This window comes from Ornithorhynchus anatinus, chromosome 17 (assembly GCF_004115215.2).
Source record: "Ornithorhynchus anatinus isolate Pmale09 chromosome 17, mOrnAna1.pri.v4, whole genome shotgun sequence".
Lineage (NCBI taxonomy): Eukaryota > Metazoa > Chordata > Mammalia > Monotremata > Ornithorhynchidae > Ornithorhynchus > Ornithorhynchus anatinus.
Window position 1 is genome coordinate 14,860,212 of NC_041744.1, and position 144,179 is coordinate 15,004,390.

General features: G+C 48.7%; 1 protein-coding gene, 1 long non-coding RNA gene, 2 other non-coding genes and 1 pseudogene across 7 annotated transcripts; 1 reads left to right on the forward strand and 4 right to left on the reverse strand.

The window, feature by feature from the left end:
- Positions 1 to 7,247: 7,247 nt before the first annotated feature.
- On the reverse strand, positions 7,248 to 77,235 carry HNF1B (HNF1 homeobox B). Of its 4 annotated transcripts, none has more exons than XM_029082591.2 (9): positions 76,858 to 77,231; positions 69,872 to 70,071; positions 64,201 to 64,387; positions 57,972 to 58,210; positions 35,949 to 36,109; positions 28,074 to 28,209; positions 20,781 to 20,978; positions 17,427 to 17,545; positions 7,248 to 8,352 (listed from the first exon to the last, which is right to left on the reverse strand). In XM_029082591.2, exons 1-9 carry the CDS (start codon positions 77,199 to 77,201, stop codon positions 8,332 to 8,334), a joined length of 1,605 nt encoding a protein of 534 aa, XP_028938424.1. In that variant the 5' UTR covers positions 77,202 to 77,231; the 3' UTR covers positions 7,248 to 8,331. The 4 variants fall into 4 exon arrangements, with proteins under 4 accessions (XP_028938424.1, XP_028938422.1, XP_028938421.1 ...); XM_029082589.1 differs by having other exon boundaries at positions 64,201 to 64,465; positions 76,858 to 77,230; XM_029082588.1 differs by lacking the exon at positions 7,248 to 8,352 and adding an exon at positions 12,946 to 13,383 and having other exon boundaries at positions 76,858 to 77,235.
- LOC114818102 lies at positions 33,159 to 33,288 on the reverse strand (annotated as a pseudogene).
- LOC114818141 lies at positions 59,854 to 59,993 on the reverse strand. Its single transcript, XR_003765962.1, has one exon. It is a non-coding gene; the product is annotated as a small nucleolar RNA SNORA7 (small nucleolar RNA).
- A 7,841-nt stretch (positions 77,236 to 85,076) lies between the features above and the next one.
- On the reverse strand, positions 85,077 to 85,214 carry LOC114818111. The gene has a single exon (XR_003765931.1). It is a non-coding gene; the product is annotated as a small nucleolar RNA SNORA7 (small nucleolar RNA).
- A 29,111-nt stretch (positions 85,215 to 114,325) lies between these two features.
- Positions 114,326 to 116,012, forward strand: LOC114817718. Its single transcript, XR_003765580.1, has 2 exons — positions 114,326 to 114,363; positions 115,848 to 116,012. It is a non-coding gene; the product is annotated as an uncharacterized LOC114817718 (long non-coding RNA).
- Positions 116,013 to 144,179: the final 28,167 nt, after the last annotated feature.

The following is a 144,179-nucleotide window of genomic DNA, read 5'->3' on the forward strand; positions in this document are numbered from 1 at the left end:
ACGATTGACTGGCTGACAGGTAGCGATCTCAGAAAGTGGCCTTGTGCCCCAGACCTTTAGAAACCACTCGGGTGTTTGATTCAAAGAATGATTCAGAAATTCCCCACTGGCCTGGCCCAGCCTCTGCCCCTAGAATGTTGCAATTCAGAAAGAGCTTGTTTACGATAAGCCTCGAAGTCCGGGGCTATAAATACTCCCTGTCCTATCGCTGGTCTAATGCATTTGGTGCCTGGAAGAGGCTATCCTGCTTGTGACCTAGCCTGACTTAACTCTCTGGAGTCACCTGTGCTCCTCGGCAAACAGGGGACAATGGGGGAATGGGATTTACCTGTCTGAACAGCTGTCAGCTGGGCCTCACTTTCCTCAGGGGTGACAAGGAGTTCAGTCACCTCCGACCCTTTGGGAATTTTTGTGGTTGCAAAACCACTCCTTCAGTCCCCTCCCCCCATCACCCACCCTCTCCCTTAGCACAGTGACCCCAGACCCAGACTCCTCTGGGGTGGGAAGTGGCAGCTCCATCTGCCTTAGATCTCTCTAGGCTCAGGGGTAAACTGAGGAAATGTGGGTAGGGGGACAAAGGGGAGATGACATACTTCGCTGTGGCCTCTGGAGAAGCCAGAGGGGAATCTAGTAGTTCTGGAGCTTGAGTGTTCCACAAACTCAAAGCAGCAAAAGTTTTACCCTTTTCCACTGGACAGTTTCTTCTAATAATTTTTCAAAGACTCAAGAATAGGGAAAAATAATAATAATAATGATAAGAATGATATTAGTGGTATCTGTTAAGCACTATTATGTATCAAACACAGTTCCTCCTCGGCTTCCGCTCTGTTGCTTCCTTCCTGCTCAACCTGCTTGGTCTTAACCAACGGGAAATTGTTGTTGTTTTTTAAATGGTATTTGTTAAGCGCTTACTATGTGCCAGGCACTGTCTTAAGTGCTGGGGTAGATGCTAATCAGATTGGATACAGTCCATGTCCCATATGGGGAACACAGTCTTAATTCCCATTTTACAGATGAGAGAACGGGAAGTAGCGTTGCCTATTGGATAGACCATGGACCTGGAAGTCAGAAGGATCTGAGTTCTAGTCCCTGCTCCACCGTTTGTCTGTTGTGTGACTTCTCTGTGCTTCAGTTGCCTCATCTATAAAATGGGGATTAAGACTGTGAGCCCCATGTGGGACATGACAGGGTCCAACCTGATGACCTGGCATCTACCTCAGGGCTTAGAACAGTGCCTGACACGTAGTAAGTACTTAAAAAATACCATTAAAAAAAAGTTAAGTGACTTGTCCACGGTCACACAGCAGGCAAGTGACAGAGTCGGGATTAAAACCGAGGTCCTCTGACTCCCAGGCCTTGGCTCTATTCATTCATTCAATAGTATTTATGGAGTGCTTACTATGTGCAGAGCACCGTACTAAGCGCTCTATCCACTAGTCTACACTGCTTCCTTGGTAAAACTATGTTCCTCACTTGGGACAATCAAGAAGAAAGAAGTCCGATCCAGTTCTGAATGAAAAACGGGGCAAAAATGGTGGCAGCACAGGGGAGAGAACATGGAGTTGGAGAAGGGCAACAGGCTGATGTAGAAGCAGTGTGGCCTAGTGGTAAGATCACTGACCTGGGAGTCAGAGAACCTTGGTTCTAATTCCAACTCTGTCACCTGCCTGCTGTGTGACCTTGGGCAAGTCCCTTAACTTCTCCTGGCCTCATTTTCCTCATCTGTAAAACGGGGACTCAATACCTGTTCTCTCTCCTACTTAGACCTGAATCCCGTGTGGGACTGGGAGGACCGTGTCTGACTTGATTAAGTTATATCGGCCCCAGGGCTTAGTATAGTGTCAAACATCATAAGGGTCTAACAAATACCATGATAATAATATTTATTATTACTCACGGGCCTTGGATGTAACCTCAGAGATCCAGGATTTTGCTGTAGCAAGACTTCGGGTCAGAATAGCAGTTGCTGAGCTACTCACCAAAGCATCTTGGCTAACGGTCTGCCCCAGGATTGCCTCTTCCACAGATTATGTGAGGATCTGGGAAAGTAGCGTAGCCTAGCGGAAAAAGCACAAGCCCGAAAAGTCACCGAACAGGGGTTCTAAACCTGGCTCTGCCACTTGTCTGCTGGGTGACCCGGGGCAAGTGGCTTTACTTCTCTTTGCCTCAGTTTCCTCATCTGGAAAATGGGGATGAAATAGCTGTTTTTCCTCCTTCTTAGGCCGTGAGCTCTATGTGGGATAGGGATGGCATAAGCTCGTTGTGGGCAGGGAATGGGTCTGTTTACTGTTATATTGTACTCTCGCAAATGCTTCGTGTAGTGCTTTACATGCAGTAAGCCCTCTGTAAATATTCATTCAATCGTATTTATTGAGCACTTACTGTGTGCAAAGCAAATATGATCAAAAGAATGACTGAATGAATTTACCCTAGCACTTTCTACCAGGTTTGGTACATAGCAAGCACATAATGAATTCCCTGCTCTCCTCTGATCTGGAGAAGGATTCACTGAGAGAGCTGAAAAATAAGTTAATTGGTCATTTGAGGAGGGAAGCAAAGCTCTTGGTCACATATTTATGTCAGTTAGTGGTTCCTGTGTTGATTTAGAGGGCTGCATATAAGCCACTTCTCTTCTCTGAAGGTTAGCGGGCCACGAGGAGATAGCATAGTCAGTCAGTCTGTCAATCCTAAGAATTGAGCATTTACTGTGTGCAGAGCACTGTACTAAGTCCTGGGGAGAGTGCAGTAAAACAATATAATGGTCGTATTCCCTGCCCGCAGTGGTCTAAAGGGGGAAACAGACCTTAATATAAATTACAGCTATGTTCATAAGTGCTGTGGGGGTGGGAGGAGAGGATGAATAAAGGGAGCAAGTCAGGGTGACACAGAAGGGAGTAGGAGGAGAGGAAAGGAGGATTTAGGAAAGGCCTCTTGGAGGAGATGTGCCTTCAATAAGGGGTGAGAGAGTAATTGTCCGTCAGATGAGAAGGGAGGGCGTTCCAGCCAGAGGCAGGACGGGGGTGAGAAGTTGATGGCGTGATAGACGAGGTTGAGGTAGAATGAGTAGGTTGGCATTAGAAGTGTGAAGTGTGTGGGCCGGTTTGTAGTAGGAGAGTAGCGAGGTGAGATAGGAGAGTAGGGAAGTGAGGTAGGAGGGGCAAGGTGATTGAGAAAAGCTGATGGTAAGGAGTTTCGGTTTGATGGGGAGGTGGACGGGCAACCACTGGAGGTTTTTGAGGAGTGGGGAAACATGGCCCAAATGTTTTTATCCTTCAGTTTGGAAGATGATGCCACTGATGGTTTACTTACAAGGAAGGGTGTGATTGCTGGGACCTCTTATTCCCATACTCAAAGGGTGACCAGGCATCCTGATTTTGGTGGGTCAGTCTTCACATTAAGGACCAAACCTTTTAGGACTTCCAGCTCCTAAGAAGAAATTTAATTAATCAATCATTAGCATCTGTTGAGGGCAAATTCTGCACAAAGCACTGTTCCTTAGAACGCTTAGGAGAGGACAACACGACAGATGATAGTCACATTCCCTGCCCACAGGGAGCGTACGGTCCTTTTAAAAAGTGTGTTTTTAATTGTTGTTTTCTGCTGTCACTCTGAGAATCCAGCTCACAGATCCAGAATCAGACTGAGGGAGCCATCTGGCAAGGAAATGCTCAGAAAGAAGGAAGCACAGAAAATATAAACCCGGAAACAGAATCAAGTAGAGAATGAATGAAACTTCAGGTCAAGGTCAGTGTTTCTTAATAGATAGCGTATGATCCTTATCTTTTCCCTCTCTGGACAGAGAGATGGGGCTTGGATGAGAGGCAGGATGGCCGATTGGCCACAGGGCTGTTGGTTAACTCCTTGCTGTTCAGGACATGCTGTACCAGGTTAAACCAGGAGTACCTGCCCTGCGACGACTTCTTGTCACGCCCAGTGTAGAAGACCAGACCACCCTCTTCGAATCCGAGTTAAAAGCATTTACATCTCCAGATGAAAACTGAACTGTGGACTTAAAGTCTCCAAGGACAGTGGAAACAGGGAATATAAACTCCACAAGTTGCCTTCTCTGTTCCTCTCCTTCAAATTTTAAGCAAATGAACCATGTGAGTCATTTTGGATTACTTTCGATTTTAGGGTAATTTTAGGATTTTTAGATGGCAAATCCAAAGGATTTTTTTGTTGGTTTGTTTTTTTTTTTCATTCTATTTGTTAAGCACCTCCCAGGCCTGTGCTCTTTCCACAAGGCCATGCTGTTTTCCAGAATTCTTTCCAGAGACCCAGGCAGTCTGTAAAAGAATATTTTCCTCTTTTTTTCTGAGTTTCTCTTTAAGGGTCAACTGAATAGGGCTTCAGCTCTGAAGGTTTACCTTATTTACTGGCACATTCAGAAGTATTATGGCCTCTTTCCCTGTCATAGAGAATTCTGTTAAGTCTGTTAATTCAACTGTGAGTGAAGAATGTGTTTATTCACCCAGGAGCAAAGATCCCCAATGGAAAGTGACGTTGCCGGATTGTGTAACCAGGAACACAGGTTGCTGCTGATGTAAACAACCGGCAGAATGAACTGGAGTCTCCTTTTCCAAAGAGTTTCTTATGAATGGCTGGGCCCTCTGAAGCAATTTCCTGCCCCCCCCCTTTTTTAATGGTGCTTGTTAGGCCTTATAATGAGTTAAGCACTGTTCTAAGAGTAGATCCAACTTAATCAGGTTGGACCCGGGCCCTGTCCTGCATGGGGCTCATAGTCTAGGTAAATCTGATCAACCATTGCCTCAAAAGACATCTCCAATCTGAATCTGTTCGGCGATTGCCTCATAAAGCAATTTCCGCAAATCACTCGGGGCCAGAAACAGAATCCTTGAATAGCAGGAAAATTGCCCTCCACTTTCAGATGATGATGATGATGATGATGATATCTGTTAAGTGCTTACTATGTGCCAGGCACTGTAATAAAGGCTGGGGTGAATACAAGCAAATCGAGGTTGGACATAGTCCCTGTCCCACATGGGGTCCCAGTCTCAATCTCCATTTTACAGATGAGGTAACTGAGGCCCAGAGAAGTGAGGTGACTTGCCCAGGGTCCCACAGCAGACAAGAGGCAGAGCCGGGATTAGAACCTGTGACCTTCTGACTTCCACCCTCCACTTACAGATGAATAACCCTCTGGGGAGGATGTTTTTGCAGGTTGGGAATGGTAAATCTCCCACATCTCACATGTGGGAAAGGGATGGTGTCCAACCTGATTATCTTGCATCCACCCCAGTGCTTAATTCAGTACCTGGTACAGAGTAAGTGCTTAACAGGTAGCATTAAAAAAAAAATACATTAGGCCTTGTTTCAACTTTCTTATTCTTCTTCTTCTCAGAGCAGTGGGAATAAGAGCATCAGGAAGCATCCAGAGGCAGCCAGGAGTAACAGCACTGACACTTATTGTCTACTTTTGGGGGACCACTGTACTATTAGCCACTGCTAGATTGTCTTTAGCGGTCAAGATTAAAGGGATTCCACACTTCCATAAAATCAGAGCATCATGGTCTACTCCACCGTGACTATATCACATCCTTAGTTAACATGGACCAAGTGTCTTTTTCCCTATCTACTCAGAATCACTTTCAGAGCCCCCATATTGATTCAAATTGCTTTTTAAAAATGGTTTTTGTTAAATGCTCACTACGCGTCTAATACCGTTCTAAGTACTGGTGTAGGGAGAAGTAGCGAAGCTTAGGGGAAAGATCACAGGCTTGGGAGTCAGAGGTTGTGGGTTCTAATCCCAGCTCTGCCACTTGTCTGCTGTGACCTTAGGCAAGCCACCTCACTTCTCTGTACCTCAGTTCTCTAAACTGCAAATTAGAGATTCAATACCTGTTCTCCCCCCTCAGACTGGAAGCCCCTTATGGGACCTGATTTTCTTGTACCTACCACGGCACTTGGTAGATCGCCTGGCACATAGTAAGCACTTAAAAAAATACCACAATTACGATTATCTTCATTACTCCACACCCCTCCTCCTTTCCAGATCTCTGCTCAAGGCCCACCTCTTCCAAACTGCCTTTGGAGATATCAAAATCAAATGACTGTTCTTAACCCACCTTATCTTCCGCTGGCAGAAATCAGGAGACTTTACAGATATATCTGGGCTGCTACATCCGGGAGTGACTTCTCTAGTTTGTAAATCGGTAAGCCCATGGCTTCTCTTCCCTTCTGACTTTTCCTTTAAGCCAACTCATTCCTCACTGATTCTCGACCAGAGTGGACTGGGGAAAGTGACCCTCAGAGCAGTCGACCTGTGATCAGCTCTGGAACAAGGGTTTTTTTGGGAGGAAAGAGGTGGTAACGAATGACATTTTGGATAGCTGTAGATTTTGATGACCGGGGTGCTCTTTATCTCTCTCCCCCTTCCACACAAATATCTCTCTTCCCCTTCCACTGGACCCACTCTGCTGTGTTTCATTTAGTTTTCTATATTTTGTTTGTGTGTGAGACTTATTAGGGAAGGAAATGGCACCTGACGCCTTCGAATACTGCATCCCCTAACGGAGGCATCCTTTGAAATACTGCTGAAGCCTGTTTCTGAGCAGACGGCATAATCTGTTCTTCCCTCTTTTCCAATAAAACCGACAGCTAAGACAATGTAAACATCACAGCGAGGTCGGGGGGAACTGAGAAGCTGACCCAAAGCTGACCCCAACCTCTTCCTTGGGTTACTTATGCTCTTGGAGTAGATGATGCTCAGCTAAGACCTTTAACTATCCTAGGAGCGGGTCCCTTGGGTATGTCACCCTCCTAATCCCCCATCCCTAACCTTTCTTTGGAGATACCAGATGAAAGTTAGCATCCACTCGATAGAGTGCTTACTCTGTGAAGAGCACTTGAGGGTGTCTAATTAGATGCTAAGGTTGTTGAAAACCTTGCTGGGAGAGGGGCATGGGGTGTGTGTGTGTGTGTGTGTGCTGGGAGGCGGGGCGTTTCCCCCAGTATCGAATTTTTGGGACAGGGGAACAAAAGGACACAATTTTTCTTTTACTCCCTCCACTACCCCGGTACAAAACACAGAAAAAGGAGAGGTGTGTCCCAACCCGATTATCTCGGTATCCACCCCAGCACTTAGGACAGCGCTGGGATCACGGTACGCGCTCAACAAATACCGTTCTCCTTATTACTGAGGCGCTAGGCGACTGAAAAGCGGTCCCAGGAAGACAGGGAACTGTTGACGAAAGGAGGGAATCCTGGTGACGTCACCTGAGCATCGATTAAAAGAAGCAGCTTAAACCTTTTTAATGGGAGACTTTCTGAGGAGAACATTCACGTTAGAGAGCCAACACGCATTTTCTCTACCCCTCCGTTTGGTAGGGTGCATTCCCCCAAGGTCTAAATTCCTTCCGAAAGGTAGGCGGAAAACCCTGGTCCTAGCCCGGCCCTTCCCGGCGTTTGGAGGAGAGTCTTGGACGCATCAGGTGAGTGATTATTTTCCTAACAGTCGTGCGAAGAATGCTTCCGGTCTCGGTGCCTGTCCGGAGCAGGCAGAGCTCACGTTCCTCTACGGGGCCGGGTTTGGGTTGTGTCCATTTGTGGGGGGGCGAAGTCATTTGGAAACCTCAGCTCTGACCTTTCCCAAGAGAACTAAAAGACTTTCATTAATATATACAGGGGCAAATGCGGAGGGAGCAGGGGGGAAATTGCACTTAATTACAATAGTTTACAGTTTACATCCATTGGACAAATTTACTTCTTTAAAAGAAATCTAGAGATGGTTTCGGGAGGGAGAAGGGCAGGGAGTCAAATGATATTTACAGCACGTTAGGGGCCGGGGGCGGGGGACGGAGGGGGTGGTCGAAGGGGAAGGAGTCGGCTGATATGTACAGGACGTCTGGCTCAGTTCAACAGCACACGCTCCCTCCTCTCAAACTCTCAGTAACAGATTCAAGTCTCTCATCAGTTTGTTCGACCGAAGGAGCATAACTTAAAACGTGATGGCTCCCGTCTTCCTCTTCCACGGTTTAGGGGAAAAAAACAACAAAAAACGAGCGACTCTCTCGCTCTGTTCCTTCGACCTCGTCACTCGGACCGGCGGGGATACTTGGCGTCTTCGAGAGGCCCCGTGGCGATATCGTGCCAAGGGAAGGCGAGCCCAGAGGGCGGGCGGGCGGCCCCCCGCCGCGGCCCCGGTGGCGGACTTCGGTTGGTGACGTCGGCCCGGGGTCGGCGGGGAGACCGGAGTCCCGGCGCTGGGCCGAGCCGTGCCCCTTGGCGGTTGCCCGGACGGTGGGGTGGGCTGTGTGATGGGGTGGGAAATCTGTCCCGGTTGCCGGGCCCGGGGCGAGGGAGAGGTGGGCATCACCAGGCTTGCAGAGGACACTGGGAAGGAGAAAAAACAAAGAAGGAAACCCGGTGACACAAGGCGGACAGAACACGTGCACACAACACACACAATCTTGAATCGAACTGCATGGAGGGAGCTTCCTTTGGGGCTGAATCAATCAATCAGTCAATCAATCGATGAGTAGTATTTATTGAGCCCTCACTGTGGGCAGAGCACTGTACTAATCCCAGCTCCTCCACTTGTCTGCTATGTGATGGTGGACAAATCACTTCACTTCTCTGAGCCTCAGTTACCTCATCTGCAGGGACGTGGGAACCCGATTTGCTTCTATCCATCCCGGTGCTTAGTTCACTGCCCGGCACATAGTAAACACTTAAGTATTATTATTATTACTCTTATTACTAAGCACTTTCCCCTCTAGACTGTAAGCTTGTTGTAGGCAGGGATAGTGTCTAATGACTGGGTTATAGTAAACTCTCCCAATCGCTTAGTACAGTGCCCTGCACAGTGAGTGTTCAATAAATGTGATCGGTGGATTAGGAGGTACAACACAACAGATTTGGCAGACACATTCCCTGCCCACAACAAGCTTTCTGCTGTCTAGAGGGAAACAGACGTTGAATAGAAATAAAAGTTTACAGATAAATACAGACATAAATACTGAGGATGGGGTGAATACCAAATGCCCAAAGGATACAGATCCAAGTGCAACGATGATGCCGCAAGGAGAGGAGTCGGGGAAAGGGGGGCTTAATCTGGAAAGCCCTCTCGGAGACGTGATTTTACTAAGGCTCTGAAGGTGGGGAGAGGGGTAGTCTGGTGGATAGGGAGCAGAAGGGAATCGTAGGACGGATGGTCTTCTGGAATTCAAGATCAAGCTTTCCTGCTCATTGCAGGATTTGAAGATGTTTACAGCTTGCTGTCTACCAAAGCAAATGTCCCAGCCATTTAGAAGATGACAAGAGAAGCGATCACTCAGTCGGTCAACTTACTGTGTGCAGAGCACTGGGCTAAGTGCTTGGCAAAGTACAACAATAAACAGACTCATTCCCTGTTCACAGTAAACTTCCAGACTAGATGGGGGGAGCCAGACATTAATATGAATAAATAAATTACAGATATGTAACATGAGTGGTGTGACCTGGCGGAAAGAGCAGGAGCCCGGGAGTCAGGAGACGTGGGTTCTAAATCCCAGCTCTGCCACCTGCCTGCTGGGTGACCCGGGACAAGTCATTTTCCTCCTCGGTTTCCTCATCTGTAAAATAGGGAGGGGGCACCTGTTCGCTCGCTCTCTCAGTCTGTGAGGCCCATGTGGGAGAGGGATTTTGTCTAGTCCGAGTGTATTTTATCTACTGTAGTATTCGGCTCGATGACGGGGGATTGGTCGTTCGTTCAGGCGCATTTTGTTGTGTGCCCAGCACTCTACTGAGGGCCTGGGAGAGTCCAATGTAACAAAAAATAGACACGCTCCCTGCTCACGTACTTCTAGTTGCATTTCAGCGGTGAGCCTCGAGAATGCCGGGTTGGGGTCGAGGAGGCAATCCGCTAGCCGGCCCGGTTCGCAAGCTCCGAACCGGACGCTCTCGGGAGTACCCACAGTTGAGCAGGAGGGTGGGGCTGCCCCAATCCCAAGGGGTTAGGCTGCCCTGCCCTGCCCTGCCCACCTGAGAGCGGTCAGTTGGCTCTCCCCCAGTTGGTCTGGACACTTGAAACCGTCTTAAGGCTACTCGGGGGAGAGCGAAAGGACCATCACGCTGGGTAGTGGAAAAGCCAGGAGTGCCCACCTGCTCAACTGGCACCAGGGTTACTGCACTCAACTAAGAGCCAATCAATCAGCGTGGCCTCGTGGAAAGAGCACGGGTCTGGGAGTCAGAGGACATGGGTTCCAATCCCGGCTCCGCCACACGTGTGCTGTGTGACCTTGGACAAGTCGCTTAACTTCTCTGTGCCTCAGGTACCTCATCTGTAAAATGAGTTGAAAGACTGTGAACCCCAGATGGGACAGGGATGGTAACCTATATCCACTCTAGCACTGAAAACAGTGCTCGGCACATAGTAAGCACTTTACAGATGGTCTAATAATTATTGTTATTATTCAATCGATCGATCGGTGGTATTTATTGAGCACTTACTATGTGCAGAGCGCTGTACTAAGCGCTCGATATAACAGAGTCAGGATGAGACGAGGCTAGGGATGTGATGGGTGCCCTCACTGTGGGGTGTCGTCACAGGCCCCATGTTGCCAAAGAACACCCATCCCCAGAGATCCAAAAAGCATGTCTCCGGGGAGACCCCGAAAACCCCGGACCCGGGAGTCAGAAGGACCTGGGTTCCAGTCCGGGCTCCACCTCTTGTCTGCTGCATGACCTTGGGTAAGTCACCTCACTTCTCTGTGCCTCATCTGTAAAATGGGGATCAAGACTGTGAACCCCACATGGGACAGGGACTGGCTCCAACCTGATGACCTTGCGTTAATTAATTAATCACGGTATTTGTTAAGCACTTACTGTGTGCCAAGCACTGTTCTAAGCACTGGGTTAGATACAAAGTAATCAAGTTGTCCCACGTGAGCCTCACAGTCTTAATTTTCATTTTACAGATGCGGTAACTGAGGCACAGAGAAGTTACGTGGCTTGCCCAAGGTCACCCAGCAGACGTGGGGGCGGAGTCAGGATTAGAACCCATGTCATCTGACTCCCAAGTCCGGGCTCTTTCCACTAAGCTACGTTGCTATCCTAGCGCTTAGAACGACGCCTGACACATAGTAAGCCCTTAAAAAAATTACATTTTGTAATTTTACGTTTACAAAAACGTTTACGATTACATGTACAAAAACCCAACTGTCCTCCAAGTTCCTCCACAGGGCATTCATCACCCATGAAATCGACTCTGCCTTTCCCGGAACTGCGGCGAAGGCAGGCTTGCTGCTGGAAATTCTGAATAAACGGAGCTGAAAGAAGGGATGGACACAGTAGATGGTAGCGTGGTGTGTGCTTCCATCGTTGATAGCATTTAGTACAGTGCACACGGCACTCCATGAGTAGCAATGATTGGTTAATTGGAGAGTGGCATCCTTGGTAATAATAATAACTGTGGTCTTTCTTAAGTGTTTACTGGGGTGGATATGAGCAGACGGTGTCGGACACAGTCCCTGGCCCACGTGGGGCTCAGGATCTCAATCCCCATTTGACAGATGAAGTAACTGAAGCAAAGAGAAGTGAAGTGATTTGCCCACGGTCACGCAGTAGACACGTGGCAGAACCGGGATTAGAACGCAGGTCCTCCTGATTCCCAGGCCCGCGCTCTATCCGCTACGCCACGCTGGGTTCGATAACGACAGAAACAACCGTCACTGTGGTCGCTACGTCCAGGAGGGCTTCTCAGTCTCCACCGGTGGTGCCAGTTTCACTTCAAAGGGTGTTTGGTTTTTCTTTTGGAACAAAGCCTCCTTTCTCTTCCGTGCAAACTTCTCTCTCGCCCCTCACCTCAGTCTCTCTGCTTCTCCTTCTGCGGCCTCCTTGATCTCGGAGCCTCCTCCTCCTCCCCGCTTCCCTTCCGGCACTGCCCCGGGACTGGGTTTCCCTCTCGGACCAGTGGCAGCGAGGCTGGCTTTCTCGAAGGGTTGGGAGGGAGCCTTTCCTCCGTTGACCGGGGCTGCTGCTAGAATTAGCTCTCGAGTGGCATTTGGTCCCGAGAGCTTCGATCTGGGCTCCCTTCTAACCCAGAGGCCCCCGTGAAGAGCGGTTCACCTCTCAGCTAACAGGATTCACGTGTCCTTCTGCAGGGGTGCACTGTGGTTGTCCCCTCAACTGTCCTCCCCCACCCCCAAATTGTCTCCTTTCTCCCCACTATCAGTTTTTTTTTCCAATTTTCAGATTTGGGCCGGAGGGGAGGGAAGCTGGCTTGTGACCTTGCAGGTTTCAATAGAAGAGCAAACAGCAGGATGAGATAAGGAGACGCCAGCAAGATTCTATGACATGTCATTAGGGATGGGCCTCCCAGCTATCAAATGTTTGCTCACATAATAAAATGGAGGCTTGAGCCCTAAATGTTGTCAAAGGAACTGGAGGTATTTGCCCCCCTTCCAAGCCTAAACAAAAACATCTGATAAGGGAGAAATCTACCTGGCTCAGAACTGAAGGTCCGAGCTAGATCAGTCCAGGGGGAACCCTGGGTTTTACCCAAAGGGTGGGGAAGTTACGTGCTTGGCGCAGCATGGCGAGCTCACTGGAAGATGAGCATCAACACCTGCAGGAATCAAGGTTCTTGGGGTTCTCCAACCCTTGCCGATTTTCACTGGGCCCTCACGTAGTCAGGAAGGAGGAGCCTGGCGGGTGTTGAAAGAGGCGGGGGTTGGGAAGATGTCGCTTGGGAAATTTTCAGCTCAGAAACCAAGCGGCTTAACAATAATAAAAATAATTATGCTATTTGTCAAGCGTTTACTATGCGCCAGGCACTGTACTAAGCGCCGGGGTGGATAGCAGCAAAGCAGGCCGGACACGGTCCCTGTCCCACGAGGGGCTTACGGTCCCATTTTACAGAGGAGGTAACTGAGGCCCAGAGAAGTGAAGTGACTTGCCCAACGTCACACAGTAGACAAGTGGCGGAGCCAGGATTAGAACCCATGACCTTCTGACTCCCGGGCCCAAGCTCTATCTGCTACGCCATGCTGGGTTCTCTGGGTTGGCTTTGGCAAACATGACCGTGGCCTCAACTCTTCTGTTTCCTCCTCTACTCCCAGCCACACTTCAGAAGCGGGAAGCTAACGAGAGCGGCAGCTAGAAAGCCTGAGGGACAGGGATGGAGTCTTCCTTTCCCAGTGCTTGGTGCAGTGTTTTGCACACAGAAAGTGCTTAATAAATACTATTATTATTATTACTAGTGTCTCCGGCGGGCGCGGGACTGAAAGTAGAGTCAGCACTCACCCTGGTTCTCGCCCAAGATCTGGGTGGGGTTGGCCTCCCCCAAGGAGCCACTCGAACTCGAAACCTGTGAGACGCCAGGGGGTCCCACCTAGGTGATCGAGCCACTGTTGACGCTGGACCCGGAGGTGGTGTTTTCTGAGGCTTCAGGAGGGATGATCAAGATGAGTCTCTGAGGCTCTGACTTCGAGGCCCGGCCCAGACCCCCGGCCCAGCTGCCGGTGGGGTTGGCTACACTGGCTTAAAACCCGCTCAGAGCGGCCAGGCCCCAGGCAGGCCTCCGACACTCCTCCACGCTCCACGATCCTCCTGGCCAAGCGGAGAAAGAGGCCGCATCTTCCCGTTGTTGGGTAGGGATTATCTCTATCGTCTCTATTGCCGAATTGTACTTTCCAAGCGCTTAGTACAGCGCTCTGCTCACAGTAAGCGCTCAATAACTGCGACTGAATGAATGAATGAATCTTCAGGAAGGAACACGGACCCACGGGCCTCTTTTCACCGGGGCGCCTTCCCCTTCGACTCTTTAGCGGGGGAGTTCTCTGAGGCCGGGGACTGGGTTAAATCCCGAGCCCGAGGCAGAGGCCTAATAAACCGGAACCCCAGCCCTAATGCTCTTTTAAAACCGGGAGTTAGAAAGGAAGCCCTCAAAATTGGCTCGATTCGCTGGCTGGGTTTTTGAGGCGGAGGGACCGCCGAGGAAATCAAGGAAAACGTGAGTTGGGAGGGAAAGGAGTACGGAGGGCTGCCGGTGGGGCGGCCCGGTCGGCTTCAAGGTCGACCGGTCACTCTGTCCGGCGAAGGTGGGGGGGGGGGGGGCAGGGGTGACGGCCTCCCCGGGCGTGCATCTTGCAATATTTTGATTAAAACAACATTTCCTGGACTCGGAGGGCTTGTTTCAACAAGCAAGCATCAAAGTCAACATGGGTAAGACGGAATAATTAATCACCAGCGAGGCCAGGGCTGACCAGCCAGCAGATGGATTGATAAGGCCTTTCAAAGGAAATGGTATTCCCGAGGAGGGCTTGCCGCGCCTGGCTGCTCCACTGATTGAGATTGGTGAGCTCAGATAAATGTTCCCCCCGCACACTACAAAGAGTGGGAAACCTTACAGGAGTCGCAGGGCAGTGGAACTGGGAGTGACACTTTCACCTTCCATTTTATGAGAGAAGAGAGACCGGGCCGGTCCCACACACCCGGGCCGTGACAAGACCGCCCCCGCACGCCGCCATCCCGTGATGCCCTGCGGCTCAAACCCCCGGGGCGTACGGTGCCCTCTCTTTCGCCTCGGGACAGCTCCCGCCTTCCCGTCCGGGGCCCGACGGGAGAGAACCCGGCGGCGCGAGGACGTCACGCTCGGAGCGGTTCGCACACTCGGAACGGTTGGCGCGGGAGGTGTCTTTCCCCGACGCGAAGCGGCGGAGAAAGAGACGACTCCCTCGGGCCCGGCTGCGAGGTCAACGGACGAGAAGGTCAAGGTCGCTCCGTATTTATCCGGCGATCGATAGAGGCCACATATTTCCCACACTGCCCAGGCCGGGCGGCTAAAATGGTACCATTGTCTCTCCCGGAAACATGCATTCATTCAGTCGTATTTATTGAGCATTTACCGTGTGCAGAGCACTGTACTAAGTGCTTGGAAACTAAAATGCAGTAATAGAGACAATCCCTGCCCACAGTGCATTGTGCCCAGAGAGTCTGTCTCTATGGAAAAGGCCAGCTTGGCTAGAGGGGCAGCCTTTTAGCCAACCGAGCCTGAAATAATCAGCATAACAATAATTATGCTATTTATTAAGTGCTTTCTTTGTGCCAAGCACCGTAATAGGCGCTGGGGGGGATACAAGCAAGTCGGATTGGACACAGTCCCTGTCCTATGTGGGGCTCACGGTCTCAATCCCCATTTTACAGATGAGGTAACCGAAGCACAGAGAAGTGAAGTCACTCGCCCAAGGTCACACAGCAGACAAGCAATGGAGTCAGGATTAGAACCCATGACCTTCTGACTCCCAGGCCTGTGATCTACCCACTGTGCCACGCCGCTTCTGAGTAAGGTTCAGGTAGAGGGTGACCAGAGGGCTCATCTGATACCGACTCATTCATTCAATCGTATTTATCGAGCGCTTACTTTGTGCGAAGCAACCCACTGTTCCACGTGTGGGCAGGGATCGTGTCCTCCGCCAACTCTATTACACTGTCCTCCTCCGAGCGCTTAGCACAGTGCTCCGCACACAGTGAGCGCTCAGTAAATACCACTGATCGATCAGTTGACTGCCCAGTTCTGATGCGATACCGGGCACATAATGTCTATTTTTTTTGGCACCGAGCACTGGGGTTCAGATGCTGCTCGGGACTTCATATTCATTCATTCGCTCAATCGTATTTATTGAGCGCTTACTGGGTGAGCAGCATTGTACTAAGCGCTTGGGAACAAATACATAAATTACGGAACTGAGAGGGGAAGGCAGGGCCCCTGGGGCAATTGAGGGGGTGATCCAGGGATCACGGAGAGATGCTCCAAGTGTGGGCCGATTCAGGCCGAATTAAGCGAATTCAAGCAAGATGGGGGCCACCTGACATCACACTGTACATGTAGAGTTTCACGTACATGTTCGTGTGCGGGCCCCTTGGGGACTGGTTCGTTGGACTGGCGTCACAGACCACCCTGTGCAGGTAACCATCCCAAACTGTGCCAAGAACCTCCGCGAGAGAGCCAAGGCCAAGTCTGAGTTCATTATTCGAACGAGCCGTTTGGATAATCATCTTCTGCTGCATTTTCTCATGTTCATTTCCCAGATGAATCTGGAATAGCCAAACAGCAGCAAAGGCAGTGTCACTGGAGGCCAGCTGGAGGGAGTCGGGGCAGGAGGGGGGGGTCCCCAAGATCTCCTGTACGTGAGCCCCCGACAAGTGGGATCTGTTAAGGGACAGTCTTTTGCCAACGGCCTCCGCCGTCCACTTCTTCTCTAGATCGTGAGCTTTTTGTGGGCAGGAACGTGACTGCTGTTATACTGTACTTTCCCAAGCACTCAGGACAGTGCTTTGCACACAGTAAGCACTCAGTAAATACGATCGAAGGAATGAATGCAGCTACTGCAAGCTGCCTAATTCTCGAAGGCCGGCTCGTCCGCGGTAGCTCAGAGATTCCAGAGGAGCTGTGATGGCGGCGAGTTGGGGGGGGGGACGGTCAGCCTCCAGACGCTCCTCACCCAACCCGGACAGCGTATCCAGGATTTCCTCCCATACCCCAGAATGTGAAGGACCTGGGTTCTAATCCCGGCTCCATCACTTATCTGCTGTGCGACCTTGGGCAAGTCATTTCCCTTCTCGGAACTCAGTCCCCTCATCTGGAAAATGGGGTTTAAGACTGTGAGCCCTATGTGGGACGTGGACTGTGTCCAGCCCGATGACCTTGCATCCACCCCAGCACTTAGAACAAGTGCCTGGCACACAGTAAGCACAGCGTGGCTTAGTGGAAAGAGCTCGGGCTTGGGAGTCGGAGGACGTGGGTTCTAATCAGGGCTCTGCCATTTGTCTGCTGTGTGACCTTGGGTAAGCCACTTCTCTGTGCCTCAGTTACCTCATCTGTAAAATGGCAACTCTGAGCCCATTGTGAGCAGGGGTTGTCTCTATCTGTTGCTGAATTGTAATAATAACGTTAATAATGTTGGTATTTGTTAAGCGCTTACTATGTGCCGAGCACTGTTCTAAGCGCTGGGGTAGACAGAGGGGAATCAGGTTGTCCCACGTGGGGCTCACAGTCTTCATCCCCATTTTACAGATGAGGGAACTGAGGCACAGAGAAGTTGAGTGACTTGCCCACAGTCACACAGCCGACAAGTGGCAGAGCTGGGATTCGAACTCATGAGCCCTGACTCCAAAGCCCGTGCTCTTTCCACTGAGCCACGCTGCTTCTTCCCAAACGCTTAGTATAGTGCTCTGCACACAGTAAGTGTTCAATAAATACGACTGAATGAATGAATAAGACTGTGAGCCTGACGTGAGACTGCCTGCTTACCTTGTACCTACCCCAGCGCTTAGAACAGCGCTTGGCTCATAGTAAGCGCTTAACAAATACCATCATTATTATTATTTTTAAGCACTTAACAAACACCATAAAAAAAACCCCCAACAACAAACGGGCCTTCCCAGGACCCAGATGCCCGCCTTCCCCGGACAGGCCCGTTTCTTACCTGTTTACTGGAAGACATGTTGGTGAGTGTGCTGATGCTGCTAGTGTCTGTGACCACCATGGCGGAGGGAAATCGGGAAGTGTGGGAATACTGGGGCGGCTCCTGCTTGTGTGCATACACTGGGAAGAAAGAAAGCAAGGACCGAGTCAGTGGCGAGTGCGTTCCGGAGCGGACGAGGGAAGCAGCGTGGCTTAGTGGGTAGAGCACGGGCCTGGAGTCAGAGGACCCAGGTTTTAATCCCAGTTCTGCTGCCTGCCTGCTGTGCGACCGAAGGTAAGTCATTTAATTTTTCCGTGCCTCTGTTTCCTCGTCTGTACAATGGGGATTAAATCATCCTCCCTCCGATTTAGACTGGGAATCCCAGGGGGACAGGGATGGTGTCCAACCTGATTATCTTCTATCTATCCCAGCACTTAATATGGCGCCTGGCACAGAGTAAACACTTAAATATAATAAAGATGATGATGATAGTAATAATAAAACAAAAATCTGCCAATGGGGATTAAATCCTCTTCCTTTCAATTTAGACAGGGAGCCCCACATGGGACAGGGGCTGGGCCCAAACTGATTATAATAATAATAATGATAATTATGGTATCCGTTTAGCGCTTACTATGTGCCGGGCACTCTCCTAAGCGCTGAGGTGGATACAAGCAAATCAGGTTGGACACAGTCCCTTGTCCCACATGGGGTTCACGATTTCAATCCCCATTTTACAGACGAGCTGACTGAGGCACAGAGAAGTTATGTGACCTGCCCATCTTGCATCTACCCCAGTGCCTGGCACATAGTAAGCACTTGATTAAATACAATAGTAATAATGATAACAATCTGAAAAACGGGGATTAAATCCTCTTCCCTACGACTTCTCCGCACGTGGGACAGGCACTGCATCCCACCCGATTATCCGGTATCGCCCTCAGTGCTTAGTTTGGTGCCCGGAACACAGCGAGCGCTTAATAATTGCCGTAAAACAAAACTCCCAAAAAACCAAAAGAGAAACCACGGGCTGAACCTCCCTCAGGTGGCTCGGATCAAACGGCAGATCAGAGCCTGGGGGAAGACGAGAGTCATTCTTTCATTTAATTGTATTTACTGAGCACTTACTGGGTGCAGAGCACTGTACTAGGCGCTGTACAATTCAGCAATAAAGAGAGACAATCCCTATTCATTCATTCAATAGTATTTATTGAGGCTTACTATGTGCAGAACACTGTACTAAGCGCTTGGAATGTACAAATCGGTAACAGATAATCCCTACCCACACCGGACTTCTACCTCCTCCATCAGGCGCTCCAATCCCCCGAATGATTTGCCCTGGAATAAACCAGGGGACCAAGGACCCACCAAGGAACCCCACGGGGAAGAGATGGGGGACGTATTCAGAGCAAGCGCTATAATAATAATTATGGTACTCGTTAAGCGCTGACTATGTGGCCACCAACCCTTCTAGGGTAGATTCAATTTAGGTTGAACCAGTCCCTGTCCCACACGGGCTCACGCTCTTAATCCCCATTTTCCAGATGAGGTCACTGAGGCCCAGAGAAGCAAAGCGACTGGCCCAAGGTCACACGGCAGACGTGCGGCGGAGCCTGGATTTGAACCCATGACCTTCTGACTCCCGGGCCCCTGCTCTATCACACTTATCCACGCCGTTTCTCCGGAGGAGCCGCCCACCCGGGCATCTCGTCCGGGTGGTGCCGGGGGGTTGAGTGGGACTTCCCTACCCAGGTCCCAGAGGGAATCAGTACCCGCTCCGTCAGGAGGTCACGGACGGCTGGACGGAGAGGGGAATGTGAGACAGTGGTGTCACCGGCCGCTGGGGGTTGGGGGAAACCACCGGGGCATAGGAGGTTTCGTGCTCAGACGCAGGCTAGGGCAGATTGCTAAAACCCACGGGTATGCGATTGGAATGTGAGATTCTTCGGGCCCCCGGGAGCGGGCCAGCAAACCTGAGCCTCCTCGCGGTTTAGAGCCGACAGTCTAGGGGGGCCGTGCTTGGGGTTGGGGGTGCTGGGGCAGGCGCGTTTAACGAATACCATAATTATTATTATTACTGGAAGCTCCTCCTCTAGACTGTACCCCGTAACTGGACTGTACTCTCCCAAGCGCTCAGTACAGTGCTCTGCACACAGTAAGCCCTCCATAAATCCCATCGATTGCCTGATTCCGCTACCTCAGGGTCAGTCACTGCTTCGCTCCCTCAGCCCTGAGGATCGATCGATCCATCGATCGCTTAATAAAGACCACGATCATAATAATAGTAATAGCAAGCGGGGATTAAGCACCACCGCTACACGGGAGAGGAGCAGCGCGGTGTAGTGGATGGAGCACGGGTCGGAGAGGCGGAAGGTCACGGGTTCTAATCCCGGTTTTGCCACTTGTCTGCCGTGTGACCTCGGGCAAGTCGCTTTACTTCTCTGGGCCTCATCTGGAAAATGGGGATTGAGATCGTGAGCCCCATGTGGGACCGGGACTGGGTCCAACCTGATAAACTTGTATCTACCCCAGCAGCGCTTAGAACGGTGCCTGGCATAAACTAAGTGCTTAGCAAATACCACAATTATTGTTGTTATCGTAAGTTCCTCCTCTCGACTGTAGCCTGCGGGGGCAGGGACCGAGAACCAGACCGTACTGTCCAAAACGCTTAGTACAGTGCTTTGCACACAGTAAACGCCCGATAAAGCCCGTCGACCGATTCAGCTATTGCAGGGGTCAGTTACCGCTTTCGTCATCATCGGCGTGACGGCATTTGTTAAGCAAGCGCTTACTATGGGTCCGCCACTGTACTGAGCGCTGGGACTGATAGAAGATGATCAGGTCCGGACACAGATACAAGATAGATACGAGATAGAAGCAGCATGGCCTAGTGGCACGAGCACGGGTTTGGGAGCAGGAGATTGCGGATTCTGATCCCGCTTCTGCCCCTTGTCTGCTGCGTGACCGTGGGCAAGTCACCTAACTTCTCAGCACCTCGGTTTCCTCAACTGTAAAATGGGGATTAAGACCGTGAGCACCCTGTGAGACCGTGTCCAACCTGACTGCCTTGTATCTGCCCCACTGCTTAGAACAGTGCTTGGCACATAGTAAGCGCTTAACAAATACCATAATTACCATTATTAAACGGTCCCCGTCACACACAGTGCTCACAGTCTTAATCCCCCTCTTCCAGATGAGGAAACTGAGGCAAAGAGAAGTGAAGTGACTTGTCCAAGGGGCAGAAGCAGAATCTGAACCTGCTTCTCTGATGCCCGAGCCCGTGCTCTACCCACTCGACCTCCTTGTTGCTTCGGGTTTTGCGTGGGGATCCGTTGCCGGACCCCCGGACCCCCCGCCCCGAGCCCGGCTCCTTACTGTGGGAGTTCTGGAGCTGGGTGACGGCGGCCATGAAAGGTTGCTGAGCCATGTGGTTCCCGGGGGACTGTTGCATGAGCGGCTGCTGGTGGGGGCTGTGCAGCTGTTGCTGCGGAAACTGTACCGACTGCAAGGCTGCCAGGCTGCCGGCCACGCTGTTGATGACGGGGACGCTCTGGGCTTGGGAGGTGTTGAGACCTGTAGGAGCAAGAGGGAAGGCGTCATGGGAAGCAGCGTGGCCGAGGGGGATTAGGGCCCGGGCTTGGGAGTCGGAAGGACCTGGGTTCTAATCCCCGGCTCCGCCACGTGTCTGCTGTGTGACCCCGGGTGAGTCGCTTGGCTTCCCCGGGCCTCGGTGACCTCATCAGGAAAATGGGGATTGAGAGTTTGAGGCTCAAATGGGACCGGGACTGGGTCCGGCCCAAGTTGGTTGTATCCACCCCAGCGCTTAGTACAGTGCCCGGTACATAGTAAGCACTTAACGGATACCGTTATTTTCATTATTATTATGTCACTGTGTGACCTTGGGCAAGCTGCTTAACTTCTCTGGGTCTCAGTTACCTCAGCTGTAAAATAGGGATAAGAGTGTGTGCCCCATGTGGGACAGGGACTGTGTTCAACCTGATTAACCTGTATCTATCCCAGTGCTGAGAGCAGTGCTTGGCACATAATAAGTGCTTAACAAATACTACTATTATTATTATTATTATTATTATTAAAGTATTAATGGACTCATCCCATTTCCCCCTGGGGACTGGAACCTCCTCCTGGGCAAGGTTGGCTTTCACCATCTGTCTTCTCCTGGACTCTTCCCAAGCACTTGGTACAGCGCTCTGCACACAAGAAGCGCTCTGTAAATATCACCGATCGATCTATTACATTCATATTGCCTTCTGAGTTGCTTCCTGTGGTTTTATTTTCATGTCCGTCTCTCTGGCTAAGGGGTAAACTCCTTGAGGCCATTAACTGCATCGTATTCTCCCAAATCCTTAGCCCAGGGTAAATGCTCAATGAACACTATTGATCGAATGACTGACCTTTGGACACTTAATAATTAAAAATAACAACAGTAATAACTGCGGTATCTGGGAAGCACGTACTACGCGACAGGCACTCTACTAAGCATTGGGGTGGATACAAGCGATTCGGGTTGGACCAGTACCCGTCCCACGTGGGGCTCACGGTCTCAATCCCCATTTTACGGATGAGGTCACCGAGGCACAGAGAAGTGAAGTGACTTGCCCAGGGTCACACTGCAGTCAAGTGGCAGAGCCGGGATTAGACGTTTGGGGGTGGGTTGACATTTGATTTCACCCTACCCCCAACCCCGCAGCAATTATATACATATCTTTAAATTATATATTATATCTATTCATATTAATGCCTGTATCCACCTTTAGACTGTAAGCTCGTTATGGATTCTAATCACTTCTCTGCTGTGCCTTGGTTACCTCATATGCAAGGTGGGGATTAAGACTGTGAGCCTCATGTGAGACATGGACTGCGTCCAACCTGATTAGCTTGTATCTACTCTGTGCCTGACAGATAGTAAGCGCTTAATAAATACACTAAAAATAAAATTAAAATAAACAGGTTGGATACAGTCCCTGTCCCTCATGGGGTTCACAGCCTAAGTAGGAGGGAGAACAGGTATCGAATCCCCTTTCTAGGGATAAAGAAACTTGGGTCCAGAGAGATTAAGTTACTTTCCCAAGGTCACACAGCAGGCAAGTGTCAGAACTGGGATTAGAACCCAGGTCCTCTGACTCCCAGGCCCGCGCGCTTTCCACCAGGCCACACTCCCAGCGGGATCCACTTAACTTTCCAAGTTGGTTGCTCCCGTGCTGGAGAGAGCTGGAGAAGCCCGAGAATCTGAAGCACAGAGAAGCCTGGACCCTCTCCTTCCAAACCCTTAGGTGAGGGCTGTGAGTTTGGAGAAAGTCTTCCTTCAAGGACAAGGTAGCAAAGCTCTTGGGTCTAGCGAGCAGAGAGCAGTAGCCCGCAGAGACCTCGTATCCAAGAGACCCCCCCCCCTTCCTCCACCCCACCCTAACAGAGACACGCTCTTACACCCCCCCCCCCCCCAGTATCTTCTGGGATTCAGGAGATCAGGGTTCTAGTCCTGACTCTGCCACTTGCCTCCTGGGTGACCTTGGACAAGTCCCTCAACCACGCTGTGCCTCAATTTCCTCATATGTAAAATGGGGAGAAAAATACCCGTTCTCCCTCCCTCTTAGACTGCGACCCCCTTGTGGACTCATGACCTTGTATCTACCCCCATGGCTCTCACGTTTCTTAATGTCTAATAAATACCAACATAATAATAATTACTATTTTTACAGTCTTGGTTAAGAGCTTACCATGTGTTGAGCACATTTCTAAACGCTGGGTAGATACCAGTCAATCAAATCAGCCCCAGTCCCTGTCCCGCATGTGGCTCGTGGTCTCCTCTTTCCGTGATATCACAGTCCCTCCCCCGCCCCGGTCTTTCTGAGGGGGTGGCCTGAGAGGTGAAGAAACTGTAAGCTAAGAGAGCAGAGCACAAAGGTCTTTTCCAAAGTAACCCAGCGTGATCCACGTGAGAGGTTTTCCTAAGTGCTCTCCAGCCATCTCAGATCAAGGAAAACCCTCAACACTCCCTTAGCCTGCAAACTCTACCCTAACCGATACCGCTGTCGGCTGACTGCCTGGAAAACTGTGGTCTTCTGCAGAATAATTAGTTTTTCCCATCGCAGGAGTGCAAAAGTTTCCCTGAGGGGGAATGCCCAGCAAATTCTCAATCCTTCTTTCCCTGCTCTGCAAAAACAACCTCTTTCTCCTGTACCTGCCCAAACAGATAATCAATCAATGATGTTTACTGAGCGCTTCCTGAATGCAGTGCACTGTACTAAGCGCTTGGGAGAGTATAGTTGAGTATGAAGATGCCATCCTGCCCTCAAGGAGCTTACGGTCTAGATATCCCCAACAATCAACCTCTAGCTTTTCTCTCTGCCTTTCCTGTCCAAAGTTCTGGTTTTCCTGTCAGTCTGCTGATGAAACGTTTGCATTTAAACCCACCCCATTGGAGGCTGGGGCTCACGAGACAACAGGGTCCAGCTCAAGGGGATGGAACACCGGGGTGGAAACTGGCTGTCAAGAATTCTAATCAGTTTTTCCTATCACTCGGTGCTTCCAAGGGAGAGCGGCTTGACCGACTCTTTGGGGCTTCTTTTTCCATCAAGAGCAAACTATGCTCCCTGGCTTCCTGACTGCTGTATGGCCTTGGGCAAGTCGCTTCACTTCTCAGTGCCTCAGTGACCTCATCTGTAAAACGGGGATCAAGACTGTGAGGGCAATGTGGGACAGGGACTGTGTCCAACCTGATTAGCTGGTATCTAGCCCAGAGCTTGGATTAGTGCTTGCGACATAGTAAGCGCTTAACAAATACCATTATTATTATTATTATTATTATTGTCTGGGGGGTGGAGTGAGATTCTGTCCTGACAGGTGCTGCAAGAAAGCTGGAAAAAGATGTTGAAAACATAATAATAATAATAATAATAATAATGTTGGTATTTGTTAAGCGCTTACTCTGTGCCGAGCACTGTTCTAAGCGCTGGGGTAGACACAGGGTAATCAGGTTGTCCCACGTGAGACTCACAGTCTTCATCCCCATTTTACAGATGAGGTAACTGAGGCACAGAGAAGTGAAGTGACTTGCCCACAGTCACACAGCTGACAAGTGGCGGAGCCAGGATTCGAACCCATGACCTCTGACTCCAAAGCCCGGGCTCTTTCCACTGAGCCACGCTGCTTCTCAGAGGCCCCTCCAATTTCATCCTTATTTCAGGCCCTTGCCCACCTACCCCATCAAAAATCCAAGTGATAATAATAATGTTGGCATTTGTTAAGCGCTTACTCTGTGCAGAGCACTGTTCTAAGCGCTGGGGTAGATACAGGGAAATCAGGTTGTCCCACGTGAGGCTCACAGTTAATCCCCATTTTACAGATGAGGTAACTGAGGCACCGAGAGGTTAAGTGACTTGCCCACAGTCACACAGCTGACAAGTGGCAGAGCCGGGATTCGAACCCATGACCTCTGACTCCATAGCCCGGGCTCTTTCCATTAAGCCACGCTGCTTTGATGATGATAGTATTTGTTATGTGCTTTTACTACGTGTCAGGCACTGTACTGAGCGCCGGGGTGGATACAGGCAAACTGAGTTGGTCACCGTCCCTGTCCCATGCGGGGCTCCCAGTCTCAATCCCCATTTTACAGATCTAGAGAAGCAACTTCCCAAAGTCATACAGCAGGTGAGTGGAGGAGCCGGGATTAGAACCCATGACCTTCTGACTCCCAGGCCCATGCTCTATCCACTACATCAGCTGCTTCTCTAAGCAAGTGGCATCAGAGGGAGGCTTCTGTGGACCGTGAGCTCACTGTGGGCAGCGACTGGGTCTGTGTGTTGTTGGACTGTACTCTTTCAAGCACTTAGTACAGTGCTTTGCACACAGTAAGCGCTCAATAAATACGATCGAACGAATGAAACTGCACTGTCCTCTTCCGTATCGCCTGCTCGGCACTAATGGGAAGGACACAAGCCAGCGGCAGCCCCCGGCCCTCCAAAACCTAGAATGCCGGGCAAGCCATGACTGTAACGGTGGCTCTAACTGACCGAGGCTTCAGCTGTGATTGTGGCGGTGAGTCTGTTGCTTTGTGCTCTCCCAAGCGCTTAGTACAGTGTTCTGCATCTAGAAAGTGCTCAATAAAGACCACTGACTGATTGACTGCCGTGAATGTTGGGACTCTGAATCCCAAGGGGTCTGAACCTCTGCTCCTCTAGCAACATACTCTATGGCTCCTTCTCGTTTGCCCTTTCTGTATCACTCTTTGTCTGCCTTTTCCTCTCCATCCAAACGGCTACCACGCGAGTCCAATCACTTATCCTATCCTGCCTTGATGACCGTATCGGCCTCCTTGCTGATCTCCCAGCCTCTTGACTCTCCCCACTCCGATCCATACTTCACTCTGCTGCCCGGATCATTTTTCTATAAAAACATTCAGGACACGTTTCCCCACTCCTCGAGAAACTCCAGTGGTTGCCCATCCAGCTCCGCATCAAACAGAAACTCCTCACTGTTGGCTTTAAAGCAGTCCATCATCTTGCCCCCTCTTACCTCGCTACTGTCCTATACAACCCAGCCCACACACTTCACTCTTCTAACGCTAATCTTCCCACTGTACCTCGATCTCATCTTTCTGGCCACCAACCTTCATCTCCCGTCTGTGTTACCCTGACTTGCCCCCTTTTTTCATCCCTCCCACCCTCCCAGCCCCACAGTGTCTACGTACATACCTGTAATTTATTTATATTAATGTCTGCCTCACCCTTTATGTGGGGCAAGAGATCCATGTCTAAATCTCACTTGTGTATGTTTTTTTCCCAGGGCTTTTGTACGGCACATAGTAGGTGCTTAATAAATGCTATCGTTACTATTAGGAGAAGCGGCATGGTTTTGTGGATAGAACAAGGGCCTGGGAGTCAGAAGGACCCGAGTTCTAATTCCGGCTCTGCCACATGTCCGCTGTGTGACCTTGGGCATGTCACTTCACTTCTCCGGACCTCAGTGACCTCACCCGTGAAATGGGGATTGAGACCGTGCGCCCCACATGGGATAGGGACTGTGTCCAACTTGATTTCCTTGCATCCACCCAAGTGCTTAGTACGGTGCCTGGCACATAGTAAGCGCTTATCCCACACCATCAGTATTATTATTAACTCCTCTGGGCCTCAGTTATTTAACTTGTAAAGTGGGGATTAAATTCCCCCTCTGAAATAATACTACTACTAATAATACAGACACTATATTAAGTGTATCCCCTCTGAAATAAAAATAATAATAATACAGACACTATATTAAGTGCTGGGGTGGATACAAGCAAATCAGGTTGGACACAGTCCCTGTCCCGCGTGGGGCTCACAGTCTCAATCTCCATTTTATAGATGAGGTAACCAAGGCCCAGAGAAATGACTTGCCCAAGGCCACGTGAGCCCCATGTGGAACAAGGACTGTGTCCAACCTGATTAACTTGTCTCCACCCCAGCGTTTAGTAGTGTTTAGCACCCAGTAAGCCCTTAACAAGTGCCATAATTATTGGCCTTCTGATTATTACAGTGTAAGTGGTTTGCTCAGTGCCACTCACGCCCTCTCTTCCCCACTGATTACACTCCCACTGAGGCACAGAGGGCAATGGGAGAGTAGTCTACTGCCTGGCAAATAAATAAGCACCTCAAGTACCGTAAAAAATAGTGGTAGAGCCGGCATTAGAACCCAGGTCCTCTGACCCTCAGACCTGTGCTCTTTCCCCTAAGCCACGTTACTTCCATAATCAATTCCTTCAGAAAAGCTCTCGAAGCTGATGTCTCAGGACTGAGGCTGATGGGATACGAGAGGCTTTAGTGTCATTACTGAGGCAGACGAGGCATCTGGGAAATGGTCCGTTGGCCAGTTGCTTCTGCTGCTGTCGCCTCAGGCTTCTCTGGCACCGGTCACTCCGACAGCCCTGAAAGGGCTGGCAAATATGGCAGAAATGTAAAGGGGAGCTGCAGGGAGTGGGAATACTTGCTTCTTCCCCTCCCCGTTGCCAACAGTACTTGGGAGTGCGTGATAAGTGTGAGGGGAAGGGGATAACAATAACTAATAAATTATAATAATTGGGTATTTGTTAGGAACTTACTACATGCTTATACACTGTAGTGAAGGCACTTCCATCAGGTCAGACACAGTCCCTGCCCAACAAGGGGTTCACAGGCTAAAGGGGAGGGGGAACAGGTATCGAATCCTCGTTTTCCAGATGAGGAAACTGAGGCCCAGAGGAGTTAAACGACTCGCCTCAGGTCCCACAACAGACAAATAATGGAACCGGGATGAAAACCCAGGTCCTCTGACGTCCAGGCTCGGGTTTTCTCCGCTAGGCCTCACTGTTTCAGAGGGGACGTTCACTGTGGGGAGGGAGAGGGATGACAAAGGTAGGACAACCCACAGATGGCCTGGGAGAAGGGCTTCTCCACCAGCAGCCACACAACCCCTTACTTCATGCCTCCTTCAAAGGTAGCCCTCCCTCAGAGTCTGCTGAGAACCACCCTCGAGCTTCCGGTGAGGAGGAGGTCCATTTCCAAGGTTCAGGAAGGGAGTTTTGGGATAAGGAGGGAGTAGAAGCAGTATTCTCCGCCGCCTCACTCCGGCCCAGGCCGGTTTGACTTCCACCCGGTCCTGTCACCTGCCGGGCTCCTGGTGGAGAATGAAACTTACTCTGTGCTGCGATGGCCATGACTCCCGAGAGCGGCGTCATGATGAGGTTCTGGGATGGCTGCGCGTTGTGGTGGGAGAGGCTGTGGATGTTCGTCAAGGTGCTGACGGGGGGCAGGCCGCCACCGGACACGGAGATCTGCCGGAGAGAAACAGGAGCAGCGTGACTATGGATGTCCGGGACGATTTCTCCCATGGGCAGATTCAGTAATAATAATACTAATAATGAGCTGACATTTGTTAAGCGCTTACCATGTGCCAGGCTCTGTACTAAGCGCCGAGGTAATTACAAGTTCATCAGGTTGGTCACAATTCCTGTCCCACACGGAGCTCACGGTCTTAATCCCCATTTTACAGATGAGGGAACTGAGGCCCCGAGAAATTGTGACACCCCAAGGTCACACAGCAGACAAGTGGCTGAGCTGGGATTAGGACCCAGGTCCTTCTGACTTCCAGGCCCGTGCTCTGTCCACTAAGCCACATTGTTTCTCAACTTGCTGATGGATCCAGAGCTCAGCCGGCCAGTCAGTCAATCGTATTTTTTGAGCATTTACTGTGACAGAGCAGTGTACTAAGCGTTTGGGAGAGTACAATATAACAATAAACGGACATATTCCCCGCCCACATCATTCTAGAGCCCAGATCAGATCATGACCATGATCCAATCAATCAATCAAATGTCTTAAGCATTGTCTGTGGGTGGGGCTCTGTAATAAGTGCTTGGGAGGGCACACTATAACATATATGTTGGGGTGTGTGACCTGCTTTCAAGGAGTTTACAGTCAAGAAGAAGAGACAGACATTAACATTAATTATGGATAGGTACATAAGTACTGTAGAGTTGAGGGGGTGAATAAAGAGAGCAAATCCAAGTTCAAGGGTGACACAGAAGGGGTTGGAAGAAAAGGAAACAAGGGCTTAGATGGGGAAGGTCTCCTGGAGGCGATGTGATTTAAAAAGGCACTGAAGGCAGGGATTGAGATGATCTGTTGGATATAAAGGAGGAGGAAGTTCCAGGTCAGAAGCAGGATGTGGGTGAGTAGTCAGTGGTGAGATAGATGAAGTCAAAGTACAGCGAGTAGATTGGCAATAGAGGAGCAAAGTATGTGGGTTGGGTTGTAGTAGGAAATCAGGGAGGTATGGAGGGCGGGGGAAGGTGATTGAGTGCCTTAAAGCCAGTGGTAAGGAGTTTCTGTTTGATGTGGAGGTGGATAGGCAACCATTGAAGTTTCCTGAGGAGGAAACATCTGTTTCCTTAACAATAATAATAATAACAATAATAATAATGGCACTTGTTAAGCGCATACTATGTGGCAAGCACTGTTCGAAGCACTGGGGTAGATATAAGATAATCAGGTTGGACACCTGTCCCACATGGGGCTCCCAGTCTTAATCCCCATTTTCCAGATGACGGAACTGAGGCAAGCGAAGTAAATCAACTTGCCCGAGGTCACGCAGCAGACAAGCGTCAGAGCCGGGATCAGAATCCAGGTTCTTCTGACTTCCAGGACCATGTTCTATCTACTGGGCCACGCTGCTTCTCCTCCTTCTTCTCTCACCCCTGGCCGTGGCGAAGATGCCATCAGGTCCGTCAAACCAATCTTTGTGCTTCTGAGAGGATCTGTGCCCTCCCTTCCACCGTGAACTCTGCACCTCCAGACGGAATCAGTAGGGGCATCATGGCTGTGACAGTCTGGCTGGACCCCATAATAATAACAATAATAATAATGGTATTTCTTAAGTGTTTAACTTTGTGCCAGGCACTGTACTAAGCACAGGGGTGAATACAAGCAAATCAGGTTGGACACAGTCCCTGTCCCACATGGGGCACATAGTCTCAGTCCCCATTTTGCATGACGTAACTGAGGCACAGAGAAGTGAAGTGACTTTTCAAGGTCCCACAGCAGACAAGTCGCAGAGCTAGGATTAGAACCCATGCTCTATCCACCACACCATGCTGCTTCCATGTTAGTGTCTCAGTCATTCTTGGGACAACATGACAAGGACTACGTTTGTTTTAACATCTGTCACACCCATTAGAGCGTAAGTCTCCCCCTTAGACTGTGAGCTCACTGTGGGCCGGAATGTGTCTGTCTACCAAGTACTTAGTACGGTGCTCTGCACCCAGTAAGCGCTCAATAAATACGACTGAATGAATGAGTGAATGAAGCTCTTTCAGGGCAGGCAACTGTATTTCACTGTACTCTCCCAAAAGTTTTAGTACCGTGTCCTGCATACAGAAAGTGTTCGGTAAATACAGTTGACCGATTGATTGGTTGATCGACGATAGCTGGGGGAGAGATGTCCCTCTCTCGCTTACATTCTTGTCTCCTGTGTTGGACTCTGCCCCTACCCATGGCAGTACCCACCCCAGAGTTGAGATCTCAGGTGGCAGTGATTTGGGGGGCCTCCCTTCAATGGAGTCAGAGATCATGGGTTCGAATCCCTGCTCTGCCACTTGTCAGCTGTGTGACTTTGGGCAAGTCACTTAACTTGCCTGTGCCTCAGTGACCTCATCTGTAAAATGGGGATTAAAACTGTGAGCCCCACGTGGGGCAACCTGATTCCCTTGTTTCTAACCCAGTGCTTAGAACAGTGCTCTGCACATAGTAAGCGCTTAACAAATACCAACATTATTATTATTATTATTATTACTGGTCTCTCTGGTACCCTACCTTTGCCCACCAGGCACCAGGAAGCCTGAAACAGGGCCGAAGTAAGTCACTCCTCTGGGTCTTAAACCCATTCTGAATCCGGATTACAATTTAATAGTAATAATTAATAATGATGGTATTTCTTAAGCGCTTACTATGTGCCAGGCACTGTACTAAGCACTGGGGTGGATACAAGCCAATAGGGTTGGACACAGTCCTTGTCCCACGTGGTGCTCACAATTTCAATCCTCATATTACAGATGAGGTAACTGAGGCCCAGAGAAGTGAAATGACTTGCCCAAGGTCACGGACAAGTGGCGGAGCTGGAATTAGAATACATGACCTTCTGACTTCCAGGCCCGTGCTCTATCCACTACGACATGCTACTTCCCATGCTGCTAAGAAAGTGACTTAGTAGCAAGCGCAATGGGATGAGAGATGATAGGAAACTTCCATGATGTCTAAGGGCTGCTTGGATCCCGGGTTCTTTCATCTCCACCGCCCTTGGAGAACACTTGAGGAACAGATTCATCTCTGATCCGTTTGCTACGGTCTTGGGAGGCACTCACTGCTCCGGGTTGATTTTGCCAGGAGGTTGGGGTCACCTGGTCCAGAGGTTAGAGACTCTATATGTGATCCGTCCGGCAGGGTCCTAGGGAGATGACGAAATGTTCAAGATGGAAGGTCTCGCCCAAGTCAGGTGGATGAGTTGGAAAGCCGTTGCCGCTGGTCAAGCTCGCGACTTCCAAGGTTAAATTCAGCAAAAACAGGTTCGTTTGTGTTTTCAATCCAGCATCCAGAAACTAGCGAGGGGTCACATGACCAGGAAGGAATCCTGACCACATCAAACGAGAGCGAACCAGCCCGTTGGCCGGACTTGTTTTAGAAAACGTCGAGTCGTAAAAAAAAAAAAAATTTCCCCAGCAACCCCGGGGACTGAGCCTTTCCAGTGTCACCGGTCTTCCAGGGAGAATCAAACAGTGCTCTTTCTGGAACTTTGTGGGCAAAGTTCTACCTCAGTAGAAAATACAGCAATCCCATAACCTTGCTCACCGGCCTATCCTGATGGTGGAAATATTTATAAGTTCTTATGAGTTGCACAGAGGAAATACCTGTGCCACAATGATTTTTTAAAAGACTAGATGTCACCCATGAGACACTTTGCCGAAAGCCCACGGGGAAACATGGAGGTGTAGACACCTAATAGAAAACTGGGCAAGGTTTTCGGGTAGCTAGTCATCCAGACGTCAGCAGCTCTGTCCCTGGCTTTGCCCCCATAGAGAACTGGACGTTTTTACTTCCTTTTATTTTCCCCCCAGCATCCCAGCATCGAGGCTTCCCAACTGCTGGATTCCGTGACTTGGATGTGGGTCGGAGGTCATCCAGACCTGGGAGAGGCAGATGTCGAAGCTCTGGACAAGGGTGGGGGATCCTCAAGGGGGAACCCCACCATCACGCCAAATTGGTCGTGTAGCGTCATCATCCTATGATGCTGCGTGTCCCAGGCGTGTCTTCTGATCGAGTGAGCGGCCACCCTAGTGAAGTTAGGGATCCTGATGTAGAATAATAATAATAACTGTAGCATTGGTTGAGCTCTTATTCTGTTACCAAGCACTGTTCTAAGCTCTGGGGGAGATGCAAGGTGATCAAGTCAGACACAGTCCCTGTCCCACGCGAGGCTCACAGTCTTATTCCCCATTTTACAGATGAAGTAAGCGAGGCCCAGAGAAGGGAACTGACTTGCCCGAGATCACACAGCGGATGTGTAGCGGAGCTGGGATTGGAACCTACGTCCTCTGACTTTCAGGCCTGTGCTCTTTCTGCTAGACCGTGCTGCTGTTGGCTGTTAGGATGACAAACCATCCTCTGGCCAGTGCTTTTCCTCGAGATGGAAAATCTTCGGCGTCGGTTCCAAGGAGCGCTGCACCATCGGTCGCTAAAGGAGCATCTCCATCCCAACAGGCCGTGGTATTGCTGCCGAGGAAGGAAGGGGAAGCCAGGCTTTGTCTTGCAGCCTTTGCTTCTGGAGCAGTGAGGCGAGATTCCCGAATCAATCAATCCATCAATGGTATTCACTGAGTGCTTACCATGTGCAGAGCACTGTACTAAGCACCTGGGAGAGCACAATACAACAGAAACGTCATTCCCTGCCCACAGTGAGTTCACAAGTCTAGGAGGAAGCTGAGCTACCCTCAATTCTGAGGTCTTGTCTTGACTTAGGCTGTCGAGTCGTCTCTGACCCGTAGCGACTCCATAGACGCATCTCACCCAGAATGCCCCACCTCCATCTGCAATCGTTCCGGTAGTGTACCTATAGAGTTTTCTGGGCAAACATACAGAAGTGGTTTACCATTGCCTTCTTCTGCGCAGTAAACTTGAATCTCCGCCCTTGACTCTCTCCCATGCTGCTGCTGCCCAGCACAGGTGAGTTTTGACTTGTAGCAGATTGCCTTCCACTCGCTAGCCGCTGGCCAAGCTAGGAATGGAATGACTGCTTGACTCTCCCTCCCGTAGTTGAGACTAGTAGAGTACTGGAAACTCTCCAGGTGCCATCCTAAGAGGGTCACTTCTGAGGTAGCAGGGCAGAAATGGAGACTTAGGGGAGAAATGCAGAATTTTTGTTTTCTTCCAGAATTCCCCCGGGATGGAATTCTGGCATATTTTTGCTTCGACAAACTAGAGAAGAAAGTCGGTGTCTTTTTCTTTCGGTAACCCTGTGAGGGCATGTCTGTACTTTGCGGGAGATAATGCTCATTGGATTCTGATTCCCAGTAGAACCGTCACTCCTGGACTTCACTTCCCATCCCCTTTAGACTGTAAGCTCCTTGTGGGCCGGGATCGAATCTACCAACTCTATCTTATTCTCCCAAGTGTCAAGTAAAGTGCTCGGCACACAGTTGCACTCAGTAAATATTATCGATTGATTGATGATTGACTCCCCTCCCCTTTCCTCTCAGATGAGAGAGGAGAAGCCCTCGCAGATGTTCTGGAAACTTTATCCTAGAAAGAAAGTGCTGCTGAAAGAGAAAAAAACCAGCCTCCTTGTTCCTAGAGACGTCTCGGAAAATGCTGGGAAGTTTCTCGGAAAAGTGCTGGGAAGTTTCACGGAAAAGTCAAACTTCCTGGCTTCCTCCCTCCGGGCCTCAGCAATGGGCCTAGAAATAGATGCAGGGATTCTGAAAAATCACCAGCGGGTTCCCCTGGGGTTATTGTTATTATTACCTTCTAGACTTTAAATTCATTATGGGCAAGGATTGTGTCTATAAATTCTGTTGTATTGTGCTCTCCCAAGTGCTTAGGATTCATTCAATTGTTTTTATTGAGCGTTTACTGTGTGCAGAGCACTGTACTAAGCACTTGGAATGTACAATTCGGCAACAGATAATAGTGCTCTGCACATAGTAAGTGCTCAATAAATAACATTGACTGATTATTATTATCATTATTATATTTGTTCAGCATTTACTATGTGTTCTAAATGCTGGAGTAGACACAAGATAATCCATTCAGACACAGTCCCTGTCCCACATGGGGCTCTCAGTCTAAGAAAGTGTGCTCCGAGATGTCTCTCTTTAAAAATATATCTATATCTATATCTATATCTATCGCATTTGTTAAGTGCTTACTATGTGCCCAGCACTGTACTAAGCACTAGGGTAGATATAAGATCATCAGGTTGAACACAGTCCTGACCCACATGGACTGCACAGTCTTAGTTCTCATTTTACAGATGAGGTAACTGAGGCAAGGACAAGTGAAATGACTTGCCCAAAGTCACACAGCACACAAGTGGTGGAAACAGGACTAGAACTCAGGACCCTCTGACTCTTGGAAGCCCATGCCCTACCCACTGGACCACGCTGTCTCGATCCTGGTCATAACGAGTTAGGGCAGCAAAGTGATACTGAGACTTTTCAGGATTCCCCTTCCCCCTTTTTTACGGAAGGATTCTTCACTGAAGACAGTAGTCTGTTCCAGAAACCAGCATTTGTAATAATAATACAAGTATTGATAGAGCCACTTGTTCAGTGCTTACTAGATATGAGATAATCCGGCTGGACACAGTCCCTATCCCACAAAAGGACTCACAATCTATGGGGAAAGGAGAACAGGTACTGAATCCCTGTTTCATAGATGAAGAAACTGGGGCACAGAAAGTTTAAGTGATTTGTCCAAGGACACAAAGGCACATAGGTAAATGCAAGCTCAGAACCAGGTCCCCCAGCTTCCAGGCCCGTGCATTTTCCACTAAGCCACTCTGCTTCTGTCTTTGGCTCCCTAACAATTTAAATCTCTTGCGAGAGTTGCCATGCTGCATCCTGCCCCTTAGACTTTAAGTCCCCGTAAGATAGGAACCGTGTCTGACCTGATTATCCTGTATTTACCCCACCGCTTAGTACAGAGCTCACTACTCAGTGAGCTCTGAACAAATATAATAATAATAATAACAATAAAGTGGAGCCCTTAGACTCCTGGAATTTCAAGTTGTTCACCTGGCAGCCATTGGAAGAACAGATCTAAACATCAGCAAAGGTAGGTATTTTCATAGAGTTTGGGAAAAGTCCTGGACTAATCAGATCCAGGCGGAGGAGGGGAATCACCCCTAAGAGGGCATTATGCCCCCTGAGATCAGACTGCTGTTCCAGAATTTGGAAACCTCAAGCTCATCACCCCAACTGCCATTTGGCTTTGGGAGCTCCGGGCCCGATGGTGGCATGCCGGACCCTTCCCGACAAACCACAATCGGGGGTGGCCGGGGGGTGACGCAGCTCTCAACGAAAGACCCCCGTGGCCCTGCCCCAAGGAAATCACGAGGGCTCCGGAGGGGTCTGACTTCAAAATGAAATCCTTTCTGGGTGAGACCTGTAACGCTGGAGGACTCCAAAAAAACAAATGAATGAAGGTTTTATCAACACAAATGTCATCAGCACCGAAAAACAAACACCGTCCCACCCACCCTACTCCTTTACAAGGCATTCAATCAATAAAAGGAGAGCGGCTCTCTGTCAGATTTATTGGCCGGTTTCAAACCGTACACCTCTTCTACCAGCAAGAAGCAGGAGGGGTCACAGCACTACCTTTCCCTTCCAACTGTGTACAGTCACAATTTTTTTCTTTCCGACCCTACAATGCTTCATTGTTCGAGTTAGGCCTTGTGAGAAGCCTTGTTTGTTTTGCTCTTATCTTATCAGCTTCAGAGCTACAATGGGCCAGGTGTACTCACCATTTTACCATCAGGTGAGAGTAGACTGTGGCTGGGGTCCAGGCCTGCTGGAGAAACTTGCTGTAAAACCGACTGGCTGGTCACCATGGAAGTGTTGCCGTGGTGACTGATTGTCGAGGAGGAAGTGACTTCGTTATTTCCCTGCTGGCTGTATCGGACTCCTGAAAAACAGCGCAAACCCCGCACAGACCATCAGCATCCGCGCACTCTCTCCCCGCTGCAGAGACTGTCTCCAATCGTGCTGACAGATATGCAGCGTGATATAGTGGATAGAGCAGGGGTCCGGGAGGCAGAAGGACCCGGGTTCTAATCCTGACCGTGCCACGTGTCTGTTGGTGACCTTGGGCAAGTCACTTCACTTCCCTGGGCCTCAGTTACCTCATCCGTAAAGTGGGGATTACAGTGTGAGCCCCACGTGGGACGGAGATTGCGGCCAACTTGTTTAGCTTGTACCTATCCCGGGGTTTGGCACATATGCGTTTAACAAGTACCATAAATATTAATATAATAATAATAACAACAATAATAATGAATAGCTGTGTCCTGATTGATTCTACTGTTTGCCAGTCCTGCCTGTTTTAGTCAGGGCTTAAGGTTTGAAAGTTGACCTCTGGCGTGACCTTCTCTCCCTGAGTGCTCTGCTGGTGGTTGACGCAGATCATGTCGTTTTTAAGCATTTGATACCGGAGAGGCAGCGTGGCTCAGGGGAAAGAGCGCAGGCCTGGGAGTCAGAGGACCTGTGTTCTAATCCCTGCTCCGCTCCTTATCCTGTGTATGATGGTGGGAAAGTTGCTCGATATCTCGGTGCCTCAGTTTCCTCATCTGTAAAATGGGGTTGAAATGCCTGTTCTCCCTCCTACTTAGACGCTGAGTCCCACGTGGGACAGGGATCTGGTCTGATCTGGTTATCTTGTATCTGCTCCTGCTCTTTGAATGTTGTTTGGCACACTGCAAGGGCTCAACAAATACCACAATTATTATTAATATTCTTCAAAAGGAGGCGTGATCAATTTTCTTTAGGGTCCCTCACACTAATGCAGAAAGGTGGGCTAGTATTCCAATCCCTGAGGAATTTAAGACGGGGAAAGTGAAATGTACTCAGTTCTCCGGTAATTCACTGTTGTGGACAGGGAACACGCTTACCAACTCTGTTCTATTGTTCTCTCCCATGTTCTTAGTACAGTGCTCTGCACAAAGTAAGCACTCAATAAATACCACTGATTGATGGACAAAGTTTTTATTGAGTGGTGGTATTTGTTAAGCGCTTACTATGTGTACTAAGCAAAGGGAATTAGATCAGACTCAGTCTCTGTCCCTCATCGGGCTCGCAGTCTAAATAGGAGGGAGAACAGGTATTGAATCCCGACTTTACAGATGAGGAAACTGAGTCCCCAGAGAAGTTAAGCGACTTGTTCGAGGTAGCACGGCGTACAAGTGGCGGAGTCAAGATTGGAACTCAGGTCGTCGGACTCCCAGGCCCGTGCTCTTTCGCTAAAGCTCCCTCTGCAATTCATCTTGCCTGAACCACACACATGCATATCACCATTTCTTACCCCAAACTGAAAGCTGTTGGAGGGCGAGGATCATATCTACCAACTCTGTTGTCCTTCCCCATGGACAGCAGAGTTGGTCCTGTGTTCTACACACAGTAAGCGCTCAACAAATACTCCTGGTGGGTTCTGCAGCCACGTCACGTTCTATCCAGACAGGCGTGCGTCGTGGGAATAATAACAGTAACAACTGTAGCATTTGTTAAGCACCTACTACGTCCAAACACTGTACTAACCACTGGAGGAGCAGACAATTAGACGAGACCCAGTCTTCTTCCGATTCTCCGTGGTCTGGGAGATCTGAGGGTACCTCTTCTAGATTAGAATTGCAGCTTCCAGCTCCAGGCTACAGCTAAGCTCCACTGCTTCTGTGGATGAGTTCATGATGAGGGGTGGGAAGGAAATCCCATTTCTTGGTGTGGGGATGGGAAAAGGGTCACAGGGCCTCAGTTCGTTAAATCCTGGATGCGGGGAAAGGATCAGTGACAGTAATAATTGTGGTATTTGTTAAGCGCTTACTATGTGCCAGGCACTGTTCTAAGTGATGGCGTGGATACAAGAAAATCGGGTTGGTTGGATGCATTCCCTATCCCACACGGGGCTTACAACCTATATCCCCATTCTACAGATGAGGGAACTGAGGCCAGTAAAGTGAAGTGACTTGCCCCAGGTCACACAGCAGATACGTGGCGGATCCGGGATCAGAACCTATGACCTTCTCATGTTCTAGGCCTGTACTCTATCCACTGTGCCATGCTGCTTCCCCACTCCTTCTCCGTGCTACATTGCCTACGCACTGGGCTCTTTAAGCACTTGATATAAGCATTTAAAAAATTCCACAAATATTATTATTAGGGGAAATGAGGGCTTAGTTGAGGAAGGTCTCCTGGAGGAGATGTGATTTTTAAAAGCCTTTGAAAGTGGGGAGAGTTGAGATCTGTCCGATATTCATTCATTCAGTCGTATTTATTGAGCGCTTACTCCATGCAGAGCACTGTACTAAGCGCCTGGGAAATTATGACTCAACAAAAAAACAGTGACAGTCCCAGATATGAAGGGGGAAGGAGTTCCAGATCAGAGAAAGGATGTGGGAGAGGGGACAGTGCCAAGATACATGAGATCAACGTACAGTAAGTAAGTTGGCATTAGAGGAGTGAAGTGTGCGGGCTGGTTTGGAGTAGGAAATCAGCAAAAAATCAGCAATAAACACTATAACTTCTACTGATATTAATACTGTAACTGCTCAGACCACAAGGAAGAAAGAAGAATCTTGATCCATTTACGACTTTCCCTCTCTCTTTAGGGAATGATAATAATAATAATAGTTGCTTTTGGTAGGTACTATGTACCAAGCACAGTCCTAAGCGCTGGGGAAGATACAGAATAATCAGGTCCCACATGGGATTCACAGCCTAAGTAGAAGGGAGAGCAAGTATTGAGTCCCCATTTTTCAGCTGAGGGGACTAAGGGACAGTGAAGTGAAGTGACTTGCTTAAAGTTTCACAGCAGGCAAGCGGCTGAGCCAGAATTAGAACCCAGGTCCTCTGAATCCCAGGCCCGGGGTCTTTCCTCTAGGCCAGGCTACTTCTCGAACTAAACCTAGAGTAGTTTCCACAGAGAAAGAAAGATAGAACTTGGACCTGGCAGCAGATGCTGGCCCTAGACCTGGGAGTCTGGTGCATTTCATTTATAATCATAATACCAATATGGCAGCAGGGTCTGGCCAAAAGCCACAAGGCCAGTACGGTCCCAAGGCTAGCACGAGTTCAGAGTCAGTCAGGTGACCGTATTTATGGAGCGCTTACTGCAAGTAGAGCACTGTCCTAAGCACTTGGGAGAGTACGATACAACACTAGACAGACACATTCCCTGCCTACGACGAGTCTAGAGGCAGGGAGACAGACATTAATATAAATAAAGTTACAGACATGAACGTAAGTGCTCTGGGGCTGGGAGAGGGGGAAGAACAAAGGGAGCAAGCCAGGGTGACGCAGAAGGGAGTGGGAGAAGAGGAAGGGGGTGGCTTAGTCAGGGAGGGCCTCCTGGAGGAGATGTGCCCTCAGTAAGGCTTTGAAGGGTGGGGAGAGTAAATGTCTGTCGGATTTGAGGAGGGAGGTCGTTCCAGGCCAGAGGCGGGAAGTGGGCCAGGGGTCAGATAGGCGAGACCGAGGCGCAGTGAGAAGGTTGTAGTAGGAGAGAAGCGAGGTGAGGTAGGAGGGGAAAGGTGATGGACTGCTTTAAAACCAACGGAAAGGAGTTTTTGTTCGATGCAGAGGTAGATGGGCAACCACTGGAGTTTTTCGAGGAGCGGGGTGACCTGTCCTGTCACCTGTCGATGAGCTCCACTTATAGGAGTAGTTGAAGTCGAGGCCTTATATTTTGCCTTCCTGATGAGGCTTCTGGGACAAGAACGGAGGAGCGGTGGGGCAAAAGGACAGATGATGCCGGGAGCCATAGTTATCAATCTCTGCATATCATTTGATAATCAAAGCATGCAAGCAATGTTGCCTAATGGAAAGAGCCCAGGTCTGGGAATCAGAAGATCTGAGTTCTAATCCTTGCCCCGCCACCTGTCTGCTATGTGACCTGGAACAAATTGCTTACCTTCTCTGAGCCTAACACTTTCCTCATCTGTAAAAGAAGGGTGAAATACCAGTTCTACCCTCCCCTTTCGACTGAGTCCCATGAGAGACAGGGACTGATTCTGATCTTATCTTCTATCTACTCCGGTGCTTAGTACAGTGCTTGGCTCATAGTATGCGCTCCCCAAATTTTATTATTTTCCCTTAAACTCCCTCCTCTCAGCACTCCGGCCTTCCTGCAGTCTCCCTCTTATTCCTCCTGATCCCCTTTCTCCAGATCAGCATCGTAACTCTGCCACCCTCCAGGAATTCTACTGAACAGGTGCAGGGAGCAACAGCTTGGCTTTTGGGCTGCAAATACCTATGCATCCTGAGTCTGACCTCATTCTCTTCTTGTGTCTATCCCAGCATCTAATACAGTGCTTGGCAAATAGTAAGCGCTTATTATGCATGAGGAACCGGGCCTCGGTTCTTAAGCAGGAAGACCAGAAAACGACCCAATCGATCGGTCGGTCAGTCGTTTTTATTGAGTGCTTACTGTGTACGAAGCAATGTACTAAGCGCTGGGGAGAGTACGATAGAACAATCAACAGACACATTAGCCTACAACGAGCTTACGGTCTACGGGGGCGGAAGATATTAATAGAAATAAATAAATTATGGGTATGTACAAGTGCTGAGGGGCTGGGATTAGGGATGAATAAAGGGAGCAAGTCAGACGAACAAGTCCCTTGGCAGACGGAGATGCTGCCTGGCATCTCGCCACCCCCCAGTCCCGGCCCCTCGGAGCAGACCCTCTCCCTATTCTTTCTCCTTCCCTGGCTCACCACCTAGGTGTTTGCAGAAAGCAAGACCATCCCCTCTAGCCCTGAACATTTCCACCCTCTCTAAAACCCCGACTGTATCATCGATTCAGTGTCAAGTTAAACACGATGACTCGATGTGACCTATTGAATTTGGCTTCAGGAAGAGGACCTGCCCTCCGATGATCTAACTTGGGTCATGGGGAGGCCTCTCACCTGCAGGCGACAGAATCATTTATTTTCAAATAATTAACCAAGCATGCTCATGGGAAACAAAGACTTTTTGATGAAGCGAGAGTGGCTCGGGAGCCATTTGTTAGGATCGAGGCAGGGTGGTCTAATGGGTAAAGCCCTGACTCTACTAATCAGGGATTCAGGGTGTTAGATACCCTCCTATGTATGGCAGGTACATCCTGGGAGATTTGGGACAGATTTGGCACATCTCCTCCAACAGGCCTTCCCTGACTAAGCTCTCCTTTCCTCTTCTCCCACTCCCTTCTGCATTGCCCTGACTGTCTCCCTTCATTTATCCCCTCTCCTAGTCCCAAAGCACTTATGTATATACCGGTCATTTATTTATTTCTATTAATGTCTGTCTCCCCCTCTAGACTGTAAGCTTGTTTGGACAGAGAGTGTGTCTATTATTATTCTGTACTCTTTGAAGATCTCAGGAATAATAAATGTGGTATCTGTTCAGCGCTTCCTATGTACCAGACATTGTACTAAGCACTGGGGTGGACACAAGCAGATGGGGTTGAACACAGCCCCTCTCTTTCTTGGGGCTCACAGTCTCCATCCCCTTTTTACAGATGAGGGAAATGAAGCCCAGAGAAGTGAAGCGACTTGTCCAAAGTCACACAGCCGACAAGTGACAGAGCTGGGATTAGAAGCCACGACCCGACTCTCAGGCCCGTGCTCTATACACAACACCATGCTGCTTAGTGCTCTGCACACAGTAAGTGCTCAAAAAATATGATCGACTGACTGATGGCTTTCTGAGCTTCAGCTTCTCCCCGGACATAAATGATAAATGGGGTTGACGTTCCATTGTCCGCTCCCGACGAGATGGGGAAAGGCCAAGGCCTCTTCAAGGACGAGTTGCCTCAGGATGGCGAGTGGCTGAGGGGGAAGGAGTGAGGCAGAGGCCGGACTCCCCATTCGGCACGTACTTCCCACATCTCCTCCTCCAAGTTTCCCTCTCAAGTACTTTCCCGAGGGGATACGGGCCCTTGAAGGGTCTTGTATCCTACGGACTCAGGTCAACTTTTCTGGGATCGATGGGAGGAGGTATACATAGACAGAAGGTGCAGGGGCTCTCTGTAATAGCATGGTGACGCTAAGCTTCGGGGAGGAAAGTGGCTGCAGAAATCCAGCAAATGAGAATCTGGCAGTGTGTGACTCTATGTCCGGATAGGGGAAGGCTCATAATAACAATAAGGATATCTGTTAAACGATTACTCTGTGCCATGCACTGTGCTAAGCATGGGGTAGATAAAATACAATTCGACGGGATCCAGTCGCTGTCCCACATGAAGCTCACAGCCAGAGTGAGGGAGAACAGGTATTTTATCCCCATTTGATAGATGAGTTAACGGAGGCACAGAGAGGTTAAGCAACTTGCCCAAGGTCACAGAGCAGACAGGTGGCAGAGCTGGGATTCGAAGCCAGATCCCCGGACCCCCAAGCCCGTGCTCTTTGCACTAGGTCTTGTGCTTCCCTGAGAACCACAGGGGCTGGTTTCTTCTGGCTTTCAGAACTGGGGTCAGCTGGCTTTACATGGGGCAGTCCGGTTTTCCTGCCCTGACCCCTGTCCTGCCTTGGGAATGGTAACAGATACTTTAATGTGTCTGATTTTTAAAGTTTCAGTGCCGAGCCTCCCTCTGCCATGATTCCTGTCACCTATGTCTAATTCCCACTTGTATATTCTTTCCTGGAGCTTAGTACGCTGCTCTGTACACAGTAAGTGCTTAATAAATACTATCACTACTATCACTATTAGTTCTGCAACTCGGATGCGGGGCCAGACTTCACGTTGGGAGGGGAACACAGAAACTCCTCTCCCCAACACACATCCTAGGATTGTTCAAAATCGGCCATCTACAGAGAATTTTCACTTGTGATGTCGTCCCAATAGGCTGGATGCCTAGCACAACGTGGATGGCGTCATGTGAGTCTCCTTGTTCCAGTCCACAGGAAAATCCATACTGGCCACCCCATCCAGACCGGGAAAGCCCTAGAAGGAAGGAGTTGGAATGGGGGAGCGGGCCTGATTGGGTTAGCTTATCCTTGGGACTACTCCTCAGAGCCTTTCTCCTCATCCTCCTCGACAGCCCCAGCTCCCTGAAGCCATGAATCAATCTCCAAGTTCCAAGTCCCTGTGGTTCACAGATATCATCGACGCGTCACATCCTCCACCGACCTCAACGGATGCTGGGAGAAATAATAATAATAATAATGATGATGGTATTTGTTGAGCGCTATGTCCAGGCACTTTACTAAGCAGTGGGGTAGATACAAGGTAATCAAGTTGGACAAAGTCCCCTTCCCACATTGGGCTCACAGTCTTAATCCCCATTTTAGAGAAGCAGCGTGGCTCAGTGGAAAGAGCCTGGGATTGGGAGTCAGAGGTCATGGGTTTGAATTCCGGCTCCGCCACTTGCCAGCTGTGTGAATTTGGGCAAGTCACTTCACTTCTCTGGGCCTCAGTTCCCTCATCTGTATAATGGGGATGAAGACTGTGAGCCCCTCGTGGGACAACCTGATCATCTTGTATGCCCCCAGCGCTTAGAACAGTGATTTGCACATAGTAAGCGCTTAACAAATACCACCATTATTATTATTATTATTATTATTATTTTACAGATTAGGTCACTGAGGCACAGAGAAGTGAAGTGAATTGCCCAAGGTCACACAGAAGACATGTGACAGACAGGGATTATAACCCATGATCTTCTAACTCCCAGGCCCGTGTTCTATCTATTAGGCCATTCCAGTAGCAACAAGCTGGTGAAAGCTAAACGATTCCAAAGAACCCAGTGTCTTCTGGGTCCCCGATGGGTGCCAAACCCACTCTGCCACTTGTCTTCTGAGTGACCTTGGGCAAGTCACTTCATTTCTCCAGGTCCTCGATTCCCTCATCTCTAAAATGATGATTAAGACTATAAGCCCCATATGGGACAGGGATTGTGTCCAACCCAATTACCTTGTATCTACTCCAGTGCCTACAACAGTCCCTGACACATAGTAAGCTCTTAACAAATATCATTTTTTAAAAAACCCCAAACCGGGCCAGATATGGGAGGTAAATGTGGCCAGGTTGACTGTGTCCTAAAATAGTCATGCCACCCAAATGGTCCATCAAAGAGCAACGAGGCTTAGTGGAAAGAGCACGGGCTTGGGAGTCAGAGGTTGTGGGTTCTAATCCCAGCTCTGTCACCTGTCAACTGTGTGAGTTTGGGCAAGTCACTTAACTTCTCTGTGCCTCAGTTACTTCATCTGTAAAATGGGGATGAAGACTGTGAGCCTGATGTGGGACAACCTGATCACCTTATATCTACCCCAGCGCTCAGAACAGTGCTTGGCACATATTAAGCACTAAACGAATACCATAATAATTATTATTATTATCAAAGCAGCTGGAGGGACACATTAGCCCAAGACATTCACTCTCTCGGGGAGATGTGGGAACTCACAGTCACCGGTGGGACACGCCCAAGAAGCCTGAGAGCTGAATAAGAAAATGTCTAAAGAGCATTTGTAACTCCTGGGAAGAAAGGTGCCAGCAGGGCTGGTTTCAGAAATTAAGTGAGGTAAGACATCACCTCAGGGGGCCGAGGTCACTCGGGGACTCGAAGCTTAACCGTCCAGAGCTGGGTCTGGGGTTGGCACGGACCGGGGGGGTCAGCAGGGGTGGCGGCGGAGAAACCCTCTCCCAAAAATGTTGCGTGACACGGACCGGCACTGTGAGGGTGACCGGGGGTGGGTGGGGTAACTGTTTTTACCCAGCCTCGGGGCGGACGAAAGTCAGACACCAGTCCTGGGTGCCAGGGCAGTCCACCTTGGGCATCGGTGACGAGGGAACCAGTAGGGCGAGGAGGGGCGGAGCGGGGCCTGCTTCCCCTGGCCACTGGAGGAGCGGAAGGGGGGGTTGGCCGTTTCCCCGGATCTGAAGCTGTCCCCGCAATCCACCTGGGATGCCTTTCTCCCCTTGTCATTTCAAAGCAAATCTCCCATCCCTGATAAAGCAGGAATGTTCCTAGGGCAGATGGACTTCTGCCAGACCAAGCGAGCGTCCCAGCCATGAACAGGGTAAACATTACTCAACAGGCTGCGGCACTGTCACACACATTCTTAGCCTGTGTTCCTAACCTCATGCAGAGTGGAGTCCAACTGCCACTTTGCCAGAAAACTGCCAATATGAACTGGGAGGTGAGAATGGAGAGCAGGGTACTTTTCTTTTAACCAAAAACGACAACAAAAGCCCATAAATTAGAGGCTGGGTTCGTGTTTTCTTTCTTGGGAAGAAAAATACCGTGGAGGTGGTGGCGGGGCGGGGTGGGGGAGGGTACCTCCTCCCAAAGCCTGCCTTTGACCAATCCGTGACGGGAAACCAGTACTGCAGCCTCATAATTCATTTCTTAGGGAGGAGAAGGGGAAAATTCTGAAGCTTGGTTGACTTTAGTAAAACTAGAATATTGGTGAGAAAGTGTGGGGGGAGGATAGAGAGAGAAACAGAGAGGGAGGGAGAGAAGGCGGGGGAGAGGGAGAGAGGGAAAGCTGGGGAGAGACAGAGGAGGAAGAGATAGAGAGAGGGAGGGACAGAGAAGGAGGGAGAGAGATCAAAAGAGTGGTGAACGAACGGGAAAGAGAACGTCTTGGGATGGAAACTCAATGGAAATAGAGAACTCTACAATTCTAGCTCTGTTTCTGAAACCAGGACTTTGGGGTAAATCAGCTCTGGTGCCTCAGTTTTCCTAACTGTAAAATGAGGACCCTCCTGATAATTATTAATACTCTTTTCTCCACACCAGGGATGGAGGATTTATGTTTGTAAAGTTCTCAGGAGATTAAAAATCTCACCGCCTGAGGGAACAGCTGTCCAAAAGCTTAAAGCAATTCAAACACTGGGAGGTTTCAGTTCTAAACCACATTCTAACTGAGGTGTTGCAGGGAGCAGGTATCCCAGCTCATAAGAGGGGAAACATATACAGACCTGCTGAGACTTTAAACATTCTTGACTCAAGGGCAAAAGTTGAGTGATACTTGAGGAAGCACACAAACTGGTTTTCTTACAAAAATCAAAGCCCATGTTATTCACGAAAATTTTTTTAAAAAAGACGGCTCCCATCGACCCATCTGGGCCGGGAACAGAAGCGACTATGAAATGTGCACCTGGAAAAGATGTATTTATATAGGTAAAAGGAGAAATGGATCTCTCCCCCTCACTGACCCAGATAGGCCTGGCTTCTAATTATTGCCCCAAAAAGTCCGCCTTGCCAAACTGGGATCGCAGTTTGGTCTTCGCTGAAGATGCTGAGGGAAACTGAGATTGTAAGTCTTCTTGACGGAGAACTCTATCGATGGGGGCGGAGGGTGAGAGGATCCTCTGTTAGTTTCGATCAAGGGGAGTTTGCCCTCCTCGAGAAAACTTAATGTGCTCTCAATGTGCCCGGAGGCATGTTATCACAGTGCCTATTTTTACAGAGGGAGAGACTGGAGAAAGATAAAATGGTTTTCCCAGGGGTGCCTCCAGGGGCCACCCCAAGCCCAAGCAGGACCTTGCACTCTCTTTCTCAGGCTCACGAAACTTCTCCACCTCAAACTTCTCCACCTCTGTAGTATCAAGAGCGACTGAGCTCTGCCGGGGCTCTGAACAGCCTCACATTTAGAGAAGGATGTTGGCGATCTAGGCTGTAAGCTCAATGCGGGCAGGGAACCATCTACCAATGCGATCTATTGTTCTATTGTATTATTATATTGTATTGTATTCTACTCTTCCAAGCGCTTAGTACAGTGCGGTATATAAGGTGCTCAATAAATACAATTGGTTGATTGATGAAATCAGTGTTGGTTTGATTTTACTTTGGCAGCTGATCTGATGATCTTGTATCTACCCGACACTTAGCTCAGGGCTTGAATATGGTAGTACGCACTTAACGAATACCACAATTATCTTCTTATTTTATTACATTAGCTTCATTCATCCCAGGGCAGCCAGTCTTCCTATGCTTGCAATTCCTTGGAAGTAGAACTTCCCCCAAAATACTCTTTCCTCGAATCTCAATTTTTTTTAGGTCCCTGTTTAGCCCTTACTATGGACTAAGCACTGTACTGAGCGCTGGGGTAGATGATACAAGATCATCAGGCCCTACATAGGGCTCACATCTAAAAGGGAGGGAGAACAGGTATCTAACCGCTGATTTACAAATGTGGACACTGAGGCAGAGGGGAAATTGACTTGGACAAGGTCTCCCAGCAGACATATGGCGGAGCCAAAGTCCTCTGACTCCCAGCATCGGGCTCTTTTCACCAGGCCATGCTGGTCCCTCATATTACTTCCTCATGCCACTTCCACACACCACAGGCTTGTATCCCTCTCAATCGTTGTTGCCAGCAGCGGCCCCCAGAATGATTCCCACACTTTAGGGATGGCACTTCCTTTCCAAGGTCACCCCACCCCACCCCCAATCTGCCCCTCATCTTGGAGGCCAGCCAAACTCTTCATTCAACTGGGTTGAACTAAGCACCCCGGTTTGTCGCCTTTCTTTTGGAAATCGAACAGAGGAAAAGGCAACAGATGAGGTTTGGAGCCAGTCAACCTGGATTAGGGTGTCCTGTTGACCAATTAAATCCGTCTGGTTTTGGGCCTAGCCCGGCCTCGGAGCAAATGCTGATTAGACCACCGCTGACCAGGACCACAGCTGCTGCGCTTGGAAGAAGGCTAATCATGAAGCTGCCCGAGAGCGTGTCTAGAAAACAACAGGCAGGTCCAATAAACAGACATCTATATTGCGCTTAAAACGCTAATAAAAGGAGTTTAAAAGGAGGCTGTCCTCTGGCCCCCATTCACAGGAATTCCTTGGAAGGCTCCAGTAAGAGGACAATGGCTGGAAAGCAGCTCCTTTATGGTCCTGGGAGGCACTGGAAAATGCAAAGCCATCAAGGAATGGGGAATTGCAAGACCAGGTTGCAAATAGGCTGTCTAATCCAGCCTGCCTCAAATGAGCAACTGGAGGGCTCAACCACACTACCATCACCATCATCATCATCATTATCATCATCATCATCATCCTCATCATCATCAGCTGTTTATGGAGCCCCCACTGTGGGCAAGCACTGTACAAGGGCTGAGGGGAGAGCCCAGGACAAAAACACTGACTGACAGCTGGTTTATGTTTAAAGGCCTAGGCAATCACCTCCCAAATGCATTCTCAGTGGCCAGTCTCAAGCCTGCTGAGAAAGCGGCATGGTCTAGTGGTTAAAGCACGGACCTAGAAGCCAGAAGGACCTGGGTTCTAATCCCGGTTCTGCCACTTGTTCGCTGGGTGACCTTGGGGAATCACTTCAGTTCTCTGTGCCTCAGTTAATCTCACCTGAAAAACAAGGCCCAAAAACTGTGGGCCCCCAATGTGGAACAGGGATTGGGTCCAACTGGATTACCTTGTAACTACCCCAGTGCTTAACGTTGCCTGCACATAGTAAGTGCTTAACAAATACTATTTTTTTAAAAAAAAGAGCACAGCCTCAGGTGCTGGAAACTAGATACAGTTGGTTTCCAAGATGGCCCCCAGGAGACCAATGCCATGGACTCTTCTTTTCCCTTGCTTCCCTGTTTCAGAGTTGGGGATCCTCATCAACCTGGATATTATTATTCAGGTGTTTTCCACCTTATCCATCCTATGGCCACATATTCAATGATGACCACCAAACAAGGACAATCAGAAGGGCAAAATTACAACTTGGGTCTGAAATCAAGCCTTACTCACTCTCCTAACCCAGTTGGGGTGGGATTTATTGGAATGTGGGTTGCCACTCAAATGTCTTGAAAGTGTTAATCTTACTCACTTATAAGGTGTCTAGTTTATATCCATTATAAACCTGTTTATTGTGACTGGCCCCTCCCTATCTTCTGGTGTCATAAACCTCTAATTACCCCAATAAAGCCGGAAGGCTTCTAACTGCACCCTGTAGACACCCAGAGACAATAAGTGCCACAGTAAAACATGACAATGGCTACTCCTATACTCTCTCGGTTAGAGCCAAGGCCCCCTTAACGGGCCTAAGACCTCCTCTTTCCCTGTTTTCACTCCAGGAACCGTGAGTTTCTGAGCCATCCGATTAACCCAGGTTATGTCCGGAGATAATTCTGTTCCAGTGCCAGAGAAAACACAGATCCTAAATCGACATGGCTCAGTCCCCCAAACCGAGAACCGGACCGAAATGTTTCCCCTGTCCTGCCGGAGCTTTTGGGGGAGGAGTATGGTCTAGTGGAACGAACAGGGGCCTGGGAGTCAGAAGGATGTGGGTTCTAATTTTGGCTCCTCCACTTGTCTGCTGTATGACCTTGGGCAAGTCACTTCACTTCTCTAGGCCTCAGTGATCTCACCTGTAAAAAGGGGATTAAGACTGTGAGCCTCATGTGGGACGGGGACTGTGTCCAACCTGATGATCTTGTATCTACCCCAGCGCTGAGAACAGTGCTTGACAAATGCTTGACAGTGCTTGACAGCGCTTAACAAATACTATCATCATCATCATTATTATTGTTCACGAACAGCACTGGAGTTCTGACCTTGGCAGTTGGACTAATGAAACCATCTGTAATTTATTTGTTTATTTATATTTATGTCTGTCTCCTCTCTTCTAAACTGAAAGCTCCTTGTGGGCAGGGAATGTGTCTGTTTACTGTTGAATTGAACTCTCTCAAGCAGTTAGTACAGGGCTCTGCACACAGTTAGCACTCAATACATACAACTGAATGAATGAATGAATGAAGGAATGAGACCAATTCTTTATGGAAGAGTGTTGGAGGAGGCCCATAAAAGCCACAAAGAGGATTGAATTTGGGGAATTTCTTAGGCAGCCCAAGTCTCTGGCAGTGTCTCTGTTGGTGTGCCTATTATATCCTACCCAGAGGTTCTCTGGTCAGGTACGGGCAGGGCTTTTATCAGGGTTCTAATCCAAAGCACTGTTTACTTACACTTTGCCCTTCTCCCCATTCCTCGCCCTTCCTCACTCCTCCTCTTTTCTCAGCAATTTGGGGGACAGCTCCACTGAAGACAAAGACCAGAAGAGCATTCCTGCAGCTCTTGTGGAATCTGCCAGCCCACTAAATGGCGGGTTAAGAGGACCGGCCACCACTTGACTTTGCCCATAGAGGACACACACCTCCTTTAAGGAGAAAATGGGGAGGGGGTGGGGGACTGCTAGGCCGGGGAAGTTCAGGGTCAGCTGTGGCTGCCCTCCCTGCCCCAAGAACACGAGGGATTTGATCTTTCACCCTCGTTCAGACTTGGGTAGCCAGGCTGCAGACTTTGAATTTCCTTTACCTCGCCTGTACCTGTGCCAACTGCCAGGTTTGAAAGGCTTGGGTTTCGTAAGCATCAGAGGTCACAGGGTGGAGAAGGAGGAGGAGGGAACGGGTAAGAATTGCCAGAGGAAAGTTGGGAGAGAAAGGATGGGAAGGAAGAAAGGAAGGAAGGAAGGAAGGAAAGGGGGCCAATGCCTTGAGCGGGGTCTTGCAAACAATGCAAACTCACTATGTGGTATTACAATATCACATAAAAATCTGAAATTTTAGGGGCCTGGACATTTTCAAAGTTTTGATTTATCCCCAAAAGCACACAGTAGTAATTTTAGCAAGCCCTCTAACCACATGCAACTAAATCTCACTCTTCTTTTCCTCTTCCTCCTTTGTCCTCATTCTCCCTTTTCCTTCTCTAGAACTCTCTCCTCTTCTCTCCTCTATTTTTTTTTTCCTTTCTCTTTTCTACTCTCTTCTCCCTCTCCTACCTTTCTTTTTCTTCTCTCCCCTCTCCCTTTCTCCTCTCTTCTCCCTCTCTCTTCTCTCTCCCTCCTATCTTTCTTTTCTCTCTCTTCTCTTCCTTTCTCCTCTCTGCCTCTTGCACATTCACCTACTCAGAACCCTCTCTGCAAGAGGTTCTGGGGGCCAGGTCAGAGGCTTTATTTGGCAGCTACATGCAGTGAAGTAAATGCTCATAAGAGAGTACAATCTCCCCAACCCCACCCTACCCCACCCCTCAAAAAGGAGACCCAGTGGGAACATTTTCTAGTCTGGTGATATCTGGCATCACATGTCACACTGTGATTGAATGAAGGATGAGGAGTTGTCATTCACAAGAGCCTAGAAGAATCAGGTCCCAAAGACACTTTTCACTCTGAACTGCTCACAGTTTACTGTGTGGGACTTCAGGCAGCGTCCTTCCACCCCAGAGGTGGCTGCATTTGAAGCACAGAATCCTTGGGACCTTTTACGGGGGGATTATGCATGTCCATTAAGATTGCCCGTGGTGAATCTTACATCTTCCAGGCCTCCTTTGTGAGAGGATGAGTCCCACTGTCCAGGTGGGCTGGGTTTCTTTGTATGCGCGCTCTCCCTTCACACACCCAGAGTCTGACTGGCTATCAGGTGGAGGTGGAAGGCAGAATGCTTGGAGGGCCAGGCTTGGTTAATCTCATCAATATCCTGATTGTCTTCGGAACTCACAGAAGATAATAGCAACCCAAGGAACAGTCTCTGGGGGTGGGGCTGAACAGATAATGCAGATGCTTGATAAACCAAAGATAGTCCATTCCTCTGCAGCAACCTCTATGGTAGAAATCACTGAATAATCCCCTCTGAATAAAGACATCTTAAAAATAATGGACATTAAAATGCCCCCAGGTCGTTCATCTTCTGAAGTTTCCTTCTTCTACTTGGGGACAACTGGTGTCCTTTATTGCTGGGAGATGAATATTTTTACAACTGCCCCATAAATCCATTCTCCATTGCCTTTTACCCAGAGTGCAAAGTGAACTGGGGACTGGTTCTTGGGAGGCCCATTCAGTTATCAAGGCGGCTTGGGGCCCCAGACATGCAGATTGTCAGTGTTGCTCAAATCTCAGTGGGCTCAGAGAGCAGCCAGAAGTCTTGATTTCTCCCCACTCGTGGGCGGAGTCTGAGGCCAGGAGCAGTTTAGGGAAGAAGTAAGAAAATGGCCAAAGAGGACAAGGCAAGACCCACAACTCCTCCAACAACCCAACCCCTAGCTCCGACTTTCATCGTAATTATAGTATTTGTTTAGCACTTACTATATGCTAAACACTGCTGGGGTGGATGCAAGCAAATCGGGTGGACGTAGGCCCTGTCCCATGTGGGACTCACAGTCTCAATCCCCATTTTACAGATGAGATAACGGAGATACATAGAAGTGAAGCGACGTGCCCAAGGTCACACAGTAGATAAGTAGAGGAACCGGGATTAGAACCCATGACCTTCTGACTCCCAGACCCATGCTCTATCCACTATTCCATGCTGCTTCTCTGAGCAAAGAGAAGTCCCCAGAAGGTGGAGGGTTCTCTGAGGTTAGGGGCTGGATTCTGCTCCAGCTGGGGTCAACCCCCAGGGCCCCCACAAAGAAGAAGCTCCCCCATATCAGCCGGAATAGGAGATGAGGATACCACTTCCTGAATCCAGATCCCGTCACCTCCAGTCCAGCTGGGGTCCAAGCGACAGATGTAGGAAAAGCCTGTTGGGTGGGATCCCAGGGAATCCTGGGGCAACTTGAGGGGGATTTATCTTTCAGTTGAGGGGCACACGATCCAGCGAGGCTGGTGGGGGCTGGGAGAGAGGAAAGAGTGGTAATGGAGAGAGATCGGCTCTTGACTCGCCACAGGGTTCGATGCCAACTCCTCGTGGAAGAGCATGGGGCTGGGAGTCAGCGGACCTGGATTCTAATCCCAGTTCTGTAACTGACATGCTATCTGACCTCGGGCCAGTCTCTTAACTTCTCTGGTCCAATTTCTTTATCTGTAAGAATGGGAGTTAAATATCTATTCTGTTTCCGCTGAGACTGGGAGTCCCGTGTGGGACAGGGACCGTGTCCCGATTATTTTGGATCTTCCCCAACTCTTAACACAATGCTTGGCACATGGTAAGTGCTCAACAAATGCTATTTTTTAAGCAGTGGGGATAAAATACACGTTTTCCTTCCCTCTTAGACCGTGAACTTCATGAGACTCTACACTCTGAGGTCCTTATGGGCAAGGAACTTATCTACCAATTCTTGTACTGTATGTACTCTTCCAAACTCTTAGTACAGTGCTCTGCCCACAGTAAGCACTCAATAAATATGATTGGTCGATTGACCGAGACAGGGACTGTGCCAACCCCTCATCCATGTTCTGCCTCTGGTCTGGTATGGCCTCTCTCCTCAAATCTGACAGATAATGACTCTCCCCACCTTCAAAGCCTTAATGAAGGTACATCTCCAACAGGCCTTCCCCAACTAAGCCCTCCTCTCCTCTTCTCCCGCTCCCTCTGCCTCGCCCTGACTTGTTCCCTTTATTCATCCCCCCCTCAGAGTCCATAGCACTTAGGCACGTATCTGTAATTTATTTATTTCTACTAATTTCCAACTCCCCTTCTAGACTGTAAACCCTTTGTGGGCAGGGATTGTGTCTGTTTATTGTTATATTGTACTCTTCCAAGAGCTCGGTAAGTACTCTGCACATAGCGAGCGCTCAATAAATACGATCAAACGAATGAATGAATATCTAATCTGCTCACAGTGCATCCACCCCAATGCTTAGTGCAGTGCTCAGGCGTTGGTAAATGCTTAACAAATACTATAATTAATAATAATTACAAATAATAACTGTACTACTCGTGAAGGATTGGGGTAGATAACAAGGTAATCAGCTCAGGATGCAGGGGGACCCATGTCTTTCCACTCATTTCCACCCAAGAGTGTGGGGAGAGAGCATAATGGCGGGGAGAGTCCTGGGCCTCCTCTCTCCCTCTCCTTATGTCCCCATCTCCCAGCTCTCCAGATTGGGGGGCCCCCAGGGGAAGGGCAAACACCACCACCGGCAGCCCTCCCAGCCCCAAAAGTCACGCTCGTCCCGGGTCGGGCCTGACTCCTTCCTTTGCCAACTTCCTCCTCCCGCAAGAGAGAGCCCGATCGATGCAGGCACCAGCCTCCGACGGGGCCCATCGATCCTAGCAGCCGGGGCCCCTCTGACCTCTGGGGTCCTCCTTCAGCCCCCCTCTCCCCCCCGGAATTCAGGGAGGTGGCCATCACTCCTGCCCTACTCAAAGGGCGCCTCAGAATGAGGCCTGTCACCCGGGCCTATAACCAAGGACGGCTCCTGCTGGCTGAGCCTGGGCCGGGGAAAGATAAAGGCTCGGGCTTAAAGGCCTTCCAGCCTGAAGATAAATGAACCCCCCTCCCTCCCCCACCCCAACACTGCTACAGTAACCGTGGTCCCCTAATAGAAGAAAACAAAGGGGCCCCGGGGTGACAGAAAACGTGCTGGGAGGATGAAGGCACATCAAAGGCAACCAGGCTCGTTCAAAGCCCCGGCTTAATTGTCAATTAAGCATGCATAAGGGAGACAATGCCATGACAACCCTGGGCCGCATGCTGGTGTGTTATTGTAAAGCCAGAGGAGAACACTGAAAACAGCTGATTTTGCTGACAATGTGGTTGTAGGGCACCTTGTAAGCAATCAGAGGATGACAGAACCAGAACTCTCCTCTTGCCACCCCTATTGTGGGGGACATTCCAGGACCAGGGTCACATTTTGGTCACCGTGTCCTCCTTCTAGACCTAGTGGCCCAGCCGCTTCTGAAATACCCGTCCTGCTGTTCTCCTGGTGCCCAGAAAAGAGGGGGAAAAGAGTGAAACTTTCACCTCTGGGCTCCTTCTCTCGTCCCTTAACCCAGCTACCTCCAGCTTCCTGGCTGGCCTTAACTGAGGATGAGTCGGGGGGAGACGCTCTTGGTCACAGGGCAGGGAGGGGGTCGGAGGAAATTTCAGATTTCCCTAAATTCCTTTTCAGCTCCATCTCGGCATTCGCAGTTCCGTGTGCTCCTTCCCCCAAAGCGACTCTTCTCTCACCTCGCCTCTCTAGGGAATTCTGGACTCTGAAACTCAGCGGCAGGAACGATAACAATAATCCTGGCATTTGTTAAGCCCTCACTATGTGCCAAGTACAGTTCTAAGTGTTGAGGTAAGTACAAGGTATTGAGGTCGGACACAGTCCCTGTCCCACATGGGGATCAGTCTTAATCTCCATTTTACAGATGAGGTCACTGAAGCACAGAGAAGTGAAGTGACTTTCCCAAGGTCACACGGAGGACATGTGGCAGAGTCAGGATTAGGACCCACATCCTCTGACTTCCAGGCTCATGCTCTTTCCACTAGACCTCGCTGCTTCTCCCGGGAAGGAGTTCTGACAGTAGCCTAGGTGGAGACAGTCTTCCCCTGACCCGGGCTAGGCTGACAAAAGTCAGTTGCTTTGGTGATGCGCTTAGTACAGTACTCTGAAACTAGTAAGCACTCAGTAAATACCATCGATCAGTTGGCTGCTAGCTGGTCAGCATGAAGGAACAGCATGGCCTGGTGGCAAGAGCACGGGCCTGGGAATCAGAGGTCGAGGGTTCTAATCTTCGCTCCTCCACTTGTCTGCTGTGTGACCTTGGGTCACTTCACTTCTCTGTGCTTCAGTTACCTCAACCGTAAAATGAGGATAAGAGTGTGAGCCCTATGTGGGACAGGGACTGTGTTCAACCTGATATATCTTGTATCTACCCAGCGCTTAGAACTGTGCTTGGCACAAATTAAGCGCTTAACAAATTATTATTATTAAACCCAGAACCCCTCATGACACCCCAGAACAGCCAGTAATACCGTTGGTCACTGACGTGCTCCTGAGTGATACTGTGTTCCAGACTGGATGTCTGGACGTGGCCAGTTGACTCTCTGGAATTCCGCTACAGTGACTCAGGAGAGAGGAAATGGATTCCCGATGCCCGCCATCAACCCGGTGACCTTGTGCGGAGTCTCTGGAGGAGGTCAACTACTTTCTTTGGTTGAGAGAGCTGAGCAGCCTCTGGCAAAATCGCGGAGGGAATAAGCCTCGCCCAGAAATGCCCTATCTCTTCCTGAGCCCCTAGCCGCACAGTACGGAACAATCGATCCATCGTATCTATTGAGGGCTTACTGTGTGCAGAGCACTGTACTAAATGCTTGGGAGAGTACAATACAGCAATCACCGGGAATCTCGAGAAAACAATCCTCATTGTCGAGCGGCACAGATTAAGCACCCCGCCTGTACAGGGCACTGTTCTAAGTGACCTGCAAGGGCAAGTTAAATGACCTCAGCCTTGACTCAGGGTGTTTACAATCAAGACCTTTGCAAAGCCACGAGGAGGGAAACAGAATTTGCCCAGAGATCTGAGGAGGATCGAATGTCAAGCCCCAGCTCACCAGGGCCACATCATTGGTCTTATCCCTTCCCCTGCGATAAATGCATCCTAAGAGGGCCCTGAAGTAGCCAAAAGTGCCCCAGACTTTCTTTTTTTCTTTTTCTCTTGGTATTTGTTAAACTCTTACTAAGTGCCAGGCATTGTACTAAGCGCTGGGGATAGAGGAAAGAAAATCAGGTCGGGGACAATCCGTGTCTCACACGGCGCTCACAGTCTTAATCCCCATTTTACAGATGAGGTGACTGATTTTACAGATGAGGTGACAGAGCACAGTAGTAGATGCCAATGAGCACTGTTCTGATGCCTTTTGATGCAGAATGCTGTACTGAGCACCTCTGTGCACAGTTCTTTACTGGGAACTTGGAGATTCATTAGAAATCACCCTCAGAGAGCTCACAAAAATACTGGAGGAGACAGACAGAAACCAACTACCCTAAATACAACAGGAAAAAAGAAAGTAGAGACAAATGATTACAAAGATAGGCCATCAAAGTTACGGATCTACCCAAGAGTGTTTGGGTGGCTGATGAGACGGCATGATCAGGAGGATGGGGAACCTGTCTTGGAAGACCTCCTGGAGGAGGTGGTTTCGAAGGAGGGCCTGGAAGAGGAGGAGGTGATTCGAAGTGGAAGAAAGTTCCGGGGAGAGCGATGCGACCGAGGTAGGAGAGTCAGAAACGAGGGACAATCGGGTGAGCAGAGGAGGAGGAAAGAGATGGAACAGGAAAAGAGAACAAAAAAGGAGCAAAAGAGACAGGCTGGAAGGTCCTGTTTTATGCATAAAGGAATCACTGGCCATGGGAGGTTTTTAGTACCCGTTCTTTCTCTTGACACACTGAGAGGAGGATGATAGAAGAGACCCAAGTAGGTTCGGTGACCCTGAGGTGACCTCCACGCGACCCTTACTTGTCTGAAAGCTGCTGGCCTTTTTGTGCCTGTCAGGCTCACTGATTTTGCTGTGTAGATGACAGGTACGGGGACAATGGCTATTGTCTTCCCAATAACGCCCCTTGCCCCCTCACCACTTGAGCCTTTAGGACCCAAATCAGTCTTTACTCACTCACCAGAACTGCTCCTCTGCCCCACCCAGCTTAGCGCCGCCCTCCAAGTGACTCCATCTGAAACTGATTTGGTCTTTCCAAGATACTTGCCCCAACCGGGTTCCCCACTCCGGGAAATAAAGTCCATCCTTTCCCACTGCAGGTGGGCCTACACTGATTTTGGGGTCCAGAGGCCAGAAACTCAGATTCCTGTGTCTCCGACTCCACAGCCATACTCCGGTTCTCCACGATGATTCTCTGGGAGAATGTCATGCCTAAGGGATGTTTATTGTGCATAATGTGTCTGTTCATTGTTATAGTGTTATATTCTACTCTCCCAAGTGCTTAGTACAGTGCTTTGAACACAGTTAGCGCTCAATAAATACGTTTGAATGAATGAATGAAGTTACCAGGTTGGTACTTTCCCAAGGTGCACATGGGCCTCAAGATCTAGCCACAGAATTGACGCAACTTCGTGGACCCAAGCGATAGACTTTTTCTCCTTATGTCTCCCCAGTTCTCCTACACACCAGACTTGGGGGTGGGTCGTTTCCTTACCTGACAGCTTGCTGGGTGGCGAGGTGCTTGGCTGGGCGTGGTGGGGTGAACTGTGGGACAACAGGGAGTTCAGGCTGTGCGGCTGGCCCGTGCTATAAGCGTCCATGGCCAGCTTCTGCCGAAAAGCCTCCTCCTTCCTGCGGTTGGCAAACCAGTTGTAGACGCGGACCTCGGTGACCAGATTGGAGCCCAGGCCGTGGGCTTTGGAGGGGGACACCCCACGCTGCAGACACTCCGCTCTGCGAGCAAACAGAAAGGAGGCGGTGAGACGGCGGTGAGATCGCTAGTATCTCTCGAGTCAGCATTTCTCCAGCTGGGCTGCCTTCTGCTGAGGATGTCCACTCCAACTCTTTCGTTTTTTTTAATGGTATGTTAAGCGCTTACTAGGTGCCAGGCCCTGTTCTAAGCACTGGGGTGGATGCAAGCTAATCAGGTGGACACAGTCCCTGTCCCACATGAGGCTCACGGTCTTAATCCCCATTTTACAGATGAGGGAACTGAGGCGTGGAAAAGTGAAGCGACCTGCCCAAGGTCACACACCAGGTAAGTGGCGGAGCCGGGATCGCTTAGGGAAAGGACAGCGCAAAATGAGGACCCAAGGGGATTATGGGTCTTGTTGTGCTTGAAAGCACCAAATTTCACCACGGGGTGTCTATGAGGTCACTTTAGAAAAAAGGAACCCCTGATCAACCTCTTCTCCCTCCTATTATTCATTCATTCAATCGTATTTATTGAGTGCTTACTGTGTGCAGAGCACTGTACTAAGCACTTGGAAAGTACAACTCGGCAACAGATGGACACAATCCCTACCCAACAACGGGCTCACGGTCTAGAAGGGACTATTAGACTTTGAGGCCAATAAGGGACAGGCACTGAAGATCTTGGCTCTTCCTAGCATTCCTAGCATTGCTCGTCACATAGTAAGCGCTTGACAGATACCACCGTTATTATTATTATTATTTTTATTAGGGGGGAAACAGACATTAATATTAATAAGTAATTTATAATGTGTAATTTAAAGATATATACCTAAGTGCTGTGAGTCAATCATATTTATTGAGTGCTTACTATGTGCAAACCACTGTACTAAGCTCTTAATGAGACACCTTAAGCCTTAAGCTTAATGTGATGAAAAGCCTTCTCCATTCCTTCCCAATCAGGAGCAAACCAGAAGCCGCCCTCTCGCCCTGCTGGCTGATGGCGAGGATTTGTCGGGTTCGCCCAGGGCCTGGTTCTCGAGGGGCAGGGCTTGTAGGCAGAAAGCTTGAGTTTGGATTTCCCCTCTCTAGCCCACTGGCTGGGCAGTTTAAATTAATTTTTTTAATTGGTCCATTTTAAATAACCACAATTTTATTGAAGTTTTCAATAATGATAATGATTGGGGTATAAGTTGAGCACTTAGTAAGTGGCAAACACTGTGCTGAGCACTGAGGTAGATAAAAGATAAACTTATCGGCTTTAAGGAACTCAATCAGCTCTCCCTCTCATTCCTTACCTCACTGATCAACTATAACACCATCTACACACTTTGCTCCTCTAATACCAACCTACTCACTGTCCCCCAGACTCCTCTGTCCCACCACGGACCCTGGCCCGCATTCTCCAAACCTGGAACTCCCCCTGCCTTTCGTATCTGACAGACCACCACTCTCTTCTCTTGCCGTACGCCGTCGAGTCGTTTCCGACCCAAAGCGACACCACGGACACATCTCTCCTAGAACGCCCCACTCTCCATCTGCCATCGTTCTGGTAGTAGATCCATAGAATTTTCTTGGTAAACATCCAGAAGTGGTTTATCATTGCCTCCTTCTACTCAGTAAACTTGAGTCTCCGCCCTCGGACTCTCTCTCCTGCCCCTGCTGCCCAGCACGGGTGAGTTTTGGCTTGTAGTAGATTGCCTTCTACTCGCTAACCACTGCCCAAGCTAGGAATGGAATGGGTATAGGCCTCTGCTTGACTCTCCCTCCCACAGCCGAGACTGGTAGAGTACTGGAAACTCTCCAGGTGCGACTCTGACAGGGGCCCCCACTCTCCCCATCTACTAAAATCACATCTCCGCCAAGAGGCCTTCCCTTACTGAAGCTCCCTTTACTCCCTCCTTATGTGTCACTTATGCACTAGGATCTGCATCCCCTAGCTATTTGGATACTCACCTTACCCCCAGCTCTTAGGACTTAATACCTGTGGTACTTGTTAGGGGCTTACTATGTGCCAAGCACCGTACTAAGCGCTGGGGGAAATACAAGATCATCAGGCCTCACATGGGGCTCACAGTCTAAGTACGACGGAGAACAGGTATTGAATCCCCATTTTACAGATGAGGGAATTAAGGCTCAGAGAAGTTAAGTGACTTGCCCGAGGTCACACAGCAGATGAGTGGCAGAGCCAAAATTAAAACCCAGGTCCCGCTGACTCTCAGGCCCATGCTCTTTCCACTACACCACGCTGCTTCTTCACTTAGGTACAAATCCTTCTATTCTGCCATTTCCCCTATCTGCAATTTATTTTAATGTCCATCTCCTGTAAGTTACTTTTTACAGAGATCATGTTTACCAACTCTGTTGTACTGTACTTCCAATCAATCAGCTGAATTTATCGAGTGTTTACTGTGTACAGTGCACTGTACTAAACGCTTGGGAGAGTACAATAGAATTGGTAGACATGTTCCCTGTCCACAGCGAATATACTGTCTAGAGGGGGAAACAGATGTTAATATAAATAAATAAATTACAAGTGTGTTCATGAGTGCTGTGGCGCTGGGAGGGGAGATGAATAAAGGGGGCAAGTCAGGGTGACGCAGAAGGGAGATGAAGAAAAGGAAAAGCGGGCTTAGTCGGAGAAGACCTCCTGGAGGAGATGTGCTTCCAATAAGTATTTCATTAATACTCCCCCAAGTACAGTGTTCTACACACACTAAGCACTCAATAAATACATTGATTGAGGTTTAAACATAGTCCCTACCTCATGTGGGGCTCACAGTCTTAGTGAGAGGCGGAACCGGTATTTAAACCTCATTTCACAGAAGTGGAAACTGGGGTCCAGAGAACTTAAGTGACTTGCCCAAGGTCACAGAGCTGGCAAGTGGCAGATCCATGAATAGCATTCCTGACTCCCAGGCAGTGCACTTTCCCCTCGACCACGCTGCTTCCCGAAGTTTGAACTGAATTTCTCCATCTTCCTCCGTCTCCGACCATCCCTCCTCACTTAGAGTGGTGGCCAATGAGGGCAGGAATTCGGCTTCCACCCTTCTAGGTGCTTGAGTGCTTGGTGCAATGCTTTCCCTGGAGTAACACTCAATAAATCCCACTCTTTGAGTCTTTCCTTGTTATGTCCCCAGGGCTTAGCCCAGGGCTTGCACAAGGAAAGCAATGAAACATAGTTTCATGCTGGTAACAAACCTTTCCTGACAACTAGCCCATCAGTATATTAATATTTCTCCTCCTCCTCCTCATCAGTGGTATTTATTGAGCACTTTCTATGTACCAGGTGTTTGGGAGAGTACAGTATAACGAATTGGTAGACACGTTCTCTGCCCTCGACAAGCCTACAGTCTAGAGGGGGAGGCAGACACTAACGTTAGAATAAATATTAGTAAGGAGGAATTGTCCTGAGATATGGGAACCGAAGAAGCATTTGCAAGATGTGGTCACCTATAGCCAGTTTATTCTGCCATTCACTCTCCCTGTTGGAAACCCTACTCTCCTCATACTCTGGAGTGAGCTCCTATTCCACACATGAAGTGTTTCAAGACAAAAAGTCATGAAATAGATGGAAATCCTCACCAATCTCTCAGGAGTTTGGGGAAGATTTCCCTCCTGAGATTTGAGGATTGTTTGAAAGAGGACTGTGGTGAGTTTAGCTCCCTCAGCTGTAGGTGCAGGTGAAAATGGGGATTAAGACTGTGAGCCCCATGTGGGACAGGGACTGTATCCAACCTGATTTTCTTGTATTCTCCCCAGCGTTTAGTATATAGTGCCTGGCACATAGTAAGCACTTAACAAACACCATTATTATTATTACCCAAGCGGATATCTGAAGGTGGAGAGAGACAGACAGAGGCAAAGAGACAGATAGAGGGTATCGGTACTCCTTCCAACATTTAGTTAGAGCTACCCTTGCAAAGAGCAACAAAGAGTGGCCTTCAGAAGGAAGTAAAATGGGAGTGTCGGGATGAGGAGGGCGAGACTGAAGAACAGAAAAGTATTCCTCAGCCCTCCTCCCTGGGCTTCTCCGATGACGAGTGGTCAGAAAATGGCGCCCATTGGTTTCCTCTGCACACCGACTATCACCAGAAATCTGCCCAAGACTCTGAAGGACCAAGAATTGCCCTTCCCATAATGCAGACCTCGATTCTCAGTGAGCCATCTGTTGCAAACATTTGTTTCCCTTTCAATCAATCAGTCAATCAATCAGTGGTATTTACTGAGTGCTTACTGTGTGCGGAACATGGTATTAAGAGCTTGGGAGAATTCAAAGCAATAGTGTTGGGAGACTTGATTTCTGCCCACAAGGAGCTCAGAATCTACAGTCATCAGTGGTATTCATTGAGACCCGACTACTAGGTGCTAGGGAAAGTGCACCAGAAGCTAAATTCTTGCCTTCAAAAGGGTTGAGAATTTAGTGCAGGAGCATGGCCTTGTGGGAAGAGCATAGGCCTCCAAGTTGGAATACCTGGGTCCTAATCCCAACTCTACCACATGCCTGCTGTGTGACCTAGGACAAGTCACTTTGCTTCTCTGTGTCTTAGTTCCCTCATCTGTAAAATGGGGCTTTAATACCCGTTCTCCCTTCTACTTAGATTATGAGCCCTGTGTGGGACCGGGACAGTACCTGATCTAATTATCTTGTGTCTTTCCCAGTGCTTAGAACAGTTCTTAACAAATGCCACAATTATTATTATTATTACTATTATTATTAGGGAAGCAGCGTGGCTCAGTGGAAAAAGAGCCTGGGCTTCGGAGTCAGAGGTCATGAGTTCGACTCCCGGCTCTGCCACTTGTCAGCTGTGTGACTGTGGGCAAGTCACTTCACTTCTCTGGGCCTCAGTTCCCTCATCTGTAAAATGGGGATTAACTGTGAGCCTCACGTGGGACAACCTGATTACCCTGTATCTCCCCCAGCGCTTAGAACAGTGCTCGGCACATAGTAAGCGCTTAACAAATACCAACATTATTATTATTATTATTATTAGGCAGAAATCAATGATTTACAACCAGGAGGAGTAGGAGGAAGACTAAGGATGTAATGGGCTTTGCTCTCTGTCTCTCAGGGTGGTGCGTATGGCTTGATTCTGTGATGCCTGTGGGCTTGAGAATCCAGCTGATATATTCCTGCACCTGGCACCGCCCCCTTCTCTTTGCAGGCCAGAAAAAGTAATAATAACTGTGGTGTTTGGTAAGTGCTTACTAAATACAATTGAGTGAATGAATGGATGTGCCATGTACTGTACTAAGCACTGGAGTAGCTACATCATCATCAGGTCCCACATGGGGTTCACAGTCCAAAAACAGGTACTGAATCCCCATTTGGTAGATGAGGGAACTGAGGCACAGAGAGGTCATCCAGTTGGCAAGCGGCGGACCTGGGATTAAAACCCAGGACCGCTGACTCCCAGGCCCGTCATCTTTCCATTAGGCCCCGCCGCTTCACAGTGGGGGCTGCATCTGAGAATCAGACCTCACTTTAATAATAATAATTGTAGTATCTGTTAAGAGCTTATTATGTGTCAGGCACTGTACTAAGCACTGGGGTGGATACAAAGAAATCAGGTTGGACATAGTCCCTGTCCCTCATGGGGCTCACAGTCTTAATCCCCATTTTACAGATGAGGTCCTGAAGTCCAGAAAAGTGAAGTGACTTGCCCAGGGTCCCACAGCAGACAAGCGGCAAAGCCGGGATCAGAACTCAGGTCCTTCTGAATCCCAGGGCCATGCTCTAATAATAATTATGGTATTTGTTAAGCACTTACTGTGTGTCAGGCACTGTACTAAGCACTGAACCCTAAGCAAATTGGGTTGCACAAGGTCCCTGTCCCACATAGTGCTCACAGTCTCAATACCTATTTTACAGATGAGGTAACTGAGGCCTAGAAAAGTGAAGTGACTTGCCCAGGGTCCCGCAGCAGGCGAGCGGCGGAGCTGGGATTAGAACGCATGACCTTCTGACTCCCAGGCCCGTGCTCTAGCCACTAGGCCATGGTGCTTCCCGTCCAAAGCCTCCAGACGGTTACCTGTTACATTCTTCCACGAGGGCCTCCCGCTCCTCCTTGCTGGGGTTCTTTTGCCGGTCGTAGGCCTGGTACAAGATTTGCTGGGACGCGGGGCCCCATTTGAAGCGGTTGCGACGCATCTTCTTGCTGGCGGGCTCAGAGCAGGTGTCGTCGGGCGGCCCGGCCCCCTGGCTCTGCTGGCTGAACTCTGGAAAGAGAAACAGCAGCTGATCCTGACTGCTTTTGTCTGTCATAGTTCCAGAACTCTGGACTGTCTGGTTGAATTCTGAAAGAGAAAGGGGTAGATTTGATTGGGCCTTGAGCCTCCGCCACTCAGATGAGAAACAAGCAAACAGACATGCAGAAAAACCTTCACTTTCCTCTCCCGGAGTCGTCCTTGGGACTCCGAGGGGGCAGACCCCCACCTCCCCCTCCCCGTCCCCACCCCAGATCCGACACATCAGACGGCATCATCGATTTTTTTCGGGAGCAGCTCAAACACAGCCGCCATTGTTTCCGAGGCAATTCGTTTCCCCCGCTGGCTCGTTGGGCTGCAGACCTGAGGGAAGACACCAGAATTCACAGGCCTTTCCCCTTGTTTTGTTGATTTCGAGGGGATGAGCTTTGCACAAAACATTTTAAAGTCAAAGCTCTGTGGAAAGCTGTTTATCGGCACTATTTTCACCCAGAAAATCCATTCAGGACAGTGAATAGCTACCCTGCTGAGCTATCTCAGCTGGCTTGCATCTTCGGAGTTTAGTGCTTTGGAAATAAACTGTTTAACACCCCGAAGAACAACCCTGAGTCAGTGAATATCCTGATTGCATACGTAGCCTCACCAACCCAGAGCCGCACTCTGTCTCCCTCTCCCTCACACACACACACACACAATCACAACACTGTATAGGTGTGTTAGGGTGTGTTAGACCCCCTAATTCAGTCACCCAAAATGCATTGCCTCAGGACCAGTCAAGAGTAAGGCCTTGCTGATCTGCTTAGAAATCAGGGAAACGAATAATTAGGCAGAAGGTTGACCTTTCCCTTCTGATGATTTAGATAGGATACTATCTCAGCTCAGCAGCAGGGATGGACTTCCCCATTTCACAGATGAAGGGAGAGAGGAATCGAATGTCTCTGTCAAGGATACGAAACAGGAATAGTAACCTACTCCCTCTCACTCCCTTTTTGAATTCTTGAGTGGACATCTGGGGCATCGAAGCTTTAATTAACAACCGATCACCTACAGCGAATGGGCAGATTGGTGCCTAGGGAGGTGGCAAGTCGTTGGGAGAGAGATGGCACACATTCTGCCTCTGGATGCCCCGCAAGTCCCCCCTTGCGGAAGGGACTCGTTTCCATTTGGGTTCCGCGGCAAATGGAAAACCGCAGACGGTCTAGGGTTTAGATCTGATTTGCGGATGAGCGGATTCTTTGCCGAGCGGCTTGGCATCAGCACAGCCGATCAATCGTATTTATCAAGAGCTTACTATGGGCAGAGCACTGTAGTAAACACTTGGGAGAGTACGATAAAACAGAATTAGCAGGCACGTTAGTTAATTAGCAGCTTAAGTTAGTAAAGGGGTTTACCCAGGGGTTTGGCCTCTGGGCTGGTAAATAAGACTACTTTAGTTCTGCTTTCAGATCTGCCACTGCCGCACTAAATCAGATCTGCCTCCCTGTAGCTCGATCTTGTCTGTCTTCACCCTTGTCCACAGCCTTCCTCTGGCCTGGAACTCCCTCCCCCTTCATATCTGACAGACTGCCATCTTTAGAACCCTACTAAAATCATATCTCCTCCAAGGGGTCTTCCCTGTCTTACAGTGCACTCTCATTCATTCAATTCAATAGTATTTATTGAGCACTTACTATGTGCAGAGCACTGTACTAAGCGCTTGGGATGAACAAGTCGGCACTCTCCCAAGCGCTTAGTGTTCAATAAATATAATTGAATGAATAACCCCTCATTCCACCATCCTATTTATTCTCCCCTCTACATTGCCTATACACCCCTTATGCACTTTGATGCTTCCCCCACCTTTAGCCCCATAGAGCATACGTACATATTCATATACTCTGCCATTTTCCTTAGTTGTAACTTCTTTTAATGTCTTGATTTCCCCCAGAACGTGAGATCTTGTCAACCAACTCTATTGTTCTCCCCATTAGACCCCGGTCAGGGATCGTGTCTACCAACTCTATTGTATTGTACTCTCCCAAGTGCTTAGTACAGTGCTCTGCACACTGTAAGTGCTCAATAAATGCTGTCGATTGACTGATTTGTCTGTGACCAATTACGGTTCTGCAACACTCCTTTCCTATCGGTGATCCCAGAATGTGAAAAGATAGTCAATTGCTCATTCATTCATTCATTCAATCGTATTTATTGAGTGCTTACTATATTTACTGACTGTACTAAACACTTGGGAGAGTACAGTACAATAGAGTTGGTAGACATGATCCCTACCCTCAAGGAGTTTACAGCCTCGTGGAGGAGCTTACAATCTAGTCCTTGAGCTCTGCCTCTCAGTTCTTGAGGAACTCAGCCCAGATTCACCATCACTAATTCCCTTTTGCTTCTATTGTTTTCTAAAAGTAATGAGAGTAATAAGAATAATTGCGGTACTTATTAAGCACTTACTATGTGTCAAGCCCTGGATTTAGCACTGGGGTAGAAACAAGGTAATCAGGTCAGGCCTCATCCCTGTCCCTCACTGAGCTCACAGTCTGATATCAAATGAATCTGAGGGGGGAAAAAAGCTAATTTTTCCTAAAAATGAAGTTTGAGATGCCAACTTCTGTGCTGATGCCTGGTGGGTCTCGAAATTCAGCTCCTGTGACCTGCTTGTCTGTGAATAAAAACTACACCTATTGGAAAAAGGCCTGGGAATCAGAGGACCTGGATTCTAATCTCGGCTCTGTCACTGGTCTGCTGTGTGTGGCCTTAAGCAAGTCACTTAATTTCTCTGTGCCTCAGTTTCCTCATTTGCAAAATGGGTATTAAGACCATGAGGCCTACATGGGAAATGGGTTAGTTTTTATCTACTCCTTTACTTAATACACTGCATGGTGCATAGTAAGCGCTTAACAAATACCGTAAAAAAAAAAGATGCTCGGAGCATCAGGTGAATAAAAGCAGATTAATAGGACAGTTTTTTCTTCTCAACTTTCCAAGATAATTATTTTTCTCTTTCACTCTCCTCCTCCTCTTCCCACCCTCTTTCCTTCCCTTCTTCCCTCTGGCTTTTCCAGGACAATTTAACAGGGAAGCATTGAAGGTAGCTCCCTCTCTGCAGGCTCCAGAATTTGAGGGGAGTCTCCCAGGTGATTGAAGAAATGTCTGGGCTTTCTTGCTTCTTGCAGCTTCTTGCTACCCCTCCTGCATGTGCAGCTGTGTAGCTGTGCTGGGGCAGACAGCTCATTTTGGTTCAGGTGTGTTTGAATCTCTCCCAAGCCCGGTTTGTACACCACAGATCTAAGTGGCTTCCACACCCAACCTAACTGCCCTTTCCACTCTCCCATTTCTGCATTTGAAGAGACAAAGAAGTGGTCAACTAAGATAGGTCCCTGGGACTGGGTCGGGCAGCATTTTATTCAGAAAGACTCACTCCTTGACATGCGTTCAAGAGTTCATTATCAATGCTGGAAGATTTCCAGGAATCCTGTCTTCCCGAATTGGGGGAAGGCAGAATCCTTCCTGGGGTTACTGTGGCTGAGCATGGCTGAGCTTGGGTTAGCTAGAGACAGAGCTCGATTTGGGCAGCTGGTTTGGAGAGGCTTGCCCGGGTGTCAGAATGCCTAGGAATGGAGAAAAAACTGGTCTGATATTTGGTGCCCTGCAAAAAACACCCCCCGAGGGGAATGAAGAAGCAAGAACTAGGTCTGACCAGAGCATCACCAACTCTTGCTCCCCTTCCGGGGACTGGATTTTTCTATTTTAAACCTCTGTGATGGGACAACGCAGACTCCAAGCATTACTACAGCAATTTTGCCTCTTGAAATCTCTTTATGTAGTTTGTCCAACAAGTCTGGAGCATCCCCAGATATACTTTGCCATTTAACATCTCTTTTCCCATCCTAAAATTCTTTACTCCCTGGAGGCACCAAACCTGGCTGAAATGCACCTCTTATGGGGTGGATTTTACAGGGCACCAGACAGAATTCCTGAGCCACCCCTCGGTACTGGAAAGAAGAAATTCCAGCCCCGGGAAGAAGACAAATGCTGATTCTCCTAGGAAGTGCCCCCAAAGGATCCCAAATCCTCACCCTACAGGCTAAAGTCAATGCAGTAAGTCTTATTTAATGGACTTCATTGCCAGCCTTAAAAGGAACGAAGGCTGACTGCACCTAGACAATGAGATTACATAAACAGGCCCGAGAAACGTCACATCGAGCACTAAAGGGAAAAGAAATGAGGGCCACAAAGAGCTATACCCATGTTAACCAGGAAAGGGGTAAAACCCACACTGATAGTTGATAGACAAAATCAAAGAATGCTTTCTTCCAGCTACATGTCACTCAAAAAGAGCTCAGTAGTGTCCAGTCCCTGAGTGTTTGAAAGAAAGAATGTTATAGTGCCTGCTAAGGCCGAGGAGGAGAATTATTAGTTCAAAAAGAAAATCTTAGATGGGGGAGAAGAATTGGAATTGCCAGCCAATAGCTTTCAGTAAAGTCACTCTGCTATCTCCACATGTCCTCTCATGGCATCTGCTTCCCTCTGGGATAGGGCTAGTCAAAGGTTCGAGGGTCTGTCCAGTTATAATAATTATGGTACTTGTTAAGTGCTTACTATGTGCCAACCACTATTCTAAGTGCTGGAGTAAATACAAGTTAATCAGGTTGGACACAGTCTCTGTTCCACATAGGGCTTACACTGTTACTCCCCTTTGACAGATAAGGTAACTGAGGCCCAGAGAAATGAAGTGACTTGCCCAACACCAAACAGCAGACATGGGGAGGAGCCAGGATTAGAATCCTGGTCCTTCTGACTCCCAGTCTCATGCTCTATCCCCTAAACCACGTTGCTTTTAGCAATCTCTAGCAGTTCATTTCACCACCAACCTCGGTTCCCCTCCCCCGGGAGGGGACAGAGTAAGGGGCAATGGTTAAAATCACCGTTTGCCCATCTGCCCCCTCAGAGGGGAATGCCAGGAACAGTTAATTCATTTAATTGCATTTATTGAGCGCTTATTGTGTGCGAAGTACTTTACAAAGCGCTTGGCAGTAGCACTTAGTAGCTCTCGGTAGAACAGTCCGAGAATGACTGTGCACAACCTTTTGGACATTGAGAGTTAACCCTAAGTGACCCCGTTCCACCCCCCCCCCCCCCGCAACTAGGACGTTGACTGTGATTCCGCTGACGAAATCGGTTCTACCCTCCAGCCTCGAAGATCATCTTCATCAGGATTTGGAGTTCCCTTAATGAGGGGGAAACTGAGGCAATCCCCTGGGGAATAAGTGAGCCAAGGTCACCCACCCAGTTGGAGCGGAGGAAAGACTGGTGTGCCCAGTTCTCGGGACTTTTCTCCCAGAGAATCTGAACGAAAGGATTCCAGCCCCTCTAGGGGGAGCAAATGCAGCCCAAACCAAACCATCCCATGGTGTGACAAAATACGAGCCGGCGAGCGACCTTAGGGCGAAAGGCCCCAGAACCAGGGAGGGAGGGAGGAAGGGAGGGAGCTGAGGCGATACTTACGTCTAAGGATCTCCCGCTGCTTCCTGACATACCAGGTGTAGAGTGCTGCTCGCTTCTGCGTCTTCATGGGGGTCCCCTTGTTGAGGTGCTGGGAGAGGTGGGACTGGTTTAGGCCTGTGACGTCCACCACCTCCCGCTGGGGAATGTTGTGCTGTTGCATGTATCCTTTGATCATTTTCGCAGCCCTCCAGGGGTCCTCGCTAAACAGGAAATCCGAGAGTTAGGACACTTGAGGAGACCCGTCCTTCATCCTAGGCACCTGCTCCGAGCCCTAGCATTCATTCACTCATTTAGTCAGTCGCATTTGTTGAACGCTTACTGTGTGCAGAGCACTGTAATAATATTGATAATAATAATAATAATGGTATCTGTTAAGCCCTCACTGTGTGCCAGGTACTGTACGAAGTGCTGGGGTGGATACAAGCATATCGAGTTGGACACAGTCCCTGTCCCACATAGGGCTCACAGTCTTAATCCCCATTTTACAGATGAGGGAACTGAGGGTCAGAGAAGTGAAGTGATTTGCCCAAGGTCACACAGCAGACATGCGGCAGAGCCGGGGTTAGAATTCATGACCTTCTGACTCCCAGGCCCGGGCTCTACCCACTACGCCAGGTACTAAACTCTTGGGAGAGTACGATATAATAATAAACAGACACTTCCCTGCCCACAGTGAGCTTACAGTCCATTGTCTGTCACCGTCTGGGGAAATAATAGTGATGGTATTTGTTAAGCGCTTACTATGTGCCAAGCACTGTTCTAAGCACTGGCACTGTTCTTGGTTACAGCTCCCCAGACCCGGTCACGAAAGACGTGAGTTGACCTGCTGACCCTGGCATCTTAGAGCAGGATGGGTGGGGGATATCGATCAATCAATCTGTCAACAAATACTACTTACTGCACACCTTCTGAGGGTAGAATACTGAACTAGAACCTTGGGAGGAGGGCATTTTGGGATTTTGTGTTTTTTTTTTGAAGTATTTACAAAGTGTTTACTCTGGGCCAGGCACTGTACTAAGCATTGGGATAGGTAGAGAGACACAGTCCATGTCCCACATGGGGCTCATAGTCTTCATCCCCATTTTACAGATGAGGTCACTGAGGCCCAGAGAAGTGAAGTGATTTGCCCGAGGTCACCCAGCAGACAAGTGGCAGAGCCGGGATTAAGGTCCTTCTGACTCCCAGGCTGGTGTTTCACCCCCTAGACCACGCTGCTTCTCGTGCAACAGAGTTAGAAGACAAAACCCCACCCTCGGGGAGTTTATAATAATGGCGAGGCTTCCTACTGCAGAAATGGAATCTGTCCGTCCAGCCTAGAAAATTCACCAAATACTTATCTGGGCAAGAGCTATGGCTTTCCTAATGACTTTCTTTCCTCCCCCGCTCCGTTGCTTCCCTGCCAGAATGTGAATATTTGAAAAAGTACTTGGACATCTCCAGTCAAGAAGCCCTAAAAATATAAATGTGTATATACTGTGGCTGGGCTTTACCCAGGTTGGAGTGTGGGAGCTACTCTGTCCTTTTTAATTCCAGTTTGAACCCCGGCCAAATTGCTTTTCCTCTAGGTGCCTCGGTTTCTGGTCTGTAAAAATGCGAGGAGGAAGGCCGAAGGACTCCCTAGGTAAGGGAAGTGATTTGTGATTTTAAGGTCCTCGGAAAGTGCCAAGAATTCTCAACCACTAACTCCAAAACCTGAACAACACCTCCACTGAAACCACCGTCACACACACGCACACCCACAACCTCAGGGTGCTCAGAAAAATGAAGACAAACTCCGGGAGAAATTAGGGGTGGAAATTTATAAATAATGCATGAGAAGTGTCAATCTCGTTAAGGCAACTGGCTAGGGAAGACCTGGAAGTGTTTGTCGGAGTCCTTGATTTTGGAAAAACGTGGATAAAAGTCTAAATTTAGCCTATTAGCTTTACCAGACACGCGAACACTTTTCATTTCTAGTTAACATAGTTCTGCGGGGACAGAAATCATTTCGAAGGCCAGTGATTTTCTGAAAGCATTTTGACTAGGAAAAAAAACCAAAACCCTAAAAGATATTTCAGTGCAGGACTCAAAATGTTCTCTATTCAAAAGAGTCTTCAAAACCTATTTGTGACTTAAAGTCTTTTGAGTTATCAATAAAATTCTGGCATCCATTTCTCCTCTTTATCTGTTTAGTGTGTTTTAAACTAAATAGAAATGGAATTTAAAATGAACAACTAAGAGAACAGTATCTAACACGGGGGAAATACGTTTTGTTTAAAGATCCGATCCAGGACAACGTAACCGAAACTGTGCTTATAATTTTGATTAATTATATGTTGGTATATATACTGCTCTTTTTCCTTGGTGAATTTACCCACATAATGAAATAAAAGTGGAAAAAGTACTTTAGGTTAATTTCTAAAAAAAAAAAAGAAATTAAAAAAAATCATCAAAGCAACTATCTCGGAACAAAATGTATTCCTTTCCTTAACTGTAATGAAGAGCTTTTGATTTTAACGATTTCTGCTACTTATTCACGGTGAATTGGTCATTAAGCTAGTGTATATTGGGGAATATATTTAGCAACAGCAAACATCCCTCTCTTGCATTGTTAAATAAATTCAGGAGAAACGGGTTTCGTTGTTAATTTTGTAAGAATGCAGAATTCATAGGTTAACCAATTGAAAATTAGCCAACCATTTCCCGAAACACTTAAAAAGTGGCCCGAATTCATAAATCATTTCGAATGTAAGAAAAAAATTGAGAACAAAAAAATAAAACGAATTTCGACCTACGAGCGTTGATATAAAAATAAAAAAATGTAAGTTCGACCTATTTATGTTTGGGCTTGTGTATATGAATATCTATGTCTCTGTTCAAGAATGAAAACGTTTCTAGTAAGATGCATTTATACGACAGAGATCATCCAGATTTTAAAAAGATATTTGTATCGAGGACGCAGATCCGATCACGGATTACCTTGTTTGTTAAAAGAACATGAACTATTATTTCAGGAGTCGGTAAAGAAATTGGAGTTTATAAAACCATTTAATTGCATCTTTTTTTTAATGGTTTCTGAGATGAAATTCCTTTTCTTAGCTCTTTGACGGCCCTTAATTTTTTCAACACGCGCAAATGGAAGGAAGGAAACCCTCCGGAGGAGGAATGGTTTTCTTGCTTTCGCCGAATTTTACGGTGAATTTCACAGAGGGGGGGGGAACAACATTTTAAAAAAGAAACCTCAAACGCCCTAGAAATTGTCCAGAAAAGCCTCCAGACCGTCTTTTAAAGGGCCAATTTTGGAGACGCCGGGGGAATTAAATGACTCCACGGACCCTGCCGATTCAGGTGTATTGGCCAGGACAAGTCATAAAATGCCCACATTTCTGGTGGCGACTTCGGGCAAGTCTTTGAGGCGATCCTGAATTTTCACTGGATTGTATTTCCTGAGCGCTTACGGTGTGCCGAGCGCTGTGCTAAGCGCTAGGAAGAGGATGCTCCGACCCTATAAAAGACGCATTCTCTGCCTCCCAACGAGCTGTATTGCTAGCCAAGGTCCAGGGAACCGGGTTCAGGTGGCCTGTCGGCCGCAGGTGTCGGTCGCCCTCCTGGCCCTGGGCCACCGGCCGGTCCTTCTGGCCCTGGGCCACCCCGGCCGGTCCTTCTAGCCCTGGGCCACCCCGGCCGGTCCTTCTAGCCCTGGGCCACCGGCCAGTCCTTCCTCCCCATTGCAAGCGGGTTTTCGGCTCCTGCAGAAGGTCGCCCGGCACCGGCTGCGGCCCTCGACCCGATTGCGGCTCCTCGGGGACTTAAAATCCTACTTTAGAGCCTTCCACCTGCGGGCTAGTGAGGGGTCGAAACGGGCTAGGAGTCTGGGGGACCACCCCCAGGGGGAGGGCCCGGGTCAGGGTGAAGGTGGGAGGTTAAAGGTCTCCGAAGGAGCAGTCGTGTGTCACCGCGGTGTGAGTCCATGTTGTGCGTGTGTGTGAATGTTGTGTGTGCGCCTTTCCTCGCGGGGTTTACGACTTCTCCCCTGAATAACCCGCCTCTCTGTTCGGCCGAATCACAGCCGTCTTGTGTATCTTTCTGTTGATGATTTATAGAAATAAATTAATAACACCCCGGCTCCACGTGCGCGGCCGCGTAGGTGTCACCCGCGCTCCGTCCGCTCGAGGGTCCCGGCCCGGACGACAGGGGTCCGGGGGGTCCGGAGGTGGGGAGGGTCGGATGGGCCAAACCCGGCGGCCGCTGGACAGGTGGACATCCCGGACGATGGCCCCCTCTGTCGCCCCCCGAAAGGTTCCCGGGAGGAGGTCGGGGGGCGGGGGGTGGATCCGCGTTATGGCCGGGGTCGCCGTCCCTCTCGAAAGAAGCGCTCAGGGACAGCGGGGGAGGCCGCGCTCAAGCAGGGCGGACCTTGGAGACGGAGCGGCCGGGTCTCCGCCCGACCCTCCCCGCCTCCCCACACACTCACACACAACCACAAAAGTACAGCGGCTATACACAACCAAAGATCCACCTGGACACACACACAACCACAAAAGCGCAGCGGCCTATCCACACCCAAAGAGCCGCCTGGACACACACACACACAACCCCCAAAACACTCCGGCCTATACAAGTCCAGCTGTTCGACCGGACACAAACAGCAACGAAAAGCACACTGGCTTATACACACTCAAGGGTTCGCCCAGACACAATCGCCCACCTCCACACATACACACACACAGATACACGTACCTAGACATGCACACATATACCAGCCCACATGCCCACACCGACACACCCATGCAGACACGTATCCATATGACTGGTATATAGTCACACACCCACGCACACGAGCACACTCCACACCCAGGTATATATACACACCTTGTCCCATATATATATATATATATATATATATATATATATATATATATATATATATTACCACAGGTGTGCGTATAAATCCGTATATCCAGGTACCCCGGTGCAAACTCATATACACCATATACACGCAAATACGTACACATACGGAGGTAAACCCCTAGCATGCTAGCTCGCCGCGGGCAGGGAATGCGTTGGATGTTATATCGTACTCTCCCAAGCGCTTAGTACAATGCTTTGCACCCAGTATGCGCTCAATAAATACGATTATTAACAATAATAATAATAATATAGTCTACATCTCCATAGAGATACTCCCACTCCTTCACAGACACGCGTACGCCTATGCGATCCCTCGCGTCCCGGCTCCGCCACTCGTCTGCTGTGTGACCTTGGGCAAGTCACTTCACTTCCTCTGTGCCTCAGTTCCCTCATCTTTAAATGAGGACTGAGACTGTGAGCCCCAGGTGGGACAAGGAACTGTGTCCGGCCCGATTGGCGTGGATCCACCCCAGCGCTCAGTACGGTGCCTGGCACCTAGTAAGCGCTTAACAAAGGCCATCATCATTATTATTAAAATGGGGATTGAGACTGTGAGCCCCCTGTGGGGCAAGGAACTGTGTCCGGCCCGATTTGGGTGGCTCCACCCCAGCGCTTAGTACAGTGTCCGCCACATAGTAAGCGTTTAAGAAATATCATCATCATTATAATTATTATTCAAATGTGGATTGAGACTGTGAGTCCCAAGTGGGCCAAGGAATTGTGTCCGGCTCGATTTGGGTGGATCCAGCGTTTAGTACAGTGCCAGCCACATAACAAGCTCTTAACATTCATTCCATCGCAATTATTGAGCGCTTACTGTGTGCAGAGCACTTTACTAAGCGCCTGGAAAGTACAATTCGGCAACAGAGACAATTCCCTCCCCAACAACGGGCTCGCAGTTTAGAAACACCACCACCGTCGTCATTATTATTGTTATTCAAATAGGGATTGAGACCGGGAGCCCCAAGCGGGCCAAGGAGCTGTGTCCGGCCCGATCTGGGTGGATCGACCCCAGCGCTTAGTACAGGGCCTGCCGCATAGTAAGCCCTTGACAAAACCCACCACCAACATCATTATTACTGTTATTCAAATGGGGATTGAGACTGAGAGCCCCAAGTGGGCCAAGGAGCAGTGTCCGGCCCGATTAGGGTGGATCCACCCCAGCATTTAGTACAGTACCTGCCACCCGTAGTAAGCGCTTAACGAATACCGTTGCCATCCTCGTTATTATTATTCGAATGGGGATTGCGAGTGTGTGTCCGGCCCGATTTGGGGTGGATCGACCCCAGCGCTTAGTACGGGGCCTGCCACACATAGTGAGCGCTTAACCAAGACCGCCACCATCCTCATTATTCTTCTTCTTCAAATGGAGATTGCGACTGTGTGTCCGGCCCGATTTAGGGTGGGTCGACCCCAGGGCTTAGTACGGGGCCTGCCACACATAGTGAACGCTTAACCAATTCCACCACCGTCCTCGTTATTATTATTATTATTCAAATGGAGATTGAGCCTGTGTGTCCGGCCCGATTTAGGGTGGGTCGACCCCAGCGCTTAGTACGGGGCCTGCCACACGTAGTGAGCGCTTAACGAATACCACCACCATCCTCATTCTTCTTCAAATGGGGATTGCGACTGTGTGTCCTGCCCGATTTGGGGTGGATCGACCCCAGCGCTTAGTACGGGGCCTGCCACACATAGTGAGCGCTTAACCAAGCCCACCACCACCATCCTCATTATTCTTCTTCTTCAAATGGAGATTGCGACTGTGTGTCCGGCCCGATTTAGGGTGGGTCGACCCCAGCGCTCAGTACGGGGCCTGCTACACATAGTGAGCGCTTAACGAATACCACCACCGTCCTCATTATTATTATTCAAATGGAGACCGAGCCTGTGTGTCCGGCCCGATTTGGGTGGATCGACCCCAGCGCTTAGTACGGGGCCTGCCACCCATAGTGAGCGCTTAACCAGTACCACCACCACTTCGATCATCACCGTGACCGTCATCGTGTGCGGCCCACCGTCCGGGGGGCGAGCCCGAGGGGGCCGGGCTGGGGAAGGGAGAGCCGCCCTGGGCTGAGCGTTGGGCCGGTCCTCACCTGAGCATCCTGTCCACCTCGGCGCGCTGCTCGGCCGCCTCCTCGGTGTTGAGGGCCTGCAGCTCCTTGAGGATGGGCGGGGTGTCATAATCGTCCCCGTCCTCGGAGCCCTCGTCCCCGGACAGCCGGGCCTTGGCCTGGCCGTTGGTCAGCGTGTGGAAGACCGGCTTGGGGTCGGGCTCGGCCCCGCCGCCGGGGGACGGGGGCAGCGCCTCCAGCTTCACCCCGAAAGTGGGGGCCGGCAGCAGGTCCTCCAGGGCCTGGACCAGGACCTGTTTGCTCACCCCGGAGCTCAGCAGGGCGTTGAGGAGCTCTTGCTGCAGGGACGTCAGCTTGGACACCATTTTCCGGGCCCGGGGGAGGTGGGGGGGGGGGGGGGCTGGGGGCGACTCGGGGGGCGACCCCCGCCCCTGAGGCCTCGCCAGCCACCGGCGACCACCCGGGGCCCGGAGGATCTCCTCGGAGGGCAGTCGCAAAAAAGCCTTCTAACTTGCCATGATCGCCTCCATCGGACCCTATATCGAGTATGCAAATCCGTGGGGAGGGACGGACTTTGGGGACAGGATGCAAATAGGGGGGTGGGGACGGGACGGGGTGGGGGTGGGGAAGGGAGAGAGACCCGGGGAATCCGGGAGAGACGGCGGGAGAGATAAGGGGGGGCGGCGGGGAGGGAGGCTCCCGAGGCGGGGGTCGCCCCGGGCCATTGTGTTTCTCCCGGGGGTGGGCTGGGCCGGCTCAGCCCTCCTCTACCGGCCCTGTCGACCGGCCAAACTCCCGGCTGGACTTCGGACCTGTTGAGCCAGGAGCCGGCCGGGCCGCCTAGTACAGTGCCTGGCGCAGAAACAGCCCGGGCTGGGGAGTCGGGAGGTCACGGGGTCCGATCCCGCCTCCGCCACTTGACAGCTGTGGGACTCTGGGCCAGTCCCTCCACTTCTCTCAGCCTCGGTTACCTCCTCTGTAAAATGGGGAGGAGGACCGTGAGCCCCACGGGGGACAACCCGATTGCCTTGTTTCTACCCCCAGCGTTCAAAAGAGTGCTTGGCACACAGTGAGCACTTAACAGACGCTATTATTATTATAATAAATACGATGAAACGAACGAGGCCGGACCGGTCCAGGCGCAGGGATGGAGGGGGAAGGCGGTGACCCTGCAAAATTTGGGGGTCGGGGGCGGTTGGGCCTCCCGCACCCCTCCCCACTTCCAGGACACCCCCCTCTCCCCGGAAAGCATCTAGCACCGCTCCCCCCCCCCCCAATACACAAACCCAGCCGGGACCCCAACCATCCTCACATCAGGACCTCCTGGCACAAACAATAATAATTATAATTAGGGTATTTGTTAAGCGCTTACTATGTGCCAGGCACTGTAGTGAGCGTCGAACACTACACGAAGAGAGCCGGGACACCCCCAACTTCGGCTCCCCTCCCCGGACCCCCATCCCAGATCCCAGGTCAGCGCCCGCCTCAAGCTCCGGTGGGCCCGTAAGGGTCGGGGGCGAGAGAGAAAGTAGCCAGGCCCTGGTCTGACCTTCGAGAAAGAAGCCAGTGGAAAGAGCGTGGGCTTGGGAGTCGGGACGTGGGTTCTAATCCCGGTCGCACCACTTGTCTGCTGTGTGAACTTGGGCGAGTCACTTCATTCATTCATTCAATAGTATTTAGTGAGTGCTTACTATGTGCAGAGCACTGTACTAAGCGCTTGGGATGTACAAATCGGTAACAGATCGAGACAGTCCCTGCCCTTTGACGGGTTTACGGTCTAATCTGGGGAGACCGACAGACGAGAACAATAGCAATAAATAGAATCGAGGGGATGAACATCTCATTAAAACAATAGCAAATAAATAGAAGCAAGGTGATGTACATCTCACTTCTCTGGGTCTCAGTGACCTCATCTGGAAAATGGGAATGAAGACTCTAGTCCCAGACTCTGTTCATTCAATCGTATTCATTGAGCGCTTACTGTGGGCAGAGCACTGCACTAAGCGCTTGGAAAGTACAATTCAGCAACAAATACTTTCCAAGCGCTTAGTACAGTGCTCTGCCCATAGCAAGCGCTCAATAAATACAATTGAATGAATGAATGAAATAGAGACAATCCCTGCCCAACAGTGGGCTCACAGTCTCGAAGGACTCTAGCCTCACATGGGACAACCGGATTACTATGTATCTAACCCAGTGCTTAGAACAGTGCTTGGCACATAGTAAGCCCTTAACAATACTATTATTATCATTAATAACCCAGAGCCGTGGAGGGGCAGGGGTAGGAGTTAGTCCCGGGGTTCTTTGTGCCAACGCCTTCCCCTCCCCTCCCCCCCCCCCGCCAGCCTGTTGGACCCCGCTAACGGGGTCCGTGGGGAAGAGGTCTCCAAGCCAAATCGGGTTGGACACAGTCTCTGTCTATGTGAGGCTTACGGTCTTAACCCCCATTTTGCAGATGAGGTAACGGAGGCACAGAGAAGTGAAGTGACTTGCCCCAAGTCACACGGCAGACGAGTGGTGGAGCCGGGATTAGAACCCATGACCTTCTGACTCCCAGGCCCGTGCTCTGTCCACTACGCCATGCCGCTTCTCTAATGCAGCCACAGCTCCAGAACCAGGATTGGACAGTGTCCAAGTTGATTGCTGGATATCTGCTCCAGTGCTTAGCAAAGTGCCTGGCACACAGTAAGTTCTTACCTAATGCCACAGTGATGATGATGATGATGATGATGGACCGAGCTAAAAGCCCCCATTCTCTAGAGAGGGAGAGGACCCCCCAAATCACGCACCCCAAAACCCTCCCTGACTGCCCAGCAGACATCCTGGCTGCCACTGGAGTCCAGGGATCTAGGCCAGTTTATGGTCACTGGGTCCTGGTCTGAGCACTGGACCAGAGCAGAAGACAGGGAAGGCTTAGTCCTGCCCTCCAGGAGTTTCCAGTCTAATGATTAGAAAGGAACAGGAGGGAGAGAGAGAAGCCAATGCCAAGCCACTCATTCTACTTGTGATCTATTTCCTGCCCACCCCGACTCCACTGGACAGGGTCAGACTGGTTGGTATTTGGTAAGTGCTTACTATGTGCCAAGCCCCCCCACCCCACCCCGGGGGGGTGGGTGTCTATGCAAGATAATCAGGTCAGACACAGTCCCTGTCCCACATGGGGCTCACGTATAAGTGGGAGGGTGAACAGGGATTGAATCCCTGATTTACGGTTGAGGAAACTAGGGCACAGAGAAGTCAAGCGACTCGCTCAAGATCACCCAGCAGGCAAGTACTGGATTAGAACCCAGGTCTTCTGACTCCCAAGGGCCCATGCTCTTTCCGGCAGTCTACACTGTTTCACGGCTCTGTAGCAGGCTGGGAATGATATTCCCCATAGATTTCAAAACCATTCAAGGAGAGGAAGCAACAGTAAGAGTCCCGGGGTAGAAGTCATGACTTCTCAGTCCCAGTTGTAGTTCAATCTCCTCCTTCACGTATGCAGAGAAGCAGCGTGGCGCAGTGGAAAGAGCACGGGCTTTGGAGTCAGGGCTCATGAGTTCGAATCCCAGCTCTGCCACCTGTCAGCTGTGTGACTGTGGGCAAGTCACTTAACTTCTCTGTGCCTCAGTTCCCTCATCTGTAAAATGGGGATTAAGACTGTGAGCCCCACGTGGGACAACCTGCTTCCCCTGTGTCTACCCCAGCGCTTAGAACAGTGCTCGGCACATAGTAAGCGCTTAACAAATACCAACATTATTATTATTATTATTATTATGACAGCAGGCTGGCCGGCTGGATGCTTGACCGCTCTAATAATAATAATGATAATAATAATAATGACATTCGTTAAGCACTTACTATGTGTCGAGCACTGTACTAAGCACTGGGGTAGATACCAGATCATCAGGTTGGACATGGTCCCTGTCCCACATGGGGTCGAAGTCTAAGTAGGTAGGTAAACAGGGATCGAATGCCCATTTTACAGATGAGGGAACTGAGGCCCAAAGAAGTTAAGCGACTCAGCCAACGTCACGCAGCAGGCACGTGGCGGAGCCGGGATTAGAACTCTGGTCTTCTGACTGCCAGGCCCAGGCTCTTTCCACTAGGCCGTGCCGCTCCAAGCTGTTCTGCTGCAGTTTGCCCATTTTGCAAATGGGGAGAGCCATTCCCGCCTCCACCCATCCTGCAACGGGGGAGCTGCCTGCTGATGGGGTCCACAAGGATTAAGGATTAAACTGAAGGCCCTGGGAGCCTGGCCGTAGATAATAATAACAATAATTGTGGTATTTGTTAAGTGCTTACCGTGTGCCAGACACTGAACTAAGCACCGGGGGAGATTAGAAGCTCTCAAGATCCTTTTGAAGTTTAAGATGTGAAATTTCCATCACAGATGCTCTGAAAACCAATTCTGAAATCTGTGAGGCCGCTAAAGAAAAGCCCTTTCTCTTCTTTTCCCCTCTCCTCCTCACTTACAGCAGCATCAAAGCATCAAAGTGTTGGATGATGTCAAGAGCATCCAGCTCCCAACCATCCAAAAACATGGCTTTTCCTTTCCGTTTTCCCTTTTTCCCTCTGATCCCATTCCCCCTCTCTTCTTTGCCTTTCCTTCTTTCCCTTTCCCCCTTCTCCTCTTCCTTTCCCCTCTCCATTCCCTCATCTCTCCTCTTCTTTTTCCCCGCTACTCTTTCCCCTTCTTCTCCCCCTCCTTGTTCTTCCCTTTCTCCTTCTAATCGTGGGTTCTAATCCCGGTTCCGCCACTTGCCTGCTGTGTGATCTTGGGCAAGCCGCTTAACTTCTCTGTGCTTCAGTTACCTCATCTGTAAAATGGGGATTAAGACCGGGAGCCCCGTGTGGGACGACCCGATTACCGTGTATCTATCCCAGCGGTTGGAAGGGTGCTCGGCACATAATAAGCGCTCAACAAATACCATCATTACTATCATTAATTATTATTCATTCATTCGATCGCAATTATCGAGCGCTTACTGTGTGCAGAGCACCGTAAGAGCTTGGGAGAGTACAGTTTAACAATAAACAGACACATTCCTTGCCCACGACGAGCTTACAGTCTGGAGGCGGGGGAGGCAAATATTAATATAAACAAATAAATGACAGATGAGGTGCTGTGGGGCTGAGGCAGGGGAAGAACAAAGGGAGCAAGTCAGGGCAACGCAGGAGGGAGGGGGAGAAGCGGAAAGGGGAGCTTAGTCAGGGAAGGCCTCACGGAGGAGATGTACCTTCGCTAAGGCTTTGAGCGTATCACAGCTGCTGCCGTGACATCGCCATCCTCTGCCGTTTGGCCACAGTGCTGCTCAAAAACATCCTTGACCCTTCAGGTGGGGGACAGAGTCCGCAAACTTGTGACCGTCCAACCTGATGTGGGTCATCGGATCAGTGAACCTCAGTGAAGCATTTAGATTGCCAGGATAGTAAGGTCAGCCCTTTGCGGTGTATAGTCTGTGAGCTGTGTTCTGAGGGAATGGGATCCTCCGAGGAGTCTCCCGGGGCTGGAAATGGCCTCGCAGGCTGTTGACCCTTGTGTCTTTCAGGGACTCAATAACCTCAGCAAGTCTCCCCGCCTCCGAACACTACCTATCCTTTAAATAATTTACCGGTCCCTCTACAGAATCCAACTGTGTAAATTAAAAGAGAAAACAGATTTGGTAAGCTTTCTTTCTCTTTAATGAAGATGGTGAAATTCCGTAGAGGAAGATTTCCTGCCCTTCTCTTTCCCCTGCCTCGACACGATTCTAGAGATTGCAGTCGCTGGGTCTTGCTCTCGTCTCTCCTGTCCCCAACCTCTTAATCACATCCTTCTCCGCTGCCTGGATCTCCTTTCCTATTTATAGGGGACAGACCACAGCTCTCCCCAACAACAAACCTCCTCTGAGAACACTTCTCCTCCAGGAGGTCTTCTTCAAGTAACCGCTAACCTCTCCATCCTGTATCCTCTGACTGCCACTTTAATCCTTCTGCAGCAAACAGAACCCCCTAGCATTTACGCACTCATCTTAAGATACTCTATTACTCCTGTACCTACAATTTATTTTAATGACTGTCTCCCTCGATAGAGTGCAAACTTCTTGAGGGCACTGGTTGTGTCTTGTAACTGTTTCGTATTCACCCAAGTGCTCGGGACACCATACTTTTACAACGGATGCCATAGATGATAATAATCTAACGGGGGACAGAAGAGGAAACTCAAACAGAACAATACTGTAAGGAGATATTGATAATATATTGGTGGAGAAATTTGTTCTGAGAGTTTGGACCTCAAAGTTAGGGTTAAAACCCTGACTAATCATAGTAATTATGGTATTTGTTAAGCCCTTACTATGTGCCAGGCACTGTTCTAAGTGCCGGGGTGGATACAAGCAAATCGGGTTGGACACAGTCCCCGCCCCACATGCGGCTCACAGTCTCAATCTCCATTTTATAGAGGAGGAAACTGAGGCCCAGAGAAGTGAAGAGGCTTGCTCGAGGTCACACAGCAGACAAGTGGCAGAGCTGGGATTAGAACCCCAGTCCTTTCGACTCCCAGGCCCGTGCTTTTACCTACCTTGTCTCATTGGAATACCACACTGTCCTCTCAACTAAACAGGAATTATTTCCTCGAGATGCAGAAAAGGAATGAAATCAAAGAGCAAGTTGCCACTGCAATGTTTTTTTCACTTTTGCTCTGATCAACGCTTAATGAAGAGCAAGATACAGTTTTGGTAATTTCTCAAAAACCCACGTCTTCTCTGGCAGTAGCCTCAGAGGCGCCGCCAACGTGGACAGAATCACGGTTCAAGCCAGAACCATGATATGGATTGGGCGTGGATGGATTCATTTCGTGCTTTTCCAACAGCCCAGTGGAGGAAGAGAGAGAAATATGGGGGCAGGGAGGCGTAATAATAATAATTATGGTACTTGTAAGCCTTTACTATGTGCCAAATACTGTTCTGAGCGCTGGGGTGTATACAAGTTAATCAGGTTGGACGCAGTCCTTGTCCCAGGTGGAGCTCACACTCTAAATCTCCACTTTACAGATGAGGCACCCGAGGCCCAGAGACGTGAAATGACTTACCCAAGGTCAAACAGCAGACGTGCGGCAGAGCCTGAATTAGGCTTCTGACTTCCAGACTGGTGCTCTACCCACTACGCCATGCTGCTTCTCTACTAAAACCAAACGTTTCATCTACAATTAAACCTCACTTCTTAAACCTTTAAACCTCACTTTAAACCACCGTTAAACCTCACTTCTTCGGAACCCAATTTTGTTTTCTTTTCAGGGTTAGAATTTGGTGCACATTGGAATGATGGTTTAATCCTGTTCATCAGCTCCTGACTTCTGGGGGCCCCTACCATTCTCCAGACAAGCTGCTGTCTGAAGAGCTGCTTTCGCCACAGTGGTTCCTTGAATGGAATTTTTCTCATCTGTTAAAAGTGGTTAATGGGCTACATGGGCATACATTTTAGGGTTCCACCCTGTCACACTAAAGGCCAGTGGGACTCTTTTGGGCTGGAATATTGACGGGAGCCGTGAACTTGGCCGGAGTAGTTGAAGGAGCAGGTGGGTGGAGGAGGGGAAGTTTGATGGGGTGAATGCTTCTAAATGTGTGTGTGTTTAAGAGGGGGTGGGGGAATTCTGAATATGACCTTATATTTGTGTTGTCTCATTTTCCCTGGTCTTATATTCTGCCCTTCATTGTCTGTTTTTTTTTCTCTCTCTCTCTGTTTCTCTCTTTTCTTCTGCTTAATTGTATTTGAATGCTTACTACGTGCAAAGCACTGTATTAATCACCTGGGAGAGTGCAATATAACACAATATAACAACAGGTAAAGAAGGCAGAAAGATGGAGAGGCAGAGAGATAGAAGAAGTAGAGCAAAAACTAAAAAGGCAGAAGACAGAGGCAGAAAAAAACAGAGATTAAGTCCCTCTTTATAATAATAATAATGATTAATAATAATAATGATATTTGTTAAGCATTTACTCTGTGTCAAACACTGGGGTAAATGCAAGCTAATCAGACTGGACGCATTCCCTGCCCACCACGAGCTCCCAGAATCGTCTCCGACCCTTAGGGACTCCATGGATGCATCTCTCCCAGAATGTCCCACTCTCCATCTGCAATCGTTCCGGTACCGTTATCCATAGAGTTTTCTTGGTAAAAATAGGGGAGTGGTTTACCACTGCATTCTTCTGCGCGGTAAACTAGAGTCTCCACCCTCGACTGTCTCCTGCGCCGCTGCTGCCCAGCACGGGTGAGTTTTGCCTTGTAGCGGACTGCCTTCCACTCGCTAGCCACTGCCCAAGCTGGGAATGGAATGGGTAGGCCTCTGCTTGGCTCTCCCTCCCGTAGCCAAGACTGCTAGATGACTGGAAACTCTCCAGATGTGATCCTGAGAGGGGGTTTCTCTCTTACTGATGCCTTATAATAATAATGATGACGATATTATTTAAATAACTGTGGTATTTGTTAAGTGCTCACTCAAGAACTCTATTCATTTATTCAATCGTATTTCTTGAGCGCTTAGTGTGTGCAGAGCACTGTACTAAGCGATTGGGAGAGTACAACAATAAACAGACAAATTTCCTGCCCACAGTGCACTTAAAGTCTAGTACACTGCACTAAACCCTGGGGCAAATGCAAGATAATCAGGTCAGTCACAGCCCCTGTCCCGTGTGGGGCTCACAACCTTAGCTGGAGGGAAAATAGGTGTTGGATCCCCATTTCACAGATGAGGAAACTAAGGCACAGAAAGGTTATGGGCTTGCCCAAGGTAACACAACATCAAGAAGTGGACCTGAGAATAGAAACTAAGTCCTCCGGCTCCAAGGTTTATGCTCTTTTCATTAGAGCACACTTCTTACTCTGGGCAATCCCAAGGCTGAGAGCTAAGGTACATGCAGGATAATCAGTTCGACCACAGCCATAATCTCACCTGTGGCCCACAGTCAATGAGAAGCAACATGACCTAGTGCCTAGAACACGGGCCTGCGAGTCAGAAGGCCCTGGGTTTTAATCCCGGCTCTGCCGCTTCTCTTCTGTGTGACCTTGAGAACGTCACTTCACTTCTCTGGGCCTCAGTTACCTCATCTGTAAAGTAGGAATTAAAACTGTGAGCCCCATGTGGGACAGGGATTGTGTCCAATTTGATTAGTTTGTATCTACCCCAGTGCTTGACACATAGTAAGCGCTTAAAAAATACCATTATTATTATTATTACTATTATTATAAAAAGGGGCTTAGAATCTTTGCCTTTTTCTGCCTGTCTTCTGCCTTTCTCTTTTCCACCCTGCTTTTTTTTTATCTCTCTGCCTCTCCATCTTTCTGCCTTCCTTACCTGTCATTTTGGGTGCTGACCTCCCAATCCACTTTGAACCCTGTAAAATATGGTCACTTTAATTTGGTTCCAGCCACTCTCTTCCTTCCTCCGGATCATCGTAAGGTATTAAAAGCTCTTAGTATCCTCGAGGATCTTTTCCTGGTAAAAGATTAAATTTTAAAAAAGTGACAACAATGTAGTATGATATTAAACAAATACTACACTCTAGAACAGAATGCCTATTGAATAATACCTGACTCATCTCCTTCATGAAAGTGGAAGCTTTCAATAAAAAAGGGTGGCCTTTTCGATATATAAAATGTCTTTGAGAACCTGCTTAGGATTCGGCAGTCAATACACTCACTAAATCTATCTGTAACTACACGCTTGTCTCTCTTTTGGGCTTGGGAGACTTCTCTGTGCCTCAGTTGCCTTCTCTCTAAAATGGAGATTTAAATCCTCCCCTCTCCGATTTAGACTGTGAGCCCCAGGAGGGACAGGGACGTGCCCAACCTGATAAACTTGTATCTATTCCAGCGTTTGGAATAGTGTTTGATATGTAGATAAGCATTTAACAAATAGCATTTCAAAAATGTATTGAATCCCCCTTTTACAGATGAGGATTTAAGAGAAGTTAAGATACTTGCTCAAGGTCCCATAACGCACAAATATCAGAGCCGGGATTAGAACCCAATTCCTCTGTCTCCCTGGCCCTTGCTCTTTCCACTAGATCTCACTGATACAATTATAATGATAGTTAATAATAATGATTATAGTACTTGTTAAGCGCTCACTATGTGCCAAGCGCTGTTCTAAATGCTGGGTAGATACAAGTTTATCAGGTTGGACACAGCCCCTCTGCCACTTGGGGCTCATATTCTTAATCCCCATTTTACAGATGAGGTGATGAAAGCACAGAGAAGTTAAGTGACTTGCTCAAGGTCACACAGTAGACATGTGGCAGAGCAGGCATTAGAACCCAGGTCATGCAACTGATGACATGCAACTGAGGCGACGCATACACATTTAAAGTGACTTTTGGAGGCAGCGAGAAAATGTATTCTTCTCAGCCCCACCTGCTAGATCCAATAACGGGTTCAGACCAGCCGGTAACAGGTTTGGATCTTGAGATCAGGCAGGTGAAGGGAGAATCAGCCTGGGGTCTGACATAATCCCTTTGACTGTAAGCTAATTTATGGACTGGGAACGCGTCTGCTAATTCTGTTCTGTTCTAATTTTGTTCTCGCCCAAGCGCTTAATACAGTGCCGTGCACCTAATAAGCACTCAATAAATACCACTGATCGACTGATTGGGGATGAAAAACAGATCAGATTTAGCCTCCCACTGCATACCTCCCCATTCCTCTCCTCCTCTCTCAGCTGTGAGAACTGCCAAACAGGAATTGGTCATTGCTTACGTACCATCGTGCCCTCTAGACTGTGGGCAGGGAATGTATCTGCTTATTGTTCTATTGTACTCTCCCAAGTGCTTAGTACAGTGCTCTGCACAAAGTAAACGCTCAACAAATAGGATTGAATGAATGAATGAATTCTTCCTCATGGCACTGTAGACGGAGTCCCAGTTCCCTAGAAAGTAAGACTTGGTTGAATTCATTCTTGTTTCCAGCTTCTTTTTTCACCGCAGTCCACGGAAATAACCACTCACAGGCAAGCGTCCTACGCCCTCCCCAAAAGTGGAGCTCAGGAACTCCTTCTGGGAGATTCTGGGACCAAAAGTCTGGGATCAATGCCTTTCCTCTCAGAGGAGTAACGGGGCAAGAGTCTGATGGGAGAATCAGTTGGGAGAATGCCTCAAGAAACTCCAACGGTTGCCAATCCACCTCTGCATCCAACAAAAACTCCTCACCATTGACTTTAAAGCAGTCAATCACCTTGCCCCCTACCTCACCTCACTACTCTCCTACTACAGTCCAGCCCACACACTTCGCTCCTCTAATGCTGACCTTCTCACTGTACCTCCATCTTGTCTATCTTGCCACCAACCTCTTGCCCACGTCCTGCCTCCGGTCTGGAATGCTCTGCCTCCTCCTATCAGACAGATAATTGCTCTCCCCCTCTTCAAAGCCTTATCCAAGGCACATCTCCTCCAAGAAGCCTTCCCTGACTAAGGCCTCCTTTCCTCTTCTCCCTCTCCCTTCTATGTCACCCTGACTTGTTCCCTTTATCCATCCTCCCACCAAGCCCCACAGCACATATGTATATATCTGTATTTCATTTATTGATGTATGTTAATGTTTATCTCCCCCTCTAGACTGTGAATTCACTGGGGGCAGAGAATGCGGCTGTCTGTGGCTGTGTTGTACTCTCCCAAGCGCTTAGTACAGTGCTTTGCACACAGTAAGTGCTTAACAAATACGATGGAATGAATGAGAATCATTAGAGTTACCGTGTTAGTGGCCCATACCAAGTGATATCTCTTTTCCAGGCTCCGCGGTCCAGTAACCCAGTTCAGTCCAAGAATACACTGTGCTCTCCTCCTCTGTGCCTGTGGAGATACGTAACCTACCCCAACATTTAGGGCAGTGCTTAGCGACACAGCGTAATGGATAGCACACAAGCCTGGGAGTCAGAAGGTCATGGGTTTTCATTCTGGCTCTGCCACTTGTCTGCTGTGAGACCTTGGACAAGTCACTTCACTTCTCTGGGCCTCAGTTTGCCTCATCCAAGACTGTGAGCCCCATAAGGGATAGGGCTGTGTCCAATCTGATTTGCTTGTGTCCACCCCAGTGCTTAGTGCAGTGGCTGGGACATAGTAAGTGCTTTGCGAATATCACAATTATTATTACTGGCAAATAGTGAGCATTTAACAAGTACCACCGTTAACTATTATTAAATTAAATGTAAGGAAAACCTGTGCTGTAGAATCAGCCAATCAATCCGTGGTACTTATGGAGCACTTAATATGGGCAGAGCACTGTGCTAAGCGCATGGGAGAGTATAACTCACTTGTTCCGCTGCCATGCATATAACCAAGACCCGTTAAGGCACCTGTTGTCCCTCAGACTCCCGCTGCCGGAGAGAAGTTTCCTAATTCCCTGATCACGTTTTAGTCAAAATATATAGCAAAAGCACGCACTATGGCAGAACTTGATCTACTTCAGGGTTCCCATTGTATGTCTTTGCGATAGTACAGTCGTATTGCCCGGCTCAAGGTTACCCACGACTCACGTAGCACCTTTCAATCCAGAGATTCACTGAGGTCTTTAGGAGCGGGAAAACATTTGAGATACCTCTCCCCATTTCACAGATGGAGGCACAAAGTTTAGGGGTCACTGATCCCTGGGTGAGGTGGTCTGAACTCTGTCTTTGGACAGTCCAACGCCCAGGATCTCCTCCCACTGACTCGCGGGCCTCCTTCAACCTAATGGACACGAGAGGAGGAAAGAAAGAGAAGTCCCAGGGTTCTGGCTTCTACAGAGAGTCTCTGCTGCATCACCCAGATTAAAGTTTCTCTTAGGTTCTAAACCCAGAGTGCTGGAAAATTTGTTAAAAATCAACCTCAAAGGAATCGCTTTTGAGAGGTTTGGACTTGAAAGATTTAGAAACAGAGAGTTTCAAGCTGGACGTCTAATTGACTTTTTAATCTTTTTTAATACTAGTGTTGCTAGAAAGCTCCAAGGCGATGATTATTCCTAAAGACCCCTTTCTCCCCCACCAGGATCTTCTCAGTCTCAGTCTCTGCAGGAGCCGTCCTATCTTAGCAGTGGTCAGTGAAACTGTAATACGAATGAAATACCAAAGGGCTACTTTCCGAAATACAGAGAAGTAGTGGAAATAGCATGGGCCTGGGAGCCAGAGGACCTGGGTTCCAATCCCGGCTCTGCCACGTGTCCACCGTGTAACCTTGGAGAAGTCACTTAACTTCTCTGTGCCTCAGTAACCACATCTGCAAAATGGGGACTCACTCCTCCTCCCTCCTTCTTAGACTGTGAGCCCACTGTGGGACGGAGACTGTGTCCAACCTGATTAACTTGTACCTCTCCCAGCACCTAGTTCAGTGCTTGGCAATAATGCTTATCAAGCATTATTATTATTGTTACACTCTAAAACCCCTGGACAGGCAAACGCTTGGTCAGCAGTGGTTTGGCACTTGTTTTTGGGAATAAATGCTGCCTAGAATCAAACAAAAACTCCTCACCATTAGCCTTAAAGCAGTCCATCACCTTGCCCCCTCCTACCTCACCTCCCTTCTCTCCTTCTACAACCCAGCCCGCACGCTTCGCCCCTCTAATGCTAACCTTCTCCCCGTGCCTCGATCTCGCCCGTCTCGCCACCGACCCCTGGCCCACGTCCTGCCTCTGGCCTGGAACGCCCTCCCTCCTCAAATCTGATACACAGTTGCTCTTCCCCCTTCAAAGTCTTACTGATGGCACATCTCCTCCAAGAGGCCTTCCCAGACTAAGCCCCCCTTTTCCTCATCTCCCACTCCCTTCTGCATCACCCTGACTTGCTCCCTTTGCTCTTCCCCTCCCTCCCAGCCCCACAGCACTTATGTACATATCTGTCATTTTGTTTATTTGTATTGATGCCTGTCTCCCGCCCCCGAGACTATAAGCTGATTGTGGGCAGGGAATGTCACTGTTTATTGTTGTACTTTATCAAGTGCTTAGTACAATGCTCTGCACACAGTCAGCGTTCAGTAAATACGATTGAATGAGTGACCAGAGGCAAGAGCACAGGGCCGCTGTCTCGAATCCCGGCTCCGTCACTGACCTGCTCCTCTTGGCTCATCATCTGTAAAATGGGGATTCAAGACCTGTCCACTCTCTCTCACTAAGACTGTGAGCCTCATGTGAGACAGGGATCATGTCTGAGCTGATTACGTCACATCTACGCCAGCACTTAGTACAATTCTTAGCACATGATAAGCCCTTAACGATGGATCATTAATGTTAAATACCAAGGGAAGTAGATGAAATATATATGTACGTATATTCTCCATTGATACTATTGGAAACACAGTAGACACGTCTCGGCCCTGAATTGGCCTTTGCCCGGGCTTCATGGCACTGCATTATAATAACGCTCGGTCACAGTGGGTACACTGGACCTTGGCCTGTTTCCACACGTTTTGAGCCATCCAGCTAATTAAGTGGATATTGTTTTCTGGTCCATCTCTCTTACCCGATTGCTATGTTTCCCCCCACTCCGTTCTCCTCGCTTAACAGTGGTGTCAGAAGGGATATTGCACCTGACCTTTTCCCATCACTGTCCGGCACGCCCCATTAACTCCTCTCTGCCGATGAAGACGGCCATTATGTATTAGAAAAGCTGACGGGTTCTTCAGAGAGCCGAGGAATGCTCGGTTTCCCAGAAGCTCCTGACCTAGGAATTCTCTCCTGTAGGACCCAGGGAATAGCCTAGTTCACAGGCCTGCACCTAATAAAAATAAAAATCACGATAGCATTTGTTAAGCATAAACTATGTGTCAGGCCCTGTTCTAAGAGCTGGGGAAGATAATCAGGACAGGCACTGTCCCTGTCCCACACGAGGCTCGGAGTCAAAGTAGTGGGGAGGCTGGATATTAAATCCCTGTTTTACAGATGAGGTAACTGAGGCACAGGGAAGTTAAGTGACTTGATCAAGGTCACACAGCAGGAAAATAAAGTCCTCTGACTCCCAGGCCTATGCGCTTTCCACTAGACCATGCTGCTCCTAAGGGAGTCACAGTTTCCAATCTTTTTTCCTTCCATTTTTAAAACACAGACTTAAAGAACTCTCAGACACTGAACTATGTTGCTTTATTTGGAATATACCTGTTCATTTCAGGAATTTCTCATTTGCCACTGGTAGTCACAGAGAGTTATTACCATTCATTCACTCGTTCATTCAATCGTATTTACTAAGCACTTACTGTGTGCAGAGTACCTTATGTTTAAGGACTGAAAATGATGTCTAGCTATCTACTGAGCACCTACTTTCTGGGTTCGAAGCACTGTACTAAGCGCTTGAGAGACTACCACAGAATTAGTAGGTGTAATCCCTGCCCTCAAGGGGTTTTCAATCTAGCGAGGGTGACAGAACCAAAAATAATTTACAGAGTGGAGGACGAGCAAAAGTGGTTAAGTAGATGAATGAGCATTTAAGTAATCGGGCATCTAAGATGGCATGTACAGAAGTGTTATAGGTGTGTGGAAATGTGAGTAATTGCACAGAGTGCTGAGTGGGAGAGTTAGGGATATAACCTAGGGAGAGAAGAAGAGCTATCAGGGAAGAACTCTTGGAGGGGGTGAGATTTCAGAACTGTTGGCTTCTATCCTAGAAGCAGAACCAAGCAAATAGCAGCCTGAAGCAAAAATCCCTCTTGAAATGCCCACTGAAACCTGACCGTAACATCTCAACAAGAAACGTGTCAAATATGCCAACTGTCCCCAATTTGAAGTCGCTCTACAAGCATGGATAGGTACATGTAAACATGTGCACACCCCCATGTATTTTTCAGCTGAAGTAAAATATTGCCCTGCATTGTCAGGGACAGCGATTTTCGATCAATCGATGGTATTTATCGAGTGCTTGCTATATGCAGAGCACTGTACTAAGCACTTGTGACAGTACAACAGAGTTGGTAGTCATGTTCCCTGCCCATAAGACGCTTGCAGACTAGAGAAGATAGACATTAAAATAAATTATGGAGAAGTGCATAAATGCTGTGGGCCTGAGAGTGGGGTGGTTATCAAGTGCCTAAAGGGGACAGATCCAAGCATGTAGGTGGCATGGAAGGGAGAGGGAGGGGAAAAGAAGGCTTAGTAGGGGAGGACTCTTGGAGGAAATATAATTTTAAAAGGGTTTATGTCCCTAACTCTCCACGATTTCCATTTTAATCGTGATAACCCCGATAACTCTTCTCCTCTCCCCAGGTTATAATTGTTAATAGCGGAGTGCCGTGGTCTGTCGTATATGAAAGAGGGAGTTCATGAGCAAGGGATCGGCAGCAAGACAGATGAGATAGAGGTTTGGTGAGTAGGTTGGGATTAGAGGAGTGAAGCATGCGGGCTAGGTTCACCTGACAACTTTTAAGTGGTACCTTTAGAACATTTTTCTTTCAATGTATTATCTTGAATAATATCACGAAGAGGCTGCTGAGAAATTAAGAGTGTTTTCCCCATTTCACAGAGGAAAATCTGAGGCCAGATGCCAATTTTTCATCTTGAGCAAATGGAAGGGAGAGAGAGGCAGGGATTTTGTTTTGTCAGGGGCGTAGCGGTGAGACTGGATAGAGACAGGCATCCAATTGCTGAGGCCAGGAAGGCGTACGTGTGGGTCTTTTCAGCCCTGGCGGGAAGCTCTAAGCTCTTGTCAGAAACCTGGGGTGAGAAAGTCTGCCCGTCCAGCTCCAAAAGCGGGGCGGGCATCATCCCACTTTGCCCCCCAGAGAAAGCACCTAAGATCTGAAGCTCAGCAATGTGAAAGGACAGATCTACCATCACCGAGTGACTCCGGGGAAACTGAATTCTAGACCCCTCCAATGGAGTCCAATCACCCCTCCTCCTCCCGGAAGTCCCCAGAACTTCAGGAGAGCTGACAGGTGTGAGGAGAGGAAAAGTTGGAGGGGGAATTTTTAAAACAGAATCGTGGCACTGAGAGCAGAAAGAAGAGGAAACTGCCGAGGCCCTTGGCCTCACTTTCCATTTCAGAGACTGGGGGAGGGGACCGCAGAGACGATAGAGATTGGTGGAGGAGGGGGAGGAGAAGGAAGACGAGGAAGAGATCAGGGAGAGCAGCAAGGCTATGAAGAAAGTCAGAGAGGCGAGGAAGGCTGCTTTGGACCTTCACCCCTTTGGGTTGCCTTGGGTTTGTTTAAGCAGGACTTTCAGTTCTTCCAGTGTCACAGTGACTTTCTCACTATGAGGCCTGTCCTTTGGGAAATGGTACTGTGAGCCTGGAAAACAAATAGATTCACTGAACCGGGCCATAAGCGGATCTGTCATACCTTTCCGCCGGCTCCAAACCGCTGCCTCGGTTAGACTACGGGCCTTGGGAGGCTGGGAAGAACAGTTCGAATGGAGTGGTCAGAGAGTAGCCTCTCCCGGGATAACAACAACAATAATAATAACAATGGTATCTGTTTAGCACTTACAACGTGTGGGACACTGTACTAAGAACTGGGGAAGATACAAACAAATCGGGCTGGACACAGACCCTGCCCCACGTGGGGGTCATAGTCTCAGTCCCCATTTTACAGATGAGGAAACTGAGGCACAGAGAAGTGAAGTGATTTGCCCAAGATCACACACCAGATAAGTGGCAGAACTAGGATTAGAATCCATGACCTTCTGACTCCCGGGCCCATACTCTATCCACTACGCCAAACTGTTATTATGAACATGGCTCACGTGAACCGGCAATAATAGAACCCTGGAGTAGCCCATCTCCACTCCTTGCTTCTCCATCACCTTATTCATTCAATTGTATTCGTTGAGCGCTTACAGTAGGACACTGAACTAGGGATTTGAGAGAGTACAATAATCAACCAACATATTCCTTGCCCACAACAAGCTTACCTTAGCAGGGTGGCCATCCTGACAGCCCTGTGGAAACTTAGAGTCTTTTTTATTTTTTAACCCACATACAATTCATCTTTACACAGTCTGGTCTGCCCTTTCCTCTCCACTCCCACTGCCACACACCTCATTACTGTGTTGGTTCTAATCCCAGCTCTGCCACTTGTTGCCGTGTGACCTTGGGTAAGTCACTTAAGAATCTAAGGACCTAAGCATACTGGATCACAGCAAGGGTCTATTGAGTCCCGAGTTCCGTCTCTGGCATTAGCAACAGTGGTCCTTGGAGGCATCCATCCATCCATAGTATTCGCTGAGTATCTATTGTGGCAGAGCTCTGTATTAAGCGCTCGGGAGAATATAATAAATAGAATTGGAAGATGAGGGATGGTTCATTCATTCGATCGTATTTATTCAACACTGCACTGTGTGCAGAGCACTGTACTAAGCACTTGGGAGAGTATAATACAATAAAAACACAAACGCATTCCCTCCGCCTTTACCTTCCAATTATACTCTCCCAAGAACTCGAAAAACAGCTCTGAAGCCAGGAGGTACTCAATAAATATAACTGATGGAATCCCTACATTTTCCCCCCAACAGTCTATCATCGACTCTCCTTCGTGAACTTTTCCAAACCCTTCTTCAGTCTACTGCCAAATCTTGCCAACATTTCCTAGATCCTCCCCTTCCTCTCCACCCAAACAGCTTCCGCTTTAGTACAAACTCTAGTCTTGCCATGGCTTGGCTCAATAGCCTCCCCACTGGTCTCCCATCCTCCAGCCTCTCCTTTCTCCAATCTACATCACACACCGCTGCACCGATCATAGCAGCGTGGCTTAGTGGAAAGAGCCTGGGCTTGGAAGTCAGAGGTCATGAGTTCGAATCCCAGCTCTGCCACTTGTCAGCTGTGTGACTGTGGGCAAGTCACTTAACTTCTCTGTGCCTCAGTTACCTCATCTGGAAAATGGGAATTAACTGTGAGTCTCACGTGGGACTACCCGATGACCCTGTATCTCCCCCAGCGCTAAGAACAGTACTCGCACATAGTAAGCGCTTAATACCAACATTATCAATAATAATAATATTTGTTAAACACTTACTATGTGCCAAGCACTGTTCTAAGCGCTGGGATAGATAGAAGGTTATCAGGTTGTCCCACGTGGGGCTCACAGTCTTCATCCCCATTTTACAAGCGAGGCAACTGAGGCACAGAGAAGTTAAGTGACTTTCATTCATTCATTCAATAGTATTTATTGAGCGCTTACTATGTGCAGAGCACTGTACTAAGCGCTTGGGATGAACAAGTCGGCAACAGATAGAGACGGTCCCTGCTGTTTGACGGGCTTACAGTCTAATCGGGGGAGACGGACAGACAAGAACAATGGCAATAAACAGCGTCAAGGGGAAGAACATCTCGTAAAAACAATGGCAACTAAATAGAATCGAGGCGATGTACGATTCATTAACAAAATAAATAGGGTAACGAAAATATATACAGTCGAGCGGACGGGTACAGTGCTGTGGGGATGGGAAGGGAGAGGTGGAGGAGCAGAGGGAAAAGGGGAAAATGAGGCTTTAGCTGCGGAGAGGTAAAGGGGGGATGGCAGAGGGAGTAGAGGGGGAAGAGGAGCTCAGTCTGGGAACGCCTCTTGGAGGAGGTGATTTTTAAGTAAGGTTTTGAAGAGGGAAAGAGAATCAGTTTGGCGGAGGTGAGGAGGGAGGGCGTTCCAGGACCGCGGGAGGACGTGACCCGGGGGTCGACGGCGGGATAGGCGAGACCGAGGGACGGCGAGGAGGTGGGCGGCGGAGGAGCGGAGCGTGCGGGGTGGGCGGTAGAAAGAGAGAAGGGAGGAGAGGTAGGAAGGGGCAAGGGGATGGAGAGCCTCGAAGCCTAGAGTGAGGAGTTTTTGTTTGGAGCGGAGGTCGATAGGCAACCACTGGAGTTGTTTAAGAAGGGGAGTGACATGCCCAGATCGTTTCTGCGGGAAGGTGAGCCGGGCAGCGGAGTGAAGAATAGACCGGAGCGGGGCGAGAGAGGAGGAAGGGAGGCAGAGAGAAGGCCGACACCGTAGTCTAGCCGGGATATAACGAGAGCCCGTAACAGTAAGGTAGCCGTTTGGGTGGAGAGGAAAGGGCGGATCTTGGCGATATTGTAGAGGTGAAACCGGCAGGTCTTGGTAACGGATAGGATGTGTGGGGTGAACGAGAGGGACGAGTCAAGGATGACACCGAGATCGCGGGCCCGAGAGACGGGAAGGATGGTCGTGCCATCCACGGTGATAGAGAAGTCTGGGAGAGGACCGGGTTTGGGAGGGAAGAGGAGGAGCTCAGTCTTGCTCATGTTGAGTTTTAGGTGGCGGGCCGACATCCAGGTGGAGACGTCCCGGAGGCGGGAGGAGATGCGAGCCCGAAGGGAGGGGGAGAGGACAGGGGCGGAGATGTAGATCTGCGTGTCATCTGCGTAGAGATGGTAGTCAAAGCCGAATGAGTTCACCGAGGGAGTGAGTGTAGATGGAGAACAGAAGAGGGCCAAGAACTGACCCTTGAGGAACTCCAACAGTTAAAGGATGGGAGGGGGAGGAGGCTCCAGCGAAGGAGACCGAGAATGACCGGCCAGAGAGGTAAGAGGAGAACCGGGAGAGGACAGAGTCCGTGAAGCCAAGGTGAGATAAGGTATGGAGGAGGAGGGGATGGTCGACAGTGTCAAAGGCAGCAGAGAGGTCAAGGAGGATTAGAATGGAGTAGGAGCCATCGGATTTGGCAAGAAGGAGGTCACGGGTGACCTTAGAGAGAGCGGTCTCGGTAGAGTGGAGGGGACGGAAGCCAGATTGGAGGGCGTCTAGGAGAGAATGGGAGTTAAGGAATTCTAGGCATCGATTGTAGACGACTCGTTCTAGGATTTTGGAAAGGAAGGGTAGTAGGGAGATAGGACGATAACTGGAGGGGGAAGTGGGGTCAAGAGCGGGTTTTTTTAGGATGGGGGAGACGTGGGCATGTTTGAAGGCAGAGTCACTCAGATGACAAGTGGCAGACCCGGGATCAGAATTCAAGACCTCTGACTCTCAAGCCCATGCTCTTTCCACTAAGCCTCGCTTAAGTGTCGCTCAGCCCACATCTCTCCTCTCCTCAAAGCCCTCTACTGGCTTCCTGTGCCCAAGAGCCCGGGCTTGGGAGTCAGAGGTCGTGGGATCGAATCCCCGCTCTCTGTCACTTGGCAGCTGTGTGACTGTGGGCAAGTCACTTAACTTCTCTGTGCCTCAGTTCCCTCATCTGTAAAATGGGGATTAAGACTGTGAGCCTCACGTGGGACAACCTGGATTACCTCGATTACCCTGATTACCTTGTATCTACCCCAGCGCTTAGAACAGTGCTCTGCACATAGTAAGCGCTTAACGAATACCAACATATTATCCCAAATTCTTCATAATCGGCTTCAAGTCCCCTCATCTTCTGGCCCCATTTCATTTATCTGCTGTCTTCACCCATTATTCTCCAACTGGCTGTTTTCTTTTCTCCCAAGCCAACCTTCTAGCTTATTTATTCTGTACTTCCCACTTTGGACACTGCGTCATTCCAAGTGGGTGCTCAGTAAATACTACTACTACTAATAATAATTATGGTATTTGTTAAGCACTTCCTATATGCCAGGCATTGCATTAAGGGCCGGGGTAGATACAAGCAAATTGCACTGGACACAGTCCCTGTCCCGTATACGGTCTTAATCCCCATTTTACAGATGAGGTAACTGAGGCACCGAGAAGTGATGTGAAGGTCACGCAGCAGGCAGAGTGGTGGAGCCGGGGATTAGAACCCATGACCCTCTGACTCCCAGGCCCATGCTCTATTCACTAGACAGTGCTGCTTCAAGCTACGACTGCTAGCTGGGTGAAGAAGGTTTTCTTTTCGTTTGTTTTGAACATGCCACTGACAAGCTCTGTTAGGTGCCCCCTCGTCCTGATTTTATGGATCTAACAAATAATAATTCCATATCATCCTGCCACACCCTTCATGATCTGGCAACTTGATTGGTAGCCCTTCTCAGTCTCTGTCCTTCCCACCTGCAGAATCCTGGTCCTTTCCGTCTAGCCTCATCCGGAAGCAGCTTCATCCCCTCGATAGTCTTGTTAGCCCTTCTCTGTTTCTCTTCTGGCAGCGTTATATTCCCTGCTAGGAGATAACATCCAGTTTGCCCATCACATTTCTGGGTGGATTTGCCTTGTCTTTATTCAAAGGCAGAACTAAGTTAATAATAATAAAAATAATTGTCGTATTATATTTTGGTAAAATAATTGTGGTATTCATCTGTAAAATGGGGATGAAGACTGTGAGCCTCACGTGGGACAACCTGATTACCCCAGCGCTTAGAACAGTGCTTTGCACATAGTAAGCGCTTAACAAATACCAACATTGTTATTGGCTAAGTGCTTACTATGTACTATGTACAAATCCACCAAACAATCACACTTCCCCCCTTCAAAGCCCTACTGAAGGCTCACCTCCTCCAGGAGGCCTTCCCAGACTAAGCCCTGCATTTCCTCTGCTCCTCACCCCAACTCGCTCCCTTTGTTCTACCCCCCTCCCTGCCCCACAGCACTTGTGTATATATGTACATATTTATAATTCTATCTATTTTTATTAATAATGTCTATATATCTTTAATTCTATTTCTTTATACTGATGCTACTGATGGTTGTTTACTTGTTTTGATGTTTGTCTCCCCACTTCTAGACTATGAGCCCACTGTGGTCAGGGATTGTCTCTGTCGCTGAATTGTATTTTCCAAGCGCTTAGTACAGTGTTCTGCACACAGTAAGCGCTCAATAAATACGATTGAACGAATGCATACTCTACTTAGCACTGGGGTGGTTACCAGCAAATCAGATGGGACGCAGTCCCTGTCCCATGTGGGGCTTACAGTCTCCATCTCCATTTTACAGATGAGGGAACTGAGACCCACAGAAGTGAAGTGACTTGCCCAAAGTCACACAGCAGATAAGTGGCGGAGCCAGGATTAGAACTCGGAATCTTTTGACTTCCAGGCTTGTCCTCTATCCCCTAGGCCACGAGGTGGTGGTGAGTTGTTGTTCCACTAGGCACAGGCCTGGGAGTCAGAGGACCTGGATTCTAATCTCAGCTTTGTCACTTGTTGCTCTGTGACTTTGGGCAAGTCTTTGTACCTCAGTTTCTTCATCTAGAAAAAGGGGGGTTCAATATCTGTTCTCCCTGCCACTTGGACAGTGGGAGGGACAGGGACTGTGTCCCGATCTGATTATCTTATACCTTCCCCCCGTGCTTAGGACATAATAAGCGCTTAATAAATTCCATAATTGTGTGATCACTTGGTGCGGCTTGTGCAACCTTCTGACAAAGATTGCAAAGGTTTATTTGGCTTTTTGTCCCACTAAGCAGTGTGGCATAATGGAAAGAGGAGGGGTTTAAGAGACAGAGGAACTGGGTCTAATCCCGGCTCTACCATTTTCCAGCCAAACTTTTCTGCTCCTTAAATCTTGGGCAAGTCACTTAACTTCTCTGTGCCTCAGTTAACTCATCTATAAAATGGGGATACCTGTACCCCCTCTTACTTAAACTGTGAGCTCCGTAAGTGTCGACTGTGTCTGACCTATATACCCCAGGCCTTGATGGGTAGTAAGTGATTTAAAAATAACCACAATTATTACTATTCTGCTGGGCCCATCCAGATGATGCCAACATTTGGTTGACAATTGCCTGGATTATTGAAATGTCCTCTTCGGAGACCTCTCGGCCTCCAACCTCACCCTCCTGTCGTCACCCTAAATGTGTCGAGTTCAGAGCTAGCGTAAACAGGAGCCACTAGATTGCAAGCATCTTGAGGGTAAGGATCATATCTACCAACTCCATTTTCTTTTATTTTCCCCACACTTGGTACAGCGATCTGCAAAGAGTAAGTACTAAGTGAAGAAGCAATGGAGAAGCAGCATAGGGTAGTGGATAGAACACAAGCCTGGGAGTCAGAAGGTCATGGGTTCTAATTCCGGCTCCACCACTTGTCTGCTGTGTGGTCTTGGGCAAGTCACTTCACTTCTCTGGGCTTCATTTACCTCATCTGTAAAATAGGGATTGAGAGTGTAAATCCTACATGGGACAGGGACTGTGTCCCAACTGATTTGCTTGGATCCATCCCAGTGCTTAGTACAGTGCCTGGCACATAGTAAGTGCTTAACAAATACCTTAGTTATGATTATTAATAATAGTAGTAATAATAAATACCACTGATTGATTAAAACATTTCCTGCCTGTGGTCATTAGTTTGGGCAACTACGGCACCAAAGTGCTCACAGAAACTGGTGCTGGGGCTGGAGACCGTAAACTCCTTGAGGGCTGGGATCGAGTCGACCATAGTGTGTTTTGTTTTAGTTTTGTTTTACGGTATTTGCAAGCGCGCACTATGTGTCAAACACTGTTCTAGGACACAAGCCAATAAAGTTGGACACAGTCCCTGTGCCGCACAGGGCTCACAGACTAAGTAGGAAGGCGAGCGGGAGATCTGAGGTGCAGAGAATAATAATAATAATGTTGGTATTTGTTAAGCACTTACTATGTGCAGAGCACTGTTCTAAGCACTGGGGTAGATACAGGGTAATCTGGTTGTCCTATGTGAGGCTCACAGTCTTAATCCCTATGTTACAGATAAGGTAACTGAGGCACAGAGAAGTTAAGTGACTTGCCCACAGTCAGCTGACAAGTGGCAGAGCCGGGATTTGAACCCATGACCTCTGACTCCCAAGCCCAGGCTCTTTCCACTGAGCCACGCTGCTTAGTTGCACGATTGCCCAAGGTCACACAGCAAGCAATTGGCAGAGCCGGGATTAGAACCCTGGTCCTCTGACTCCCAGGCCTGTGCTCTTTCCATAGGCCATGCTGCTTCTCTGTTGCATTGAACTGACTCAAGGGCTTAGGACAGTACTTTATACAGAGCGCTCAGTAAATATCATGGATTGATTGATTGATTCATTCATTCAATCGTATTGATCGAGCACTTACTGTGCGCAGAGCCCTGTACTGAACACTTGGGAGAGTACACTACAACAATAAACAGACACACTGATTGATCGATAAATGGATAACTTCCTCCGGGCCCCAGTCACAGCCTCGTCCCTCGGGGTTGGGCAGCATTCCCTTTGAGCCTTTCAGGAAACCGGTCCTCACCATTCAACCCCTTCCGGTCGCGAGGGTGCTCGTAACCGCGTGCATTTTTATAAGGCCTCTTTTAACAACTTGGTTTAACGCCCTGCGACTGTTAAGACACGTCAGCTCCTGACCTTACAGTTGGCGAGAAACTGCCCATAAATAGAGCCATAAAAACCCACGGATATTTCTCGCCGCGGCACTTTCGTCCGCGTGCTCTTCGCCTCCTTGGCCGCTCCCACGGGGATGCTCTGTTTTGATGCTTTCCCCTCCTTGGTTAAACACGACCTGACGTCCTCACCCCCCCCCCCCAATCCCAACCCACCTCTCCGACCTCCTCAGGCGAGGGAAGTTGTGGTTTCAGAAAGGGTCAGACATGAAAGAGAGATCAAGCCTTTGGGTAAGTAAGTTTTACTCCGGAGAGGAGGGAGTGGTGCGTATGTGCATTAAGGAAGCTCTAATCCTAATATTTGCCATCAGGAGTGAACCAGGAGAAGAGGTCTAGAGGCTGATGAGGAGCTGGGTTGGGGGAGGGGGTGGATATTGGAACAAGCCGGACGGTCAGTCGCTGGCAGTCAGCAACAGCCATTGAAATCCCGTTCAGGGATTCGGCTCTTTAGGGAGGAGGGAACGGGACTTTAAGTTTGACCTGAGGTCCTCAGAAGGAGGAGGACATTTTTATTGCGCCTCGAAGTGCGCGAGGACTTGTATAATAATAATAATTATGGTATTTGTTAAGCGCTTACTGTTCTAAGTGCTGGGGTAGATACAAGGTAATCAGATTGTCCCACGTGAGGCTCCCAGTCTTAATCCCCATTTTATAGATGAGGTAATTGAGGCACCGAGAAGTTAAGTGGCTTGCCCAGGGTGGCCCAGCGGACAAGTGATGGAACCGGGATTAAAACCCATGTCCTCTGACTCCCAAGCCCGTGCTCTTTCCACTAGGCTACGCTGCTTCCCCTAAACCCCGCATAGCGTATAGTGCATAGTGCATACCAAAGACATAGTCCAGTGGCCTAGTGGATACAGCACGGGCCTGGGAGCCAGAAGGACCAGGGCTCTAATCCCAGCTCCGCCACTAGTCTGCTATGTGTGACCTTGGACAAGTCACTTAACTTCTCTGTGCCTCAGTTTCCTTCTCTGTAAAAGGGGGATTAAGACGGTGAGCCCCATGAAGGACGGAGATTGTATCCAACCCAATATGCTTGTATCCACCCCGGTGCGGAGTGCAGTGCCTGGCACATAGTAAGTGCTTAATAAATACCACAGATATTATCTTCCTCCTATAGACAGCAACCTGCGTCAAATACATATAATAATAATGATAATAATAACCAAAGAAAATTTAGGTACAACAATGTGTCAAGTGTAGGGTAGCTACAGTACAATCGTCCTGTCCTACAAGAGGCTCACTGTCTACTGGAGAGGGAGAATAGGCTTTGAATATCTCCATGTCATTTAAATGCTATTTATCTCTTGCCGCCTCTGGCCAGAGGCTTTTCTGTGGCTCCTTTGCTTTTTCTCCCTTTATGATGACTTCAGGGAGATGTATTCTTCTAAATCTCACAAACAATAATAATAATAATAACTGTGGTATTTGTTAGCGCTTACTATGTGCCAGGCAATGTATTAAGCACTCGGGTGGATACAAGTAAATGGGTTGGACACAAGTCCCCGCCCCATGTGGGGCTCCCAGCCTCAATCTCCATTTTACAGATGAGGTAACTGAGGCACAGAAAAGTGAAGTGACTTGCCCAAGGTCACACAGCAGGCCAGTCGATTTGAACCCAAGACCTTCTGACTCCCAGTCCCAGGCTCTATCCACTGCACCACGCTTCTTCTCAAAATATTTATTAAGCATTTAATACGTGCCAAGCACTGTTCTAAGCGCTGGAGTAGATGAAAGCTAGTCTAATACCAATGAATTTTACATTGTATGATTCGATACTGAAGGTGTGTGTGTGTAGTGTGTGGTGTCTGCTTTATAGACTTGAGGTCACAGGCCATGGTTTCGGTTGAGAAACCTCAGGGAAACCTCTTTTTTAATAATTTTTAAAACATCACTATTGCCCGTCGAAATGGATTTTCCCCAGTCAGCTTGGTAAAGTTTTTAAAGTTCTGTCAGAGGATTGCTCAGGTTGGACTAAGTGATCAAATAACCGTGGTGTTTATTAAGCGCTTATTATGTGCAAGGTGCTATTCTAAGTGCTGGAGCAGATACAAAATAATCAGTTTAGACACAATTCCTTTCCCACATGACACTCCAGCCTAGAAGGGAGGGTGAACAGAAATTTCATCCCCATTTTACAGATGAGAAAACTGAGGCCAAAAGAAGAGACGTGCCCCAGGTCACCCAGCGAGCCAGTGGTAGAGCTGGAATTAGAACCCAGATCCACTGGCTCCCAGATCCATGCTCTGTTTCCTAAGCCATCCTGCTTCCTAGTATTAGAAATCAGAGTGAGGCCAGTGGGAACATGACGTAGTGGCTAGGAGCCTGGGCCTGGGAGTCAGAAGGTTCTAGGTTCTAATCCCTGCTCCACTGCAGGTCTGCTGTGTGACCTTGGGCAAGTCATTTCACTGCTCTGGGCCTCAGTTGCCTCATCTGCAAAATGGGGATTGAGACTGTGAGCCCTACGTGGGACAGGGACTGTATCCCATCTGATTTGCTTGTACCCACCCCAGGGCTCCGTACAGTGCCTGGCACGTAGTAAACGCTTAGCGCTTAAACACGACAACTATTATTCTGACCGGTGGGAAACTGGCTGATCGGAAAGAGAGGGAAGAATTCCTTCAGGACGAGCAGAGCTGTCCTGCTCGCCCGCGAGGATGGGAGTGGAGAGTCGAGGGAGACCGTGGGGCCCCGGCTGACCTGGGCCACGGAGTCGAATGTCCTGCCGTCAGCACTTTGTGCAGATTGATGACCCGCTCTGGCAGAGAGGCCAAAGCCCCGTGTTCCTCCTGCTGCCCAGGTCATCCGAGGCTTCTCCGTCTCTCCCTTTCTCCCCCGTTTGCCTCGGGTACATTCCTCAGGTGGGAAGAATCCCGGCCCTCTCCAAGAGGCCTTCCCTGACTGAGCCCTGCTTTCCTCTTCTCCCTCTCCCTTCTGCGTCACCCTGCCTTGCTCCCTTTATTCATCCCCCGTCCCGGCCCCACAGCGCTTATGTCCGTATTTGTAATTTATTTATTTCTCTGAATGTCTGTCTCCCCCTCTAGACTGTACGCCTGTTGTTGGCAGAGAATGAGTCTTGTATTGTACTCTCCCAAGTGCTTAGTACAGTGCTCTGCACATTGCTCAATAAATACCTTCGACTGATGAAGGAGAGGGAGTTCCAGGCCAGAGAGAAGATGTGAACGGGGGGGGGGGCCGAAGGTGAGTAGGTGGGTGCTAGAGGAGTGAGGAGAGTGGGCTGGGCTGTAGTAGGAGATTAGCAGAGGTAGATGGAGGGGTAGAGCTGATTAAGTTGTTTCAGTTTGACGTGGAGATGGCTGGACAACCAACAGAGGTGTTGGAGGAGAAGGGAGATGTGTGCAGAATAATTTTTTTCGAAAAATGATTCAAGCAGCAGAGTGAAATCTGGGGTGGAGTAGGAGAGAGGCTGGAAGCAGGGAAACAGAGATGCAACATAACGTACTGAATAGAGCACGGGCCTGGGCGTCAGAAGATCGTGGGTTCTAATTCTGGCTCCCCCACATATCTGCTGTATGACCTTGGGCAAGTTGCTTCCCTTCTCTGGGTCTTGTTAGCTCATCTGCAAAGTGGGGATTGAGACTGTGAGCCCCACATGGGACAAGGACTGGGTCCAACCCTATTTGCTTGTAACTACCCCTCCCTCCACTGATAAGTTTGGGGCTTGGCACATAATAAGCGCTTAGCAAATACCACCATTATTACTATTTTTATTACTGGCATCCGAGTGAGCTTCCCTTGCCATCCCTACCGAACTAAGGACCACCGCGAGATCCTCCAAGAATCTCAGGAAAAGCAGAATTTCTAAAGAGGAGTTTTGTACCAGATCAAGAGAAGCAGCGTAGCGTAATGGATAGAGCATGGGCCTGGGAGTCAGAAGGTCAGGAGTCCTAAACCCAGCTCTGCCACTTGACTGCTGTGTGACCTTGGACAAGTCATTTGACTTCTCTGTGCCTCAGATACCTCATTTGTAAAATGGGGGTTGAGGCTGGGAGCCCCAGGTGGGACAGGTGCTGTGTCCAACCCGATTTGCTGGTCTCTACCCCGGTGCTTAGTATAGGGCCCTGCACATAGTAAGACCAATACCATAAATACCATAATTATTAGATCAGGACTAGGGAGGAAGCTCGGCAGTAAGAGAGGGGCCCGTTCTGACACTGCCCTCCGACTTGCTCTCCCCTCATCAATCGATCAGTCGTACTTATTGAGCACCTACCCGGTGCAGAGCACTGTACCAAGCGCTCGGGAGAGTAGAGTATAACCAAATAGGTAGACATGTCCCTGCCCACAACGAGTTTACGGTCCAGAGGACGGGTTTACACCAGGGCCCGGTGTCGCCCCCGCTTCCGTCCCGCTCCCTGTTCACCAGGGTCCCGGAGGGTGACTTCCGACAGGAGCCTCGGTCTACTCTGCCTCCGATCCAACGGGAGAAGGCTTCGGTCTCCCGACTGCTGTTCAAACTGCGGGAAATACCGAGTGCTGGGCAAATACTTAGCCAACACGGCGCTTGTGATTGGAGGGCTACACCTGTTGAGCTTATGTAAGCTTTTTGAAGGTTAGGGAGGGGAAGAAAGTTCACCCAGAGCAGCAGAATCTGACTCAATTCACTTAGAGAACTAATGCTCCCTTTTCACGTTCCTCGGTAAACAACCCAAGACTCTTCTTGCTGAGTGACATTTCGCCCCTTTGAAGTTCCCCTGTTGTCAAAGGTAAAGAAAATGGAGCGCCTTCATAATCATGCTTCAAGCCGTCATCCTTCACGGACCTATTTATACAGGAGTTTTTCACAGGAATCCTGCCCAGTCCCAAACAACGCTGAGAGGGTCAAGAATAAAATGGAGAATGGTCAGGATTGTTCTACTTTCCTTAAAGCAATTCCCCAAAGGGGTCGGAGTTGCAGACAAGGGGCAGTTTGAAGCACGCCCATGTGAAGCCGATTCATGTTTAAGATGGATTGGGAGAGAACTTTAAAAGCGCAAGAGATGGGAAAATAGGATGAGATGAAAGGCAGGAATCTCCAAGAAACGGGCTGAGGTTGGCTGCCCTTAACCGGAAGATAAATGGAATCCCTGATCCCGGTTACTAGAGCTCCTGAAACAGGAATAATGTATGTGGGGTCCCACACCGATCGATACCAGGACTGGAGGGAAAAGATCCAGCGTGAGGGAAGATGTAAGCAGTGTGGCCTTGGAGGAAATAGCACGGGGCTGGGAGTCAGGTGATCTGGGTTCTAATCTTGGCTCTGCCACTTTTTTTTTTTAATTGGCATTTAAGTGCTTACTTTGTGTCAAACACCCTTCTAAGCTCTGGGATTGATACAAGTTAATCAGGTCGGACACAGTCCCTGTCTCGAGGTCTGAGTGGGATGTATACTCATTTTACAGTTGAGGAAACTGAGGCACAGAGAAGTGAAGTGACCTGCCCAAGGTCACACAGCAGACATGCAGCAGAGCTGGAATTAGAATTCAGGTCCTTCTGACGCCGAGGCCCGTACTCTATCCACTAGGCCATGCTACTTCTGTAATTTATTGAGCACCTACCATGTACAGAGCACTGTACTAAGTAATTGGGAGAGTACAATATAACGAGTTGATAGATACGTTCCAGTCTTCAGACTAAATCCTGCTCTGGACTCCTTCCTCCAGTCCCCGGCACACGCCATTCCCTGGGCTTAGTACACCCTCCCACCCTCCAGATATGCCTGACCTCAATCCTACCTATCTTCAAAGTCTTCTTAAATCCCACTTCCTTCAGGAAGACTTCCTCAATTATTTCCCAGCAACACAGCCAAGTTTATCCCTAGACTGTAAGCTCTTTGGGGGCAGAGATCATGTTTATCAGTTCTACTGACCTCTCAAGTGCTTAGTGCAATATTCTACACATGGTAAGTGCTCAATAAATATCACTGATTGATTCATTCATTCATTCAATCATATTGATTGAGTGCTTACTGTGTGAGAAGCACTCTATTAAGTGCTTGGGAGAGTGCAATATAACAATAGACACATTCTCTGCCCAAAATGAACTAACAGTCTAGAGGCGGAGACAGACATTAATATAAATTAATAAATTACAGCCATATACATAAATGCTGTAGGGCTGATGACCACTAATGTATTGATTGCTCTAATAATAATGTTGGCATTTGTTAAGCGCTTACTATGTGCCGAGCACTGTTCTAAGCGCTGGGGTAGATACAGGGTAATCAGATTGTCCCACGAGAGGCTCACAGTCTTAATCCCCATTTTACAGATGAGGTAACTGAGGCACCGAGAAGTTAAGTGACTCGCCCACAGTCACACAGCTGCCAAGTGGCAGAGCCGGGATTCAAACCCATGACCTCCGACTCCCAAACCCGGGCTCTTTCCACTGAGCCGCGCTGCTTCTCAATCGGCATTTGAATTTAAAATAACAATAATATTTGTGGTATTCGTTAAGGGCATACCTCCAATTATTTATTCCGATTTAACCTGGATTGCATGTTTATATATTTACATATTACCTATGTTTCTCTTCCTGTTCCCACCTATTGTACATTTATCCTATGTCAGTCTTCCCTGTCCACTGTGAGCTAATAATCTAACGGAAGAACATGTGTTTTCCATGTATTGTACTTAGACTACGAGCTCAACACACAGGGCAGGGCCTCTGACTAATCCCCAGCACTTAGTACAGTGCTTTGCTCAGGGTAAATACTTAATAAATACTATTATTATTACTAGTCAGTTAGCCAGCCGTATTTATTGAGCTCTTCCTGTTTGCAGAGCACTGTACTAAGCACTTGGGAGAGTACACCATAATAATAGACACATTCCCTGCCCATAAGAAGCTTACTCTACTAATTATAGTTATTTGTTAAGTGCTTACTATGTGCCAGGCACTGTACTAAGCACTGGGGTGGATACAAGCAAATCAGGTTGAACTCAGTCCCTGTCCCATGCAGGGCTCACCGTCTCAATCCCCATTTTACAGATGAGGTAACTGAGGAGCAGAGAAGTGAAGTGACTCACCCACGGTCACACAGCAGGTAAGTGGTGGAACCGGGATCAGGCCAGAGACCTTCTGCTTCCCAGGCCCATGCTGCTTCCCGACTACACCACGCTGCTTCTAGTAATAATAATAGAAATAATAATAGTATTTGTTAAGCGCTTACAATGTGCCAAGCACTGTTCTAAGTAGTCTTCTTAGCCTTTTTAGTCTTAGTCTGTTTCTACTACGACTCCTATTTTCCCAAGTGTTTGGTACAGTACTTTGCGTGCAGTAGGTTCTCATTAAGTATCACTGGTCAATTGACGTGAATTCATTATTAGCGACACTTTCGTTGTTGTCCCAAGCTTTGAGTACAGTGCTTTGCCCACAGTAAGCGTTCAATAAATACATTTGAATAAATGAAGGAACGTGAAAATGGCCCAGTGAAAACCCTAAGTGAGGGCCAGGGGGTTATTGTGTCTTCTGAATTATTATCGGGTTCAATGTCACCACAAAGGAAACTGCTGTCCAAAGATTTGCAATGAGAAGGAAAGAGAGAGTTTCAGTCTGGGACTGCTTGTATGCCTAATGACATTCCCACATCGCACTTCAGAAAACCTACTATGGCTGTAAGCCCTTTAAGGACAGGAATCGTGTCTCTGTCGTATTTCTTTTCCAAGTGCTTAGTACAGTGCTCTGTACCCAGTAAGCATTCAATAAATACAATCGCTTGAGTGATGGATGGCTGGGTGGTTTTGCTCAGAACAAATAAGCAGGAAGAGATTTCGGGTTTCATATCCAAGGTGATGTTAAAGAGGGCCTTAATCCCCCCAGTATTTACTGTGCGTTTTTTGTATATGTGTCGCTGGGTCAAGCATTTAGTACAGTGCCCTGCACACAAGTGCTCAAAAAATACCCCTGATTGATTGGCCGCTGGGTGATTTTCCTCAGAGCAAATCAGCCAGAAGAGATTTTGGATCCCACATCTGGAATGATTTTAAGGAGGGTCTTAATCCCCCCCCAGTATTTACTATTTTTTTTGCATATGTGTTGCTGGATCAAGCGCTTAGTACAGTACAATGCACAGGGCATGAGCTCCACAGATACCACTGACCGATTGACTGATTGACCTAAGGAGAATCACCATGGCAGATGGGACACTTGTGCAGGAGATATTCTGAAAGCGTTGGACCTGTCCACAGCCCTCATTTCTAAATAGGATCCCTTCACCCTGTTAATCTTTAAGACAGAAAAGAGTAAACCAGACAGAACAAATGGAGAGGCATTTGTGGGGCTGAGAAGAGCGCACACAATGCCATCTCCACGGTGGGCTGTGAGGTCGTGGCGAGGCTGCGTCTTGCTCCCCGCACCGTGGAACACCGCCCTGCCTCCGAGAAGCCATTTAGGCACGACTGAGAAACAGCCTGCCCTGGCTTTTGGGAGCAAAACGTCCACCTTGACGGTGGGCAGTGTCCAGCCAAGAGCGCCGGCGTGGCGGAGTAAGGGGTGGTTGGCTCTCTGGACCCCATCTCTAGCTCAGACGCAGGAAGTCACTAAGGCCGGAAGGTTCTGGACAGTGTTTACAGTTCCAATTCACGGTTGGGGCCGGGAGCCATGTAATTAAATGCAGATGAGATTGTTACTGGAACAAGTTTACTTGTGGGGTTTTTTTTTAAATGCATAGTAAGTGGCATCAATGGGGAGTAATGAAGGGATTTTTCTCTCCGCTGGACCTTCAAAGACAGCAACAAGGGTCCCTAGAAGCTTTAAGTTAAAAGACAGTCTGCTTCCACTTCTCCCCCAAATTCTGGCCTTGATGGCCATATTTTTCTGCCCTTCCCTTGGGGGATGCCTCCAGTTACCCTTTGTTCAAACATATTTATTGAACACTTACTACGTGAAGAGCACTGTACTAAGCACTTGGGAGAACACAATCTAACAATACACAGAGTCAGGCTCTCGAGAGACCAGTTCTCCACCCCCGAGGTCTAGCGAAATGCTGATAAATTGGGAAGAATCATAAAGCACCAAGATCTTTGCTTACCTTACGGCGACAAATCCATTGCAGGTTGACTCCCAAGTAGAAATGAATTCCAGGTTCTGTAGGGACACAGGACATTTCTCTCCCTTGGAATGTGAGTCAGTCAGTCAGTGGTATTTATTGAGCGCTTACTGTGTGCAGAGCACTGTACCAAGCACTTGGAAGAGTACAACAATATAACGGACACTTTCCCTGCCCACAGTGAGTTTACAGTCTAGAGGACGAGCCCTATATATTTTGTGTGTGTTCTTTTTTTTTTTTTTTGTGGTGTTCTATCTTTTTTTATGGTATTTGTCAAGTTTTAAGGAGATGTTCTTCCCCTGGTTTCTATTTATTGCTATTGTTCTTGTCTATCCGTCTCCCCCGATTAGACCGTAAGCCCATCAGAGGGCAGGGACTGTCTCTATCTGTTACCGATTTGTACATTCCAAGCGCTTAGTACAGTGTTCTGCACATAGTAAGCGCTCAATAAATACTATTGAATGAATGTGCCGGGCACTGTACTAAGTGCTGGGGTGGATACAAGCTAATCAGGTTGCACCCAGTTCCACCATCACTCAGCCGCGTCACCTCATGGGAAGAGCCCAGATCCGAGAGTCCGAGAGACCTGGGTTCTAGTCCCGGCTCTGACTCTCGCCTGTTTTCAGAACTTCACCCATCCATTTATCTTCTCTGGGCCTCAGTCTCCACATCTGTAGCACAGGGATTAAATACCTGCTCTCCCTCCCCTTTGGAATGGGAGCCCATGTGGGACAGGAATTGTGTCCAATCTTCATAAGTTATCTTTTCCCCAGGCCATAATTATTATTATTGTTATCACTTGGAAAGGAACTACAAGAATTCTGAGGAAGCCCCTGTCTAGGAGAGGGAGGGGACGTCACGGAGAAGGAGTCGGAGCTTAGACGGCGAGGTGATAAGGCGAAAGGTGCAATGCAATCTACTTTCCAGATCCGAGATTTGTCAAAGTGCAATCTTCCCTGGTGAGGAAGGAAACACCCTGCTTTGAGCAATTTAAGGCCAGGGTGAGGAAGAGCAATCATGTATCGGTTCTCAAGGACGTTCGTCTGGGTGGGCGAGGGGCAGCGTGACACGGTCCTGACTTGGCAAGTGCCGGGCCGGGGGACGGACTTCCTTCGGCTCTTCGGTTTGGTGATGGCTGACCCCCGGAGGTAAGAGTAATCGTGGTATTTGTTAAGCACTTACTGGGTGCCCAGCGCTGTACTAAGCGTTGGGGTGGAGACAGGCAGATCGGATTGGACACAGTCCCTGTCCCACGTGGAGCTCACTGTCCCAATCCCCATTTTACAGATGAGGTAACTGAGGCACAGAGAAGTGAAATGACTTGCCCCAGGTCACACAGCAGACGAGTGGCAGAGCCGGTATTAGACCTCATGAACCTTCTGACTCCCAGGCCCATGCTCTATCCACTACATCATGCTGTTTCTCTATCCATCAATCAATCAATTGTATTTATTGAGCACCTCCTGTGTGCAGATCACCATACCGAGCGCTTGGGAGAGTACAATACAACAGAGTTGGTAGACATGCTCCCTGCCCACAACGAGGTCACAGTCTAGAGTTTGATGAATCGTTGGGGCCATTATGTTGAACTAATCGCCACTTCCTTTAGTGACATGAAAATTAATCAATTCTTTAGACTGTAAACTCCCTGAAGGCAGGGCTCCTGCCTTTTACCTGTCAATCAGTGGTCTTTATTCCTTCTAAACTGAAACTCCTTGAGGGCAGGAATCAGGTCTACCCACACTATTGTATACTACTGTCCCATACCCTCAGTACGGTGTTCTGCACCCAGTAAGCGCTCAATAAATGCACAACCTAGTGGATAGAGTATGAGGTCTGATCCCGGCTCCGCCACTTATCTGCTGTGTGACCTTGGGGAAGTCACTTCGCTTCTCTGGGCTTCAGTTATCTCATCTGTAAAGTGGAGATTAAGACTGTGAGCCTCAGGTGGGAAAGAGACAAGCTTGGGAGCATAAATTCTCCCTCTACTGTAATCTCCCATGCCCTTAAGACAGTGCTCCGCACGCAGTGAGGGCTCAATAAAAAATATTGATTGATTGGATTCTGAACTACCCCGGTGGGAAGAGTTGATTGACACTGCACAGGAAGTACAAAGAGCGAAAACCCTCTTGACTGTAAGCTTGCTGTGGGCAGGGACTGTGTCTATTATATTGTATTCAAGGGAAGCAGCGTGGCTCAGTGGAAAGAGCACGGGCTTGGGAGTCAGAGGTCATGGGTTCAAATCCCAGCTCTGCCGCTTGTCAGCTGTGTGACTGTGGGCAAGTCACTTCACTTCTCTGTGCCTCAGTTACCTCATCTGTAAAATGGGGATTAAGACTTGTGAGCCTCAAGTGGGACCACCTGATGACCCTGTATCTACCCCAGCGCTTAGATCAGTGCTCTGCACATAGTAAGCACTTAACGAATACCAACATTATTATTATTATTACTCTCCCAGTACGGTACTTAGTACAGGGCTCTGCACATAGTAAGCGCTCATTAAATATGATCGATGGACTGACTGAAAAACCTCTGGAAAGTTTTTATTACCAGAACCCCCAACAAGTAAGGCATTAAAGGGTTATCTTGGCAGTGTGAGGTAAGGAGGCTCCTGATGCTGGAGAAAGAAATTTTGTTTTTCTAAACAATGTGTCAAAAGCTAGTCGAATTGCTGGTGGGTTGGAGAAAATGAGCAAAATGCACCATTCGGGTGTTTTCTTTTTTTACGGCATTTGTTAAGTGCTTACTATGTGCCAGGCACTGTTCTGAGCGCTAGGGCAGATACAGGTTAATCAGGTTGGATGTCGCCAACGTCCCACACGGGGCTCACAGTCTTAATCCCCACTTTACAGTTGAGGTAACTGAGGCATGGAGAAGTGAAGTGACTTAACCATGGTCACACAGCAGGTAAATAGCAGAGCCGGGATTAGAACCCAGGTCCGTACGACTCCAAGGAGTACAATCTATTCACTACGTCACACTGCTTCATGCTTTTTCCCTGAAGCTGAGAAGAGAAGGTGCCCTGGTTCCCATCATTGGCTTGACGTACCTCAGCACTGAGTATTTCTAAATCTCTTGGTGACATCTTTATCCCTTGTCTCTCCACAATGGTATTTTAAGGGGGTGCATTTAGAAGAGGAGGGCCCAATGAGGGCAGTGACATTTCCAGGCTCAAAAGTCATAATCTAGGCAAGAATAGAATTCAGAACCTCTTGGGTTGACCACTCCATTTGGCCGGAGGCGAGCAGGGAGGCAAGATGAAGAGAAGGAAAGAAGGAAGAAAGGAAAGAAGACCTAAAAAGAAAAGGAAGAAAGAGAAGACAAGGTAGAGAGAGAGAGAAGAGAGGAAAGGAGAGAAAGGGAGAGAGGAGAGGGGAAAGGTGAGAAATGGAGGAAAAGAGTCAGAGAGAGAAGAAGGATAGAGGAGAGGGAGAAAGAAGAGAGGAGACAGAAGAGAATGGGAGAGAGAGGGTGAAAGCAAGGAAAGTGCTTCCAACTCTGTTGTATCGTACCTTCCCAAGCACTTCGTACAGTGCTCAGCACACAGTAAGCGCTCGATATGAACCACTGATTGATCGAGGGAAAGACCATTTATAAATGAGACAGTAGTAAGATTTCCTGGTTTTCAGTAGGGATTTCGAAGTTCGTCGGGAATAAAATTCCCCACATTAACCCTTAAAAAGCCCAGGGCTACGTTATTAGCTAAGGTTTCGGTAACAGGGCTTGGCAATGGGAAGAATGCTTAATTCGGGAACTGGAATCCTCCCAGTCTGACGTTCCACCAGGTTTGAGAGTCGTATTTCTGGCTGCACCTCCAGAGGGCCCCTGCCGGCCTTCGTGCCTGATGTGTGCTTTCCACCCCACGCAGCTTGGACGCCCCATTAATCGTTAACCTGGAATTTACACGGCCGAAGCCGGAATGCTCAGAACCGCCGGACTTCTGGGCTCCCCGGGCGGGAGAGAGAAAGACGGCGTCTCATCCCACACCACCGCCGGTCCAGAAACACACCCTTAAATAGAACCGGTGTGGCCTAATGGATAGAACAAGGGCCTGGGAGTCAGGAGGACCTGGATTCTAATCCCGGCTCCGCCACTTGTCCACTGTGTGACCTTGGGCAAGTCGCCGAACTTCTCCGGGCCTCGGTTACCTCATCTGTCAAACGGGGATTAAGATCGTGAACGCCGTGTGGAATGGGAACTGTGTCCAATCTATCCCAGTACTGAGCACAGTGCCTGGCACTTACTAAGCGCTTAATAAATACCATAAAAAATGAGGGCTTTCACTAAAGGCACTAGCCTAACTTCCTCAATCAATCTGCCAGCAGGAGTTGAACTTCAGCTGGGAAAGCCCTAGTTCCCATCCTTTCCAGACTGTGAACATTCAGCTCTGGATTGGGGCCAAGTCTACTGAGTGACCTTGGGCAAGTCACTTAACTTCTCTGGGGCTCACAGTCTTAATCCTTACGTTGCAGATGAGGCCCAAGTGGGACATGGACTTTTTCCAACATGATTATCTTCTATCTTCCCCAGTTCTTAGTACAGGGCTTGGCACATAGTAAAGTGCTTAGCAAATACTATAAAAAAATAAGTGGAGAGGACACCGTTTAGGGGTATGGAAACCTAGGTTTTTAGATTCCTGGTTCTTTTCTACCTCACTGGTTTGGGCGATTTAATCGCTCTGGGCCTCAGTTTCCTCCTCATGGAAGGGTCTAAGTAATGGCAAAATTGGGGGATTGGGCCCTAGTCATAACCCAAATTCAGCCTTCCTCACCACAGAGTTTGATGGTGATTTTGCTCCTGATTAACCAGGCAGTATCACATCATGATCATCAGATCTGAAGACGTTTCCCCACCACAACTCGAACAGCTCGCGGGATGCAGCGAAGACTCCCCTCCCACCACGACCCCATTCCCACCATGGGGAGACTCTTCTCTGTCTGAGGTTGAAAAAATTAAAATTCCGATCCCCATCAACGGTTTCCGATTCCGATTTTTCAAGGGCTATTAAAATGGATTTGGGGCACAGACCCGGGGGGCTAGTGCCCGGTGACACACCTGCATGGGATTGGTGTGCTATAAGGAGAGATGAGATAATGTCTGTGAATTGCTTTGGCTTCCTTGGAGACAGGTGCTATAGAAACACAAGGGGGTATTATCCTTATTTTTTTTTTAAGTACAGAAGGGCAAATTCCACCACTGTAATAAAGACAACTGTTCTCTGTGATCCATGAAAGCTGCTACCTGAAAGCTAGACCGCTTTAACCACAAAATCCCTGCGCAGTGAGGATCCACCTTTAATAGGAATCCAGCTTAAGGGGATTTCTAGATCCCTTTAAGGAAAGTTTACTGCGGAAGAGAGGAGTCTGAGATGGTGATCCCATGACTAATCCGTACCAGGACAAAGAAGAGGCTGAGGCCTCTCTGCTTTCTTCTAGACTGTAAGCTCGTTGTGGGCAGGGCACGTCAGTCGTATTGATTGAGCGCTTACTACGTGCAGAGCGCTGTACCAAGCATTAGGGAGAGTACAATTAAATAATATAGTACAACAGAACAATAATGGATCCACCCTGTTATATTGCACTCCCCCAAGCACTTAGTACAGTGCTCTGCACACAGTTGGTGTTCAGTACATACAATTGCTCTGTCCGTCTCCCCCGATTAGACCGTAAGCCCGTCAAAGGGCAGGGACTGTCTCTATCTGTTACTGATCTGTACATTCCAAGCGCTTAGTACAGTGCTCTGCACATAGTAAGCGCTAAATAAATACTAGTGAATGAATGAATGAATGAATTTCCTGACAGCCAGCGTTACGTCTTGGGTGCGTCAGGAGTTCCCTAGCAACCCCTGAAATGGCAACACAGAGCAACACCTCTGAAGAGGGAATCAGAAGTGGTTCGCACTGGGGGACTGAGGGGAAAAAAGAAGGGTATTATCTGTAAGCTATTAATCAATCAGGAAATTAATTAATCATCACTGATGCTTATTGAGAGCCTACAGAACACTGTACTAAGCGAGAAGCAAAACACGTTACCTACCTTCAACAAGTTTGCAATCTAATGGAGAATAGAGGCAGACGAAAATCAGTTACCAACAGTGGGTGGAGGGAAATTGAAGGGACAATTGAATACAGAGAAGTAGCGTAGCCTAAGGAGGTTAGGGCATAGGCCTGGGAGTCGGAAGGACCTGGGTTCTAATCCTGGCTCTGCCACTCGTCTGCTGTGCGACCTTGGGCGAGTCACTTAATTTTTCTGTGCCTCAGTTACCTCATCTGTAAAATGGGAGTGGCGACCATGAGCCCTATGGGGGACAGGGACCGTGTCCAATTTAATAAGCTTGTATCTACCCCAGGGCTTAGTACAGTACTTGACATATACTTAGTGCTTAACAAATACCATTTTAAAAAATACACATATATGTATAGATAGCTATATATTAAAATATATACACAAAATATTTATATACTTATATATGTATATTAATAAGCTCAGAAATATATTATGTATATATTTTAAAAATACATAACTAAATATGTATATGAATATATAGGTATATGAATGTATTGAATATATCTATATATACAGATATGTAAGTGCTGAGGATGGGCATCCATTCAATGGTATTTAGTGAGCGCTTACTGAGTGCAGAGCGCTGTACTAAGCGCTTGGAAAGTACAATGCGGCAACAAAGAGAGACAATCCCTGCCCACAATGGGCTGGCAGTCTAGAAGGGGGAGACAGGCAGCGAAAACAAGTAAACAGGCATCAACAGCATCAATGTAAATAGACTATATAAGTAGAATCGGCAGAAGATACGTAAGGGCTGCGGGTGGCTGTTGAGAATCAATCAGGGAAGTCTTCGTGGATGAGGTGAGATTTTCGGAGAGCTTGGACGTTGGGGAGAGCTGGTGCTCTAACAGTTTGGGAATGGAGGAGAGAGTTCCAGCCTGGGGAAGCAGGATGGACAAGGGGGAGTCCAGAGCAAGGGGGAGTTTGGTGGGAGTGATGAGCACAAGGAGTGGCGGGAGAAGAGAGCTGACATGTAAAACGGGGAGAGCTGATGGACAGCGGAGCTTTTTAGTAGACGTCTCGGTGGTTAGAACTCGGTCCTGGGAACCAGAGAACCTGCGTTCTAATCCCGCTCCGCCACGTGCCTGCTGTCTGACCTTGGGTGAATCACGTAACTTCTCTGTGCCTCGGTTTCCTCCCCTATTAAATGGGGCTTCCAATAACTGGTCTCCCTCCCACTTAGAGAGCCCCATGTGGGACAGGCACTGTGTCCGACCTGATTGACTCAGATCTACCTCAGCTCTTAGAACGGTGCCCGACACGTAGTAAGCGCCTAAAAATACCCTAATCAATTATTAATCACCGAACGGTTCCATCTTAGATTTCCAGGACCATGTCCGTGACCCGGGACGTGGTGGACCCAGAGATTTACCTCTTCCAAGAGAGCAGCGGTCAGTCTGTCTCTCTGATCAACTAGGGCCTAGCCCCCCACCCCCCGACCTCCCCACCCCCAAAGCCATCTGGGAGACGGCTAGCCAGCGGGATCCTCTTTCTTGGGCAAATTTCCTGTCCTCAATTCCTGTGCGTGGAGGCAATCCGTGTAGAGGCCAGAGTTCTGGGCACTCTCCCAGAACCTGCCTGGGCGACAGGTGGAGGATGAACTTTTTTATGAAGAGGGAGAACTGCAGCAGAGACCCCCGATCTCTCTTCTGCCCTGCCTCCCACCCCATTGGGAGGGTCTCTGCTAGGCCCCAGGAAGGTAGAGGGGAGGTGGGAGGCGGCTGGGGAGGGGGAGAGGAGAGGGGAAGAGAGAGAGGTTAGAGTGGAGGGGGACGAAATCAAAGAAAATTGCAAAAGTCAATGGCCTGGAACAGGAGGGAGGCTCAGCAACTGCAATGTGACTTTGATTCCCCTATCATAACCCTGAATTAAAAATTCAGGCAATTATCTGCATGGCTTCCCTCTGATTAGGCCCAGCCAGGAGCTCATTAATGCAGCGGCACAGAGGAAACCCATTAGAGCTTGTGAAATGGAATGTTTCTCTGAGAACAGGTTCCGCTTGATGAAAAGGCCCAGCAAAAAGAAATTTCACACATTTTTGAGCTCAGAGTCATAAGACGGCACCCTGGTTTAAGGTTGCCCACCCTGCCTGTCTGTGTTAGGGTGAAAGCTTCCTTTGTTCCCTTCTCTGGGATCCTTTCGGGGGCCTTGGGGAGGTGGGGGTGCCGGGACACGGGGGACCCCGACACGGGAGAGCAGAGAGTCCGCTCAGCCCTTTCGCGTCCCCAAGTTTCTGACGAATTCACGCTCGCCGCCGAGATCTCGGTGCATCCCGGCTCCTCCGGACCGGTCCCGGTCAATCGGTGGAATTTACCAAGCGCTTGTGACGTGCAGAGCACTGTGCTAAGCACTCGGGAGGATAGCAATCCCTCGGTGGTATTTACTTGAGTGCTTACTATGTGCAGAGCACTGTATCAGGCGCTTGGGAGAGTACATGGCTTAGTGGATAGAGTCCAGACCCGAGAGTCAGAAGAACCTGGGTTCTGACCCCGACTCCACTTGTCTGCTGTGTGACCTTGGCCAAGTCATTTCACTGGGACTGGGACATGGACTACGTCCAACCCAATTATCTTGTATCCACCCCAGCGCTTAGTACAGTTCCTGGTACATAGTAAGCACTGTACAAATACCTCATTTACTATTATTATAATCCAACAAAATGAGCAGACTATTCTTCCTGCCCAGAATGAGCCCTCAGAGTCACTCCAGCCAAGCTGACCCATCCAAAGGCTGGGATTTGAATAAACCATCCTTCCTCTGCCACCAGGAAAAATCCCATGACCCTGGGCCAGGAAGGGGGGATGGAAAGTGAGGTTCAATAGATCAATCGATCCATCATATTTACTGAGCGTTTACTGTGTGCCGAGCACTGGACTACTGAGAGGGTAATAATAATCATTATGGTACTTGTTAAGAGCTTACTGGGTGCCGAGCATTCTTCTAAGCCCTGAAATAGATACAGGTTAATCAGGTTGGATATAGTCCCTGTCCCAGTTGAGGCTCGCACTCTTAATCCCCATTTTACAGATAAGGTAACAGGCCCAGAGATGTTAAGTGACTTGCCCAAGGTCTCCCAGCAGCCACGTGACAGAGCCGGGATTAGAACCCATGTCCTTCTGACTCCCAGGCCCATGCTCTATCCACTAAGCCACAGTACATCAGAGCTGGTAGCCACGATCCCTGCCCGGGAGGAGTTTACAGTCCTGAGGGGGAGAGAGATACTAAGATAAATAAATCAATTATAGATATGTACATAGGTGCTTGGGGCTGAAGGAGGGTTGAATAAAGGGAGCAAACCCAAAAGCAGGGGGCGATGCCGAAGGGGGTGGGAGAAGAGGAAATGAGGACTTAGTCAGGGAAGGCCTCTTGGAGGAGATGTTAGTGACCTAAGTCCTAGTTAGTTTCTGTAGCTCTTGCCCCAGAAATAATCCGACAGCCTCCCAACGCAGCCTGCCATTTGGCTTGGGTGTGCGAGGGGAGGGCTAGTTGTGCGTGGGGATCGGAGGACTGAAAATTCAACCTCCCAGCCCCTCCCAGTGGTTCCACTCGGCTACTTTCAGCCTCCCTCGAGTTGGAGGTTTGGTCTGGATGGGAGGACGTCTGTCTGGTTTCCTCCTCCGGGGTCCGGCTGTGTAGCGAAGAGCAGAAACTCAAAAGAGGCCTCCCCACCTCTAAGACACCCATATAGCTGCTAAGCATAGAAAATTTTTGTTTCCCTAGCTTCAGATTTGCTGCTGCGAGAGGCAGCATGGTGTAGCGGCCTGGGAATCAGTGGGTCGTGGGTTCTAATTCCGGCTCTGCCCTCTGTCTGCTTTGTGACCTTCGGCGAATCACTTCACTTCGCTGGGCCTCAATTCCTTCATCTGTAAAATGGCAGTGAAGCCCCACATTGGGCAGGGACTGTGTCCAACCTGATATGCTTATATCCTTCCTAGGGCTTAGCGGTGTCTGGCACATAGTCAGCACTTAACAAATAGCACGGTTATTATTATTATTTATTCCCACCTTCTGCCTGGCTGTACCACATCAAGTCCTGAAGGGGCAGGAGAAAGGGAGAATAGTACTACTTATTACTGAAGTAGTCTCACTTCATTGTCAATTTGCATTGTAAAATAAATTAACATGGAGAAGCACCATGGCTTGCTTGGTGGACAGAGCAAGGGGCTGGGAATCTGGAAACCTGGGTGCTAATAATTGTAACAGTAATAGAATTTATTGAGCACCCACTGGGTGAATACACTGTACTCTAAGCACTTAAGTGCTGAACAAATACCATAATCATTATTAATAATAAAAATAATAATGGAAAGGAATGACCTCCCCGCTATTCTCCCCCTCCTCCCTCTCCTCACTCTTGTCCCCCAAAATCCCAGGTTCACCTGTCTCTACTGAGGACCACCCAAATCCCAACTGCCAATCACTTTGTCATGGCAGCCCCAGGGCCCCTCTCCCGGATGCGCCACCCACAGAGAAAATCTTTCCAGGAAAAATCCAAGGGATCAACCCTGATAATAATAATAATAATAATAACTGTGGTGTTTGTTAAGCGCTTACTATGTGCCAGGCACTGTATTAAGCACTGGGGTAAATACAAGGTAGTTGAGTTGGACACAGTCCCGGTCCCGCATTCACAGTCTTAATCCCCATTTTACAGATGAAGGGACTGAGGCCCAGAGAAGTGAAGTGACTTACCCAAGGTCTCACGGCAGACAAGTGGCAGAGCCGGGATTACACCCCAAGCTCTTCTGACTTCCAACCTCCATGTTCTGTCCACTAGACCACGCTGATATTTGATAGGAGCCTACTGTGAGCTCAGCACTGAACTAAACACTGGGAAAGATGTGAGATAATTACTCCCCGTCCCATGTGGGCCTCACAATCTTGTATTTCCCTCCAGTGCTTAGCACAGCGCTCGACTCCTAGTTAGCGCTTAACTAACCCCGCCATCGGCATCTGTTTGGCTTGAGGGGCCGAAGAAGAAAGTTCAGAATGTCTTCCACCCATTTTGGAATCACATGGCACATGAGTAATTGCTCATTCTGAAATCACCTACAGAAACTAATTTCTCAACCTGCGGAAGCCCTGTTCCTCCGTTGAGAGAATAGGCCAGGATGCAGGTGCTAAGAGCTACAGAACTGTCTCCTACTCTCACTACTAACAAAGCTCCCTTAAAAAACACCTTTATTCCGATCCCTTTCAGGTGTGAGACCCTTATCTTTTCCTAACTGCTTCAGTTTTCTCACTTCATTGTCAATTTGCATTGTAAAATAAACATGGAGAAGGACCATGGCTTAGTGGAAAGAGCAGGGGGCTGGGAATCTGGAAACCCGGGTTCTAATCCTCTCTCCACCACTTGCCTGTTGGGTGACGTTGGGCAAGTCACTCAACTTCTCCATGCCTCAGTTTCTTAATCTGTAAAATGGGGACGTTGATGCTAGGAAAAGTCCAAGGAAAACGTGGAAAAGACAGAGCAGCAGCTAGATGGATAGAAGCCATACCAACGATAACAGGACAGCCGGTAGCAAGGTTGCGGATTATGCCAGGGAATTGGATGTTCTGGGAGAAATTATGTCCAGAGAGTCGCTGAGAAGTGGAAATGACTTGACGGCATTTGATTATATATATTTGTATGTATATTCATATGTACATTTTGTATATATATGATGGGGTTAAATATCTGCTCTCTCATTCTTCCTTAAACTGTGAGCCCCATGTCCAATCTGATTGTACTGTATTTACCCCAGTGCTTGGCTCATAATAGGTGCATAATAAATACTATTATTATTATTATCGTTATTCTTATTATTATTATTGTAGCTGTTGTTGTTATTAAATGAGGACAAGATTCAAACTCTCACCCAAATCCCCAGACCAGGTTCTAGCTATTTTGCTCTGCACACAGTAAGCGCTCAATAAATACGATTGAATGAATTTTAACGTGGGGCTCGTTGAATCTGTCCATAGCGTGTCCTTCACCGTGGACAAAGAAATTGCAGTCAAACCTGTTTCTGTATTGAAATAAATATTAGCTGTATAGAAAACTTGGGAAAAATCGAGCATCCTGTCCGTTCTGAGAGAGGGAGCGTGCTATTACAGAAGAAAGAACGAAGCCCCAAAAGGAAGAATTGCTAATGGCTCAGAAAATTTCCCCTCAAACACCTCCTGGAGTTGGATACCGGCTCCTCTAAGAAACAGTTGAGTCACTGTTAACTCCCACCTTCAGGATCACCTCATCTTGAACTGGGAATCACAAAATAGAGATTTCTTTGGAGAAGCTGCTTCCCTGCTAACTTCTTCCTCATCCTTACTGGGAACTGTAGTATTCTTTTTATTCCCTTAAGCTACCCTTGTTCTTGACTTGTTTACAGCACCTGGCTTTGATGTGGCTCTCTTTGCTCTTATGTAAACAGTCTATTTATTTATTCTTTTTTTTTTACCTTTCTATTGTTAAATTGAACCTCTGTTTCCCCTTTTGTTTCCATTGTATGTATGTCTGCTCCTCTACTCCACTAGAAGCTAAGTTCCTTGAGGGTGGGACCATTTCTTCTAATTTTATTATACCTTCCCAAGCACCTAGAATAGTGCTTCTCACATAGTAGATGGTTAATACAGTGCTCTGCCCACAATAGGTGCTTAGTACTCTACACAGTGCAGCATGGTATAGTGGTGAGAGCACAGGCCTGGAAGTCAGAAGGCCATCGGTTCTAATCCTGCCTCCATCACTTGTCTACTCTGTGACCTTGGGACAGGGACTGTGTCCAACCTGATTAACTTGTATCTACCACAGTGCTTGGCGCATAGTAAGTGCTAAACAGATACCATTATCATCATTATTATTATTACAAGGTTGGTGCTCAATAAATATTGCTGCTGCCGAGTAACCTGTTAACCTCTTTAAATAAAGGCATTTTCCTCTTCCATTCCAGATACATGGTTGATTTGTCTTTAAATCGAAGCAGAGAACCCGTGTGGAGGCTTAGGTGAGGAAGCAGACTGTGGGTGGGTGGTACCCCAAAACCTCTTCTGGTTTAAGAAGAGCAGGCCTAAGTGAGCTGGTCCCCCATTCTCCATCGTCCCCGTCCCCCAGTTCAGGTAAAGTCAAGGGTTGTGACAGGGCGGTCACTAAGTAGACATGTCCACGCACGCTATTTTCCCCATAGGACTACAGGTCTCAGCAATGCACATAGGCAGACACATAATCCAGACACGGCCATCCCTGCTCCAATGGCATTTGTTATTATTATGTGCCAAGCCCTGGACTAAGCACTGTACTACGTGCTGGGGTAGATACCAGACAATCAGGTTGACCACAGTTCCTGTCCACATATGAGTTTGCAGTCTAAATGGGCAGGAGAACACTAAATCTGGAAAGGAGATTTGGCCCCAGGCGGGGTTAACTGAGGGTGGTCTCAGCGTGGCCAGTTGTCCAGTTTTATACCTGGATGGTCTGGTTTGGTCTGGTCTGGTCTGGATGCACTGGGGTAGGTACAAGATAATCAGGGCAGACATAGTCCCTGTCCCATGTGGGACTCATGGTCTAAATAAGAGGGAGAACAGGTATTTCATCTGCATTTTACAGTTGAGGAAACTGAGGCACAGAGAGTTGAATGACTTCCCCGAGGTCACACAGCAGACAAGTAGTGGAGCCGGGATTAGAACCCTAGTGGATAGAGCATGGGCCTGGGAATCAGAAGGACCTTGGTTCTAATTCTGGCTCTGCCACTTGTCTGCTGTGTGACCTTGGGCAAGTCAGTTCACTCCTCCCTGTCCCAGTTCCCTCATCTGTGAAATGGCGTTTGAGACTGTGAGCCCTATGTGGGACAGGGACTATGTCCAACCCGATTATCTTGTACCTATCCCAGTGCTTAGAACAGTGCCTGACTCATAATAATATTAATAATGGTATCTGTTAAGCACTCACTATGTGCCAAGCACTGTTTTAAACACTGGGGTAGATACAGTGTTACCAGATTGTCCCACGCGGGGCTCACAGTCTTAATCCCCCTTTTACAGATGAGGGAACTGAGGCACAGAGAGGTTAGAGTGACTTGCCCAAAGTCACACAGCTAAGTGACAGAGCCAGGATTAGAACCCATGACCTCTGACTCCCAAGCCCGTGCTCTTTCCACTAAGCCACGCTGCTTCTCACACATAGCAAGTGCTTAAAAAATACCCCAATTATTATTATTATGTGACTCCCAGGCCTGTGTTCTTTCCTCTAGGCCACATTGCTTCCCAGCCTGCCTCCTGTCCAGGATGGATACAGTTTATTATTTATTATTAAATGCCGTCGAGTCATTTCCACTTCATAATGACCCTATGAACGTACTATCAATGTAACCTCGCTAACGGTTCTTCCATTTATCGTTGTAATGGTTTCTATCCCTCTGGCGGCCGGTCTGCCTCTACCATGTTTTCCCTTGACTTTTCCTAACATTACTGTCTCCTCCAGAGAATTAGTCCTCCTGATGATGTGCCCAAAATATGCTAATCTAAGTCAAGTCATTTGGCCTTTCAAAGACCACATTGGCTTAATTTGCTCCAAAACCCGTTTGTTCGTTTTTAGGGCAGTCCATGGTATTGAGCCTAGCCTTCTCCAACACCATATTTCAAAAGACAGATAAAGTCATGGGCATTTTTACGTTTGGTATTTCCATTTTCAGCTCTCAACCTCCCTCCGCCCCTGGGTTCCGTGGTCCAGGTGTAGCATCTGAGCTCACCAAGACCTGGAAAGGGAACAGACCTGATGGCTGTGCTCAAGTAAACGCTCAATAAATACCATTGATTGACCGACTGACCCAAGAGGGTAGGCACTGACTCCTGTTATGTGACAGCACAAAGTCTTGGGCCATGAAGAGATGCTATAAATGCTTTTGTAAGAACAATAATAATGTCATTTACACAGGCCCACTATCCATCCATCAATCAGTCAGTCAGTGGTGTTCATTGAGCACTTACTGTGTGCAGAGCACTGTATTAAACTCTTGGGAGAGTACAATATAACGGAGTTGATAGACATATAACATTTGGGAGAGTACAATACAATAAAGTTGGTAATAATAATAATAATAACTTTGGAATTTGTTCCGTGTTTAGTTAAGCGCATTGTACTAAGCACTGGGATAGATACAAGCTAATCAGATTGGACATAGTTTCCGTCCTACATAGGGTTCACAGTCTTAATCCCATTTGACAGATGAGGTAACTGAGGCCCAGAGAAGTGAAGTGACTTGCCCACATTCACCCAGCAGAGAGGAGGCAGAGCCAGATTTAGAGCCCAGATCCTTCTGACTCCCAGGTCCTAATTTAAATTCCTAAATTCATGCAGTCGTATTTATTGAGCGCTTACTGTGTGCACTGTGCACTGTACTAAGCACTTGGAAAGTACAACTGGGCAACTAATAGAGACAGTCCCTACCCAACAAAGGGCTCACAGTCTAGAAAGGGGGAGACAGACAACAAAACAAAACCGTAGACAGACATCAATAGCATCAATATAAATAAATTGAATTATAAATATATAAATCCTAAATCTACATCTCCAGCCCTGATCTCGCTCCCTCTCTGCAGTCTCACATTTCCTCCTGCCTTCAAGACCTGGATATCCTGCTGTTACCTCAAACTTAACATGTCCAAAACGGAACTCCTTGTCTTCCCTTCCAAACCCTGCCCTTCCCCTGACTTTCCCATCACTGTGGATGGCACCACCATCCTTCCTGTCTCACAAGCCCATGATCTTGGTGTTATCCTTGACTCCTCTCTCATTCAACCGACATATTCAATCCAATCCCATCCCTCCCATCCTTTAACTGTTGGAGTTCCTCAAGGGTCAGTTCTCGGCCCTCTTCTGTTCTCCATTTACACTCACTCCCTCGGTGAACTCATTCGCTCTCACGGCTTTGACTACCATCTCTACGCAGATGACACGCAGATCTACATCTCCGCCCCTGTCCTGTCCCCCTCCCTTCGGGCTCGCATCTCCTCCCGCCTCCGGGACGTCTCCACCTGGATGTCGGCCCGCCACCTAAAACTCAACATGAGCGAGACCGAGCTCCTCATCTTCCCTCCCAAACCCGGTACTCTCCCAGACTTCTCTATCACCGTGGATGGCACGACCATCCTTCCCGTCTCTCGGGCCCGCGATTTCGGTGTCATCCTTGACTCGTCTCTCTCGTTCACCCCACGCGTCCTATCCGTTACCGAGACCTGCCGGTTTCACCTCTACGATATCGCCAAGATCCGCCCTTTCCTCTCCACCCAAACGGCTACCTTACTGTTACGGGCTTTCGTTATATCCCGGCTAGACTACCGTGTCAGCCTTCTCTCTGACCTCCCTTCCTCCTCTCTCGCCCCGCTCCGGTCTATTCTTCACTCCGCTGCCCGGCTCATCTTCCCGCAGAAACGATCTGGGCGTGTCACTCCCCTTCTTAAACAACTCCAGTGTTGCCTATCGACCTCCGCTCCAAACAAAAACTCCTCACTCTAGGCTTCGAGGCTCTCCATCACCTCTCCCCTTCCTACCTCTCCTCCCTTCTCTCTTTCTACCACCCACCCCGCACGCTCCGCTCCTCCGCCGCCCACCTCCTCACCGTCCCTCGGTCTCGCCTATCCCGCCGTCGACCCCCGGGTCACGTCCTCCCGCGGTCCCGGAACGCCCTCCCTCCTCACCTCCGCCCAACCGATTCTCTTTCCCTCTTCAAAACCCTACTTAAAAATCACCTCCTCCAAGAGGCGTTCCCAGACTGAGCTCCTCTTCTCCCTCTACTCCCTCTGCCATCCCCCCTTTACCTCTCCGCAGCTTAACCCTCTTTTTCCCCTTTTCCCTCTGCTCCTCCACCTCTCCCTTCCCATCCCCACAGCACTGTACTCATCCGCTCAACTGTATATATTCTCGTTACCCTATTTATTTTGTTAATGAATTGTACATCGCCTCGATTCTATTTAGTTGCCATTATTTTTAAGAGATGTTCTTCCCCTTGACTCTATTTATTGCCATTGTTCTTGTCTGTCCGTCTCCCCCGATTAGACCGTAAGCCCGTCAAACGGCAGGGACTGTCTCTATCTGTTGCCGACTTGTTCATCCCAAGCGCTTAGTACAGTGCTCTGCACATAGTAAGCACTCAATAAATACTATTGAATGAATGAATGAACCGTAAATCCTGTCTGTCCACCTTCACACATCTCTAAAATCTGCCCTTTTCTCACCATCCAAACTGCTTCCGTGTTAAACCTATCACTTATCCTATCTCACCTTGATTACTGTAAACATCCTCCTTGCTGACCTCCCAACCTCCTGTCTCTGCCCATTCCATCCCATAGTCATTCTGCTGCCCGGATCATTTTTCTACAGAAATGTTCCAGATAAGAATGTCCACACCTCCAGGAGCTCTAATGGTTGCCCATCTACCTTTGCCTCAACAAAAACTCCTCACCACTGGCTTCAAAGCTCTCAATCACCTTGCCCTCTCTTACCTCACCTGATACTTTCTTAACACAACTCATCCTGCACACTTTGCTCCTCTAATGTTAACTGTTCTCACTGTACTTGGGTCTCCTCTATTTCACTGCCGACCTCTTGCCCACATTCTGCCTCTGTCCTGGAACTCCCTCCCTCCTCAGATCTGACAGACAATGACTCTCCCCCTTGTTTAAAGCCTTATGGAGGGCCCATCTCCTCCAAGAGGCCTTCCCTGACTAAACTTTCCTCTTCTCCCACTCCCTTCTGCATCGCCCTGACTTGCTCCCTTTATTCATCCCTTCTCCCAACCCCACAGACCTTATGCACGTAATCTGAAATTTATTTATATTAATGTCTGTCACTCCCCCTTGTCAGCTCATTGTCTGTGCATTGTTGTATTGTACTCTCCCAAGTGCCCAGTACAATTCTCTGCACACTGTAAGTGCTCAATAAATACGATTGAATTAGTGAATGAAAGACGAATCCATCAATCAGTGGCATTACGATTGAATTAATGAATGAAAGATTAATCCATCAATCAGTGGCATTTATTGAGCACCAACTGAGTGCAAGAGCACTGAACGAAGTTCTTGGGAGAGTACAGAGCGATAGAGTTGGCAGACATGATCCCTGCCCTCAAGGAACTTACAGCCTAGAGGTCGAAGCGACGTCGAGGGTATTTTGGAGAGGAATTTTGAAGTGGAAATTTTCCCTTTTGACCTGAACCCGCGCGGAGCAGCTTAACTCTTATCCAAACTACCATCCCCAGAGATTGCCCCGAGAAGACAAAGATGATCTCTGGAGAGTCAGGGGCCACTGATTCTGACCCCAGAGCTCAAACCAAGAACCTTCTGTCAGCGGGTCACCTTGTAGATGACAAGTCGGGGTTTGTCGGCCTCTATTCTCTGCCAAGGCCTCAGGTCTGCCTGGGACAGAGGAAACCCTCACGTTCCTGCCTCATCCTCTGCCTCTTTCCAGAAGAATTATGCTTCAAGTTTGGCCTAATAGGTCAAGCCCAGCCCTGAGAGTCAAGGGCCCTGGATTCTAATCCCAGTTCCACCATTTGCCTGCTGTGTGTACTTAGGCAAGTGGCTTCAATATTCTGGGCCTCTTTTCCCTCATCATTATTTCGGGGATCCCTCTCCCTGTTAGACTATAAGCCCCACGTGGGGCAGGTTGGGTGTCTGATCCGAGAAGCAGCACGGTGAAGTGGATATAGCACGGTCCTGGGAGGCAGGAGGTCACGGGTTCTAATCCTGGCGCTGCCCCTTGTATGCTGTGTGACCTTGGACAAGTCACTTCTCTTCTCTGTGCCTCAGTTACCTCACCAGTAAAATGAAGATTGACAATGTGAGCCCCAACGTTAGACAGGGATTGGGTCCCACCCAATTTGCTTGTATCCACCCCAGGGCTTAGTACGGTGCCTGGCACATGGTAAGTACTTAATAAATACCACAAGTATTATCTGATTATATTGTTTCTATGCCAGTGATTAACGTAGTGCTCGGCATATAGTAAGCACTTACCCAAAGCCACAAATCCGCCCACACCCACGTCCAGACTATATTAATAGCCAAAATGACCAAATTATAAAATGCAAGCTGCTTACAATTTTGATTGAACAATGAGCAGATCTCAAAATTGCAGTGCTTCCAAACGTTCTGAAGGGAAAAAGCTTGTTTGCTCTGTCTGTGCATCCCTCTTACTGCAGATGGAGCAAAAGGGAATCAACCACCTGCCTCTCCTTCTTCCCCCCCCCCCATGCGAGGGTGCAGACCCCAGAGGAGGGGTGGAGGGTCTACGACCCATGAGTACTGTGGCTGGGCGGCCCCCGTCCTATATGATGATTGGGTCATCCTGCAGTGGAGAAGGAGGGAGGCAGCAAGTAGGTCAGTCAATCATATTTATTGAGCGCTTTGTGTGTGCAGAGCACTGTACTAAGCACTTGGGAGAGTACGATAGAACATTCGTTCAATCCATTCAATCGTATTTATTGATGATGATGATGGTATTTGTTAGGTCCTTACTATGTGCCAAGCGCCGTTCTAAGTTCTGGGATAGATACAGAGTAATCAGGTTGTCCCACATGGGGATCACAGACTTAATCCTCATTTTACAGATGGGGTAACAGGCACAAAGAAGTTAAGTGACTTGCCCAAAGTCACACAGTTGATAAGTGGCAGAGCCAGGATTAGAACCCACAACCTCTGACCCCCAAGCCCGTGCTTTTTCCACTAGGTCACGCAGCTTCTCTGTTGAACACTTGCTGTGTGCATAGCACTGTACTAAGTGCTTGAGAGAATACAGTACACCAACAAATAGACACATTTCCGCCCTCGGCGAGCTCACAGTCTAGAAGGGGTGATATAAACAAACAGATGAATAAATAAATTACAAATATATACATATGTGCTGTAGGGACGAGAGGGAAGAAGAATTAAGGAGCAAGTAAGAGTGGAACAGAAGGGAGTGAGAGGAGTGGAGGATTTAGTCAGGAAAGGCTTCTTGGAGGAGATGTGCCTTCAATAAGGCTTCAAAGCAGGGGAGAGCAATTATTTGTCTGATACAAGGAGGGAGGGCAATCCAGGCCAGAGGTAGGATTGGAGTGCTCTGCACACAGTAAGCACTCGGTAAATACAATTCGACTGAATTGAAATGAAGAGCACCTGGGAGAGTAAAATGGAGCTGGTAGATACCAATCTTGCCAAGGAGCTTACAGTCTAACGGAGGAGATAGGCACTAAAAAAATTACAGGTAGGGAAAGTGGGAGAGTAGGTACATTCATTCATATTTATTGAGCGCTCACTGTGTGGAAAGCACTGTACTAAGCGCTTGGGAAAGTGCAATACAACAATAAACAGACACATTCCTTGCCCACAATGGGACGCTATGGAGATGGGATGAGTAGACTCCAAGTTCATTATGGGTAGGGAATGTATCTGCTAATACTGTTACATTGTGCTCTCCCAAGCATTTAGCATAATGCCTGCACATGGTGCTCAGTAAATACAACTGATTGATTAGGGGGTAATAATAATAACTGTGGCATTTGTTAAGAGAAGCAGCGTGGCTCAGTGGAAAGAGCCAGGGCTTGGGAGTTAGAGTTCATGGGTTCGAATCCTGACTCTGCCACTGGTCAGCTGTGTGACTGTGGGCAAGTCACTTCACTGGGCCTCAGTTCCCTCATCTGTAAAATGGGGATTAACTGTGAGTCTCACATGGAACAACCTGATTACCCTGTATCTACCCCAGCGCTTAGAACAGCGCTCTGGACATAGTAAGCGCTTAACAAATACCAACATTATTATTACTATTAAGTACTTACTATGTGCCAGTCACTGTTCTAAGCACTGGGCTGGATACAAGCAAATCGGGTTGGGCCCAGTCCCTGTCCTGCACAGGGCTCACTGTCTTAATCCCCATTTTACGGATGAGGTCACAGAGACACAGGGAAGTGAAGTGACTTCCCCAAGGCCACGGAGCAGACAAGTGGAGGAATCAGGATTAGAACCCGCGATCTTCTAAATCCCAGGCCGGTGCTCTCACCGCCACACCATGCTGCCTCAAGACCCTAGTGGATAAGCGACATAGCAGGGAGGAAGAATCGAGCTGGTGGAGCTTGAGGGCTCGGCTGGCTAGACTGAGCGCAACCCAATTATCCTGTAACCGCCCCAGCGCTTAGAACAGTGTCTCGCAAATAATAAGCGCCTAACTAATACCATAATAATTATTATTATTAGAGAACCGAAACCAAGGTCCTTCCTGGGGCTTGTTTCTCCCCAACTCCCCACAGATGCCATCATTATTATTATGATGATGATAATGTCTTCCCTAATTTGGCTGATTAAAGTAGGGGAAAAAATAATTTGTTGTTTGCACCACCTAGTGGTTAAAGAATCCAGCAAGGCGCTTACAGTATCTTCTAAAGCCCTCAGAAGTCAAACAGAGGAAATACGGAGGAAAATCCAAATCTGAAAACAAAAGAACACTCCTTCCCACCCCCCAAAGGCTGTAAGGGATCTCATAGGCTTGATTCTAACCAAAAAAACCCCCAAGAAGCAGTATGGCCTAACTGAAAGAGCTCAGGCCTGGGAACGAAAGGAGCTGGCCTCTAATCCCGGCTCTGTGGATTGGCGTGTGACCTTGGGCAAATCACTTCAGTTCTCTGTGCCTCGACTATAAAATGGAGAGTCAATACGCGTTCTCCTTTCCACTTAGACTGTGAGCCTCGGGTGGGACAGGGGCTGCATCCCAACTGATAATCTCCTATCCACCCCAGTGCCTAGTAAAGTGCTTGGCAAACAGTAAGGGCTTAACGAACATCATCGTCATCATCATCAGGTACTCGGTATAATGGTGGGCACGGAGTAAGCACTTAATAAATAATATTATTATCATAATAGTGATGCCAAAATTTCTCAAGGGCTCAAACACTAATTGGTGCGGGGAGAGGAGGTTGGCTGGAATCACAGTTCCCACTTACACGGAAGTTCTCATACGCCCAACCTCCAATATCAGTCAGTGTGTGACAAGACCTAATGACAACTGTGATATGATGATGATGACGATGGCATTTGTTAAGCGTTTCCTCTGTGCAAAGCACTGTTCTAATCGCTGGGGGGATACAAGGTGATCAGGTTGTCCCATGTGGGGCTCACAGTCTGAATCCCCATTTTACAGATGAGGTAACTGAGGCCCAGAGAAGTGAAGGGACTTGCCCAAAGTCACACAGCTGACAAGCGGTGGAGCTGGGATTAGAACCCATGACCTCTGACTCCCAAGCCCGGGATCTTTCCACTGAGCCACGATGCTTCTCCTATCTGTTGAGTGCTTGCAATGTACTAAACGCTGGAGTAGATGCAGTCCTTGTCCCATCGGGGATTCATAGTCCAGTGGGGAGGGAAACAGGCATTCTATCTCCATTTTACAGGTGAGGAAACTGAGACATAGAGAAGTTGTGACTTACCCAAGGTCACACAGCAGGCAAACGGCGTAGGTCGGATTAAAACCCACATCCTCTGACTGTCAGCCCCTTGCTCTTTCCTCTAGGCCATGCAGAGAGGAATGAGCAACTTTTGCAGGTTTTTGGGAAGTGGGGAGATGTGCACAAAACGATGTTCTAGAAAAAAAGAATGGAGCCAGGTTTCCTGGGTGTTCTGTTTCCCGGGACTCTCTCTATTGTAAGTTTCTTATGAGCAGGGAATGTATGTACCAGCTCTATTGTACTGAACCCTCCAAGTGCTTAATACAGTGTTCTGCACACAGTACTCAATAAATATCACTGATTGACTGAAGAGTAAACAAAACAGAACTCCTCATTTTGCACCCATCCAAACCCTGTCCTCCCCCTGACTTTCTCATCACTGAAGACGGCGCCGCCATCCTTCTTGTCTCACAAGCCTGCAACCTTGGCATTACCCTCGACTCATCTCTCTCATTCAACCCACGTATTCGATCTGTCGCCAAATCCCGTCGATCTTTCACGACATCACTAAACTTCGTCCATTCCCCTCCATCGAAACTACCACATTGCTCTAAGCACTTGTTTTATCCTGCCCTGACTATTTCATCAGCCTCCTTTCTGATCTCCCTCCCTCCTGCCTCTCCCCTCTTCAGTCCATACTTCATTCTGCTGCCCAGATCATTTTTCTTAAAAACCATGTTTCCCCACTCTCCGATAACCTCCAGTGGTTGCCCATCCACCTCCACGTCAAGCAGAAACTCCTTACCGCTGGCTTTAAAGCATTTGCTCCCCTCCTACCTCACTTTTCTGATTTCCTACTACAACCCAGCCCGCACACTTTGCTCTTCTAACACCAACCTACTTGATCTTGTCTATCTCACCACCAACACCTCACCCTGCCTCTGCTTTAGAACTCCCTCCCCCTTCATATCCAACAAACACTCACTCTCCCCATCTTGAAAGTTTTTTCAAAATCACCTCTCCCCCAAAAAGGCCTCCCCAACTAAGCCTTCATCTCCCCTATTCCCTCTCCCTCTACATCTCCCTTAAACTTGGATTGGTATCCTTTATTCACCCCACCCTCCGTCCCAAGGCACCGATTCATTCATTCAATCGTATTTATCGAGCGCTTACTGTGTGCAAAGCACTGCTGTATATACCCTTAATTTATCTTAACGTTTGTCACCCCCTCTGCTCTGTAAGCTCTCTGTGGGCAGGGGATATATCTACCAACACTGCTGTACGGTAGTCTCCCAGGTTCAGTGTAAATGCTCAATAAATGTGACCGATTGATTGATTGGAAGAGGGGGATGTCCCTTCACGTACATTTCCGTGACAATATGGAAGTTCTCTCTGCCCCGGAGCCAGAAGCAGAATGATTCTGAAAGAGATATGGAGTCCTTAGTGGACTTGTCTATATTGGTGATGGCAGAGCAGTGGGCAACTGCCCATCATCGGGACCGAGGCTGGGCGGAACCACTAGCACTAGGGACTTTTGGGCAAGCTTCCAGGCCAACGTAGGACAAAATCTCTAGACCAAACCTGCCCTCGTGGCCCAGCTCAGCCTAAGGTTTCTGCACCCCAGGGCTCCCACTTACGAGAACCAAGGCCAGGACCGGCGTGAGAGACAGGCATCGCCAGAGTTTTAAGGAAAATTGGAAAGGTTTCTATCAACTCACAAGCAGATGTGTCCCAACATGCCTTGCTCATGCACATCAATGGAAGAGCCAGAGATGGGGCCGGGGAGAGAAAAGGCGGCTGGAAGAGGGGACAAAGCTAAGGAAAAAGCTCAGGCAGACTTCACAACTGGAGTGAGGCGAGGGGGAGAAAGGGGAAGGGATTTTAGGGATTATGAGGACCAAGAGGGAGCAGAGAGCCACCATTTTAGTTTTTTTCAGTCCTATCTGGAAAAGAGGCAATTGAGGAAACAATGTTAAAAGCCCCGCTGGGAGGGGAAAAAGGAGAGGGAAATATAAGGATTATGCGGGGAAGGAGAGGCTGGGGAATGGATGGTGGTGAAATCAACAGGAAGGATCAAGGAACCCATATCTGATGAAGTTCAAGTCAGCTACCCTACCACGGAACCTTCTGGAATTAGTGTGGATGCATTAATGAAGCTATATCACTCATCTATAATTGATTGAGTGCACAATTCGGGAGCTCTTCCAGGAACCAACTCCCCCATTTATAACATTCCTCCTTCGGGGACATACGTTCCACATTACAATGTTTCACCCTAATAATAATAATAATAATAACTGTGGCCTTTATTAAGCCCTGATGCACCAAGCACTTTGTGCTGAGCACTGGGGCAGAGACAAAGTGATGGGATTGGTCACAGTCGCTCCCTCGCCGAAGCCTTTGCTTTTTAACCTGCCATGAGACCGAAGGGGCAGAAATGTTACACCCACGGATGGGAATCTCCAGATGCCAATTTGACGGATCTGTCAAATCCCCTGAGGAACAGAGCTGCCAGAAGAAGAGCTGGAGGGAACCCCTTGTGTCTCCTGCCCCCACAACCAGAGCCTTGAAGGAAATCCCGTGAGTACAAGTTCATTCCTTGAGGTCTCCCCAGTTCTTCCTTTTGGAAGTTGGGCCTTTTAGGGGAATTTAGAGAAGGGGGTGGAGTTATTTGTCAAAAGAGACAGGCAAAGCACCTCCCCAGGGCCATCGATGGAGCTGTGGGGGGGGGCAAACAGGGGGGTTGGTGCCGGCCCAAAATGCATTACTGCCTTTAGTGAGGCTTGGTGGAGTGGGTCTGGGAGACAGGGGAACTGGGTTCTAATCCCAGCTCTGTCACTTGCCTGCTGTGTGACCTTGGGTATTCATTCATTCATTTTTATTTAGTGAGTGCTTACTGTGTGCAGAGCACTGTACTAAGCACTTGGGAGAGTACAATATAAACTCACTGTGGGCAGGGAATGTGCTTGCTTGTTGCTATATTGTACTCTCCCAAGTGCTTAGTGCAGAGCTTTGCACACAGTAAGCGCTCAATAACTACGATTGAATGAATAAATGAATGAATGAACAATAAACAGACATATTCCCTGCCCACCACGAGCTTACAGTCGGCACTTCACTTCTCTGGGCCTCAGTTTCCTCTTCTGTAAAACAGGGATTCAATACTTGTGCTCCCTCCCCTCCCTGCTCTATACTGAAGGTTCATTGTGGGCGGGGAATGTGTCTGTTATATTATTGTACCGTACTCCCCCAAGCGCTTAGTACAGTGCTCTGCACATAGTAAGCACTCAATAAATACAACTTATAGACGGACTGTCCTTAGATGTGAGCCCCATATGGGAGAGCTACTGTGTCTGACCTGATGATTTTGTATCTACCCCAGCTCTTTGGCACATAGTAAGCGCTTAGCTGATACCATTTTATTATTTCAGGGTGCAGAGGGGGGGTCATCACCACCCCTCCCCCTCCATTGCTGACCCAGCACAGGGGCCTAGAGGTGGGGGTCCTAGGTGACAGACCCCTGCAACTGGAAAATGTCTAGTCTCAAGGAGCTGCTTTGGTTCAGCAGCTTGGACATCGCTGGAAGTTAATCAGTGATGGCGGAGGGATTAATTGATAACAGGCCAGCAGACAAGATAATTCAGGTCTCTGGGTCGGGAGAGAACAAGGTGGCTCTTTCTCATTTCAGAAGGAGGCTGAGAGGAGACTAGTCCACGCCCCATCCGAGAAAGTTTCCTCTGAGGAGCAAGAGGCTGCGTAAGAAAAATAATAATGGTATCTGTTAAGCATTTACTATGTGCCAAGCACTGCTCTAAAACTGGAGTAGATACAAGTTAATCAGATTAAACACTGTCCCTGTCCCACATGGGGCTCACACTCTTAATCCCCATTTTCCAGATGAGGTAACTGAGGCCCAGTGAAGTGACTTGCCCAAGGTCACACAAACAGGCAAGTTGTAGAGCTGGGATTAGAACTCAGGTTCTTTAGGTTCTTCTGACTCCCGGGCCCATGCTCTGTCCACTAAGACACGCTGCTTCTCTTAACACGGGCCTGGGAGCCAGAGGACCTGGGTTCTAACCCCGGCTCTGTCACTTGCTTGCTGTGAGACCTTGGTCAACCCACTTAACTGCTCTGTGCCTTAGTTTCCTCCTCTGTAAAAAGGGGATTTGATATCTGCTCTCCCTTCGACTTGACTGTGAGCCCCATGTGGGCAGGGACTGTGTCTGACCTAATCGTCTTGTACCTACCCCAACGCTTAGTACAGTGCTCAGCCCGTAGTAGGCGGTTAACAACTCGCCCACCACTGCTGACCCAGCACTACCCAGTATCCAACCCAGCAATTAGTACAATGCTTAGCACCTAGTAAATGGTTAAAAAATATAATGATAAAACGACGACTATCAGCTGCTGCTTCAGTTGGGTTGTTTTTTTTTAATGGTATTTGTGAAGTGCTTACTATGTGCCAGGCACTGTACTACGTTCTGGGGTAGACACGAGTTTGGACATTATCCATGCCTCACATGGGGTTACAGTCTTAATCTCCATTTCTCAGATGAGCTAAATGAGGCCCAGAGAAGTCAAGTGACTTGCCCAAGGTCACAGAGCAGTCACTTGGCAGAGCCGGGATTAAAACCCAGATCCTTCTGACTCCCAGGCCGAAGGTCTATTTACTAGGCCACACTACCTGAGCGTTGAGGGACTGTGGTTGTGTATAGGGGTAGGAGAGAAGGAGGGTAAACCCCACTGAAAGCAGTTTACCCGTCGATTAATCAATCAATCGTCCTTATTGAGTGCTTAATGCGTGCAGAGCACTGTACTAAGTACTTGGGAGAGTACGATATAACAGTAGTGCAGACACATTCCCTGCCCACAGTGAGCTTAAAGTCTTGAGGGGGAGCTTTCATTTTGCATTTCTGCAAAGTTCTGGAAGGTTCAGCAGGTTCCACTTTCTAGCCTCTTCAAGGGACTTAATCCACCCCTCCTGGATTCTGCCCCAGAGCAGCAGTGGCATGGGTAAGGATGATCAGTCAGTGGTATTTATTGAGCGCCTGATGAGGAAACCTGAGCGGACAATGGCAGGTGTCACAGGGCAAGTCACTTCGCTTCTCTGTACCTCAGTTACCTAATCCGTAAAATGGGGATTGCAATGTGAGCCCCACATGGAAAAGGGACTGTGTCCAACTCAATTTGCTCACCCCAGCACTTAGTACCCTGCCCGGCGCAAGTAAGTGCTTAACAAACACCGTTATTATTAGTAGTAGTAAGTGCTCAATAAATGTCATTGATTGATTGGCCTGGAGATGAGGCTTGGTCACACAGTAAGCACGCAATAAATACGACCGAATGAATGAATGACAACTAAGGAAATTCTAAAAACACAAAGCGAACCTAAAAGAAAGGACAGGGATCGACACAAGATAAAGCCAAACCACTGGGCTCCACCGAGGTCCTGGCCTTTCCGGCCGTCCACCTTCTGTGGAGAAGGCGGCCCCGGGCTGCTACAACCCCCTGCTTCCGTCCCCCCTGCCAAGATGGAGCCAGTCATGCCTGGGAAGGAGGCCCCTGGATGACACAATGGCGGGTGGGCAGGGAGGATGATTCTCAGTGATCCGGTTTCTCACCATCGTCCAGGTTTAGCGGGAGCCGATCGATCGGTGATATTTACTGAACTCTTTCTGGGGGCCACGCACTGCGCTTGGGAGAGCTCAATACAAGAGAATTGGTGGACACCATTCTACTAAATGTGGCTAAGACTGCGGAGAACTGCGAGGGCAGTCAATCATATTTGCTGAGCGCTTACTGTGGGCTGAGCACTGCACTAAGTGCTTGGCAGAGTACAGTATCACAATAAACAGACACATTTCCTGCCCATGACGAGTTTACAGCCTAAAGGGACTGTCTAGAGGTGGAGTCGGGGTGTGTGTGAGTGAACATGTGTGTATATGTGTGTGAGAGGGGGTGTGCACGTGAGGGAATTGGAGTGTGTGGGAGTGTGAGTACTCCGGATATGTGATTGGGTGCGTGATTGTGAATATGTACGCCTGGGCGTAAGGGGGTGTGTGAGTATAATAAAATAATAATAATGGTATTTGTTCATTCATTCAATGGTGTTTATTGAGCGCTTACTGTGTGCTGAGCACTGCACTGAGTGCTTGGAAGAGTACAATATCACCATAAACGGACATTTCCTACCCACGACGAGTTTACAGCCTAAAGGGACTGTCTAGAGGTGGAGTCTGGGTACACGTGTGTATATTTGTGTGAGAGGGGGTGTGCATGTGAGGGAATTGGCGTGTGTGGGAGTGTGAGTACTCTGGGTGTGTGATTGGGTGTGTGATTGTGAATATGTATGCCTGGGTGTAAGGGTGTGAGTGGGCGCGTGAGTATAATAAAATAATAATAATGGTATTTGTTCATTCATTCATTCAATCGTGTTTATTGAGCACTTACTATGTGCAGAGCACTGTACTAAGCGCTTGGAATGTACAGTTCACCAACAGAGACAATCCCTGCCCAACAACAGGGTCACAGTCTAAAAGGGGGAGACAGATGACAAAACAAAGCAAGTTGTTAGGTGCTTACTATGCACCAAGTACTGTTCTAAACCCTGGGGTAGATGCGAGGTAATCAGCTTGTCTCACATGGGGCTCACAGTCTTAATCCCCATTTTACAGAGGAGGTAATTGAGGCACAGAGAAGTTAAGCGACTTGCATTAAGTGATGATGTACAGGTGTGCTAGAATGGCAGCGGGCTTTTCTCATCTAAACTGAAATGATGAATTAGATAGGAAAATGAGAATTCCTTTTAATATGATGGTGTGGTCTTTCATATGGTAATTCCTCTCCCCTACCCCCCAACCCCCAGCCCACCTGGCTGGTGAGCCCTGGGACTGGGATTCCCCCCTGACTCACTGGGTTGCCATCTGATCTGATTTGCTCTCAGATGGTGACCACCTGGGAAGAATTTCTGGAAATGGACATGGTCTCACTCCTTCCAGAAACTTCCAGACCCTTTGTGGCCTCTGGGGTCAAACCAAGAGGGCAACGGTGGGGAGTGGGGAGATGGACTGAGTGGGGTGAAGTTGCTAAGGGGGATTTGGAAGTGGACACAATAAGAATGGCATTTATTTGGCAATTACTAGTTGCTTAGCACTGGTGTAGCTTCAAGATAATCAGACAATTGAGAAGCAGGGTGGCCTAATGGTTAGAGAGATAGAGTTCCCTCAGTTGCCTCATTTCTCTCATCTGTAAAATGGGGATTAAGACTGTGAGCCCCATGTGGGACAACCTGATGACCTTGTATCTACCCCAGCGCTTAGAACAGTGCTTGGCACATAGTAAGCACTTAACAAATACCACCATTATTATTATTAGAGCATGGGCCTGGGAGCCAGAAGGATCTGGGCTCTAATCCCGGCTCTGCCACTTGTAGGCTATGTGACCTTGAGCAAGTCACTTCACTGGGCCTCAGGTCCCTCATCTGTGAAATGGAGTTTGAGACTGTGAGTCCCAGGCCATCCTCACTATTATTAGTATTATGCAAAATTCTCAGATCGGGCACATTCCCTGTCCCACATGAGGCTTGCAGTCAAAGGGGGAAGGAGAATAAAAGCAGCATGGCTTAGTGGAAAGAGCGTGGGCTTGGGAGTCAGAGATCGTGGGTTCTAATCCCCGCTCCACCACTTGTCGACTGTGTGACTCTGGGCAAGTCACTTAACTTCTCTGTGCCTCAGTTACCTCATCTGTAAAATGGGGATTAAAACCTTGAGCTTCATGTGTGACAACCTGATTACCTTGTGTCTACCCCAGTGCTTAGAACAGTGCTTGGTAAATAGTAAGCCCTTAACAAATACCATGATTACTATTTATAATAACAGACATCGAATCTCCATTTTATAGATGAAGAAACTGGGACCCAGAGAAATTAAGTGATTTACCCTAGGTCACCCAGTTGTTAAGTGACAGAGCTGGGATTAGAACTCAGGTTCTCTGACTCCCAGGCCGGTGCTCTTTCCATTTGGATGCCCTGCTTCGCCTACGTGGGGTAGACACGCAGTGAATTGACACCTTAATGTGGCAGGATAGTTTGCATACCCTGATGAAGCTTAGAGCTCTTCCACATAAGGCTCCCCGTAAGGGAGAGGTCTAAGCCGAAGAATCAGACAAGTTGATTCACCTGTGCAGCAGCGGCACAGGGGGAAAGAGTCCAAGGCAGGTAATCAAGTGATCAAAACGTTAATCAAAGACAACGGCAGAAACTCAAGTTTTTACTGCTCGAAAGAAGGCAGCGGTAACCCACGTCTGATCTTTACCAAGAAAATTCTCTGGATACCAGAATGACTTTATGACAGAAGATGGGACATTCTTTCATGCATTCATTCACTGTCACATTTATAGAGTGTTTACTGTGTGCAAAGCTTGGGAGAATACAGTATAACAACAAACACACATTCATGCCCACAACGAGCTCACAGTCTAGTGGGGGAGACAGACATTAATGTAAATAAATAAATAACACATATTCTCACAGTAATAATTATGGAATTTGTTCAACACTTCCTATGTGCCAGGCACTGTACTAAGCGCTGGGGTGGATACAAGCAAATCCGGTTGGATACAGTCCCTATCCCATGTAGGGCTCACAGTTTCAATCCCTATTTTACAGATGAGGTAATTGAAGCCCAGAGAAGTGAAGTGATTTCCCCAAGGTCCCGGAGCAGACAAGTGGAGGAGCCAAGACTAGAACCCATGACTTCTGACTAACTGACCTTCTGACTGAACTAAGTCACGCTGCTAAGCTGTTGGGCACCGTTCCCGCCTTTGACGTCTGTGAGGAGATGGACCCCCGTCAGTCAGGAAACCAAAAGAATTCGCTGCAAGTACTTCTTGGCATGAATCCTCAAGAAATTCAGAAACCCTGAGCCGTAGACATAGTCTCCGACCTAAACGGGGTTCATAATTGGGATCTGGGGTGTGAGCATCGGGGAAGGGGTTTGACCATGGGATCATAAAATTTGAGAGCAAAAATATATGCATGAATTAACTCAGAGACATCCACATCCACATTCAGTCATTGACTCAGAAAGACACCCTTCAAATTGATAACGATGGATTCGTTCACCGCTTACTTTGTGCCAGACACTGTACTAAGCTCTGGGGTGGATACAAGCAAATGGGGTTGGACACAGTCCCTGTCCCACGCAGGGATCACAGTCTCAATCCCCTTTTTACAGATGAGATAACTAAGATCCGGAGAAGTAAAATGACTTGCCCAAGGTCACACAGCAGACGAGCGGCGCACGATATCGCAAGGGCCGGCAGGCCATTTGTTTCCGTTGGGGGCTCTTGAAATGAGCCCTTCTCATTCCCAGAGATGGAGGCTTGCTCGTCACAGAGTGACAGAGTCGAGGATGACTGAACAGGGAGGTTTCCATATGCCCAGCTCAGCAGATTCAGGCGTGACCCCTCCCCAGTGCTTGGACTCTGACCTGACTCCGAAATTCTCCCCGCTCAATGATCATTTCACACAATGAATTCATCTGGGGAATTGTGCTCTGTCGGGACCGAGATTAACTCCGTGTTTGCCTGCAGATCTGGATGTTTGTTTGAAAAAAGTGGATTTCTCCTCCACTTCCAGCTTATCTTGGGGAGGCATTCGGCATGGAATTTCCTGGATTTTTCTCTTTATCTCTTGTGGGGACTGGGATTGGGGAGAGGATTCTCTCCCCCCACACACACACACACTCCTCATCTTTAATTGTGACTTTTTCTGACCCAACAATCAGCCCAGATTCCTTAGTGTCCTGGTGCCGCCCAGCTACCCCAAGTCAGCAGAAGGAACGGAGTTTCCAGAGGTTGAACGGCTCCATTCCCGTTGAAAAAAATCTCATCTGGGATTATGATTTCCTCCTTTCTTAACATCCCCTGGTTAAACTAGAACACAGTATTCCTCCTGATGGACGAGAGATGGGCTTTGTGTTTTCCCCGCTCCCCAGAGGTGGCTGCAAGAGCCTGGCTGATGGCCCGGGAGCTGTGGAAGGGAAAGGCGCCGCCATTAAGTACGTCAAGAGAGATCCTGCCTTCCAGGATTCTAGTACTTCGCCTCACCTCCCCTGCACTCTCATCCTTCGGCAAGGTCACGCGATCGGTCGGATCTGTTAGCCGCAGGGAGCCAAGCCGACCGCCGAGGCTTCTGGGAAAGAGGGAGTTGGGTGACCTGCCCATGGGGTGGAGGGGGTGTTACCGCTCTATCATCACCTTGTTGACACAGGGAGCAGGGAAGCCTAGTGGATGGAGCCCGGGCGTGGAAGTCGGAAGGACGTCGGTTCTAATCCCAGCTCCACCTCATGTCCGCTGAGGGACCTTGAGCAAGTCGCTTCGCTTCTCTAGGCCTCTGTTGCCTCGTCTGTAAAATGGAGGTTAAGACTGTGAGCCCCGCGAGAGACGGGGCTATGTCCTACCTAATTTGCTCGTCTCCACCCGAGCTGGCTTAATACGGTGACTGGCATATCGTAAGCGCTCAACAAATACCCCGATCCTTATTATTAGTGTGACAGGAACCGAGACCGAACATTCGAAGGGGAGATCAACCAAATGTGGGCCAGCCCACTGCCCCTGGGTCGCCGAGGTTCCAGGGAGGTCGAAACGGGTGTGGGAGCGTCTCCCATTTCTGTCAACAGTGGAGAATGCCCTTT

What these genes read in the sequence shown, in the direction of transcription:
- HNF1B (XM_029082587.2), bottom strand. Translation starts at nt 77,201, where the DNA reads ATGGTGTCCAAGCTGACGTCCCTGCAGCAAGAGCTCCTCAACGCCCTG. An exon ending in CTCGTGGAAGAATGTAACAG is followed by an intron (nt 58,211 to 64,200) that starts GTAACCGTCTGG and finishes GTTTGCTCGCAG; the next exon opens with AGCGGAGTGTCTGCAGCGTG. An exon ending in CATGGCCATCGCAGCACAGA is followed by an intron (nt 20,979 to 28,073) that starts GTAAGTTTCATT and finishes TTGCTCCTACAG; the next exon opens with GTCTCAACACCTCCCAAGCC.